The 103,251-nt window shown below is 30.1% G+C and overlaps 1 protein-coding gene across 5 annotated transcripts; it reads left to right on the forward strand.

Annotated features, from left to right (window-relative positions):
- The first annotated feature begins 11,371 nt into the window (after window positions 1–11,371).
- On the forward strand, window positions 11,372–99,267 carry LOC129920472 (uncharacterized). 5 transcript variants are annotated; one of them, XM_056001683.1, is made up of 8 exons: window positions 11,372–11,750; window positions 47,504–49,679; window positions 59,840–59,941; window positions 73,943–74,189; window positions 87,668–87,852; window positions 95,827–95,989; window positions 96,770–97,153; window positions 97,257–99,267. In XM_056001683.1, exons 2-8 carry the CDS (start codon window positions 48,786–48,788, stop codon window positions 98,825–98,827), a joined length of 3,546 nt encoding a protein of 1,181 aa, XP_055857658.1. In that variant the 5' UTR covers window positions 11,372–11,750; window positions 47,504–48,785; the 3' UTR covers window positions 98,828–99,267. The 5 variants fall into 5 exon arrangements, with proteins under 5 accessions (XP_055857658.1, XP_055857656.1, XP_055857659.1 ...); XM_056001681.1 differs by lacking the exon at window positions 11,372–11,750 and having other exon boundaries at window positions 47,976–49,679; window positions 96,929–97,153; XM_056001684.1 differs by lacking the exon at window positions 11,372–11,750 and having other exon boundaries at window positions 47,976–49,679; window positions 96,986–97,153.
- The last annotated feature ends 3,984 nt before the right edge of the window (window positions 99,268–103,251 follow it).

Below are 103,251 nucleotides of genomic sequence, written 5' to 3' on the forward strand. Positions count from 1 at the left end.
AATACTGTTAAAAAAGGGTATTTTTGATTTTCTAACGGTAATATCTCAAAAACGTAATGTGATAGAATTTTTTTGACTTCGGATTCGAGTCCAGCATATGAAAATCCACTCGAAAAGTATACCCTGACTTCTATAAAAAAAAAAACTTTTCGATTAGTGAAATCGAATGGGGCAGAAAAAATGAACGGACTTAAATTTGAATATCTGAAGATTTAAAAATGATATCAGTTTAATTGAAAGGCAGTTAAAAAGAGACATATTTTTTCTAAAAATAGAGCCATTATTTAAATTTTTACCGTTATTATTAACAGAGTTATGAGCCAAAACATGAGGGAGAGTACGTAAAAGTACGCTTTTTTATAACTAATTAAGCTCGCAAAAACGAATAGCTCGATAAAAGACTATTTAGACCCCAAGGAACTTCCTGCATCAAAAAATCTAGAGTGCAAGACACTTCAAGTAGTGTCGTGTTCAAACGACCCGTGCCTATTGAGCAAGTAAAAATAGCTTTTAAAAATTATATCTGTGCAACCAAAAAAAAAATGAAAAATTTAAACACAGTTACAAAGAATACCTTTTTTTTCTAAAAATTCAAACCTTTTACAATCTTTTACAGTTAGTATTAACAGAGAAATTTTTATAAACATAAGTTAAGGCACACCAAAGTAGGTCATAGCTAAATTGTATCAACTTTGCACATTGAGCGTTAGTGCGTGGAACATTTTTTCTTTCTTAGAAAAAAACCCAAAAACCACTTATCTTATTGAGGGACACCCAATACAATACAAACAATATTGGTAATCGGGAAGCTAAATTTAAATAGATTGAACAAAATATTAGGGGCGCTAATATCCTTCAAAAGAAGTAGGGCTAAAAATACTTGCACCTTTCGACAGAAAAAAAAAAAACAAAAATTGGGCGCCTCTTTATTCAAATATGGAAGGGGTTTGAAATAAGGACGCCTTTGTGAAAGTCAAAATAAAACAAGTGCCTTCGTTCTTTAAAAAGATAAATTGAACAAAAATTGGAGGCACCTTCGGCTTCGTCCCTATAAAGGCGCCTTTGTTTTTCAAAAATTGTAGAATAAAATGTGGGGTGCCTTTGTGAAAGCCAAAATAAATAGACCAACAATTAGGATGCCTAAATTCTTCATATACCTAGAGTATCGTAAATTCGCACACCGAATTCGGCGCCCCCAAATTCTTGCACCCCTGGGTGACGGCGACGACCCCAGCTGCCCCCACCCTAAGACCGGCCCTGCCTTCATTGACCGTTAAAGTATTTTTGACGCTTCCGCCTGTCGATGCTCACAAAGCAAAACTGGAAACTGTGTGTTCTTCCAAATATATGTAACAATATCATTCGAATATGGAAGGAACTGGATGAACTTTTATCACCAGCGTGATGCCTCTTCATCTTATTTAAAATCTTATATCAATTTCATTTAAAAGCTGAAACAAATTCCATCAGGCAAGCGAATCCACAACAATAAAATTAATCCATATATAATTTTCCTTATTTTTAAATACTTTCAATAAATATCTCCCTTTTCCTCCAGATACCACCATCATACACACATTTTTGAGGTCAAAGTCAGTCACTTCTAACAAAAATATTTAGGAAATACCTAAAACTTCTATACCTACACCAATCAACCAACCTCCTTTTGCTACTAATTCTTCGCTGGCCCTGCCATCTATGTTCCTCTTCCGATGAAGCTACAAGCTACTATAAATACACAACAACTTTTATTATCACTTTCTAAATGATACCTACTACCAACCTCTATACACATGTTTATTTTGTGTGCATTTCGCATTCATTCATCCCATCATCCCCTACTCTTACCCCCACAAAGTCACAAATCATATCCTTTTTCTTTCCTTTGTCTCTCAATTCCATCCATATCATAGAAAATAGAAAAAAAGAATAAAAACCAAAGCAAGAAAAGTTTGAAAGAAGAGAAGAAGTTTCAACCTCTTCCACATCCATTCACACTTCTTTCATCTCTCATCCTTCCATGTCCCATTTGCTATATCACCCCCCCCCACCTACCTCCCTCCTATGTTTTCCATCTCATCATATAGGAATGCAAGAAGGAAAATATCAAAAATGTTCGTATGGTAAACAAATCAAATGCTTAGACTCAGAAACCTATGTCAAGGTCATGAACCTTTTTCGAAAGATTTTCGTTTCGTTTCTTTTAATACATCCTCATTCCCCAGCACAGTGGAAGGAAGGCTGAAGGGAATTATAGGTAAGGCATGCTCTAAGCCACATACATCTAAAAAACTACAACTACGATACGACAAGAAACTAGAGTAAAGGTGTATAATAATGATGGGTTTATGACCTCTCAAGTGAATATTTTTAGAGACTACCCCACCTCTACCGCAACAGGCTCTTGAAATCGCATTTTGAGGAAATATTTTAAGATGGTTTAGGTTTAAATGCAATTTCTTGTATATGATGAGTCCTTGAAAAAAAAAAATTTAATTAAAATAAAAAAAAAAAAAAAAAAAAAATGGCAAATTTTAATAAAATAATCATGTCGCTATGGAGGCGCATTTTACACGCATGCACGCATTGGACACTGCTGTACATAAAAGTGCATTTATAAAATGCATTTAAATGTGCCTTAAAAGGACCATATACATATACTTATGTGCGTCGTGTCGTCGTGTTCCAGCATCCAGCACCGAAATACATGCATGGATGTGTTAAGGACTCATTTATTATGTATATGCGATCATTTTACAACACCAAGCGAGAACGACGACGACGACCGACGACGCACGACGTGAATGTGGACGTGAGGGACAACAATTGAATTGACAACGCAACGAATAGAATGTGCAATTTAAAGGGATAACGGGGAACGCAAAGTATCAGAGTGAATGGTGGACGGTGGGGTTGTAAGCCTTTTCGTATAGCGAGGTGATGCAAATGCATACATACTTACATATGAACGAATACAAAATGTGTATAAGCCACCTAACCACTGGGTAAAAAGGACATTCTCTCTGATGATGATGATGATGTGTTACATACTTAAGGTTCGTATAGATTTATGCAATGTATTCAAACAGATTGTGAGATTTCGGCATTCTCAATACTCTGTTCAATTTAATAAAATGAATCTACTCGCACACGTAAAAAAAAAAATTGACGGTGAAATGGGGGATAAAACCAAAAGGTTTTCTCAAACAACCACAGAAAATAATCGAAATACCTATACGGTATTTCATTAATTTTATGCGAATCTAATGTTGCAGAGGTAAGTTGACAAGAAAAAGAAAAGACAGTAAAAAAAAACTTTTGGTAAGTCAAAAGTTGCAGTTTCGAAGGGTACCTACCCCTTTTCTAGGGGCTTATTGATTGTGATTTATAATTTTATACATGAACTAGTTACCTAAGGCAAATTTACGGGCCTTCAAAATGAACCAAATGACTTTTCCCATCATAATGGAAATTTTGGTCAAGAAAAAATAGAAAAACTTTTAGCTTAGCTCCAAAAATGAATAATTTCTTATTTAAGCTTTGACCTAAAATGTGAAAATTTTCAAACTAATTTTGTGATAATTTCCCAAAATAGAAAAATTACAGAAATCATCAATACAGCTTATTTTTTGGTTTAAAAAACAATTTATTTTTTTACAAACAAATTTTGTACTTTTGCAAAAAGTGGCCCGTGCAATGAAATGACTTTAAAAATAATAAATAAATAGATTTGTTTAAGGACAGTCAATAAACGAAAACTATAATAAAGCATGATTGTAACACACTCCTTATAGCAAGTTTTTATTTTGATCAACATATTTTTTGCGATACACTTTAATTGAACGACGAGTTGTCACTGCGTTTTTTCACCCTTATCCAACCATAAGAAGGTAGGTACAAAAAATTCTGTCGCAAAATTACTATCCCATATAACAAAATTTTCAGTTTAAGCATTTTTATAATAAACTATGTCCCAAATAGACTAACCTACAATTTTCAAATATTTTACATAAAACTTCATTTTTGAAGATTCGAGAAAAAAAGCTGCACAGTTTTAGACTACCTACTTACATTAATTATTTTTTTGTTAAGTTAAAACAATTAAATAATTAATAAAATGCTATTTTAAAGAGGACCAAAAACTCTACACCTTTATAATATTATTCTTAGCTTTCATTCCAATTAATTACATAAGTTATCAGAAAAATCGTTATTTTTCGTATCTAGAAAAAACAATGTCGTTATCTTATTTTTGCAAAAAATACGAAAACTTATAAAATTTTTCTAATAGATCCCGAGTAAAAAAAGAAATTGGGGCGTATTCATAGACACTGTTTAAGCTGCTTTTAAGAAAAACTCGAGTTTATGCCATTTGAATTGCATTGGCTAAACTCCAGTTTTAGTTAAACAACAACTATTTTTAAAACAAAAAAAAAAAAACATTTCTTGGCCGCCGCACCATCCCCGTTTGGCGGAAAATTTTGCCGCACCACCACCGACCGCGCCACCGCAGCACAGCCGCACGCTTTTATTTTATATGGAAAATTTCGCCGCACCATGATAAATAATTTCTGAATTAGAACAAGATTTGAACTCGACCAGTCTAGAACATAAATTTTTGATCATGGTGCGGATGTGGTGCGGTGGTGGTGCGGTGGTGGTACGGCTCTCAAAAAGCCGTGCGCAGTGCTGCGACGGCGACTGTTTCTCTTGATGTAATGAATTGTACTTAATGGGCTGAATTATCCTATGATTAACTGTAAAGTGATTAGCTTTTGCAAATTCCTCCAAAAAACTGACAAGTACTTCAAAGCAGAATGAAAATTCTATTTTAGAAAAGTTAATAATTTCCTTAAAGGATTTGCTGAAAATTCTCTCGAAATTTAATTCTAATTTAACTGGGTTAATACAATATACCTAATCTTGAGCCGATACGGTGCGATGGTGGTGGGAGATGATCCTCCTTGCCCTAACATTTTTATTTTTTCTCTATATTCTATCAAACATCTACCTATCGATTTATAGGTTAAAGTGCAGTGAGTTTCTTTAAATTAACCCAAAGAAATTCGTGTTATATATGCATTCCTACTAAGGTACTGGGCCTGATACATAACTATTACAACTTGCACGTTACTTACTTACTTTTTTTTTCTAAGTAAAGTCATCCTTTGGAGGCAAAATTGTATGTCTTAAAATACATTACAATATATACGTGTTTTTGCGTCCGTCGGCTAGGTTTTTATTAACATCCAACGCCCAGATGTATACATGTCCATGTATTTACCTTTGAATGACGCGTTTTTTGTATATAAGTGCAGTATACTTGCATTGGATACCATAATAATACCAACCACCCCCTCCCCCAACCTATTCCATTTTCCAATTGCAATTTTCTTCACGTCACGCAACACACCTACCTACAAACATATATGTAGGTATTTACCTAGTTGAAAACGCATTTCCACTCCTCACGCATAATACGCGGCGCATATATATACATTTTTTGTTCGCTTTCAAAAGCCCCCCACCCCTGCCCCCATCTAGCTACCCTTGTGCAGCAAAAGAAAAAATTATACTATGCAGGTACTAGTACAGGGTAGTAATGCACACGCATAAAACCCTCATCATAAATAATATCCTAGATAACGAAATACAAAAACAAAAACAAAAAAAAAAAAAACAAAATAAATGAGTATAAAATGTTATGGTATTAATATGTATAATCTTTATTGCAAGCAGAAGTCATTTATTTACTTGTTCGCTACATTGACAACATTAGCACGAAAATATATATAAAAAAAACATATACAAAAAAAAAAATGAAACAGAAAGAGAAGCGAGACCCAAGCGCATCCTTTCGATGGCGCGTTGAAAAATACCACGGTAAAAAACAGCAGCATAATATTTTTCGTACTGACGCAACTTTGTGGAGATGCATAATGCACATTTGCACACATATATGCGAACAAAAATTCACCCCAATATCCCATCCCCCAAACATCCAATACAAAGGTAAAATGTCAATATATCAATTCAAGGACTATAACAGAAGAATAAAAGCAGGCCTACTACAACTGCTGTCCGAACCGAACCAAACCGAACCCAAAATCTACCTCAGTTATGCGTATTGCTAGGTTCGTTCGTACGCACATTAAAACTTTCAATACATCTATAACAGAACCCTACGCACACAACTTTAAATCATTGGGGTCGTATAGGGTATAGGGTGTTGGGTATTATGGGTATTGGGTCGGTCTATGCACCGTTCGCACTGTTATATTTTCGTTCGGACCACAACCAAATGGCAGCAGGTTTTTCAGAACTATTGGTATCCCCAAACCAGCCAAGCTACCTATATCTACACGAACACGCTTGAGTATGAGGGGGAGTATTTAAGGGTGATGTGCGTGCAGGATGCATTGCATGGATGCAGCAGGATGCAGGGTGCATGAAGTAAAGTATGTGCAATGTGCACTTTGCCTGTCTGGCAACTGCATGTGAAAATGCAGTTCTGTCCTTGTGGGGTGAGTTGCTAATTTGAGGCATTCAACTTGCTCTCATGTCGTCTACTCGCAACTTGCAACTGCTATGCTATATGTTGTAGGTGAATGAAATGCTGCTTTTTTTTTTCCTTTCATGTTGTTGTCATGAGCACGGCACGGGGGTTGGGTGTCATATCCATGTTTTGCACTCGTTCGTTCGTTTGTTTGTTTGTCCGTTCGTCGTGTCCGCCGAGGGGTGATTATAAGCAGCGAGCATCCACTATTAAACAAGGGCCAGGCTCAGGCATATCCTTTGTAGTATGGGGCTGGCCATACAGCAGCAGGGCATAGGCTTTACACCACACCAAAAGCAAAACCAAAAGGCAAAAGGGGACCTCTATAGTGAATGCATTTTCCAAAATTGCAACTGCATATGCATATTCTCTCGTTGTAGGTAGGTGGGTATATTTCCCATACTGATTTTCCCAACAAATACACATAAAATCAATTACTGATGCCTTTATAGGTATATGTGAGCCTTTATTCACATTCACACCACAAATACCAAGAAAAAATTCGTTCGTTTGCTGATTTCGGATGATGTCGGAATCGACTATGTCGAGTTTAAAAAATTGCAATACAAAACATAATAAGCCTTTAGCTGGGTTATACAACACACAACATATTTTTCCGGCAACATTTTTTTCCATTCTTCTCAACCATACAATTAATCAATGCAAGTTATTTTTTTAATAATTATTTTTTTTTTTTTTATTTAATAAAATGCTTTCCCTAACAAATAAAAATTGTTTAAATATTATGCTAAAGTGTTTGGAAATTGTGAACAAATAATAAAAAAATCTAAATATATATTTCAATTCCGTCAGAAAATGTTTTACCAGTGACAAAATTCGAAAAGTTCCTTCCGAAAACGGTTAAAAATAAAACTACACAAAATACACTTTAAACTTGTGATCTGATAAATGTACCTATCTTTTCTTTTTTAAATTTATTGTTATGTTTGTTATTTTCTCAGTCTTCTATTAGTTTCTTTTTTTTTTTGTTCGTACTTTATTCTTCCTTTCTTCAAATTACTAAAATACCTACGTTATGTTTTTCTTCGTCTTCTTCAATTTCTCAAAATCTAAACGGTACGGTGGCCATTTTGAACCTTAAGTGTACCGAAATTTATATAAAAGCAAAAACCAGAAAATGGAATACCTGCTCAAAGCGCACGTCGTCTTCGTTGTCGTTTTCCTTTACTTGTTCTGTTATTTGCTAGCATTTTTCTTCAAATTTTCTTTATAGAACTTTGGATCATATGATTGTTGTAGTAGTGTGTTGCAATTATTGTGCTGTTTGGAAAAAAAAAAAGAAGAAAATACTAATTTAGCCGCCATTTTGTTACAAGTTACAAGTAAAGAAAGACTAAATTTACATTTTTCAATTATTTTTTTTTTTGTTCTCTTTCTCTTTATGGTGTATGAAGAAAATTTAGAAAAAAAAGTAGGTACAAATTGAAAGTAAAACTATACAAAGTGAAAATTGTGGATAATGGAAGAAGAATGTTTAAAAGAAACAAAGCAAGCCATTTTTAAGTATCAAAATCAAAAGAAGGACAACAAAAGTTATGATTTTTTTTTTGTTTTTTCATTTCTTTAATCCAAAAAAGTTTTTAAAATTTTAACAATTTAATATTACACCTCTTTGGTTATTTATTTAAGAACCATCTTTATAAAAAATTCGTAATAAATGTGGCCTTAAAAATTTTCAGTTTTCCAATAAAGTATCTATAACTTTTTTTTTTTTAAGACATTTTTTTTATATATACCTAAAAAGGAGTGGAATAAACGCTTAAGATAAGAAGAAAACAACAAATTTATTTTTCTATTTTCAAATTTTTTTTTTCAAACAACCCAAAGCCAAAAAAAAAGAACAAATCTGACGGAATTTTAATATCAAGTTCACACAAAAGCCCATAATATTTTTTTTTTTTTCCTAATGTGTATATTGTTTTCTAATAATCTTTTTCCTCTTTCTACGCTTTAGGTCTAATCATCATAATTTAAAATCGCAATAGACCAAGAAATATTATAAACTTTACCATAAAAAAAATTGAGCAATAGAATCCAATATATAAAACTTAACCACTTTCAGTTTATTACCCAATAGAACGGACAATATATATATTTTTTTTTCGTAAAAAATAATTAAAAATAAAATAAATAAATAAAACGAAACAACAACAAAGCAGCAACTTGAAGAAAAATTTTTTTAACTATTTCGAAGATAGCAAAACCAAAAATAAATAAATTTATGAAACCAAGCAAAATATAAAACTTCAACTTACAACAACAAAATTCATAACTAATTTCGGAACCAAAAGTACAAAGACAACAAAAGTAAATAAATTAAAAAAAAAAAATAAACAAAATTAACAAAATTAAAATTACAACAACGCAACAAAATTTTCTACGAAATTAAAGTTATTGCCAGAAGAAATTAACAAAAACTAAATAAATAAAAAAAAAAAATCTTTTTAACTTAAAATCATAATTATAATCAATAAAAAAAAAAAAAAACAAATATTATTATTTTTTTACAATTTAATATGAAATTCGAATTGGCAAACATTTTCTAAGTTCAAAAAATACAAACAATTATTAAAAAAAAAAAAAAGACTCATTTATTATTTAAAACAAAAAAAAAAACTATCAAATAAAAAAATAAAATCCCCACACACAAACACACAAAAAAAATATAGACTTTCGAAGCAATTTGAAAGTAAATATCAAAATACACTCCTACGAAATTACACAAAATAACACTGACACCGGAACATACAGTTTTAAATACCATTTACCATACAGCTAGCATTTGCTAACAAAAATACGCAAAAAAATTACACACACTTTTTCTTTTAAAATATCCCCCGAACCCCCCTTACACTCTTGAATAAGAAAAAAAAAAAACAAAACAAAACAAAACAAAATATATACTATCCCTCTAAAATCAGAAAAACCAAAAATCATCGAAGCTATAAAAATATTCTACAAAAAAAAAAAAAAACACACATTTCGGGAACAAATAACAGAAATTAAGTAGATTCACTTTTTGGAAAAAAAACAAAAAATTTTTTTAAAATAAACAGAGCAGAAATTCAAAATTTTCAAATTAATGCACAAAATCTTTAGGAACAAACAAAATTGATTTTTGAACACTTATATATATATTTATATATATATATACAACACATATATATATAGTATAAAACATTTAATTGTAAAAAATAAAAAAAAAAAAAAATATTAAAATATTTATACAGTCATTTTTTAGTTAAATTTTTTAATAATTTTTTAGTTCATATTTTAATTTATAAAATACACACACCAAACATATATCAATAATTAAATATAAATATAATATAATACTATCATATAAACTATAAACTGTAAAATAAAAAAAAAAAAAAAACTAATATTGCAACAATCCATCTACAAAAGCAACAAAGTTTTGTTGAGGGCTACAACATACTTTAAATCAAGAAAAAATATAAATAACATAAAAAAACAACAAATAAAACGGGCTAGTTTTAATTTAAATAACAAATAAATATAAAAAAAGAAAAAACAAATTTATAATAATAAACAAAAAAAAAAACTTTACAAATCGTTCAAGACTTATATTTTTTTACGTTCTTGTTCATTTATCATGTTGTGCAAAATTGTTAAAAACTATTTAATTATATAAAAAAAAAACTAATAAAATATCTAGTAAAATTAAAAACAAAAACTATTTAGCAAAATAAGACACAAGCAAGAGCGGACTTTATTTTGGAAAGCAAGAAAGTAGTCGTCGAAACATTTCAAGTGATATTTTAGGCCTATACAAAAAATAAAAAACAAAAAACAAAAAAAAAAACAAAAAAAAAATCGCAAAAAAAAACAAATACGTATAAAAAAATTCTTTTCGGGAAACCCAAATGTGATCGTTAAAAGTTAAAATTTAAAAACAAAAATAAACTATTTTATATAGAAATAAAAGTGAAACGGTTAAAAAGTATTAGTTAAAAACAAAATCATTTTTTTTTTCTTTTCTGTTTTATAACAACAAAAAATAAAGAGTGCGTGGTTTACATATATATAACATAAATATATATATTTATCCAAAATTAACACTAAAAACACATATTGTATTATATTAAAAATAAAAACTATAACAAACAATAAATTAAAAAAAAAAAAAAAACTAACAACAGCAACCCTTATCTGAAAATTCGTGTGCCTTAACTTGGCCTTAAACAAAATAAAAAAATTGAAAAAAACAAAAATCATAAAAGCAACGGCAAATACAACTTAAAAGTGATGAAAAAAAATTTACGTAATCATTCAGAACATTTTTAAGTGCTTGATAAAACCAAAAATAGAAAATGTTTAGGTCAAACAAAAAATCATATAAAAAATATTTTTTAGTATAAAAAAATATATTTTTTTGTTAAAAAGAAGAAAAAAAAAAAAAACACTAAACTAGTGGAAGAAAAATCAGAATTTTATATATGTAACAAGATTTTTTCCATTCTCGCTGTGAAAACAAAATTAGTTTCTAGTAAAATTTAGACAAGAATTAAGTACTAGAATTAAAAAAAAAAAAGAATATTAAAACTAAAAAAAAATCATCTCTGGGACCTTAAATTAATTTTAACAAACAAACTAAAACAAACCAAAAAAAAATACATAAAGCATATATTTCGAATCAAAACCACCTTAAGAGATAGATAAATTAAAAATGCATTTGTTATTAAGTCGAAATTTTATGAGGTATTAAATAAAAAAAAAAAAGTACAAAACCAAAAGATTACTATTATTATTAATTTGTGAACAAATTAAATTAAAAAAAAAAAACAAAAAAAAAAAACAAAATTAAGAAGAAAAAAAAAATGGCATTGCGTGCGAGAGAATTGGGAAGAAAGCAGCAAGAGCTTTTGCCAATAAGAATATATAAAAAATCTGACATTGACATTCAAAACTATGAGTAACATAAAAATCACAAATATGTTAAGTGATTAAGAAACGTGAAGGAAGTGATTAATTTTATTACCTTTCAATCATTAAAAAAAAAAAACATAAACAAAAACACTATAATGCAATGACAATTTATCGGAAAAGACTTAACGATCATTCGTTTAAATCGAGGAAGAGAGGGGTCTTAGGAGAACGAGTTGTTCGAGAAGTTTGAAGGAGTTCTCCACACACACACAGTTTAAATAGGGTGAGTACTTCCTTATTAAATTTTGTATAAAATATTCTTTATGAAAAAATTCCAGTTGCTTCTTATTTGTATTATTTGTTATTTGTTTATTATTTTACGGTACTGAAAATAGTTAGAATAGTTAGATTGATACGAAAACAATATGGTTGTTGTAAAGATGAATGAATACATTGATAAGATTAGGTATATCCCTAAGTGTTTTAATCTACCTGGGGCCTATTTCGGAGCTAAATACATCAGTTACATCAATGATTTTTAAACATTATATTATTGGTGCGGCCAATGGGACTGCTCGAACCACTTTTTTGAACATTTAGACTATTTAGACCATAACAAGTATTTCCCGACATGCAATCGGACTCAACTTTTGATTTTTGAAGCCACTGATGTAGTTGATGGAGTTGATGTTTTGTAAGTTTTGAAATAGGCCCCTGTTATTAACTTAAAAAAGCAAGATATGCAATTTGTACAATACTTTTGGATCTCTACATCATCGTAGGGAAATGTTCTTCTCTGATACTGAATTAATTTATCGTTCAATAAGTCTCGTATTGAATATAGCAAAACAAAATAGCAAATGGGTCAACAAAGTCCGTATTTCCAGCAAGCTTCTATTTAGAACTGGTATTCTTGAAAAGATTTTTCGAATGTTCAAACTGCCTTAACGTCTCCCTTAAAGACACGACAGCTTATCCATCTTAGAGGAATGTCTTTCTCTCTTTTTATTGGATATAAACTTCAAGGGTTGCTATCCCAACTAAAATTTCACCTTCATTAAAGGTATAACTGAGGTTACATTTCAGCTACTGTTAAACTTAAGTAAGGTTGTTCGACATACAAAATTAGAACATTTTACAAGTTGGAGTCTCTACAACAATGTCCTTGTAAGATCTATAAGAAGCTTAAGGGAAGCTTTATCGAAGCTGTGAGATTTGATAGATAGCTTTGGACGAGCTTATACAGCTCTTTAATACAATATCTTATCGAGATTTTATAAACAAATATAACAAAAATGTCTGCTTTAAATTAGTTTTAAATTGATTTTATATCATGCATTTTATATTTTCATCGAAAATACTCTAGTCTATTATCAATATTTTTTACTTGGCGTTCCATTTCATAAGCTTTTCGGAGCATAGGTTTCCGTCTGTAGCAAGGGATATATTGTAAGGTTCCGACTTTTTTCCAACAATTGCTTATACTGTGTATATTTTCCATAAACAATGCATTTGCAAGCTAGATTATTCATTGTCGAATGTCAAAAGCCAAACAAAAAAATTTCTAATTTTTTTTTTTTAAGCTTCGTTACCAAAAAATTTTCAAGTCTTACCGAAAAACTCTATACAATAGTTATAGAAGCTTGTTAACCAAAATTTTTCGAAGATCAAACTTGCCTTAACTTTTTTAAGCTTATTAACCGAAGCTTATCCAAAAAAAAACTAGCTTTCTTCGGTTAAGTTTATTTAACAGTATTTAAACAACTGTTTAGAACTTGCTAAACAAGTTCGAACTTTTTTAAGCAATTTGTTTCTAAAGCAAGCTCTATACCAGTTTCATTTTACAGATGCTGTTGTGTAAATTGGAACATTTTGTCGGTTCTAGTGATTGCCTGCAGCATGAACTTAAATCCTTGATATACGCGATCTCTAAAAGTTCTGGCGGTATTTTGCTGTAGGTCTTGTCTTTGAAAGGATATAGGTACCTATCTATTTATATACCTATTCAGCAGATACAAGGTTAAAGTCAATTTCGGTTCTTTGCTATGGATATTGAACCTCTAAGATGAGGGAACAACATTTCTACCGTCAATCGAGTTTAGTTTTCTTGTGAATATTGAGGTGTGAAAATCGAGTGTAAATAATAATGATCTGATGACATTCGTATGCCGCAGCAAATTCAAGGGAACTTGCACAATAATTTTTAATTTGTACATTTAAGAATTTAAGAAAAGAAGAAAAATAGCTAGGAATTTGAGGTATTATACCTAGATACTACTTTTGCTTCTGTAAAACTTTATAGAAGTAAAATTGCAAGTTGGGTATTACTATATGTTCAAAAGAGAAAAGGACTACGAATTTTATTCAAGATTCATTCCGAAATAAAAATTTAGCTTCTATAAGGCATCACAGATACTAATTTTGCTTCTGTAAGTCTTTATAGAAGTAACATCTTTAGTTTGGTATTACTATATTTAAAAGAGATAATATCTTAGCTCAACACAAAAAACCATCAACTTCGGGTTCTAGATCAAATAGATTTTACCTACTTGTTAGAAATATAACCAGCGTTAGGGTTATATTAGCTTAAATGTTAGATCTTGAATGCACTGCAAAAAATTAGTTCAACTGTTTTCGTTTAAAATAGCCGCTGATAGCATAATTTTAAATATATATTTATTAAGTATTAAAAAAAAAAAAAAAAAAACAAACCACGCCTATGGAATGTGATGCGAATGCGATGATGCATTTTCGTGGCACGGGAATTTAAATGTATAAAAAGGCATACGTAGGTATCCAGTCGAAAATTGAACCAATACCTACATATGCAAAATTTTCACAATTCGTAACTACCCCTTCTCCAATATTTGCATGGCACTTTAGTTCACAGTGCACCGATAAAAAAAATTCAACGGAGGATATGTAGGATGGCCCTTCATAAAAAATACGTCTTCTACCTTAACGCTTATATTTGTAATATTGGTACAAAAAAGTGAGGGTAAATTTTTTTTTTTGGTTTTTATGAAAAATGTTTCTTTTCATGAAAAATACCTACATCATTGCAAAAATTTCATAGGACTAAGCCCTGTATAAAAGGAAAGGACTCTTTTCGTATTATACTTATCACCGGGCATCGATTTCATTTTTAAACCATCAGCATCACATATCCACTGCACACATATATACATGAGTGTTATATTATTTTGAGTTGTACCTATATTGACAAAAAAAAAAAAAAATAAGAGCTTCAGGTGCAGGGGAATTTTCATTAAAATTCAATGATTTATTAATTATATGCACAATACAACATCATGTAGGCAGAGTTACAAACATATGAATGTAACGCATGTTATGGTGTCCACGGCACAAAATTTCATGACTGTGTGAAGTTGTTTTTTTTTTTTTTTTTTTTTTTTTTTGCAATTTCGTGTTTTTCGCAATTTCATACCAAAATAGGAGGGGCATGAAGCCAAAGCCAATATCCTTTTTATGTACGCGCGAAATACAGGCATATCCCTTTTGCTCCTGTTTTTTTTTTTTTTTTTCATCCTCTTTTAATCCTACGAGCTATAAGCATGAATAAATGCACTGTATACAAACGGATATGCACTTTGGATATTCAGACGTGTGCTGGCATAAACACACGCATTATATACAAAATGAGAATAAAATGCCAGTCATACAGCTTACAGAGAACTTTTGTTTGTTTGTCACTTTTGTTTAATTTATTTTTTTTTTTTTAATTATTTTAAATATTAAAATTGAGTATGATCATCTAGATAATGCGAGGCATGATAAATTAACAGAAATCCACTGTTTAAAAAAAAAAAGGATTTGGACATGCTGTAGCGCAGGTTTTTTTAATTTGTTTTATTTTTTTTTTTTTTTATTTGTAGGCATATATTTAAAACATTATTTCTTATACAAAAATACTTGGTAAGTAAACATATCTGGTTTTATAGTCATTTAATGTTTTTTTTTTTGTATGATAGGAATGACATCATTTAGTAGGTCTTAATAACTTTAATCAACTTCAAATATCTATGTTTCAAGCAACGGCAATAAGGATGTAAGCGAAATCGTTTTGAGTACGAAATTCAATTCAGGTTTTAGTCAGGCCACCGAATGGAAACTGAATTCTAAAAAAAATATCAGTTAAAAATTGTGAGCAAATCAAACCACCCTTTTAGGCTCTAGCTCGTTATACAGATAGACGCTCAGATGAACCTACGAACATAACGTCATAGTAATATTGGTTTTGATTAAGATTTAAGACCTCTTAATTGTTTTCACCCGATACCAATTATACTTGCCCTTAGAGCAAGTCATAAGACGAAAATGGGGTTTAGTGCCAAATTTTGTAGTTTTGAGAAATCGTGGTTTTAAGTTTTTTGCTTACAATTGTTTGTATGGAAATGAGAGAGATTTAGAAATAAAATGCACGACTGGGTCGCACGAACTTGCTCTTAGAGTTTAGGAACAAAAAAAAAATAAAATTCGTTTTTTAAAAGAATAAAACAAAATCTAAAATCAAATTGCCCTCCAATTGGCATTGAAAAAAAAAAAAATTTTTCAAAATCGTTAGAACCGTGTTTTAAAAAACTAATTTTTTTATATGTAGGTAAATTTATTTTTTTTTTTTTTAATTTAAAAAAAAAATTGGTATGTAATTTTGTAGAAATCACTGATCAACATCTAAAAACAAAATTTCACAGAATTCCAATGCTCCGTTTTCGAAAATTTGATTTTTCAAAAAAAAAAAAAATTTGAAAAATTTTTTTAAAAATCCAAAAATTATTTTTTTCAAAATTTTATTTATGGCTTATATTAAAATTATAAAAATGCTTCTATACAAAAAGTTTCGTTGAAATCGAATAAGTAGCTTCGGAGTAAATCAGATTAAATAAAATGCACGACTGGGGTCGCACGTACTTGCTCTTGCAGTTTAAAACACTTTTATGTTAGTTTACTTGTAGATTTTAAGAGCTGCCTCTGTATAAATCAATTAAAGAAATTTTGTTGATGTTTGGGAAGAGCCGACATTTAGGGCAAAATTTTGTTAAATGAAAAAAAAAAATGTTTTTTTATTTGACTTTTTTTTGAAAAAAAAATAAGAATGCAGTTTTGTTGCAATTGCTTCGAATATTACGTCTGCAAAGTTTAATCAAAATCGTTAGAGCCGTTTTCGAGTTATTTGGTTTGAATTGAAAAATTTGTATGGGAGGTACACTTTCTAAGCGAGATATAAAAAAAAAAAAAAACAAAAAAAACCAACTTTCAGAATTCCATAAAAATCATCTGTACCAAATTTGAAGAAAATCCGTGAACCCGTTTAGGCTGTGGAAATGTGTACAGATGGATGCACAACCGCACAGACGCACGGACAAAATTGCGGAACCCACTTTTTTGGAATTCTCCATCATCGTAATGTTGGTTTTGATTAAAACCTCAAATTTTTTTGTCGACACGAAACCAATACTTGTCCTATAGAGCAAATAAAAAAAAAACGGTTCTATGGCAGGTAGGTACCGTTAATAATATTGAAAGATAGACCTTCTCTTAAAACTTACATTTGAATTTTTTTACCAAAATCGTTGGAGCCGTTTTTGATATATTTCAACTATACTAAAATCGGTATATGACAAGTACCGTTATTTTTGTTCCAAAAGAATTAATTCCAAAAACCCCTCTGGAGAGTCAGCAAATATCGCTACATACCAAGTTTGACATCAATCGGTCTATCCGTTTAGGCTGTAGCTTCGTTTACAGACAGACAGACTGACAGACTTCCGGGACTATAGGAAGTATATAATTTTCAAAAAGACGTCGGGCTACCTCCTAGTTTGGTTCCACATTGACACTAATTCATAGTGTTGAAATTTCAGCCTCCTATCTTATATAGAAGAGGGTGCTGATCGATATTGAAAAATTGTATTTTTTTTTTTTGGAAAAAAAAGTAAAAAAAAATTAAAATTGTATTTCTGCAAAAACATCGAAATAATAATTTCTAGCGCTACTTCCAAGTAAATTTTGTCAACAGGTAGTACACAGGCTTCACTTTTTGCTTAAGTATTTACATATTATTATTATTAATTGTTGCTCACATTTTTTTTTTCGAAAACAAAAACAAAACAATGTTTGCTTTTCAAAAAAAATAAATTGCACGACTGGGGTCGCACGTACTTGCTCTTATGCTTAAAGTAACTATAATGTTAAAGCTTTTTATTCAAGAAATTTAAAATTCGATATTTTGAAGAAATTTCATAAGTAGTATAAAAAAATTAAATCTGTTTTTATAATTAATAAAACTCCATTTTAAAATATCTTAAAAAAAAAAAAACAAATATGCCATTTTATTTCTCGTATAAAAAGGTATTTTTAGAAAAAAAATTTTGAAAATTGTAGGAGCCGTTTTTTAAAAAAATAATTTTTTATATATAAAATTTTTTTAACATTTTTCAAAAAAAAAGTTGGTATGCCATTTTGAAGAAATAATTAATTTACACATAAAAACTAAATTTCAAAATTTTTCATTGATCCGTTTTCAAAAAATTGATTTTTCAAAAAAAAATTTTGAAATATTTTTTAAAAAACCAAAAATGCGTTTTTTGAAAATTTTCTAAAATTTTAATATTATCTTTACTAACACACTTTTGTATAAAAATTTTCATTTAAATCGGGTTAATTTTGTACGAGATATTCAGAAACGAAAAAAACCGTTCTATGGCAGGTACCGTTAATAACGGTACAAAAAATATTTTTTTTATTTAAAAAGTTGGCCCTTATGTGTAGTATTACACACAAAAATTTTAATCAAAATCGTTAGAGCCGTTTTTGAAAAAAATTAACTTTTCTATTTCCGTTATATGGCAGGTACCGTTAGTTTTGGTCATAAAAAAAAAATTTCAATTTCCCCTCTAGGGAATCACCAAAAACTGCTAACTACCAAGTTTGAAGAAAATCACTTCACTCGTTTAGGCTGCAGCTCCAGATAGAGACAGACGGACAGACAGACAGACAGACAGACAGACAGACAGACAGACAGACAGAATTGCCGGACCCACTTTTTTGGCATTCTCCATCATCGTAATGTCATGTAAAATTGTTATCTCGAGTTCGATTTTTTTTACGAATCCTAAACTTGCCCTATAGTACCTATATCGCAAGTAAAAAGAAAAAAAAAATCAAGATTACGTAGGTACAAAACCTAAACTTTGAACTGTTATCAGCACTCTTTTCCGCTTAAGATAGGAATTGAAATTTCACAACATTAATGTTATAGATAAGTGGAACAAATTTATTTATTTTTTGGATCAACCAAATTGTTTATGGAATTGGAAGAAATTTTTGAAAATTTATTTTTACTTGTGCTACAAATACTATAGGGCAAGTTTGGGATTCGGAAAAAAAAAAAATTGAACTCAAAATAACAATCAGACATGGCCTAACGATGATTGGGAATGCCAAATAAGTAGGTCCTACAATTCTGTCTGTATGTAAATTTTTTTTTTTTCAAACTTGGTAGTTAACAGTTTTATGATTTTTTTTATGGACCAAAACTAACGGAAATAAAAAAATATATTTTTTTTTTCAAAAATACTTCTAACGATTTTGATTAAAATTTTCGTGTGTAATTTGAAAGACAAGACCCAACTTTTGAAATAAAAAAAAATATTTTTTGAACCGTTTTTTGGTTTCAGAATATCTCTTACAAGACCAACTCGATTTCAATGAAATTTTTTTATACAAAAGCGTTAAAAAAAGCCATTTTTGGATTTTTAAAAAATGTTTCATTTCTTTTTTGAAAAACCAATTTTTTGAAAACGGATAAGTGAATTTTCCTTTGTTTTTTGTTGTTGTTGTTGTTATTGTAATTATATTGGTGGTGATGACCTTTTTGTATATGGTAATATACAAATCTCTCGTTTAAATCTCTTAATAAAATAAATATTGAGTTCTAGGGTTTGAATGTATACGTGGAATGTACCATAGTCATCGAATAACTACTTAATCTTTGACTTTACCACCAAAAACGGAATAAGTCCACTTTTTTCCGAAATTGACTTTTTGATGCAAATTTCATCTTTAGGCGTAGACACATCTTCCAAGTTGAAAATAAAAAACGAAAAAATTATTTTGGGTGTCGAAGTTACAGGGGTTGAAAAATTTTATAAGTTTGAGGTTTTTTTTTTTTAATTAATTTTTATTATTCATCAACTTAAAACTATCTTAAAGCTAGACAAAAATTCATTAAAAACTAGCCTACTTATCAATTACTTACAACTAACTTACTGGCCCTATACGGGCACTCTAAGTTATACTTCAGCAAGCAATTTTGTATTTTTTGTATTTTTTTGTAACTATTGATTATTATTGTCTTCTAAGACGTTCACGGGTTTTTATTGCATAAAACGCTGAATGGGTTATAAGAGAAGATAAAACAGCAGAGTGCTATTAAATGAGAGGGTCGAAATTGAAGATAGGGGTTGAAAAGCCCCCTTTTTGTTTTTTTTTTCAATATATCTCGTAAACAAAGCATTATTTTGATAAATTGATTTTAAAACTTGTTGTAGAGAATCAAATTTAATATCGAAAAAATATTTTTTAAAAATTTAAGAAAAAATTTCCATACCAAAACAAACCAAAAAAACATGAAAAAAAGTCAAGAAAAACAATTTTTTTTTCGGGCTACTCTAAATTAAATCAAAATGATGAGCTCAAAAATTTTTTGACGTGATAACGTCTTATATATCGATGAACCATGGCAGCCACCACAAAAAAGTGACGCCATTTTCTCCCGTTCCACTCTCGCACTTTCGCAGTGCGGCAAAAAAATTTCAATTAAAAATTAAAAATAAACTATTAGAGGTACAAAAATCTTCTATAGCTCATTTGAAAGATAATAACCTAAAGCTTAATACAAATGAAGGATTTTTAAAAATTCCGTCACTTATTAGGGTAAACAGGGGTAAAACGGAAAGATGAAGTTTGGGCTAAAATATAAACTCGAAATTGTAGATTTTTTTTGCTAAATATACATAAAACTAATATAAGAATAACTGCATTTAAGAAAAAATTCTAAAAAATTTTGAAACTAAGCTACAACGTTTTGTTTGAACGTTGTACACGTGTTGGGGCTATGACAAAATGATGATTTTGGGTAGGGGAAATTTTTTTTGACAATTCTTAAAAAGACAGGTGAAATATGAGGGGAAAAAAAATTAGGCCTCTGATACGGATTTTATTCCAACACTCTGCGTTTCGAAATATGAATTTTTGAAAAACACCTTGTTTTTTAGGGGTATTTTTAAATAGTTTTTGATTTTTAGCTTTTTTTTTGGAGCGTTCAAAATATCTCAAACTTATAGGACATGTAGGTTTTTGCCTTGTGTATACATGTGAAATCGTTTAGTGAGTTTTGACTGAATAACGGAAGAAACAAGTTTTTAAAAAACACGTTTTTTTGCTTTTTTTAGGATGAAATTTGATCGAGTTTAAAAAAATTCTAGCTCTTTTTGTAGATGTCTCATAGACCTGATCGATATATACATATATTTTGAGCTAAGACAATAAGCTTTCAGATGGTTTAAAAATTTTTATAGGTTGTTAGGGAAAAAATGAAACTAATGACGTGAGAAGATAAAAATTCATGTTTGTTTTTGCTTTTTTTGATGAAAATGATTGTTTTCAAAAAATTATTTTTATACTTTTTGCGCATTGTTAAATTTTAAATTGCATAATTTTTTTTGTAAGCTTTTAAAATAAAAAAAATTAATATAATGAGAAAATAAAAAAGGTATTTTTTTTTTAGCTTTTTCTTATAAATAATGATTGTTTGAAAAAAGTAAACGCTTCAATTGACTCATTTTAAACAAAACCACACAACCTGTTTTCTGACGACGTTATCACGTAAAATCATCGTCCGTAAACCGGCTTTACAGACAACCTCTTTTTCATTGAAAATTAACCAAAGAATGACCATTCGAACTTGTCTATATTATTCCAACAAACAACAAAAATGTTTGTTTTACTATGTATAACACTTTTTTGTTTTTAATACTCAAACTCAATCAATAAGTTAATCGATTGCTATCATTAAAATTTTTGTTTTAAATAAATTACAGTCAACTCCTTCTAAGTCGAATTTCCCTCTATGTCGAACTTTTTCACCATTTTTAATGAACAATTTTGAAGAAAAATATTTAAAACAATCCCTCTAACTCGAATTTCCCTCTAACTCAAACCGATTTTCGAGTACAGTGAAAGTTCGACTTAGAGGGAGTCGACTGTATATGTTTATTTCATTCAAAATGTTGCTTTTGGGTGAAATTTCAAACCGTAAGTTGTAAGAACGGAATAAGTCCAACGTTTTTAAACCGTTATACCTCTGTCTACCAGACAGTGTTACCGAAAGTACTCCCATAGGAGTATTGTGCTACTTTCAGCACCTCCGTACTCCCGTACTCCTCCTTTCACATTCGTACTCCTATTTTTTTTAATGAAATAAAATATTTTACACTTGTAGCAAAGTGTAATGTCAGCCTAAATAAATTTAATTTACTTTAAATTTAATGCAAATTTGGCAGCACTTTTACCTTCAAAGGAAATTTTTACTCGGTGGTTAGCTCTTGAACAGGTTGTGGCAAGAACGCTAGAACAGTGGCCTGCATTATTACATTATTTTTTGGAGAATTCTTTTGAATCTTCTGACAGCAATCTAGATCTTGTTCACAAGATTCAAGAAGAACTAAATGATACCACAAAATTGTATTTATTATTTCTATCCTATGTTCTCCAGTTGACTAAGCAGCTAAACTTAGAATTTCAATCTCAGTCCGTCCGGATTCATAAATTTTTGCATCACGTAAAAACGTTCTATAAAACTATTTTACAAAATTTTATCAAATCGGATGTGTTAAGCGACGAGTTTCTCTCTAATCCGAATTTTTCTGACATTTATTTAAAAAATATTAACTCTGTATACGTTGGGGCTAAAGCTGAACTTTTTATTAAAACAAACAAAATTGAAATAAATGAAATATGTAATTGAGTTTAAAGGTGTTTGCCGAGATTATTATAAGACCATGTGTGCTCAAATTTCACAGCGAATCGATTTCTATGACGAAATTCTGAAACATATTCAAGGCATTGACCCTTTAAATTTAGCAGAAAGTGCAACTTCAATAATTTCTTCGAATTCATTAGAAATAGAAGAATTTTGGTGAGAAATATTTTTTTTTTTAAATGCTCTTAATGAAACACTTTTCCCTCTGACAAAGGATTTTGTTAGTGCTTTATTAAGTCTTCCGCACAGCAGCGCAGCGGCAAAACGAGTTTTTTCCCAACTCTTTATCATCAAAGATAAAAAACGAAACAGATTCAAAGTAAATACAATAAATGCAATTATGAGTTGCAAGGAATTGTTAAATTCTCCTGTACTCCTATTTTGTTCAAAATACTCCCCTTTTTTTTCTGCCGTACTACCTTCTAATATTTCTCTCCGGCAACACTGCTACCAGAAACCGATAGAAATAAAATTTTTGTCTAATTCTACTTAAATCTACATAATCTTTATTTTATCTAAAAGTCAAACATCTGAAAACACTAAAATACAGAAGCTATTCAGTTTTTTTGTGTTTTCCCAACAATTTTACAACTTACGATTCAATTAAGAAAAATAGACCTATTGTATAATAACCTCAAGATAGATTTTGATAAAGTGATAATAATTCACACCACTAATTGTATGGTACCTATACATTATGATTCACTTTTGTTCATCAGCTTTTAAATTGATTCATAAAATATAATCCACTATAAAACTATATAATAGGAAATTATCTCTTTTCAAATTTTTTTTTTTTTTTTTTTTAATTTTTAATTTATGCATTTATATTTATTTGTAAAACTGAAATTAATTGAAAAATTGAAATAAATTGGTTCCTTTTTTTAATTTGATTCCCTTATGAATAAGTTAAGGAAATGCATTGTATATATAGTTGGTAGGAGTAGCCATCCAGGCTTTTCATATATCCACCCGCACTTTTGCGAACGCATATGTTATAGCCTGTAGCAGCCTATATAGCCTATAGACCACACCACACATATCCTTTATTAATTTTTGAAATAATCAAATTGAAACTACTATTAAACTCAAAACACAAAATACATATATTATGTAGGTACATATCTACCTATACGTTAAGTATTGAACACTCATGCACTTCATGTGTTCCTGTTTATCGTAAACACATATACAACATATAATACTTTTTCTCTTTTCTATTGCATTCAGTGCAACTCTTCTCACCGTGGTTGAAAATTAACAGTCTGAAAGGAAAAAAAAAAAAAAAACGAAAAAAAATATACCTAAACCCCCTTTTATAATATTTTGCATGCTAATTTTTAGCCGCCCGTCACCAATATGTGTGCAAAATTGAATTGAAAATTGCATCAGATGTGATGCGTATCGCATCATTTTGAAACATATACACACGCAAAAATATACAAATTTATATTATAGAAGGTAGGAAAGGAAGGGAGGCTTTTTGATATAGTCGTTGCGTTGTCGACGTTGTTGTCGTTCGAAACGGCAAACAGAAACAGTCATTTTAAAGAAGAGTAGGTAACTGCAATGAAAACAGAGTCACACAACATTTTGACGGTGATGGCCTGCATGCTGCATGTTGTTGTCTATATAGCCGGGGTGGTGGTGGCTGGTGGGTACATTTATTTATTTTATCAAAAATGCATCAAAATCTATAAGGACAAGAAGTGTGCGGGTCGGGTAGGTAGGTGTAGCATCCAAAAAATCATATACGCGCATTTCCACCAACACACAATCGTTGGTTCGTTCGTTCGTTCGTTGAAAAACCTCGTCATCTTTATTTTGCGCCTCAATTGAATCCACCTACTTGACCAGGACCAGCAGAATCCGCACAGTTGGAGTGGAGCTTGCTTTAGGCTTGATTAATGCGCTTAAAATGCCATTTGCCATTATCCTTGGTGTGTGGGGATGTGTGTGCACACATGCGTGCTTATTATATAAATAGTATACGTATATAAATTTTATATATATATAAATATATATGGTATATATTTGATATATAAGTAGGCAGTTATTTATCCGAAATTTTATAAGCAAGGGTTACGGAGGGTGGAAAAAAATAGGTAAGTTACACAAAATTATGATGATGATGAGGTCGAGTGGACAACTATAACGACAACTAGGTATATAGAAGGACTGTATCAGGACTGTATCACACAATAAATTTGGGCTGCAATATGCCCCAAAAGAAAATTTTTTTTAACTATCAAGAGCCAAAGTTATCTAAACGTATGAAATAAGAAAGGTTAAGGACGAAAAATGCTTTCTTTAACCTCATACTTATAACATCATAATGCCTACCAAAATGTCGTATCATCAATTGGCGAAAATTTGTTTTTGAAAATGATATAATCAGTCAAAAACAAAAAATTTACAATCATATAGAAGGTCGAAAGATTGTTTTCTTTTGTTGGGAAAAGATCTCAAAGAACTATGCATGCTTTTTATAGATATCGAGTACACAGAGAAAAATACCATCTAAAATTTAGAACATTTTTGGATGTGTTTTTCAAGATTTTATGATAATAAGAAGATTTTCATCTTAAATTAAGTGGATTTTTGCTTAATTTGAGACGGAAGTCATCTTGGTAAAAAAACCATACAGAAATCCGTTTATTTTATGGGGTATTTTTCTCCGTCTACCTACGTTTAGGCTTTCGTAAAAAAAAATTAAGTGAGGCGGCTAAATACTCTATGATAATAAGAAGATTTTCATCTTAAACTAAGTGGATTTCCGCTTAATTTGAGACGGAAGTCATCTTGGTAAAAAACCATACAGAAATCCGTTTATTTTATGGGGTATTTTTCTCCGTGTACCTACGTTTAGGATTCGTAAAAAAAATTAAGTGAGACGGCTAAATACTCTTAAAAGGGAGAAATTGTTGACCCAGACGAAATACCCTCAGAGTTCTGGAAAAAAAGATGGGAGACTTCAGGCTAAGATGGTTCATGATTCTTGTCTCTAAGCTTAAATGAGGTGATAGCATGCCTTGTCAATGGGAAAAATTGCCTTTTTTTCAATGTACACAGGGAAATCGCGAAAATGTGATAATTACTGTTGGATTAAGTTGATGTCATACAGCGTGATGATTGTTGAGCAAATCTTGAAAAGCGAACAATTATTTGACCATTGAGGGTTTGTTGCCCCAAGTATTCTGAACAATTATGGAAAAGCATGGGGATTACTTGGACCATGGTTGATTTTAAAAAAGCAATCGACCGAACTTACATAATTACTTAGGTTAGGGTTGCCATGCGTCCGGGTTTTCCCGGACATGTACTCTTTTTTGGCTGTGTGGGAGACGTCCGGGATAGTTTCTATCAATTGTCCGGGGTTTTACTCTTTTGAAGCCTTTAAAAATCTCACTTTTTGTATGCTACTCTTAATTCATTCCTTATTCAAAAAACGAATCGAGTTCATTAAAAGCGAGGCGTTTTTATTTTGCTCTATTATCTGCTCAATTCTTTTTTGTGTTCTGTTCCAATATAATCAAAACTCAAAAAATGTTAGTGAATTCTCTGACCAACAAACATTTATTTTAATAATAATTTATTTAAATTTTATTATTTATTACAGTAGGTAAGACTCAAGGTGCAAAATTTTAAACGATAAGACAAATATAAGGCCGCTTAAGTAAGTTGCTAAGTCAAAAAGACCATTTCTTAACTCAAATATAAACTTACTAAAAATTCTATTAGCATTTAACTAAGGGCCAATTTTTCAATAGTCAGTTAAACAATCAATTTATTAGTACTTATTCCTAAGGATAGAGAAAAAATCAATTTTTCAACAAGCAGATATAGCTTATTCCTTAGAATAAAACTATCTGCTTCTTTCAGAGACGAATAAAAATTATTCCAAGGAATAATCTAATGTCGTTTTCGATTGGCTCTCCGGAAGCGTCCGGAATCATTCAGAAGCCTTCTGATAGTGTTTTATTCGCTCGAATTTGACAGCTAGAACGCTTCTGAGAAGAGAAATTCTCTTCTCGATTTCAAATCAGAATTCAAATCGGAATTCACTCACATGTCAAAAAAAAAAAACACTCAATCAATGTTTTTTGTTTTTGATTCAACAATTTATTGTTTTCTGAAGTTTAAATTAATTATAAATCAAAAATTCATACAATAATGGATAAATGACCACTTTTTTCGAACATTAGTTTATAATTTTCCAACTCTAACGTCATGATTTTCATTTGCAAGAAAAAAAAAATAATAAAATTAAAAATATTTGACATTTGAAATTTCACAGAAATAAAATAAAAATAGAATTGAGTGGAAGCGATTTGACCTGTTTTATTGGATTTCAGAATGAGTGAATCCTTGAGTGTTTCCAATCGAAAACGACATAAACAAAAATATTGTGTCAGTTGTCAAAGCTGTTTTGAAAGAATTTTGAAAAAAATACAGTGGAACACAAGAAAACAAAAACAATCATGAATAAAAATGACGTTTAATTTTAAATATTTTTGAATTTGACAATTTTTTTTGTTATTCTGTAGAATAAATTATTCTTGATTGAAAAATTCAATGTTTTTATCTGATTGTTTATGAGCTAATATTAGCTAAAATTTTTACTTTTATTTTTTTTTTTTTTTTGTGAAAAAAATAAGAAAAAAATGCTACGGGAACAAGGGTTAAAAATGTGATTTTTAGTTAAATTTTGAAAAGATTGTTCCGCTTTTTTTTGTTTTTATAAAACTATGCATTTTGTGTCCTTATTTGTCCGAGAAAATCCGGGATTTTACATCTCGATTACTAGTTTCGCTAAAATATATCTGGCAACCCTAACTTAGGTAGACCAACGTCATAAGGCGGTTAAAATCTTTTGTCGATTTGGGCCTCAACCAACAAGCTTTGCGATGAAGGTTCCCTACACTTGGTTGCGCCACATCAGACGACAACCACAAGATCTTATATGGGTGGCCCACAGACAACAAAGAGTTCCTGAAACTTATATGAGGCAATACTTACCTAACCAGAATTTCACACTTTATTCTTATTTTTACTTGCTCTATAGGGCAAGTATTGGTTTCGTGTCGAAAAAAAAAATTGAGGTTTTAATCAAAACCAACATTACGATGATGGAGAATTCCGAAAAAGTGGGTCCCGCAATTCCGTCCGTGCGTCTGTGCGTCTGTGCATCCATCTGTACACATTTCCACAGCCTAAACGGGTGGATGGATTTTCTTCAAATTTGGTACAGATGATTTTTATGGAATTCTGAAAGTTGATTTTTGTTTTTTTATATCTCGTTTAGAACGTATACCTCCCATACGAAAAAATACGATATTACGAATTTCTCGAAAACGGCTCTAACGATTTTGATTAAACTTTGTATACGTAATATTTAAAGCAGTGGCAATAAAACTGCATTTTTATTTTTTCTCAAAAAAGTCAAATAACAAAAAAAAATTTTTCTCATTATTTAACAAAATTTTGCCCTAAATGTCGGCTCTTCCCCAATATCAATTTTTTTTTTAACTTTAGATCCAGCTTTTTAAATCTACAAGTAGGCTAACATAAAAGTGCTTTGAACTGCAAGAGCAAGTACGTGCGACCCCAGTCGTGCATTTTATTTTATTTAACTTATTAAAGTCAACAGTTTTTGAAATAATTGATTTCAAAGTCAAAATTTGGGAAAGAAAAGTTTAAAAAAAATTAGATTAAATTCTATTTTGTGGATTTCAATACAAAATTTTCTAATAAAATAAACTGTCTAAATTGATTCCTTTTCAAACACTGAAAATCATAATGTTTCTATGTCAGCCGTCTAGTTTTTGAAAAAAATTAAAAAATAAGAAAACCACTTTAGTTTAGTCATTTGCAAACGATGAATTCAATTTGTCTCGTCCAGAATTTCAAATATTGTACTTTTTATTTCTTCGCGAACTGGTGGGAGATGTCAAGATTCCTGTGAGGATCTTCGGCGCAAATGATTTTAATAATTTATTTTCTATTGTTTGTAAACTATTTAAGTTTGTTTCACGAGTACAAGTCAAAAGTTGTAGGTATACCATCAGATGTCCAGACAGGCAAAAGTATCTGCTTGTAAACTAATAATTTATTTTCGATACTAAGCTTAGAATATTGTCCGAGTAACTAACCAGTACATTTCTGTCAATGTAACATTCAATTGGTCGGCTAAGTGAAGTTGGCACCCCCAAATGCTATTTTTTTTTTTTTTTTTTTTTTTCAAACTTGCCAGAGTAAAAATCGTTGATTTATCAACTATAATTGATTATAAGCCCAACTTTTTTCATTAATTTTTTAGAAAAAAAAAAAAAAAAAATAGTACGCATACACCACAGTGACCTATTAATTTCTAATATAAAGTTTGGAAAAAGTAAATCCACTGGTGTGGGCACTCAAGTTTTATTTACTAGACTTTGAATTTAACTTGATTGAATGTAGTCTATATAACATTATTCCTGCTAAGAAGCTTAAATTGATTTTTTTTTATTTCACCTCAAAAACCACAAAATACAAATTTTGTTCAAGTGTAAATATCATTGATTTTTTTGGTTTGCCCTATGAGCACCTTAAAAAGCTATATGCTTAGTAAAATCTATTCACACTGTTTTCAAAATTAACGACAAATATAAAATGGTGTGTAAGGTGATTTCTTTTTTCAGTTTACGAATAGTAGGTACTTTTTAAACTTTTCTCAACTAACCATGGTAATTCTAAAATATTTCATCACTTTTTTTCGTTAGACCACACTTAGAATGCTTTGCACTTTAAGTCGACGATAGGCAATCCAATATTTAGGAATAGAAAGAAGATCTCCTTGAATTTTGCCAGTTTTCTACTTTGATCTAAAATTTGCCCTTATGAAAACGTCAGTTTAACCCAGTTAAAAAATATTCAAAAAAAAAAAAGTTAGCACTCATTAAAAAAAAAAAAAAAACATCTTATAGAGGCTAAAATTGGTAAAACTTTTTTACTATTAAAAATGAATTCAAAAAGCCCTTATAAATCCAACAAAAGTGATATCCAAGTGGCTAAAGTTCAAGTTAAAAATAAATATGGTAAAAAAGTTGAGATTAGAAGAATTGTCACGCCAAAAGTTCTGGGTTCAAATCTAGCCTCTACCTTGTACATGCAAGTATTATGTAAATATAAATGAAATAAAAGAATATATTTAAAAAAAAAAATAATTATTTTCTATTTATTGTGATAATTTTGTTTTATTTTGAGAAATCTTTAATTTTTCACAACATTTATTTTATTTTAAGCAATTATTAGCCACGCGTTTCGGTTCCATTGTCAGGCTCAATTTGCGGTGACTTCACGCGTTGGGTTGCCAAGAATATTTCATTTTTTTTTAGAAAAAAAAAAAAAAAAATAGTACGCATACACCACAGTGACCTTTTTTTAAAATTATAATTTGGAAAAAGTAAATCCACTGCTGTGCGCCTCAATTGTTACTCATTTGACTTAGAATTTTTATTTGATTCAATGTAATCCATATAACTGTCCTGTTAGAAAGCTTTAGTTGATTTGTTTTATTTCCCTTCAAAAACCACAAAATACAAAAAATGTTCAAGTGGAAAAATCATTGAGTTTTTTTGGTTTGCCATATTAGAACTCAACACTTGAAATCAGAAAATTGAGCCCGATGATGGTTTTTCAAATCGAAACGCGTCGCTAATAAAAATTGCTTAAAATAAATAAATGTTGTTAAAAAATTCAAAATTTATTAAAATAAAATAAAATAAAATAAAATAAAATAAAATAAAATAAAATAAAATAAAATAAAATAAAATAAAATAAAATAAAATAAAATAAAATAAAATAAAATAAAATAAAATAAAATAAAATAAAATAAAATAAAATAAAATAAAATAAAATAAAATAAAATAAAATAAAATAAAATAAAATAAAATAAAATAAAATAAAATAAAATAAAATAAAATAAAATAAAATAAAATAAAATAAAAAAAAATAAAATAAAATAATAAAATATATGAAATAACACTTTTTTTTTATTATATTCTTTATTTCATTTATATTTATATACACAAACATATGTACAGTAGCGAGCAAAAAAAATGCAAACGAAAGAGGTTTAAAGAGTTTTGAACAAGAACTAATTTACCAAATTTGGCATATTGAAACTGTTTTTTTTTTCATTAAACAAAGTCAATTTGTGGAATTTTTAGAGGAACTACTTCTTGTGAGGAATTAATAAGACCTCCAAAAATAAGTTCATCAAACCTTAATCCTATTTATTTTTAAATAATAATAATTTTTTTGTATGACATGTGTAAAATTTAAAGGAATAAATTTCAGTTTCTGAATTATGGAAGTGTTCCGGGAACGCATTTTTGGGTATTTTGGATAGGCGGGAAAGCATATTTGGCAGCAAATCAAGACTTTTTTAACAAAAATTTCATACAATTTTAGATGCAAAACCTACTACATATAACAAAAGATAAATTGGAAAATTAATCAAATGTGATTTTGGTAAAAAAAAATGATTTTGACACACATAAAACATTCATCTACCTTCTATGTAAGAAAAAAAAATCCTTAAATAGATTGCATGAGAATATACATATTTTGGTAATTTTCTATGAAATAAATTTTTGTATTCATGTTTTTGTTTTTGTTTCTAAAAATGTCTACTTCCAAAAAATTAACCACCTCAAGTATTTTCTTCATACTTACCTACTCAACCACTCAAAAATGGTTTATAAATTAGATATTTCTAAAGCTTCGACCATCATCAATGTTATAAATGAAAATTCTATCGAAACAAAAACAAAAAAAAAAACACCATTAATTGATTTTCCACTTATACTAAGTAAAAAAAAAAAAATGCAATAGGATTTTCAGATCACACCCATACATCCATCCATGCATGGACCTCGCGAATACCGCTTTAAAAACGTCTAATAGCTATCTATATATGTGTGCGCTTAGAGTCTTTTATTAGATATTTGAATGATTCTTCGCCAGCAGCAGGCTGGCCTGGCCACCCACCACCCCTTGTTCGATGCTATAAAGGATGCAGTGGCGATCAATCTGTAAATCTTTGAACTATGCATGTGTTTAAGCGCGTAACATACGTATACCTATACCTACCTAACAACCCCTAACCTATCTATACCTACCTACGCGCGTATTTTACCGCAAATAAATTCGTATGCATTGTGTCCTTCTCTTTCAAAGTCCATGTCCTCAAAGCTATATTTTCTGCATATGTGTGTGTTTATGGATGCTTGTGTGTGTGTGTGTGTGTGTGCGTATGATGTGATGATGCATTTCGCAGCAACCATAGATTCACAAAGAAACAACAACAACAACATTGAAGAGAAAAGTCCGTCCACAAGCCCACAACGGGATTAGGATTACAAATATGCGTGTAAACCTAAAAAACTCACACTTACAAAAAAAATATTATGTTCGTTCGCATACCTACGTGAATACGCACTAAAATCCAAATTTACTCCAACACCCCCTTGACTAACACTCTTTAACAACTGCACTCTGTAAAATCCTTTAAAACGCATTTACCCTCATTTGAAGGCAACCTCTACAAGTGCATCATACTAATGGTCAACACAAATGTGTGTTACCAAATTATCATAGAAAGACAAAAAGAGAGAGAGATAGATAGGCAAAATGATGTGATATGCACTTTTAAGTTTGTATGCGTAAGTGCATACATAAACATACGACTGCTGCACATGTATCCTGCAATTGCAACCTTAAAAAAATGTTTTTTTTTTTTTTTTTGTAGGTATATGTATGTAAAATATGCGTTTTTAGGTCTGAAAAATATTCGTTTATTTAACTGGGTGTTATTATTTATTTTGTTATTACAAACTCCTAGGTATACCCTACATAGAATGAACAACGAACGTTTATACCCCTTTAAGGCCTGAGCATTTAGCAACCCCCGAGTCACTTGCAGCGATTTGTGTTTTGTTTCATTTCGCACTTAATTACACAGTTTTAATGCAAAACCGCAACTGTCAAGTGTGTACATATTATATACATATACCGCTACATTTACGACTTATATATATGCACATTGGTTAAGTTTGCAATGCCGATGCCGGTGTGGGTACAACAGCATGTGGATGCTGCTGCTGCTGCACCAAAACCCGGACTCGTCGTTGATGTCCTCGAGGCCAAAATTGCATTTAACGAATATTTTATTATTTTTCCTCGAGAGGTAGATAAAATTATATTAAATTTTTAATTGTTTCCTTTATTCTATTTATATTTGCTAGTTTTTGTGGCTTTTTTTGGAACTATGGTAACTGGAACTGGGCGATGGAAACTCGCCGCAGTTTAGGTTTAGGTTGGAACAGGATGTACACATATGCGTATATGCCCCAAAGGGCTAAATGATTAATAAAATGAAATGTATTGTGAAATGCAATTCGAATTCAGCCCCAAGGATCACATTGTAATATGTATATTTTATTTGTTGTTTAATTTCAGAGATTTATTCAACATTATACTAATCAACTCATTAATATTTACAACTGTTAGTAATTATGAGTATTGACGATGAATATTTAATCAGCATTAGGGGTTTTAATACGCGTTGTTTGAATAAACTATTTAATTAATTTTATTTATTTTTTTTTTGTTGTTTCGTTTTATTTTGGGTTGGCATAGGTATGTAACTGTTTTGGACATTTGGAATAAAATTGAACTTTTCAAACCACCCCCTATCGAATCTTGCAAAATTTAAAATTAAACTTAAGCAGATTATTTGTTTTTCTATTATTGATTGTTTTTTTTTTTTTTAATCCACAGCGTGTTTATTTTTTATTATAATTGAATTATAATCTAACAATGTACCTACCAAAAATACTTTAAACTTCTTCTCAAATTTTTTTTTTTTCTTAAATATTCGGAGGCAGATATCTAATTGGATTCAAGTTTCAAAATAAGATGTGGTTTAACAATTTCGGAACCAGCATTACTCTCATGTAGCATATTTTTAAAAATTCGTAAAAAATATTAAATAAAATAATTTTTTAGGTTTCGATGGCTTATTTGAAAGATAATAATGCCTAGTTACTGGATTATTACAAAAAGTTAATCAAATATTATAGGTACCTTTAATTTTTTTTTATAGAAAAAGGGACTGAAATTCACATTTTTTTTTATATATGGTCATAATTTTGAAAAAAAAGATTAAAAAAATGTGTTTAGTGCTAGTTTCATAAAAAGTTATTTTCTCAGTTGTCCAAATTTTTTTGTTGGTCATAGGCAGTGCATGTTTCCTACATGTCAAATGAGAGTAACACGAAGCCTTCAAGGCTTCGTGCCCGGTAAGACATAGTAGCAAAACTTTTCCTCCTTGGTGGAATGAAGACTTGTCTAATTTAAGGAAAATGACTAGAACAATCTTCAACATCTGCCATAAACACAAATTCTATCAACCCTATAAGGACTGTTTAAGAGTCTATAAGCATACTATAGCATCATCCAAAAGAGAAAGCTGGGAGGAATACTGCCATTCCATTGAAGATATAAAGGACTCCGCCAGGCTTAACAAAGTTCTATCGAGGGAACATACCAATCCCTCATTCCTTAAAAAGCCTGACGGATCCTGGACTATATCTCCAGCTGAGTCCCTGGAACTACTGATGACTACTCATTTTCCAGGGTGTGAAGACAATACCTCTGAAGTGAACATAAATCCCACTTTGCTGTCAGTTACGGCAGAACAAGTTAACTCCCTGATAACAAGAGAAAATATAGCCTGGGCTATTAGCACCTTCTCTCCATATAAGTCTCCAGGCCCTGATGGTATTCTGCCTATCATGCTACAAAAGCAGCAAGAGATAGCAGTTACGTGGCTTGAAAAAATCTTTAAAGGCTGCCTTCTTCTTAACCATGTGCCCAAGTCGTGGAGACAAGTAAGCGTGGTTTTCATTCCCAAAGTGGGAAAAAGAGGGCATGAATCCGCGAAGGATTTCCGGCCAATCAGTTTAACATCTTTTCTACTCAAAACCTTGGAGAGAATTCTTGAAACCCATATTAGAGAGATCTTTAAAAGATGTCCTTTGGAGAGTTCGCAGCATGCTTACATGAGGGGCAAATCTACGGAAACAGCCCTCCATGAAGTCGTTCGAACAATTGAGAACTCGATCCATTTTAAAGAATATACCCTAGCTACCTTCTTAGATGTAGAAGGAGCTTTTAACAATGTCCTAACCGAATCTATTCTCGAGGCCCTAGTGACTTTTGAAGTAGAAGACTACATCAGAAGTTGGATTATTTCAATGCTAAAAGAGAGAAGAATTCAAGCAAGTTTAGGAAATTCACACTGTTATAAATGTGTCAACAGGGGTACGCCTCAGGGCGGCGTTCTTTCCCCCCTTTTATGGCTCCTTGTTATGAACAATATCCTCGTGAAGCTTGAGAGAAGTGGAGTGAAGGCAGTGGCATATGCGGATGATCTGGTTGTACTTGTATCAGGAAAATTTTTACCCGTGATCAGTGAGATCACTGACACGGCTTTGAGAAGAGTTAGCAACTGGGCTACAAGCTGTGGCCTAGGAGTTAATCAAAGTAAAACGGAACTGATGCTTTTTACAACTAAAACCAAAATCCCTGCCTTCCCTCTACCTCAGCTTAACGGCCAAATCTTATCACTTTCTTCTAGCGCAAAATATTTAGGTGTAATTTTGGACACTAAACTGAGCTGGAAGCTAAATATAGAAGAGCGGGTTAAGAAAGCGAGCATTGCTTTCTATGCCTGCAGTAAAACCTTTGGGAAAAAATGGGGCCTTAAATCAAAAATGATTCTATGGACTTACACAGCGGTTGTAAGACCCATTCTTACCTACGGCGCCATTGTTTGGTGGCCTGCTCTAAGTAAAGCATACAACATCAACAAACTTAAGAAAATCCAGAGAACGGCAAGCGTAGGGACGACTGGAGCCCTCCGGTCGTGCCCCACTGAGGCTCTAAACGTTCTCTTGCACCTTTTACCCATAGACCTTCATGTCAAATACCAGGTGTCTTGTAGCGTATTAAGGCTAAAAGAAACCGGCTGTTGGAAGGTAAAACCTTTTGGTCATAGTGACATAACTAATTTAGTACCATCAGATATGTTTCTGACCCCTACCGACTATCACACTCCTACCTTGAACACTGTAAGGAATTGTAAGGTCAGCTTCCCGTTGAGGACAGACTGGGAAGATGGAATTGTGACGAGAGACTTCGACACTTGTATTTTCACTGATGGCTCAAAAATGGACTGTGGGGTCGGTGCGGGTGTCTATCATGAATCCCTTAATATTTCAAAATCCTTTCGACTTCCAAATTTTGCAAGCGTGTTTCAAGCAGAATTACTCGCAATTAGGGAAGCTTGCAAAGTACTAAGAATAAATTTAAATCAAACCCAGAATGTAGCTATACTAACAGATAGTCAGGCAGCTATAAAAGCAATCTCTTCAGTCATGACATCATCCAAACTGGTTCAGCAGTGCAGAGAGCAACTCTCAATACTGAGCGAAAGCCTCACAATCACTCTAGTCTGGATCCCAGGACATAGTGGTTTTGAGGGCAACGAAAAGGCAGATGAACTGGCCAGGCAAGGATCGGCCCTTCATGAGTCGCTAGCAGAAGCAGTTAACATTCCAATAGGAGTCATGAAGGGCAATATCTTCTCAAACTATTTAAAAAAAGCAAATAATAGGTGGCATAGTTTAGATAGCTGCGTCATATCTAGGAAAATATGGCCCACTTATAATAAATCCAAAACCAATGATTTAATCTCCAGACCCAGAAAAGATATTAGCAGAATCGTTGCGGTGTGTACAGGACATTGGCCGATAGGGGAACATGCAGCAAAGTTGGGTATACCACACAATACTTGCTGTCGCAGCTGTTTGGACCAGCAAGAAAAAGAAACGGTCTTCCATTTTCTATGCCAATGTCCGGCCCTCGCTAGATATAGAGCACTTTCTCTGGGGAGTGAATTCTTTAATGACATAGATAACATATCAGAATCAAAGATCAGAGACTTGATCTCGTTCTTCAACTCAACAAAGTGGATTTAGGAGTTCCTAAACACTTGTTTTTCCTCTTAAAATCAATCTAAATTCTATCTTCTAATAAATCCATCATAGGTTCCATGAGTTTTTGGTATCAAAACGGCGCATTCTGCGCTAATTGGGTCATCAAGCTCGATTGCTTTGACCGCCATCTCTACCTACCTACCTACCTGGGTCCGAAAGGGTTAAAGATATGAGATAGCAGTTGACATTTGACAGGCCTTTCCATTTAGGTACAAGAATAGGTACAATCTTTTTTTTTTTTTTTTTTTTTTTTTTTTTTTTTTGAAAAAATTTCATCCAAATTCTCCGAGTTAGACATAAAAAAAGTCTCTTTAAGCTCTATTGAAAACCTAACCAAAAAATTTTTAGAAACCTAGGTATATATTTTTTTTTTCGAAATATTTTTTGTTTACTAGAGTGACCGCAACTAAGTTAGAAAAATTTTTTTGTCGAATTTTTTTCGGGGGAACCCTATAAAATGTTAAGCCTTTGCAGATTTTTAGATAGCCTAAATTTCAGCTCGATTGGATTAGTCTAAATGATGCCGACACTCGCTCAAAGTATCAAAAATCTCTGTTGTAAACAATGTTTACAGATATGAGTTCATAGTGAACAGGCCTATAAATATTTCAACATTATATAATTTTTATTTTACATGGTAACTCAGTACTTAGCTCAGTAAAATTTTGCACGGGAATCAACAACAAATCATTGCTAAAGATAAACAAAAGTTTTTTATTTGTTGGTTTACAGAGAAATTTTTTTTTATTTAGCATTTTTATAGAGAACCTACTCAGTAAAATACTGAGTATAAATAAAGCACGGTTTATATTCCACCCTTGTATTGCGATTTACAACTATCAAATGATAATTGATAAACATTATATAGATTTTAATTTTTATTATTATTAGTTAATTAAATTAATAAATTTAAATTTTATTTGAAAATTCCATTAAATAAAATTTACCAGTTTTACCATAAATTAGGTTTAAAAATAGGTACCAAACTTCAGTATTTATCAACAATCAATAAAATTGCTAGTTGACAATCGGAATATACGGATGAAGCAACTACAACTATACTGCAAGATATTACTACACGGCTTATAAACTTAATCAAAGCTTATTTTAAGACTTCTTATAGTTCAAACATATCTACTTCCGAATGTAAGCAATAAACATATTATGTACTAAAGTTGCAAATAATTTAGCAACCATCAGAGTTTAAAAATGACCAAAACTTTCTCTGAACTCAAACTTACGTTAAACGTTTCGGTTACAATAGGAATTCTATAATATAATAAAATAGAAATAATTATAGAAACAGAAATTCAATGTCCTGCTTATAAATAAAATTAAACCTTTAAACATTTTAAAATAAATAGGTATAAGAAAAGCCTCAAAATCCCACTTTAAAGATTAAAATTCTTTGCTCTAAAAAATTTATTAATTTAAATTTTACTACAATAATTTTTCATCTCATCATTATAAAAATTATCTCTTCGCAAACTTTGTTTCTTATTTATTTTTTTTATTAAATGGGATTGACGACGACAAAATATATAAAAAATAAAAAAAACAATAACAACTGATCTTTTATAGCACAAATAATGTGAGTATAGGTTGTGTAAATAAAAAATACAATAAACTTAAAAAAAAAAAAAAGTACTCTACACTTTTTCAACTGGTGCAACTATATTCTATCTAATCATTATGATAGGTTGTAATGATGATAGTAATTTCTTTTATTATCTCTGTTGTTGCTAGTGTCCCTATGTCTATTATCTATATTTCTAAACGCTAAAGTCAACAGTTTAGCAAAAGAAACGAATGCAGAATGAAAAAAAATATAAAAACCAATGCATCTGACAAGTGCATTTTTTTTTGCATTTTGTAGAACATCTACTTCTTGGATACTTTTTCGAATGCCAAACTCTTATTTATTTTTTTACTAAGCTAAAATAGGATTATCAAATATGATGATCACAGCAAACATACTTAATAATATAGTTTAAATTGCATTGACTTTATTAATTTTTTTGAAGTGAAAACTTCTTTAGTATCGTAGTGATTTGGAACAAGATGAAACGAAAAAGCAACAGGAAAAATCAATTGATTATAACTTTTTTGTTTTAATAGGAAGATGAATTAAATTAATATTATAGATAGATAAACTATAATTTCAATTAATTTCATATTAAAAATTCTGAGATAACAGTAAAAAGATATTCTTTTTCTAAACACGTTATATCTTTTGACGTAGAGCACATACAAATTTGATTTAACTTTAATACGTATGCCGATAATATTACCTTTCATTTGATATATCACACATAATGGTACGTGTGCTCTACAAGTTACTCAATCTTAAATTAAAAATCTACAGAAATACCTCAAAACACCTGTGGAGATCTGTTGCCCATAAATTCTTCCTATTTTTGTAGGTATCGTAGAAATATAATTGAAGCGTCATTTAAAATTTGAAATAATAAGCTTTCAGATGATATAAAATTTATTATACGTTGTCATTAAAAAAAAAAATGGATTTAATGGTATTAGAAGAGAAAAAGGATTGATTTTGTTGCATTTTTGATGGAAACTGATTGGGTTAAAAAAAATTCTAACTTTTTTTTATAGATGTTGTATAGACATGGTCGATATAAATATTTTGAGCTACAACAATAAGCTTTTAGATGATATAGAATTTATTAAGATTGTCATATGAAAAAATTGATATAAAGGTGATGTGGAATAAAAAATAGATTTTTTCGATTTTTTGCAAGAAAAATGAGTTTTTAAAGTGTCACTTCTATCACGTCGTGTGAATTGCACACATGATTTTTTGTATCTGCTTCTGAATGTAAAAATAAAATGCACGACTGGGGTCGCACGTTCTTGCTCTTATGCTTAAAGTTACTCTATTGTTAAAGCTTTTTAATCTAGAAAATTAAAAAAATTTAAAATTTGATAGTTTCAAGAAATCAAAAGAAATAAAATCTGTTTTTATAATTAATTAAATACCGTTTTAAATGATCTTTCACAAAAAACCATGTATGCCAGTTTACTTCTTGTATAAAAAGAAATTTTTAGAAAAAAATATTCGAAAATCGTTAGAGCCGTTTTTTAAAAAAATAATTTTTTATATATAAAAATTTTCTAACATTTTTCAAAAAAAAAATTGGTATGCCATTTTGAAGAAATAATTTATTTACGCATAAAAACGAAATTTTAAAATTTTTCATTAACCCGTTTTCAAAAAATTGATTTTTCAAAAAAAAAAATTTAAATATTTTTTAAAAATCCAAAAATGAGTTTTTTGAAAATTTTCTAAAATTTTAATATTACTTTTACTTAAACGCTTTTGTATAAAAATTTTCGTTGAAATCGGGGTATTTTTGAACGAGATATTAATAAATCAAAAAAACCGTTATATGAGAGGTACCGTTAATAACAGTGAAAAAAATATTTTTTTTATTTAGAAAGTTGGCTTTTATGTGTAATACTACACTCAAAAATTTTAATCAAAATCGTTAGAGCCGTTTTTGAAAAAAATTAACTTTTCTTTTTCCGTTATATGACAGGTACCGTTAGTTTTGGTCCTAAAAAAAAATTTTCAATTTGTCCTCTAGGGAATCACCCAAAACTCTTAACTACCAAGTTTGAAGAAAATCACTCGAATAGTTTAGGCTGTAGCTCGAGGTACATACAGACAGACAGACAGACAGACAGACAGAATGACCGGACCCACTTTTTTTTCTCCATCATCGTAATGTCATGTAAAATTGTTATCTCGAGTTCGATTTTTTTTACGAATCCTAAACTTGCCCTATAGTACCTATATCGCAAGTAAAAAAGAGATATATTTGTTTGCAAATAATTTTGTAACCATACTTCCAAGAAATGTTTGGTTTTTATTTTAGAATAATAGCTTAAAGAGACCTTTCTTTTGATGATGGATTGAGAGGAAATTTTTCAGAATGGCTATTTTAGGCAACTAAATTATCCTCGAAAATCTCAAAAAAAGCTGATTTCTAATTTTTTTTACCTAAATGTGCGTGAACTCATTTAAACCAAAACTTTATTCAAGACCCTGATCCGAAAATATCTGCTTTCGAATGTAAGTATGAATGTAAAATGTAAATTAGCAACTATCTACATCTCCGAACAACTTCTGATTTTCAGTTAAAAATAGAGCTTAAACTGACCTTTCTTTTGATGTTTCACACCATGCATTTGGAGTGCACTTATTTTCGTCAACCAAGGATTTTTTTTGTTTTGAAAAAAAAAAAAAATATTAGTGAATTTGGATTTTCTACAATTCGTCAAAAATATGACAACACTGAAAACAATCTAATATCGAAACCATTTTTATTATTAATGTGCACCATTTTTATTAAAACTGAGCAATCTTATAAAGTCTCCCAAAGCAGGTATGGGTACACCCTCGACACCTCAGCTAATAGATTACAATTATTATTAACCCAGCGAAAAAAAATAAAAAAAAAAAACACAATACTTTCTATAGAATATACCAAGTCAAATATTATATCTGTTTGCATCGCAATTTTAGTGCAAAATTAGTGCACATACTCGTACAAATAAAAAATAACACCTATACAAACAGAAAAAGAAAAAAGTATTATACACAAAGTCAATAACAGGGTGAAAAAAATATTTGCAACTTGTTAGTGTAAAAACACAAAAGTTCGAAATTGTAATTATCCATATGCGATTAGATGAACTGTCGTGTTTTTGTTCGGTTAGCGCGTTTTTTTTTTTTTTTTGTCTTTTTTTTTTCATTTCCATCTTATTTAAAATTTTTAAAATTTTCGAAAGTGATGTTCAAAAAAAAAATTAACCATTTAAATTGGTGAGAATTTTCTTGAGTGTAATTTAATGTGGAAATTTGTTTAAGTTTGAAAATATCAAACAAAAAAATTTACAAAAAAATTAAATTTATATATAATGTAAACATAGTTTGAATGATAAGATTTTGAACAAATGAAAAGTGATTCAAGTTGGAATTTTTTTAAGTAGGTATGTACATATAATATGAAAATTGTAGTTTGGGTGATAAGCATATTTCAGTTATTTTAAAAGAAAACATAATGCATATGTAAGTAACACAATGACGTTGCAAAACAGGTTGTCTTTGTCTGATAAGGCTTAAAACAAAAATTTATTGATAGAAACATATTAAAAATATTTTAATGTGTCAACAAATATTGCAGAATTCGGAGCCAATTTTTTTAAACCTAACATCACAAAAAATAGAAGAGTTGTTGCCAGCACTTTTAAATGTTCATTGTAATCAACTTTGTTAATAGAAAATAAACAAAAGAGCTTTAAATCCATATGATTACATTTAAATGTTTCTTAATAAATAAATAAAAAAATAAATATTAATATTTACCATTAACTGAATTAAGTCATTCAAATGCATGAGAATCAACAAGAACGAATAATCATTTTTTCATAACCTTACCTTAAAATTTAATTTCATCTTAAAGTACCTACGAGGGTGTAGGTTTTCGATTGAAAAATATTAAAAGTAAAGATACGAATGATTTTACTTTCTAATTTTAAACCTTTTATCCTTTTTGATATCTAAAGTATCCGCCAAAAACGTATAATTATTCTCTTAAATTTGCTTTAGATTTCTCTTATTTTGCTGAAATGACATAGAAAAGAAAATACCTACTCAAAAATATCCCTTTTCCATTTCGCATAAAAATTATAAGCTAATGTTTGCACCGCGAACGCGACTACAAAAATAAATTTTCAACAAGTGGAAAATCACCAAACCAAACCACCCTCAATTTACACTCACTCAATTTTTGGGAAATATTTTTGTGCTCTCCACCAACCCATTCGCTTCCGCTGGAAAACTAACCCAAATTTACACTCTTTTGTGTTGGAAAATTCAACAAAACTCTTTTCCTCCTTAAATAATATCCTCTCTCTCTCTTTTCCTATCGCGAAGGAAGCACAGAAGACAAAAAAAAAAAAAAATGTTTTCTTTGAGTGAAATTTTCTAAGAAAATGTCGATTTTCTTAAGCTTCATATTCCGCGCGGCGCACCAACCATCTTCACACACAAACAAACCCACACTTATTGGGTTCTGGTTCAGGGTAGAATTTTCCTTTAAAGAGCTTACAAAAAACTCAAGAAAAGAGTTCCTTTCTTGAAAGTTTTCTTGAGGGTATTTTGTGGGATTCCTCAAGTTCTCAGCGACGACGACGAAGACGACGGTGAAAACGGCTATACGCGTTGGATTTTGGGAGTTGACAATAAATGATGGAGCGCAAGAAGACACCTTCTTCTTTAAAGTTTCTAATATTATATCGAGGGTGACTTCTACGCGGCGCGCCGCCGTTTCATTTTCAGAAAAATTATACAAGAAAGAAATATTTATACTTAAGAAAGACGGCATTTTGAAGTTAGTTTCTCGGGATCTGTTGTTCAAGAAGGAGCTGGAATTTCTTAAGAAAACGTCACACGGTTTTTAAGCTTAATTTTTCGCAAAAAAATTTTAACATTCACTCCATAGATATATCTATACATATACAATATATTTAATATTGAAAATGTTCTAAGTACAAATCATAGAAGAATGAAAATAAAAAACAAACAAATCAAAAAAAAAATAAATAAATAATGAATGTCAATCTCGTCATAGTATAGGTGTTTTGAATTGAATTCACAATTCGTGGGAATAATATACTTATTTTTGGCGGGAAATATTTTTAAATTCAATTCTTGTGTTAAGATTTTCGAAAAAAAAAAAAAAAACCAAAACATAATAAAATAATATAATGCAAAATTTTAGTTCTAGTGAAATTTAGTGAATTAATATATAATTTAATTTAAAAAAAAAAAAAAAAAATAGTACAAATTCTAAAATAAAACTAACACATAAAAGTTCAACAGTGCACCGGTTAAGATAAGATACAATATTTATGGGCATTTTGGGACATTCTTCAAAGACGTATGTGGATAATTTTGTTATTCTTATAACACTTTTATTATTATTATTTTTTTTTTTTTGATTATATTAGTTTGAGATTGGATGTATTATTTTATTTTATTTTTTAAAATAGTTTTTGGGATCCGAATTCAAAATTTACAAATTCCACTTTAATTTTTTTTTAAAGAAATTCATATATTTCTTGGAAAAAAAATTGAAGTTTTAAATACTTTCAATTAAAAAATAACCATTGCAGGTGGCTGTAATTATTATTATTTATTTTCTCTTTAAATTCTTAATTTAAAAATATTGAGGATACTACAGTCTGTTAGAAACAAAAATACAATTTCTTTGTTGTGAATCCATATAAGAACGGAATTAAGTCAAAACATTTTGACAAATAAATTACTTTAACATCTTCCTTTTTTTTTTTTTTAATTTTGCGGCTTATTATTATTATTTTCTTTTAGTTTTTATTTTGAATTAATTTGTCACGCATATTGGATAAATTTATTAAAAACATAGACCATGTGACAACATTTTCAAAATATTTTGTAGAAAAAACTTTTAGTTCTTTGATTGAAATTGACAGAAGATATAATAACGAAAAGTAGGTAGGAACAAAATTCGAGATTGAAATGTAGGAAATATTGTTATTTGTGCTTTTTTTTATTATTTTTTTATTTATGGCCGGGAACGTGTTGTTTCAAAAAAAAAATAACCTCATCAGAGTTCATATATTCTTAAATTCTGAAATCCTAAATTTTTTTTTAAAACAATTTCTCCTAACCATCTTTTCTGGCTACTAAAATAGTTTCAAAATTTATAAGAATTAATTTTCTGATACAAAGCTTATATTTTGAAACGATAGGCTTCATGAAGTGTTTTCTTTTACTAAGAAACATTTAAATAAAATCGTATCGAATAAGAGTCAATTGTTTCATTGTTTTTTTAGAAAATAAAGTTCAACTATGTGATGATTTCAAACAATTGAAAAAATTGATAGGTAATAGTTTAACAAAAACAGAGACTCTTAAACATCGCAATATCCAAAAATATTATTATTTTTTTTTAAGTTTATAAAAGAATGAAATAATATTATAAGAAACTCAACCCCGCAATAAAAATGCAATTATTGGCGGTTTTTTTCTTTCTTAATGAAAACAGCTAAAATTTGAACTTAACTTAATTTTTCACAATTTTAATATCTATCGATTTCAATTGTCTTACCTAATCTTAACTTAAGATAGTTATCATGCTTGCAAATTTTTTTTATCATTATCTTAACATTTACTACAAAAAGAGAAATAAAAAAAAATTAACTTAAAACAAATTTATAAAAAACTAAGTGCCCGAGAATTTTGTTTTTGTTTTAAATTTTGAATTTGCCAAAAAAAAAAAGTCAGAATGAAATAGAAAAATAAGCTCATCATAAATAATTTTTCGGTCTTGAGTAAAAAGCAAAATGTGTCTTTTTAAAATTAAAAATTGAGTCAAAAGTGAAAGTGATTTTTACACCAAAAATCATTAAAACAAAGTGTTTTTTTTTTATTCAAAAAAAATAATGCAACTTTGATAAAAATCAACCCTTCGACCGTTTTTAAAACTTCTTCTAAGGTTGTGAAATAGATCCTAATCGAAAAAAAAAATTTTGAGAATAAAAAATTTAAAAAAATGCCCATCTTTGAGTTACAAAACAATATTAAATAAATTTCGTGTCTTTGTGTTTGTTTTAAGAATCGTCTTTAATAAAAATAAAGCATATTTTGTTTTCTCATAAAGTGTCAAAAAATATAATTAAATGTTCAAAAATCAAGTTTTTTATTTGTCTTCAATGTAAAAAATGCACCCTTTATAACTTTTTGATCTAATTTTTGAAGGCTAAATAAAGTCTTTTTGTATGGGGTATATGCAAAATAGGACAAAATTTAACCTAGTCTTCTTTTATCTTTTCTCAATGTTTTGATTTATTTCTGTTTTTTTTTTCTTTGTGAAAATAAGCAGAATTTTAAAATATTTATATTTTGAGAGTTTTTATAGACTCAATTAAAAATGAAATAGATCGACAAAAAGTCATAAGAGCATTGTTATCATGTGCATAAAAGTGTTGATTGTGGATTCGAAACTTATTTAAAGAAAAAAAGGTTCGGTAACTATTACTAAAATGTTAAAATAGAAATAACAAGGAATCAAGGCGAGTTTTTTTTTAATGTTTTTTTTTTTTTTGTTCGCAAATGTAACCATTTTTCAAACTTAAAATTTTTATTTCACCACGCCAAAAGGCACTTTGCAAATCTTGATGAATTTTCGTTCAATTTAAGTACTTTTGCGGCAAATTTTTTTACATTGAAAACAAAATAAAAATTCGTTCTTGTTGATTCTCACAAATTAGTATCACCAAAATTGAGTTAATAAATCGTTCATAGCTTACGGCAGTTATTTCGAAGACTTATTATTTTATTTGAATGACTTTATTTCGTTATTGAAACACAAAATTTCTTAAACAAATTTTCTCTTTAGGCATGTCAAAAAAAAACTTAGGTCATATTGGATAGAATTATGATAAAAAAAAAAAAAAAAAACAATAACAAGCAGATTTAGTTCAGTAAAATAACATTATTATTTATTTCAAATTCCTAAAGCGTTCTCAGAATTGACCTTTTCACAATAATTTTTTTAAATTTTGTAACTCACAATGTAAAACTGAATATATTTTAGGATGATCATAATTTCACAAAAAAAAAAAAAATAAGAGGATTTTATCTACCAAAAAAAAAACGTTCTTGGAATGACGCGACTAAGTCTCACTTTTAAGATGTTCTATTTATTTATTTATTGCGATGGTAAATCTGTGTTATGTAACCTCTAAGAACTGCTTGAGCTTGCAGGTCTATTTTAACTTTAAATTATTATATATATACATAAGGTTGACAAGTTAAAACATTTTGAAAAGACAGCTTTTATTCAAATATAAGTAGTGATATTATTTACTTTATTTTATAAGCCATTAATTAACTTTTTTTTAAGCCATTTGAATTTCAGTTTTTAAATTATTAGGTATTGAAGAGTGTTCCGGGAACGCACTTTTGGTTAGTACCTTATTAGAGTGAAAAACGTTTGATTAAAAATATTTGGTGATAGCCATTTTGTTTGACTAATGAAGCATTATCAAAAAATGTTAAACATTTCAATGCAATAATTTACGATGACATGCGATTGTGGCAAGCAGGTCACAGATTAAAAAAAAAAAAACTTTATTCATAAACATTGAGTAAAACGCCATTAAAAAGAACATAACAAAATGTTTAATCAACTATAAATATTTAAATGGAGAAAAAAGCCAATGCTAAAAACGAGTGTAATCTGTTTTTTATGAATAAAGTGGATTTCTGAAATTGTGTTTTTCCAACAAGACTTCCGTGTCTTAAAACCTTCTTAGTTAAACAGTATTTAATATTTCTATAGGAGAAATTCACATTCTAGACATACATAGGTATTTAAACGAAAAAAAAAAAAACTTACAAAATCTTATTGAGAATTTATTCTGTTTTGAATATTGAACCGCGCGCCCGTCGGCTTTATATTAACCCAAGAATTTACCCAGACTATAAATTTTGTATTAGTATCACCAAAAAAACCTTATCAAAATAAAATTATTTTCTTTAAATTAAAATATAAATCTTTATAAAAAAATCTAATAATTTAAATTATAATTTAAATAAATCTTGTAAAGAATAGGTGCTAGAGACATTTTTAGTTTTCAATGAAAATGAAACACAGATATTTATTAAACCAAAACTAATAATCTTTCGATATGCATGCATTTTTAAGTTTTTATTTTTATATTTCCTTAGTAGTGAATTCGTAAACAAAATAATTAAATTTATAATTTAAAAATATATTTTTTTCTTTTTCACAGCTAAACTACAAGACCCACATTTCACGTATACGAAAAAAAAAAAAAAGAAAAAAACCAAAAACACGCTACGAAATCATGTCGATATCGCGTTTACACACCAAAAAAGACAGCAATAAAACATACACCCAGCTAAGGACAGTCTCTAAAAGCCCAGTTGACAAAATTAAATAAAATAAAATCAAAATACAAATCGCAGGATTTCCACAAAAAAAAAAAAAAAAAAAAATGCACAATGCACCACAAAAAAGATCAAATGTCAGATTTTAAATGCCAATCATCAGAATTTTGCCATTAGCATAAACTGATACATCTTTTAGTTTGTATGGAAAGCGATATAGTAGATTATTATCAAACTATAATTATCAATTGGAGCTAAAGAAAAGAAGTATACAGATATAATTAACTTAAATCAAGTTTACCTTTTGCAATCATGAAAATAAATCCATATTCCAAGTAAAAAAAGTTATAATCCTTAAAACTGGACGATTACCATACATATCTTGTGCCATTTGCCGGAGGTAACGTTGCTGCATATTCCGGTGACCGCAACTCAGATCATCATCTATTGCATCAGCAACCTCAAAATAATCACCATCATCATCATCATCCACACCAACAACAACAACAACAACAACAAAATCCAAATACTGAATTAGGTAGCGCTTTGGAGGAGCAGCAGCGCGATACTGTGCATTACAACAACAAGACTCACTTTCAACTGCAAGAACAACATCATTCACAGCAGTCACAACAACATCAACAACAGCAACACTATCAACAACAACAACAACAACAACATCATTTAGAACAACAACAACATTTTGATAGTACAGGAGGTAATAACAATAATCCACCGGAATACAAATACGAGCCGACCGGAGGCAAATCATCACAAATATCAGCCATACCGCCCGCTGCAATATTATCTCATATTCAGCAGCAACCTATAACATCCACAGCAACAGCAGCAACAACTAATTCAAGTGAGCAAATTTTGGGTAATCACTCTAAAGTGGATCAGTGGCTGTTGAATCAGTTCAAAATAGCAACTGAAGCTGCACTTGATTTACGATCCACACCACTTTTGTCACAATTGCAACATCACCAACATCATCAGCAACTCCATCAGCATCATCCGCAGCAACACCATTTAGAACAGCAACAACATCGCTCTCTAGACGTAGCAGCCGAGCACTTGGCTAAACTACCACCGCATTCTCAACAAAAAAATTCCAATAACCTTTCCGCTGGCCCCGCAGCAATTGGCGCTGTCGATACTCAAATGACTACAGAGGTTCAGCTTCAGCATCAAACCAATAACCGTTCACTATTCAAAATGGAAACGGACTTTTGGCAACAATCGCGTGGCCCGCCAATTGGACTCACATCCGTCACCCACCACCATCCACATCTCCAGCACCAACATCACCAACAACACACACATCACCAAAGTCATCAATCCATGTCGATATTCAATTCAATTGGTGCAAATGCTGCCACCGGTACCAGCAACAGCGGCGGAGCCCCTCCTAATAACTTGCCGCCCTCCCAATCCGATACCATCGATGTGAATAGTGGCGCTGAAGCTGTTACCGCATCGGAAAATGCCACCTCAGCGATATCGCGATCTGGCGATGCAAATTGTGGTAATCCACGAAGTCCCCCGCAAAACCCACCTAGCTCCTCCGACCAGAACAATCACCAATCGGCCAATAGCCCAACGCCGGCCTCTGCACATCTGCACCACCAGCTGCAGCAGCAAATCCACCATCATATGCAGCAACAGCAGCAAGCTGAAGCCAACCAAAACGAACCGCTGCCGCTACCGCTACCACTACCGCTCCCAAACGGAGCGGACACGGGAGTTTCTGGAGCCAGTAATCTCACCACACCGATCCCCATCGGTCATCACATGACTCCAAACAACTTGCAACAAATGCAACAACTTCACCAGCAGCAAAGTCTCATGCAACAACAAACTCAACACCCTCAACCACATCAGCCGCAACAGCAACAGCAGCAGCAACAACACAGTCCACAATTGAATCTGTCACAGCAACAGGCGGCGATTGCAGCAGCATCCTTATCACATCCACCACAAGCACTTACCCCATCTGGGGGTAGCTCAACTCCCGATATCAAGTTCAACAGCGAGAAGTTAGTTAGTGAGATCCAGGTAAGTCCTTGACAAAAAAAAAAAAAAACATAACATTACTCTTATTATGTAGCTTCTTATAATTTTGTATGTTTGAGTGTGAAATAGCGTGCCTGTGTGTGTATGGTTAAGACTCAAGAAAAAAAAATATAAAACTGCATTTTCTCGTCATATTCTCGCGGCGGCGGCGGTGACGACACGTTAATAACAAACGCCACGACGACATTCCACACAAATTCGCCATGATTTAAAAAAAAAAAAAAAAACAATGACGACACCAGACACACTTTCCCTCTCTCTTAAGACCAGACCCCCACGTCACACCCCGACCCCATCACCGACTACCGTTGTATACGAAAAAGCAAAGAAATCAAAATTAATTTTCAATGTCACGGTTTTTCTTCCTTAATCATATACATACAAACATACATGGTCGGTATATGCGGCGAAAGCGACAACGACGACGCGACGGTGGCGGCGGAGGCAGCCCGCTTTTCTTTATGTCACAAGCGAATTTGTCCTTGGATATATTCAACACATCATGAATTTTATTCTCGTTACCCATTTTACACTACAGATTTACAAAAAAGACAAAACACCCTCCAAGATAGGTATCTATTCATTTAAAACATGTTAGAGGTACACTTTAATGAAATAATATCCTTTTCCTAAACCTTAATCCTTTAAAGAAAAGTTTTACTGGTCAACACTTACGAAGTATAGTTATGTAGTAGATATAAGGTACTATAGCTGTTATCAAATTGAGAATATCTTAGCGAATCTTTCGCTTTCGGTTTATTTTTTTGCTTAGGTAAATTATTTTATATTCGTCCTTTTTGATTTTCGGCGCCAAATGTAATGTGCCACACTCAAGCTCAAGTTAACACCACATTGAATATGAAACTAACAGCAGAGGGGAGAGGCGAAGCAAGGCGAGACGAGAAGCCATGTCAATAAGCAAGAAGAAGAAGAGAGTTGTACAGAGAGAGCACAAATTTTATACCTATGTGCGAAAATTCTTAAATGTCTAGTTTCATACAAAGAACTGAACGGAACGTCATCCTCAACATCATCAGCAAGAGGAGCAAAAGATATCCTTAACTTAATGTTTGTTTGTATGCTGTTGCTGCTGCTGCTCGTGTGTTGGCATGGCAAAAATAATTCAAGTTTTTTGAGTGAGTTATGATGATGATACATTTTCCTCTACAAAAAAGAAATAGTAAATAAGTAGGTATTAAAAAAAAAAAGTAACTCAAATTCGTATTTTTGTTTTCTGGTTAACAGAAATTAAAGCCTATTTAAGTGCGTGGTTTATATTGCAAACATTTGTATCATCAAAATTTAAAGAATGAAAGAAACTATATATCAACTATAGAAACTTTCGAAGGTGGTAAAGGTTGTATTTTGAAGTGTTACATCCAAGTCCTTAAAATGTTGTTAATAGATCACGAAACTACTTAATATGTAGGGTAGAGTTGCTAGTAGCCGGCCCCTTAAGGATTTTATCTCAAAAAATAAGGCACAGAAACATCAAATATTAACATTTTCGAATAATTCTTGAAATAAAATGTAGGTAATTTATTTATTAATTTTTCGGTATGGTTTTAAAAAAAAAGTTAATAATATTTCCCAAAAATATTTTATTTAAGTTTTTGTCTAAAAAAAGTCCGATTCTAATAAATCCGACCTTTGTTTCCTATTTCCGGCCACTGACTTTATTTGGTCAAGCTTAAATAAATTGAATGTTTTTTATTTAAATCTTTGTGTTTTAAGAATTTAGAAACAATTTTGATTGTTAATAAGTTATAACAAATGATTAAAAAATGTATCTATTTTTCCCCATTTTTTAAACTTTTATCAATAAAAGGGGGCCGAATACAGGAAACTCTTGAATTTCAAAGCTTTTTTTGTGTTCTATCTCCGGCCCCAATTAAAATTACTAAAATTCGCATCTTTTTCCTGTTTAAAACCTATTTTATTTGAAGAATAATATATATTTAATAAGAAAAACAACATTTGAAAGCATTTAGCTCGAAAATTGTTTCCACAAAACACTAATTACGATAGCGGGTTTCGGCAGTAAAATTACAAAAAAAAAACCATACCCGATTGGATCACTTCACAAAAAGTTATTTTTTCTAAGAAAACTGAATAATAAGAATATTATTATTTTAGGAGGGACATTTAAAAGAACAGCATAAGAGCAAAAATTTTGAATAAATCCTACAAAATCACTAGTTACATATAACGATTTTTCTAAAAGGCAACTCTACACTATCTATAATTTTTAGTCGTAGCCACATTACAAGCGAGATAAAAAGACTGAAACGAATTTGCCATTCAATTAGAACTACCTACATTCAATTTCACTGAGTTAAGGCAAAAATTGTGACTAAATTAAGTAGGTACTTGGCTTTTAATCTCGGCCAGTTTATTTATTATCCCTCATCGATTCATAAACGACAAAGCATTATATTATAATAGTGTTTGTGCGGTAATTTACCACCAAAATAAATAGGACTTTATTTCGGTATTCAAGGACGAATTTTTTGAACAAAATTTCCATTCATGTAAAGGTACTTACAGTGACGGACAAAACAATAAGACCACCTCTATCACTCTTAAAATATTCTCTCTATCTCTTTTTAAAATGAAATAAAACGGCTCTTTTTACTATATTCTGCTTAAAATAACAGAACTATTATGAAATAAAAGAAAAAGAACATGCACAGATAATTTGATGCAAAAAATAAATGTATAAACTAAAAAAAACTCTCAAATCGTGTGGACAAAACAATAGGACCAAGTGAAGTCATTTATTTTTGTATTACCTAGGATTCAAATTTTAAACAATATTTTAAACAAAATACTCTTGTGAGATCATTTAACATTAGTGGAGCAAAAAAAAAATTGGGAAAACATTAAAATGGGTCGTGGAGTCCATTTTTCTTGAGCCGTGAGAGAATTGATGCATTAACTGACAAGAGAAGGCAAATCAGAACGGGAAATTGCCGAAACTATTGGTTAATTAAAAAAAGCTTGTATTAAACGCACTAGAGCCCCCAACAGAAAATTTTAAAATAGGAACAAAGCGAAAAACTTCACAAAAATACGTCTTAGAAAAAATGCGATTTTCATAAAAAGACACTTTCAAGTCATCTTCGGACATTAAATTAGAGCTAAAATTGCTAATAAGTGAGAAAACGCTCAGCAGAATACCATAAGAAAAGTACCTCTTCAAAAGAATCCCCAGGGAAGTTTCACTCCTCAGCAAGAGACATCGCAAAAACCGAATCAATTTTGCAAAAAACCATTTTAATTGGATTGGTCCAGATAATGAAGAAAAATTGCGTAATGTTCTGTAGCCGGACGAAAGTAAAGTCAAATTAGTGGGATCACATGGCAAAAGATGGGTAAGGCGCCCAGAGAACGCAGAATTCAAACCGCAATACACAAGACAAACGCTTAAACACGGTGGTAAAAACATCATGGTGTGGAGGTATTTTTCTTGGCACGTAGTAGGTATAATTTTTTGGATTAAAGAAAACATGGACCAGCATTTGTATCCCAATTTCTTAGAAAAAGTTTTTCTTCCCTATACGGAATGGGAAATGTCCCTAAAATGGCAGTTTATGCATTATAATGACCGTAAATATACATTGGGTCCAGTTCAAATATGGCTTTAGGAGCATAGAATTAATGTTATGTCTTGGTTTGTCCGATCGTCGGACCCAAGTCCAATTGAAAATTTGTTGGCTATCGTTGAGAAGTCATTGGGTGCAAAAAAGTCGAGAAATAAGGATGAGTTGCGGCAAAAACTTCAAGATGCTTGGTATGCAATACCGAGACACACTTCTCGAAAATTAGTCGAATTAATGCATCCAAAAGTATGTGTGGTGATGGAAAATAAGGGCTTTTCGACAATATATTGGTTTTGACCACAAAAAGAATTGAAATATGAAATAATTTCCATTTTTTGAGTAGTGGTCCTATTGTTTTGACCGCTTTAGAAATCAATTTATTTTCGTATTTATTTATTTTTTTTATTTAAACAAAAAATCTTGTTAGATAATGAATTGATTTAAGCTCCTGATACTGTAAATTTTATATTAATAATTTTTTTCTTTTAAAAACAAATAAAAATATGTGTTTTATGATTTGTTTTTAAAGTAAGACGAAGTGGTCTTATTGTTTTGTCCATCACTGTATGTCAGAAATAATTTTAAGACCAAAAAAAGCTGATTAATTTTGGTGCGACTATTATACATAATTTATTCCGAGTTCAAAAGCGTTCCCGGGAATGATGTTTTCATTATATTATTTTATATACAACGAAATGTTTTTGAGATTATATTTAATGGTCACGACTCCTTATTTTTGGTCATAATATCTATCACAAAAAAAAAAAAAATATATTATACACCAAAACGAGCGTTCCCAGAATAATTCCACGGTTAATTGAAACCATAACTAACTTTAAAGATATCACGGGTCGTTTGAACACGACACTACTCGAAGTGGCTTGCACTCCAGATTTTTTGATGCAGAAATGTTCCTTGGGGTCCAATTAGTAAGAAAAAAGCTTTTTTAAAATCTTTTAACGAGCTATTCGTTTTTGTGAGCTTAATTAGTTATGAAAAAAGCGTACTTTTACGTACTCTCCCTCATGTTTTGCCTCATAACTCTGTTTATAATAATGGTAAAAATTTAAATATCATTTTTAAATCTTCAGATATTCAAATTTAAGTCCGTTCATTTTTTCTGCCCTATTCGATTTCACTAATCGAATTTTTTTTATAGAAGTCAGGGTATACTTTTCTAATGTATTTTCGTATGCTGAACTCGAATCCAAAGTCAAAAAAATTCTATCTCATCACGTTTTTGAGATATTACCGTTAGAAAATCAAAAATACCCTTTTTTTTAACAGTTTTTGAGTTTATGTCCTTTTGCGTGATAATTTTTTATAATTACATTTGTAGCGGATTAATTACTTCACAAATGTTTTAAAATAAAATAACACATGCAATATTATTAGTAGGAAATTACTGCGATTTTTTTTTAATTTTTGAATATTCCAAGGCTAAACATTTAGAACTTTTCCGCTTTTGAGACAAGGTCTTCAATTTAAAAAATACCTTTGATTTAGGTATAGATCATAGATTTAGAAATAAAAAGTAGGCTGGTTACAATTGAAGAAAAAAATAGAGTAACCTATAAATAAATATTTGAAACCGTAGATATACATACCTATGTAGGTATCGTAAAGTAGTTTTAATATTTGGTTTGCTTAAGAAGAATTCTCTTTTAAAAAAATTAAAAATTCTTTTAAGGAAGGGACGAAATTTCATTTATTTCCCTAGGTCATGTTAGTTTTTTTCTAAATTGTTCGTATAAGAAAAAATTTGTAGGTTGATATAATTTTTTTCTAAAGAAATTCTTACGCTAGAAAAATATCCTATATAGGTACCTAGGTAGTCTTAGTTATTAAAACATTTCACTTCCTTTACTCAATTTACATAAATTCTACATCAATTGCCTTTAAACATAATCTAGATACACCAACCTAACTATACATATCTATATCTAGCTACCTTTAAGAAAAAACCTAACGTAAAAAAAAAACCGTTCTATGCGTTTATCCTTCTTCTATGTAACATGTAAGTACAGTCCAACTAAAAAATAAAACAATCCCATTAGAAACATTAAAAAAAAACCCACACCACCACAAAGGACACTACATAAGGAAATAGTTTTTTTTTTTTTTTTTATATATTTTTTCCACTATCATTCACTTACACTACAAAAAAATATTACCTAGTCAAACACTATATCAACCGTGTTGGTGGTTGTTTACTATAAGTTCCCTTTACCCTTTTCGTTTTTATGTTTTTTTTTTTTTTTTTCTTTCTTTTTTGTGAAGCAATTAAAATACACATTTAAAAACTATATCGTAGAAAAGGACGAGAGAAATACCTAAATACAAAAAAAAAAAAAAAATGAGGAAAAAAAAGTTATACCAAAAACAAAGCAAATAAAAAATTATACATACCTATATAAGGAGGAGGGATTTAGAAAAAAATATGTTTTTTTTTTTATTCATTTTTACCCTATTTTGTCCATTTTTATGGGTGGGACAGACGGACTGTTATTGTCTTTTTTTTTTTTTTCGTTTTTAATTCCTTGCCTGTTTCGTTTATACATACATATACATTTTATACATACCTCCTCTCTTCACTATTTCTTTTTTTTTTTTTTTACTTCATTTCCATCGGATTTGAGTGTGCTCTTATTTTTTTTTTTGACACAGAATGTTTTGCACAATGGGCATGAAAAGACTGATATTTTGTCCCTAGGTAGGGTAGGTATATCTAGAGTTATAATACCTGCCTCCTTCTTATCATCAAGGAGAAAAAAAAAATATTCATTTTTAAATGTCCTTATAGCATCTTAGTGTCCTAGGAGATATTATAGGTAGCCTACCTACTTACATAAACTGCTATAGGTATTCTAGAAAAGGATTTTTTTTGTAGCTAAAGTCCAAACAATCTGATAACAGAGGAAAAGAAAGAATACAAGAGAATAGCTAATACATAAGTAGGAACTAACCTAGGTATAACTATATAGAAGTCTTGGCACTTGGCAAATAAACAGATCGGACCTGTTCGCTTTTATTTATGATTTTTTTTTTTTTTTGTAAGTAGGTAGGTATTCGTCCTCTTCCAAGCTGAACAATATTAACATGGCGTAGGGTATGTTGGCAGGTACCTACTTAGATCGAGATATGTATTGAACAAAGTCGTGGGTATTTTTTTTAAGTGTTGAAGAAAGTTTACTTCACCGCCAATGGTTGGCAGACTGTGTCTATTTTGCAAATTCTTGTATTTTTCTTTCCTAGGGGGTATTTAGTTGATCCCTATACAGACAAAAGTTAGTTTAGTTTTATACGATTTATACAAGTTCCTATCTATCTATCTATATTTTACCAACCAACCTACCACATACCTAAGAGACGACAACTCATTATTTAATATAGTCTAGAGAGACTAGGTCAATTAAAGTGCTCAACTGCGAAAGGATATGATGAATAAAATCACTCGTTCCAGTTTATAACGACAACACTTCTTTATTCCCGCGTTCGAAAATTGTGTTCCTTCTCCCAAAAAACTATCCATCTTTTACTCCTTTCTTGGTGGTAGATATAACACGAGAAAAAAGTCTTTGTTTTGCCAACTTCCCCATCATGTTGTCCTACCAAACTCTCTCCCCCTCCTCAACAACTATGTACATAACCCACCCAGTGCTTGTTGCTATCCTAACACCCCCTACAAAAAAAAAAAAAAAAAAAAAACATTATAAAAAAATTAATAAAATAATATAAGGTGGGTAGGTATATAATAATTACTTTTTTTTTTCTAAATCAAATCTGCTATGGACTACGACTATTTAGTTATAAAGGTAGCGTCGGCGGGGTAGTAAAAAAAAAAAAATAATACATATCTACCTCGTCCTAATGTATAAATGGGATAAAAAAAAAGAATTTTTTTTTTTTTAATTATACAAAAGGGGAAATTTTTCTGCTCAAAAATAAAAGTGAGTAGAATAAAATGTAATTATAAATGTCTTAGAATCTAACGGTATGGAACAAATGAAAAGAGAGAGAATTTTTTATATGAACAAACGGACGACGACGACGACGACGACGACGACGACTACGGAACGGAAGATGTGTTGGTGTATTTGTCTTGATAAGTCCTTTTTGAGCACATAGAGCACAGGAAGGCGCGAAACAATAAATGAGGTAAAGGAGATGAACAGAAAAATTCCTAAAAAATATACAACAACAATGAAAAAGAATAATAACAGGACAGACACAAGCAGAGCGGCCAAGGATCTAAATAAAAATGTTCAGCTATAAAGGCATACACACGGTGGTATCCTTAACGTTTTCCTTTCCGTTTTATTCCGTCACTCGTCCTCGTCGTCTTCTTTGATTTTTTTTTTTTTTGCCAAAGCTCAAATCCTTCAAGTATATGTTTCTAGTTTCTTCTCATCCAATGTTTCTTATACGCTCGCCTGCTTGAGTTGGCTTCAATATGAGTGACTCGGATTTGTATGTAAAAGGGGATTTTTTTTTTTTGTTGTGTTGTTGTCTTAGTGTTGGTGCGATTGCGATTCCTTTGACTTGGTTTTTCTTCAGGAATATACTAACGGTTGCATAGAACCGATACTGAACGGGAATTTTGTACTTACAAAAGGTCAACTAAGACAGTCACGACACGACGGTAAGGTAACGTAACGTTGACGATATGGCGAGCAATAGCGCAAAGGAATACGAATAAGAATAACACAAAGAAAAATCTAATGGTTTAATGGAGTGCCTTTTTTCTCCTCGACAGTTGTAGTGGTGCTCTGCTGACTGCCACTTCCACTATTCCGGTCCGAAAGGGGATGAGATTTCTCTAAAGTACTTTGGAGGGTGGATTTTTTGTTGATTTTTTTTTTTTTTTTTTATTTTGAGTAGGTATTTTTTTTTTTTTTTCTCTTTTTCCCGGTCCTACCCCTCGCTCAAAGTACCTACCGATATAAAAAATAAAGAAAGTGGTGTTTTTGTCGTCGTCGTCCTGTGTGTTAATGGTGGTTGTGCCTTCTTCCTGGTTCTTGGATGTATGCGTATAATTCATAGATTGTAAATATAAAAAAAAATACAAGCCCTTTTTTCTTATTTATTTTTTTATGTTATTCTTTCTCTGTTGTATCTTAGAAAGGGCATACTTTTTCTAGAGTCACGCAGTCCTTCTTTGAATTTGATATTATAAACTACACAACACAGCAGGAGCAGGACACCAAAAGAAACCATTCCGTTTGGATGTTTTGTTATTGAGAGAGAGTTGAGTTGAGACATCATTTCTTATAAGAAGTGTTTTCGTTTGTATAGTCGTCGGTCGTCTTGGTGGTCGTTGTCGTTGTCGCTGTCGTCGTCATCTCCTTATTCTTTATCGTGCGCTTGTCCTTGCCGTTAATATATTCTCAAGACGAATATATATATAAAAAAAAAAAAAAATATTTCTAATAGGATTTTTCTCGGAAGCGATGTCAGTTGGGATTGGGAATCACTTGCGGCATTGATGTCGACGGTTCAAGTTCAACTTTTTCGGGGTTTGAACAGAAAAAAAAAAAAAAAACACAACAATCGTGAAATTCAAACGGGCTTTTGAAAGAGTGTTGAAAAATTCGCGGGTGTGATAACAAAAAAAAAAAAAAAATTACTAAACATAAAAAAAACTATTAATTTTTCTAACTAAGCGAAAGGTTTAAGGTGATATTTTGCAAACAAAACAATATTTTTTCTATTGTTTTTAAATCTAAACCTACCTTCAAAGTTTTTACCTGATTTTTGTTTTTTATTTTAAATAAGTTTTTTATTTTTATTTTGAAATCAAAAATGACACTGGACTATGACGATGAAAATGTAACTACCTAATTCATTTGAACTGGATAACTCTTTTGCTGTGGTTTTATTTTTAATTTTTTATGTAAAATTTTGGTTTTTAAGTTTTACACATTTTAATAAAATATATTTTTCAACAAAAATTTTATTTGTTTGTTTTATTTATTATTTATTATTTATTTTTTTATTTTGGTATAATTCTAGTTGGTCACGGCGTGTTTATTTTTTAGTTATATTTGATATTATGATTTGATTTCCCGACGGGTATTTTTGAATTTGAAATTGCTCTCAGGTTTTGTAATTTCTTGAGTCTTGAATCTCGTGTGGTGTGTGTGATTTGTTTTCGAGTACTTAAATCAGTAAAAATAAAATAAATATTTACAAAGAGTGTACAAGTATACAAAATAAAATTTATTTATTCCATATTTTACCTATTAGATGAAATTGCATTTGTACATTCAAAAGAATTTATCTAAATACCTATAAAGAATAATATTTTTTTTTTTTTTTGTATTATTTATTAGTGTGAGAGTTTTATTTTATGTTTTGTATAAACTAGTTTGTTTACAAAAACAAAAGAAAAAAAAAATTTTAAAAAATGAGGAAAGCTAACAAAAAATATTTACTTTTTGTTCTTTTCTTCATATATATTTTTCACCCGGAAATTTAAACATAAAATTGGAATATGTGTCTCAAAAAAAAAAAAAAAATTATTTTGTGGAATAACAACAGCTACAGTTATCGAGATCGAATAGTGCAGCAGCAATAAGTGAACGCACCCTAGAAGAATGCTGGTCAACCCTGCAACGAGTGAGTTGGCATCTCTTCCGTTGTGTATAGTACTCTTCCACATTAAGGACAAAATATGAAAGAAAAAAATCCTTACCACTGCATTCCCCAAATTTTTTTGTTAATAATTTTTTTAGTTGAGACTATTAGTTTTTTACTTATTTTACAAAACCTTTATCAAGATGATATAAGTTCATTTTGATTGATCTCCCGCTCACCGCCGGCTTCGTTTCAAACTTGAAGAATAGTAAATAAGAAGGGCCTTGTATGGGTCATTAAATACAACTTTCTTTCATTTATATAGTTTTTTTTTTATTTGTCTTCTTTGTTGAAAGGTACCTACCTATAATTTAAAAGTTTTGAGAGTTTGATTTTCATGAAAATTCATTTGAAAGGTCGAAATATAATAAAACGCAGCCGGCCCAGCTTGCTCTTAGCTACCTACAAACGTTAATAATAATATTACATTATTCTCAATTTATTTTTTCCTATAATTAAATCAATTTGGATTACAAATCGTTGATTTCTTTCAAAAAATTACCTCCATTCGTAAAGCAAAAAGTTTAAAACCGAGTTTGTATTACATAGGTACTTATTTCCTTCAATTTTAAAAGAATAAAGAGTACCTATGAATAAAGAGAATAACATTATCCTTAACTCATTAGTATTTGAACTCGATATCTATACTGGACCGGTTACATCCAGTCCATCACTCTACTATTCCGAATTTCGTTAAAACTTCAAGTAATTTTGAAAACACTTAAAAAAGAAGCCTTATACAAGGTATTACGTTCCGATATTACAAACATCGTAATGACTTCTTAAAAACACTTTAAATTTAACAAAATTATATTCTCAATGGGTAAACTAATAACCACATAGAAGCTTTATACGTTTGAAATCTTAGATATTCCGACTATCGTTCATACTTCTTGGAAAAACTTTAAAATTAAAAAAAAAAATATATTTTCGTTTTTAAGAACAACCATATACAACCTAAAAACTTGTAAGTAAGACGGATTTGAGCATTTTCTCTCCACATCAACGTTTGTAGGAAATTCAGAGCAATTTAAAGCATATTATCGAATTAATTTTTAAATTATTTTAATTTTAATAAAAAAAAAAAAATCATACTTTCGTATCCAGTTTTTGTTTGCACTTATTCCTCCTTAAAAACTCCACTTGTTCCAATATTTCTCTGATTTTATTTTACATATTTCCAACATAATCCAAAGAACACATTCATATTACAAAACAAATCATTTTTGTCATCAATGTTTCGAAGAGTATTTTTTTTTTTTTTATTGTGTTTACAATATGTCTATATCTATTTGTTTTTTCATCATAAATTATTAAATTATTATTTCTTACACAAAACAAATTGAATACAAAAAACAAACATTTTTATATTTTGTTTTGTTTGTATTGTTTTTTTTTAAACAATTTTCCCCTAAAAAATCCATTCCTTAAAAAAAAAATTAAATCGAAAATTATAAAAATAATTATTATTAGTAGACAATAGGTATATTAAGATTTATAAAAAAAAAAAAAATGGTAAGTTCTCTTTTTACAAAGGTATTTTAAAATTAAAAAAAAAAAAGAAATTTCTGCATATTGAATTTGGTTAAAGGTATCTCTACATGTAGTACGTCATAATATGACTTCATTAATAAGACTGCAAATTAAGGGTTATTTAAATTTTAAAATTAAAAATATTTGCGTTGCATTGTTTTTAATGCAAAATGTTGAATTAAAATTGTATACCTAAATATATTTGAATTTTGCCCAAATAAGTTAGTGGTGATTTCTAAATTTGTTTGTTTTTATTTGGATCATTGAAGGCATTCTGAAAAAAAACCGACTGATAATTAAGTTTGTGATACGGTTTGACATTGTAGCACAAAATCTATTTCTTAATTGAAAAAAAAAAAAACTAAAACTATATAAATATGAACCGAAAGGCAATGAATTAAAGGATTATTTGACTCAAACAAATATTTTGTTAACATTATTTTGGTAAAGTGGAGCTCGTGTAGATCAAAAACTAAATCCACAGGAAAGACGTTTAGAGTACCTAGGTATAGGGAACATGTTTTAACTTTTTTTTTTAAACTTTATGTTAAACTATTTTGAGAAAGGGGAAGGCGACCTTTAATGACCCAACTAAGGAAATTATCCTATATCTCGAGAAAAAAAATAACATGCTCACTTAAATGTTATCTAAAATTTTTTTTTTCAAGTTTTTAACAATTATGCAAAGTATTTAACTGTCAAAACGTTTTCAAATTTGCTTGGAAAAAGTGGTGCTAAATCTCTTCAGACCTTTTTGTGAATCATTTAAAAACTTGTTCTTGTTGGTTGCTCGTGTCCTTATTGTAGTTTTTGGAAGCTTTTTTTTAAGCCCATTCCTTATCGGCATCAATGGCTTTTGATAGTCCTCAGTGGAGGGCTCTCTTTCGTTCGTTTTCATTATTAAGAAAATGAAAATGTGAAAGAAAGTATAAAGTTCCATATTGGGCACCTATGTCATTTTAGCCGATTGCTAATTAGGCCATTTTTTTAATAATATTTTATATATATTTCATACATTAGTTGGTGGTTTCTACAAAATTCAAAGTCTTTTTTATACAGTTTTTTTTTATCACAAAATTTTAGTGGGTGTACTTTTTGAGAGGGCTAGAGACATGGCTTGAAGTTGCTAAAATTTCGTTTATGTTGGTGCTGCCAGATAAACTAAAAATTGTATGCACAAAACTTTTTAATTCTATTCGATTCTACGATTTCTATAGCAAGGGGGCCATTTTACCTTGGTGGGCCGTTTTAGACTATCTTATATAATAGAAGAATTATAACTCTAATGTTTTGTTTGAAAAAGCAATAAATTACCTTTTAATCGTTGTATATTTTTTACTTTTCATACCTATAACTATCGATTTCCCAACAATATCAATATTTTTATGAAAAAGTTAATAGACAAAGTTAATAGACAAGTCGAAAAGTAAAATTCCCACAGTTCAATCAGAAATCAAAACCCTTTATTTTCGTATTCATCGAAATTTCTAAAACTTTTTGAATTTCTCAAAAGTTGCAAATATTAAATTTCAAAACACAAAGGCTTAAACTGCATTTTATGCATGTTTTGATGTATAGGTAGGTATATAAGATACATAATGTGCATTAAAAAATACTTTATATTTTGATCTTAAGAAAAACTTCTTATACCCTATCTCCTTGATTATTTTCCATTTAAAGTAGTGCGCCCATAGAAAGTCGTTTGACCCAATGAATATGAAAACTATACTTTTGTCAAATACAAAGATAGTTGAAAAAAAATATTATATAGATATTGCCGTGTGCATATTATATACAAGAGAGGAGGACTTTTTTTTTTTTTGTATTTACAGAGATGGAAAGACAGCTAAAAAACAAAAAAAAAAAGAAATATACAAACTACAAAACAGCTACGGAAATTTACAAGGATAGCAGAAAAAATATGTAAAAAAGGAAAACTAAAATATTCTTTTCCCTATTTTTTATCCTTGTTTCACTGTATTTGTGTGTCCAAAGAGAGTTCTTGCAGTGAATATATATTCCGCATGACCAGAAAAGGGTCCAATCCCAAAGATTGGTGGGTATAGTCTGGCGACCAATGCAAGTACGAGAGGCACTTATTTTGTGTTTTTTTTTTTCTCATAGAATGAGGGGATTATATAAGAAAATAGGTATATATAGGTACTATTTCTATTTAAATAAAAATCCAATTTTAAATAGAAAATTAATTTTATGCTTCTTTAATTAGGTGCACGTTAAAAAAGATAGATTATGTATTTAAAAAAAAAAAAAGTAATAAAAATATAAATACATAGATAAAGTAGGAGGGGAATATTGTATTCATAAATAAAAATTAAACACAAATATCCAACTGAAAAGAAAATCATTGAACGTGAAATAATAGCTTTAAAAAAGTCAGGCCAATAGTTAATTAGGTATTTAACAAAAAAAAAAAAAAATGTTTGCAAAACCCAACCAACCATTAAAGCAGAAATGTGGGCGTAGATGTTATCATAAAACGACTGCATTCGCTATGAAAAAATCCAGTAAAGAAAATGGAAAATCAAATTATTCGAACAAAATGTTTCACATATTCAATATTTTGAGAGCCATTTTCTTTTTATCATATGGTAACGATAAACATTTTTAATGCTTCTTTTTTTTATAACAATTTTGATGACCTTAAACTTTTATTATTGGTTTTCCCAACAACAATCAGACCTCCGAGAAACTTTTGTTAGTTAGAAAAGAGCTTAAAGAGACCTTAGATTTGGAGGAAATTTTTGAAAAGTACCTAATTTTTTTTTTTGAAAATCTGTAAAAAAAAAAAATTGAATTGTTGTTTTTTGTAGATATTTGAATACAATAACCCTGTTGACTATGAGCTCTGTTCACTGTTTTCTAAACTCTAAGTCTGCTTTCGAATGTTTAAGAAAAGAAAAATATTTCGTTTGCAAAAACCGAACTGCAAGAAACTTTTGGTTTTCTGTTATAAATTGAACTTAAAGAGACCTTTTCTTTTGATGTCTCCCTCGATGGATTTGGAGGAAATTTTCGAAAACTGAAAACTGATTTTTTTTTTACCTGAATGCATACGAAATGCACTGCGAACTAATATCTGTAAACCATAACTTATTTCGAGGCCTTGATCCGAAAATATCTGCAGACGAATTTAGGTAAAAAAAAAAATATTGGGATGAAAATATCTCTAGATAAAAAAAACTAGATTTAAAAAAAAAAAAATGTGTGCAATTCACACGTGGTAGAAGTGAAACCTTAAAAAATCATTTTTCTTCCAAAAAAAAATCTACCTTATTTTTATTCTATCACCTTTAAATCCATGTTTTTTTATATGACAACCTACCTATAATAAGTTTTATATCATCTGAAAGCTTATTGTTTCAACTCAAAATATTTATACCGACCATGTCTATACAACATCTACAAAAAGAGCTATTATTGATTTTTTTTTTAAACCAATCACTTTTCATCAAAAAAGCAAAAAATTCAATCTTTTTTCTCTTCTAACACCTTTAAATATATTTTTTTACCGACTTCCAAAAAGGAGGAGGTATTCAATTCGTCTGTATTTTTTTTTTTTTTTTTTTTTTTTTTATGTTTGTTACCGCATAACTTTGGACTGAGTGAACCAATTTTGATAATTCTTTTTGTATTGGATAGCTGTTGGCTGCAGTGTGGTCCCGTTTCAATTTCGTTCACTTTTTGCTGTAGGAACTATTTTAAAAACCATAAAACCCAGTTTTGATCCATGGAAGTCGGTTTTGTTTTTTTGCTAAAAATGATTATTTAAATGACAACATATGATAAATTTTATATCATCTGAAAGACTATTTCACCTTTTATATGACGTATCAATCATATTTCTACGATGCCTACAAAAAAAGTAAGAATTTTTTAAAGCCAACAATGTCGAAATTTCAAAAGTGTTTGGTCATCGGCAACAGATCTCCACAGCTGTTTTGAGGTACCTTTTCAAGTTTTTCAATTTAAGATTGTGTAACTTGTAGAGCACTTACCGTTATGTGTGATATATCAAATAAAAGGTTATATTATCAGCATGCGTATTAAAGTCAAATTTTATGTTTATGTGCTCTAGATCAAAAGATATAACGTGTTTAGAAAAAGAACATCTTTTTACCGTTATCTCAGGATATTGAATATGAAATTAATTGAAATTTTGCACAATTATAGTTTATTTAATTACCTATCAACAGAATAAATTAAGTTATAATCAATTTATTTTTGTTTCAAATCACTACGATACTAAAGAAGTTTTCACTTCAAAAAAAACTAATTTTTTATAAATAAAAATTTAAAAAAATTCTAGGCAATCCCGTTTTGAAGAAATTATTTCTCCACATATCTCATTTTAAGATTTAATTCGTTTTGAAAAAATTTATTTTTCAAAAATAATTTTTTTTTTTCAAAAAAATCCAAAATTTAGATAATAATTTTTATTAATTTTAAACTTAAAATACAGAAATTAGATTTTTTTTACTAAAATCAGTTAAATGGTTGACGATAAAGTCAGAAATCAAGAAAACGGTTCTGTGACAGTCACACACAGTAGGACCTTATGCGCCGCTGTACATAAAACATTTCTATTTTTTAATTAAAATCGTTAGAACCGTTTTTGAGGAAAAAAAAAACAATTATTTCAAAACTCATATAACTTATCTCTTCAGTGTACAGTTATAGGCTGTACATTAAGATAGATACAGATAGACAGAATTGTTGGACCCACTTTTTTTGTCGCATTTTCTAGATTTTTTCTACGAATCATAAACTTACCCTCTATCGAAAGTAATAATAGAAAAACATAAATCTATTCGATTTTGTGTGCGAGGGCGACAAGATTAACCTGTCTATAGTCTGTATCTGATAAGAAAACTGCCAAAAATCATAGATAAACAAAATATTGGCCATTAGTTTTCACAAAAAAAAACAAAAAAAACTCATTCAATGCCAACATTCAGTTAAGATCGTCGCACGCAGAATAAAGGGGTATCTTAACCAAACATAAAAACCAAAAAAACTCCAACCCTTATTGTTGCCGCTCTCCCACCATATCGCAATATCATTGCATTTCTTCTAAATCCTTTGCCTATAATCACATTGCAATTACTAATAAAGACTGGCATCAATTCTAGACAGTTTGCGTGGCGGTGTGTGGCATAGTATGGCGAGGCGGCTGCGACCACAAAAGGAGGGAAATAAAAATGGCAGTGGTGCTGGGTGCTGGTGATATACAGCGGGTGTGTGAAAGCATAACACAAAACCGCGCGCGCGCCCCACCTTGCACCATTGCCATAGCCTAGCCATTGCATTGTGTGCGCAACCCGCAACTATAGAGATATGTGCGCACATAAGCCCCAATGTAAGGTACCTATATATGCACAGCAACACAGAAATTGCAGCAGCAATAATGCAAAGCGCCGGAGCCGGCTGCGGCTGCACTCCGCTGCTGCGGCAACGGCAAACTGCATCAACCGATATGTGTCGTTGTCGGTCGGTCGTCCCGTCCCACAGCACACTGCACTGACAACACTGTGCAGCGCGCGATCATCGCGCAAATACAAACGTTTGAGCGCGCCATCGATTCGTTTGTTAGTTTTCTGCTCTGGTGCTGTCGGCTGAATTGTTTTCTTCTCTTCTTCTTCTTATTATTATTATTATTATTGTTTAAATCAAAGCTTATCAATAATTATTATATTGTTTTTGTTGGAGTCATTCCTATTCGAAAATTTAAATTTTTTTACAACATTTTTTTTTTTTTTGCGTGTTTACTGGTTTAATGTGTAACGTTTACGTGGGCGCGCGTGCGTGCGTGCGTGTATTTTCATCCCTTGTTTGACATAAACATGTAAACATAAAATTATTATGATGGCTTTTAAGCCAAAAGTGATAAAAATGATAATGATAATGAAAATGCAATTTCGTTTCCCGGCAACTACTTACATGATGATGATAATCGTCCCACTAAAAGTGTTTCTATATTACAACTGACGGATTATTAGTATCAATTTTTTTTTTAATTTTTATATAAGTGAGTACCTATTATACTTATCAAAAGAAAGTTTTAAAAACTTTGTAGGTATATTTTATTTTGTTTATTTTGTTTTTATTTATTTGTTTACATTACGTCCTTTGCCCTCTCCATGCCGATCGCAATCGTTGGCGCAGATCGACTTCTCTTTATCGTTAGACTTACAAGTGCACATCAACTTGGCCGTCCGTCGTTCATATTATGAAGCACTCTATAATTCTGTGCAACTATTTGTTTTTATAAATTAATTTCTTTCATTTGAAAGATATTTTTATTTATATTCGTATATCTATATTATATTCCTATATGTATTCGATTTGCTTTATTGTTTTGATTCTGTTATTGTAGTTTGTCATCATCATCATCATCATTTTATTTCTATTCATATCTATCTATTAGTTGAATGACATATCTTTAAGGTAGACACAAACAAATTTATTTAGGACACATTTATTTGAGTTTATTTCTAAAAACACAATTTTGCTATTAAATTATGTGAATAAGCTATTTTTTTCTTTTTTTTGTTTTTATTTTTAATCATCATCAGCTTATTTCAATGTCATAATAAAACCCTACCAATGCGTTTGTAAGCAAAAAACAAAACAAAAAAACAAAAAGTTGTTTTTTTGTTGTAGAACATAATTTTTGATGTTCATTTGTTTGTTCTTTTTTTTCCATTGAGCACTTTTTAATAACAAGGCCGTAGTTTTAGCTATACTGGCAAATATTTTATGAAGAAATAAGTAATTAAAAAAAAAAAAAAAAAAACATTTTACTTTTGAATTGCAAGCAAAGCTGTGTAACTGTAATTGAATCTGTTTACCTACCGAGCTTACTTTTTTGACAAATAAACATTTTCTCCAAATTTTTTCAACCAATGAAAATAACTAACACTTATCGAAGCTGTGACTTTTGGAAGCTAGATAAATACTTAAATACTAACAGTCAATAATATCTCTAATACACATACACGTACATATGTACAAATTTTAAAAAATTAAATTAAAATTTAAGTATTTCCCAAACCATAGCTCCTTAAAGTTTATAGCAACTCGAAATAGTTCTGAAAACAAAATTAAAAAAGTAAGTTTATAACTTTCTTCTAGAATCTTCTAGAAAGCTATTAAAGAAGTCTTTTCGAAATAATTGCTCCAAAAAAGCTTAACAAACATTTACCAGATTCACTCGAAATACTTCTTAAAAAAAAAATTAAATTAAAGAAGTTATAAATTCTTGAAAACAAATTCTTAAGAGAAAAATTATAATAATTTTAGTAAGCTATTATAGAAGTCTTTCCGAAATTGTGGATTTTAAAAAGCTTAGCATCGGCAAAAAATTATTAAATTCACTTAAAATAGTTCTGAAAACAAAATTTAAAGAAACTATTAAAGAAGTTATAAATTTTATTAAAAAAAAGTTCTTTTGAGAAAACTTATTTCAATAGGATAGGAAACTATTTAAAAGTCTTTACGAAATAGTTGCTTCAAAAAAGTTTAAGAACTGCAAAAAATTATCGATTTCACAAAATTAAAACAAAATTAAGACCTAATAGGTAACTAGAATCGAAAAAAATTTAGAGAATCAAATATTGTGACATAAGCTTCAGCAATTTTTCATTTGAAACAGGGTAAGGAAATGAAATACAAATTTGAAAAAAAATCAATCAAATAGGTACTTTCTATGATTTCTAACAAAAGAAAAGCCCTATTTTTACCATGTTTTTTAGCCCAATACGCACCAATTGATTATACTCTTATACCTTCCTAAAAAAAAATTTAGTTAACAAAACAGAAACGAGAAAAAAAAATCTTTATTTTTTCTCTCTTCATCGTTAAACAACCATGTCCTACCTTAACCATCTTTATGTTCAGAAAAAAATATTTTCAAGATCTTGGGTGCCTATAGAGCAATACTTTTACGTATGTGTAGTGTATAAAACAAAAGCAAAAAAAAAAGAAAATAAAATAAAATAAAAATATAAGCACTCCACTCGTCGTCGTCGATAACAAACAAAACAGCAAGCTAATGCTCCTATAGTGATATCGTTAGTATTTTGCCTTCATAAAAGACGCTCCAGACTCCAGAATCTCTCGTTTATTACTTTTTTTTTTTGTACCATTTCACGTGTTTATTTAATTTGAGATTTAAGTATGGATGTTCCCTCTTTTATCCACTCTGCGAACAGGGAATCAAAAATAATTAAAAAAAAAAAATATATACCTACATTTTTTCAACACATTTGTGATTTTTTTTTTTTGTTTGTTCCATAAGCAGGCGTCTTAGTAGGTACAAAAATTTACTAGATATTCGTAAGAAAAAAAAAAAAAAAAAAAAAAAAAAAACAGAAAAAAAGAGTACGCAATTCCTTTTGGTGAAGTCAAAAGATCATTTGCCTCTTTGCCCAAAAATAGAAAACTCAACTCTGATGTTGAACTGAAGCGCAGTGTATGCGCCACAAAGAGTGTGGCTATATAAAAAAAAAAAAAATAATAATGAAAACACAAACGATGCAACAACATTAAGAACAAAAAAAAAATATATATATAAAAAAAATAATAAAATGACTTGCCTTGTACGTTGAGATAAACACACACAACCGTCAAGTTAAAGAAAAAAAATCAGCAACAACAAAAATAAAACCGAACAGAGATAATAAATTACGGCGAAAACCCGTAAATATCAGTCGGATTATTTTTTAAGACCTGGAGTTCATTCTCGTTGCCTCCCCGGCCGGCTATAGTTTCTGTCCTTCTGCTTGCCCGTCTTTCAGATTTTGTATGTTGATTTTTTTATTATTTTTTTTTTTTTTTTATTTATTTGTTTTGTATTTTTTTTTTTTGCATCCTTACTATAATGAAGAAGGTGGAGGCTTTTAGCCGCTGATGCTGCTTTTTTTTTTCTCTGTGCTAGAGATGTACTGTACATGTATGTATCTTGTCGTTATTGGAGGTTGTAGGTGCATTATACATTTTGCTAAAGTTACAGCGTCCGACAATTGTAATAAATTTTTTTTTTTTTTTTTTTGAATTTAGAGGTCAGTTACATTTCAATAAATACAAAATATGCCTAAAATAATCTAAATTAGGACTTTAATTCCATTCGTTTTATTAAAATTTATCATACAAATAATATTCAACATGCGCCTACTTTATAGCTTAGGGGCATCATTTTTAAGATCAAATCTACTTAAAAAAAAAAAAAAAATACATTTGCATGTCTCATAAAATGCATTTATAGCGAACAATATTTATATCAAAATAGTCCACACTGTCAAATTGCACACACTGTCTTATTCCAGAGGTGATTTACTCAGGATCGTACTTACCATATATTGCACTCTAAGGCCCTCTCAGCTTGTTTATAATAAATTGTACTTACAACATAAAATTAAAATAAATTGAAAATAATTATCATGAATGCATGAATGTTTTGAGTTGATTTTTTGCTGTCTGTACGTGACGTTCTTCTTTTTCTGTAATAACGTTTTTTTGATAAATACAAAATCAACCTAGACAGCCCCAGAATATATAAACAAAAAAAGAAGTATAGTGAAGGTACTTGATGGCAGATATGTCTGTACGTGACAGTGCACTATTTCTCAAGTTTTAAAATATTCATTCTTAGTTTGAAAAAAATCGTTCATCAATTGGAAAAAAAAAAAAACATCTTTATAGAAAAAATTTAGTTTTGAAAGATGTTTTTTTTTTATTTGGTTTGCAAATCATCTGAAACAAGAAAGTAAAAAAAAATTTTGGTTTTCTTGTTTTAATTCCTAAGACCAAGACCAGCAGTTAGTAAAATAATCCTGCAATTTAATTTAAGACTTAAAACTAAGCTTTTTCAGTAAAAAAATGAAATTATAAAGAAGTACAAAAATTTTTTTTTTTTTTTAATTTAAAACTTAACTTTGTTATGCAATATTCCGAATTTTTACAACAATCATCATCATCGGGCTTTTACTTATTTATTGTAGTAAAAACTCGAAATATTTCATAATAAAGTTTAATTTTAAATTAAAAAAAAAAAAATTTTTTTCTTTATTTCCTTATAATTTACATATTACAACATGGAGACAAAAACAATAACATATTAGAAAATGAAAATATCTAGTAGCTTTGTTTTTAAGAACATTTGTATCCATATCCGCAGTTACAGTTTACAAGTCGATAAGTACAGCGAAATCCAGCTGCGGATAGAATATTTTTTTTTTGTTAAATGCTGATATTATTTTGGAAATCCTACTGCGGATAGCTTTTACAATAAAAAAAAAAAAATTAGATGAGTTAACTTTAATCTCGCACTGCGAAAAAAAAACAGGACCAAAAGAACACCGAGTCCAACGCTGGTATTTCTCAAGAGTAAAAAAATAAACAAACAAAAAAAAAATACAGAAAAGAAAAGAACTCAAAGAAACCATCCTCGGTTTGCGAACGTAAGAAAAAAAAAAAAAATCAAAAAATCAACTAAACAACAAGGAACGCGTGGAGAAGCTCCAAACTGTTTCAGGCTTTATGCTTCACTGCTTTTATTTTCAGATCTGCAAAAATTTTTTTACTACGTGCATACCTAGCTTTAGTATTTTTTTTTTTTTTTTAATTTATTTTATTCTTCGTTAATATGATGAGGAACTCTATTTTGGGAGGGAGGAAAGGGTGTGGAATGACAGAAGATTGTGGACGAAAATGAATGTGCACATATAGGAGTATACTTACTATAAAAAAAAAGTAATAGAAAAATGATTTTTTTCTGTACTAGCTTCTTCGTCCTCCTACTCCTCGTTTCCTCTGTGCGAGGGGGTAACATTTTTCTTATATTATATTTTTTTTTTTTTTGCTTTGTTGGAGTCAATTTTTATTCTTTCTTTCTTTGAGTTTAATGTAAGTATAGAAAAAAAATGCAATGTGTGTTTATTTATTTTTTTTTTTTTTTTCGTTTTTAATTTTTTTTTTTTTAGGTATATATTTATTCTGTGTATAATCATCGTTGGCAAAAACTTGAAAAGAATTGGAGAACAATTCGAAAATATTTCGCTCAAGATTATTATATGACTTTGAAACTTCTGTGTGATTTACAACTTTGGGGGATTGGGTGGAAATGTGTGTTCTTGGTCTTAGTCTTTTCTGGTTTATCGTTAGGTAGGTATAGCATCTATGGTTATAAATAAAAGTTTGAGGTCATGCGTCATTATTGGTCAAAGGCATGTTACCTACGCATATTTAAAAAAAGACAAAATTAAATTATGCATTTAAGTTAAAAGACAATAGGAACATATCGACAGATTTGAAGAGAATTTTTGAAACTTAGATTTTTTTTCGAAAGTCTTAAAAAAAAAAATTGTAATTTTTAATTTTTACCTAAAAGGATAGGCCTATTAATTGTGAATTCATACTTGTAATCCAAAACTAAGAAAAAAAATAATATTTCATTTGCAAATAATTCAGCAACCAGATCTTCAAGAAACTTTTGGTTTTCAGTTATGAAAGAGTCGTACGGGGTTAGTTTTCGCAGCGGGTAAATGGACGCATAGTTATTAGCTCGCTAATGACAATAATTTATTTCCTTTGCTTGGATCAGTTATTGCCGCACTTTTCCTTCAATTGTTTTGTGAAGGAAAGCCAAAAATAAGGTTATCATTAAAAACTATAACCAATTTGATTTGCGATTTCTCTATAAAATAAACTATTTTTTTTTTTTTAAATAACTAATAATAAGTGTTTCAATTAAAAACGTTATACATTCGTACACTTACCCCGAACCATGCGTACACTTAATCCTATGTAGGGGCAAGTGTGCGCAATTTGACTTGCTTTGGTATATATTTATTTTTTATATAGTTTTTTTTGTTTTAATTTAATGAATAGCCAAAATATGCAGCTTAACAATTTGATAAAGTGCTGTATTAACTATATTTCACTTAGAATTGTCTTTCAAAGTCAAAAGTGCGTACACTTACCCCTTACGACTCTAAAGTTCAAAAATGTATCACTCGGTGGATTTGGAGGACCTTTTTAGAATGCATTTTTTAGGGCAAGGGAAAATTGATGTTTTTCAAAAATCATATTTTTTATCATTTACGAGTAAGATATTTTAACTAGGTACTTATAGATGAATATGATTTATTGAAGAGTAAGAAAGTAAGAATTAAATACCTTTAACCATAACCAAATTCAATATGTAAGTATGTTAATTTCTTTTTCTCCACAAGATGCTTATCAGGTTTTAAATTTTATCAATAACTTTCGGAATAAATTACTTACCTATTATTAATTTCTTATATATTTATATCCTTATTGTAAGATAGACAAAAAAAAACAAAATTTTTATATACATACGTATTTATAAAATTTATAACTAAGTTAAGTTAAGTTGAATAGATGAGAAAATTAAGTATGAAATAAACCCTTTGCTATGTGTATGAATTATTACAGCTCTTCATGCACAAGAGCGCAATGCAACAAATTCAGCAAATACCACGTGTTGGTTTGGGTCCTGGCGGAATGGGTGCTGAGTCAAAACCACATCAATGCCAACAGTGTCTCAAGTCATTTTCAAGCAATCATCAATTGGTGCAGCATATACGAGTACATACTGGTGAAAAACCTTACAAGTGTTCCTACTGTGATCGGCGATTTAAACAATTGTCACATGTACAACAGCACACGCGATTACACACGGGTAAGTTAAAAATTTGTTTTTATATGTATACCTACTTTATTGATTGTCTATTATCACACACCACATCACCATTATAATCCTTAAATTCTCTTATGCTGAGCACATTTTAAGTCCACACTAATCTTTGGTCAACCGAACATTAATTGACCAGGATAATCAATTGAATTAATCGGCTCAAATGAAAGAGAACAAAAAAAAAAAAAGACCATCATCCTTTCAAAGCGTGGAAAAAGGAGATTAAATCTATTTGTCATTATCTGTATATCCATTAGGCTGCTTTCCTTCCACCCCCACCCCAATTCGCTTTGGTCATTATAACCAAAACACTTTCCATGTTTCCATACCGAATCCTGAAAGTATTCACAGAAGGAAATTCCACCATCTAGGTGACAAGAAAAAAAAAAAAAAAAAAATGAAAAGAAAAAAAAAATTCATGTTCTCTCTGCGAAGGATGCTCCCGAACGGATGTTAAAAAATGCAAAAAACCACAACCTTCCTTAATCACTCATTAACTCACGTATTCTGGCACCAAGGAGTGAAAATAAATTTCAATATCTTAATTTCTGTTAAATATGCAGAGAGTTAGAAGGAGTGTGAGATGGAAAAAGCAGCTATCGTAGAGTGTCGTCAGGTCGGGCCTCACCGCAGCCAGTTGCAAAAAAAAAAAAAAAAGTGAAAAAAGTGAAAAATGCTGCGAAAAATCGCGTTAAAGTCATCAGAGGCGATTAAGTGGACGATAAAAAGACGAAAAAGAGTAAACCAAAACCTGGATGGTACTGCGGGACTTGGACTTTGCCTGTACTTGCTGTACCTACAGACAGAAAAGGCCATCCACCAACCAGCCAGGAGCAGACACGTACCATGATGATGGAACGATACATATTTTTTTTTTGTCGTGTACTTTTTATCTGTCGTGGTTTTTTTTTTTTTTTTTTTTTTCTTCATTTACGTTTCGGGGGTAATCATCACCTCTTTAACATGGGCTTTTGGACAAGGGCTACTTTATCGCTCTGCTTTTGCTACTGGTAGGCAGCATCAGACGAAGTGTGGGAAAAATAGCAACTCACTCCTCAGGTCGATAATGTCGTTGATTTCTTTTGGAGTACGGCGCTATCCTACTTCTCTGGATATGATGGCTTTCTCGTCATATTTTTGCATAATTTAACTAAGAGGCTAAATGAAGTTTGAACGTGAATGAAATTTCCCATCGCATTAAGGGGTTCAACAGCAGCATGATTTTTTTTTTTTTTTTGTATTTATATTAGGTTTATGATTTTTTCCTGAGTTATTATATGGCACCGTTTTTTGTTATTTTTTGACCACCTGCTTAGGTATTATCGAAGAAGTAGAGGCGGCAGTTGTAGGTATAAGAACTTTCAAAACTAAGTTGATTTGGCAAAAAAAAAATTGTTGTAAATGTAACAACAAAAAAAATGTTTTACAAAATTTACAATTTTAAACATTTAACGCCCCCTGTCACACCTTTTTCTGTGTATGATGGACTTGCACCATATTTGAATAAAACTTAAGAAATTTTATTATTTAGGTGGTGAGTTCAAAAACACAAAATATTATCGACTCTATCCGCCCCCAGTCACACCCACTTTAGTGACTAAAAACTTAAAGATTTCTTCATTCTTTTTTTTGACGATTTTGAAAATATTGAAACTATTTCCTAGTTCATCAAGTGGCGATGGTTTTGGAAGATAAGGTTAAAATACTACCAGGAAGTTTAAAAACTGTTTTAAAGCTTAGTTTCAATTAGCTTCTTTAAAAGAGCCTTTATTCCATCACCGTTCAAGTTTTGAGTCAAAAAGCACAATTCGGCGCTTTAAATTGGGCGCCACGCCGCCCGCCCTACCTGTTTATATTTTTTTTAATGTTTTACGGAGATAAAAACAAGCGGATTTCGTATTAAATTAAGCCGATTTCTGCATGTTTTTTTTTTTTGCCAATATGACTTCCGTCTTGAAATAAGAGGACAAATCTTTTTAAATTCTTAAATGTGCAAATTTAAAAGAAATCCACTTAATTTAAGCGGAAAAGCTATCAAGCTATCAAGTTGTAGGGATTTAAAGTGATTTATTTTAAGGTGCCTTTTTTTTCAGTCAATTAATATGAAATACTTCATACCTATACCTAATATTAGGGTGGTCATTAAGAAGTTTTTGTTATTTTCATTTTTTCTATATTTCATCATTTTCTTTTAAAGGAAAAAAAAATGACAGTGTATAGTAGACTGATTCAAAAAAATTTTTTTTTTCTTTTGTTCAAAGCATTGTTGAAAATATTGTTGGAAATGACGAAAAAAAAATACTGTAAAAGTTTCAGCCCTTAATGTTAACATTTAGTACCGCCGCATTGCAATTTTCTATTTCCCATACGATTTGTATGGGAAAGATTGTGTATTTGTGTTTAGAATTTTGTATCTTTTTAATTAAATTTTTTTTTTGAATCAGTCTAGTGTATAGCCTTTTCAAAAAGAAAAAAAAAAACAGTGGCGCCCTCTTTACTTTTATACTTTCGTACAGTATCATACGTATAATACTATAATACCTATTATACGAATGAATGATACAGAATATCGCCCCTGCTCTAGTAAACTTCATATCAAAATAAGGCCAGGAAGGGTTAGAGATAAAAATATGAAAAATAGGGTATTTTTTAATCATTTTTTGGACTTGATTTAGGAAGCGCAGCACTCAATTTTCGCAAAAGTGTTAAATATGGACCACCCTAACCTACATACAATGATTGCTTTCTCTAAAATTCACTGTTTTTTTATAGTTTTTTTTTTTTGGTCAGAAAAGTAGGTTCAGTTTTTGAGATGGCTTGAGACAGTTGAACATGTCAAATTTGAAATAATATCTTAAAGCTTCTAATTTGATAGATTTTACATTTTGTACTCTTTTAAAATATTGTTTCATAAATACTTAAAAAGTATACAAAATTGAAATATCTCCACATTTTTACATGATGCAAAATTATACACTCTTAAAACTTGTTAACATAAACGAAACTTTAAATTCAATTCATATTACATACAATTATATTTAATAATAATGGTTGAGTAGGGTATTTTTTTTTTTTTTTTTTTTAATTTTTCCACATCAAATGCACACTTTTTTTTCACAAATTAAAACACAATAGCTTATTCATCATATTTCTCATTGAATTAATTCTTTTTTTTTATCGAAATTCAGAAAACGTTTTTTTTTTTTTTTAGAAAAAAAACCAGTTTTCCTTCCTTAAAAATATAGTAATACAAAATAAAATAATAGAAGACAAAAAAAAAACGCCCAAAGCAAAGCGACCTTTTGAATGGTTTGTGCAAAATATTCAATCAGGTGTGAATATAAACAAAATAGCAATAGGTACCTAAAAAACTTTTCAAATGTAATTCGAATAGAATGAAGCTAATGAGCTTGAAAATATTTATATATAAAATCAGGAGCAACTTAACAACTCGCCAGATTTTTTTTTTTTTTCAATTGAAAAAATCATCAGTTGTTAGACTTGTAAGAAAGGTATAGTTTGGTAGTATTGGCAATGTTTGCTTTTGCGAAAGTCCAATCAAAAATTTAATGTTTGTTAATTCAAAAACTTGTCACTGTATTCTTGATTTTTCCATTAGCCGTTACTGTCTGCTGCTAAGCACTTTCCTTTTATTAACAAAAAAATGAGAAGGATAAAGTGCAAAAAAAAATATTCATTAAATTACTTTCTGTCCTTCTTGTTGTAAAAAAAAAAACATTACATTAAAAGATTGTTTTACGCCGTATACTATGCTCTACAGTCAACACCCTGGGTCCTGAGGACGCAACTACAGGATGGATTACATAATTTTTTTTTATAGGTATAATCATATTTATCTTGGCGACGACCGAACGAAGACTATTCATTCTTTCTGTATCCTTTCACTGTGTTGTTCTTCGAAACATCCTTCAAGCACTTATGATTTATTAATAGGTATACTCTACTCAAGTCTCTCTAGGTTCTCTTTTCATAATGAGAAGAATCCTTAATGTTTCTTAATTGCATAAAAAAAAAAAAAAAACACATCAGATTTGATTTTTAACTCAAAAATATTGTACATCTTAAGGAAAAAGGATTATTTTTTTTTTGTAAGTAGGTATCTACAAAAAGACGCAGGACGCAGCAAGCGCATCGCGGAATAAGTCATTGATTTTTTTTTTCTTCGTCTCGAAGAATAAAATATAGGTCATCGCGAGGACAATACCCCCGAAACCGAAACCTAAAACCGAGACCAAAAAAAGGATACCCTTCTGCATTCGTAAATAGGTCAGAAAATATGTTTTGTCAGTTTATATTCATTCACAATAAAAATTTTAAGTAGGTAGAGATAGAGGTAGATTCCATAAAGGTAAAGTGGAAAAGGGTTATCCAAAAAGAACACCTGGTTAGACAGTTATTCTCACACAGCATGTGCATTATATAACGCGGAAGTTTGATACAGTTATTTATTTAAGAGGGAGCGCGGACGCGGAATACAAAAAAAAAAAAATTACCGGACGAAATCTCCCTTTCTCATTGTGTCAAACATCCCTTTGTATTGTGTTGGTTGGAACTTGGAATAGTGAGCCTTCTTTGTTATGTCGCGTCGATTAATATCTCGTTTTAAACCCTTTTTCTGATTGTTTTCAACAATGTACAATGTATACCTTTAGATAAAAATAAATACTTACCTACTGACTGACCATTTTCTGTTTTGTCGTACAGGTATCGTGAAGAAAATTTCCTTCCTTGCAACCAAAAAAAAAAAAAGGACGATCGTGTGTCCCTTCCTTCTGTGTCCAGAGAGATAAATGATAAGTTAATGCGAATTTTTTTTTAGTTAAGTACCTCGAGTTAAGTAAAGACAAGGTAAACGTTTGTTATGGCCTTTTAGGCATTAAAAAAAACAACAATGTGAGTGCAATTGGAATGGAACGTAGTAAAATATTATTCAAGCTAGCACCTGGTGTGATAAGGTGAGAGAGCGTAAGCCAAAACATATTAAATGAGCCCCCATTTTATTGAAATCACATCTTTTTGTGCTATTCTTAAATTAAAATTCAGTGTAGGTACTTGCACACATAGATAAACACTAAACTGTCAACCCTTTTTTTTTTTCAAATTTCCCCTGCTCCAATAAGTTAAAATTTGCTCAATTAATTTCATGATGCGTGGTAACACGATAAAAAAAAAAGGATCATGTCACATCAGATACTGATGAGTGTAACTGACCGTGTAAATGGTTGTAACGTGTAATTAATCGTTTTCGTGTTTTTTTTTTTTCCTACTTCTTTTCTTTATGATCCTTGCGGTTATTAAACAAAGAATTGAGGGTTTTTTTTTTGTTTTGAAAAAAAGTTTAGTTTTAGATTTAAAGGAAGTTTGAAGACCAAATGCGATATGAAAATGCTTGAAATATTTCGAAAACTAGAGCCAGTTAAATAATTTTATTGGTAGACAAAACAATTTTTTGATCAGATTTAAATAGGAATTTAGGAAAATAGAACAAAAAAAAATGCTTATTCCCATATTTAGATTGAAAAATATCGATAACCTGACTAACTTTTTCCTAGTTAAAGAACTTAAAAATCCCTTTCAGTTGATGTGTCACACAATGGCTTTTAGTCCGGTGAAAATAGACATTCTACCAGTTGTCTTTGAAAAAACTGGTAGATAATGTGCTCCTTTATATAACTACCATTTTATTTTTTTTTTGTTAAAGTAGTCTTTCAAAAAGAAAAATTTTTTATTTGGCCAAAATTCTAAAATTGCGGATTCTTGTGCCTAGTTTCTAAAATGAGTTTTTTGACATATATTTGTTTTAACTCATATCATATACTATAACGTTTTCCACAATATAGTTGAAAATATGCTTTAGTAACACTTATTGTTTTAAAAGTAGTGTGCTTAAAAAATGGTATATATAGAAAATATCGTTTTTGGGAAACCGACGAAGTTACGAATACCAGAGTTACGGGCGACAGAGTTACGAGCGTCAAAGTTACGCGAAACCGAAGTTACGAAAAACTAGAGTTACGAATTCTAAAGTTATGTTAAGCTATGACATGTGATTTTTGGGTTGGCAACAATTGTGAGGAACGATATGGAATTATGGAAATACAAGCAAGAGATTAACATTTTTCTCATTGGTCAGAACTAAATGAGTAAAGCGAAAATGGGTGTTATTTAATCTTGTAAAATTTTGATTGGATAGGTATAGATATACATATATGGTTTTGTTTTTGTGAGAAGATCGCAAAAACGTTGAAATAGAAAAAAAAAACATAAGTATACTTATGTAAGTTTGGGGGACATAATTGAAATTAACTTCTTATTTGTCCAAATAATATTGCACCTACGTATCGATATTCTCTTATTTATGTTTCCATAATTCCATATCGTTCCTCGCAATTGTTGCCAACCCAAAAATCACATGTCATAGCTTAAAATAACTTTAGAATTCGTAACTCTATTTTTTCGTAACTTCGGTTTCGCGTAACTTTGACGGCCGTAACTCTGTCGCCCGTAACTCTGTTATTCGTAACTCCGTTACCATTTCATTGCTTTTTTTTTGTCTATTTTTTTGGGGTCCATTTTCACCGAGTACGAAGTCATTTGCGGATGATTATCGTATCGGCACTTTTTAGTGTTTTTTTTTAAGGTAAAAACAAATTAAAAAGAATTAAATAAGTAAAGAGAATGGTGATACGAATATCAAAGGAAGGTTAAAGATTGGGACTGCTTAGTACAAGCATTTATTATACAAAAAAAAATAAATTTAATATTTCATGTTTAATTTTTAGAAAGTGTCAAAACTTTAAAACAAAAATGTTTTAATAGTCAAGAGTGTTGAGAAAAAAATTAATTCAATATACATATGTACATAAAATTAGGTACAAAGACATTAAATGAGAAAAGAATCAGTAAACATTAAACATAAATACAAAAAAAAAGTTTATGAGCGTTATACACTGGTTTTTAGTATTTTTTTCAGACTAGTTTTATTAATATTAAAATCAAACAGATAAGTATTCAAATTTACAAGCTTACACATGCGAGTTAAGGGCACATGCATTCCATAATTAGTACGGTGTTGGGGTAATTTTACTAAATCTAAGCTACGAAAGTTATAAGCACCTTTCCGGTAGTTAAAATTAATAGAATTAAGCAGATCCGGGCCATCAATTACACCCGTTATAAGTTGATGAATAAATACAAGGTCGTTATTAACTCTCCTTTGAGACAAGGTTTGGATCTGCAGTAGGTTGATTCGATGCTCATAGGAAGGAAGGTTAAAAGGGTCCGTCCATGGTAAGCCTTTTAAGGCAAAACGAATAAAATTACGTTGGACTGATTCTATTCTTTCTATATGGATGCTGTAAAAAGGTGTCCAAACTTGAGATGCGTATTCTAAGTGGGGGCGAACTAAGCAGTTGTAAAGAGCTAATGTAACGTAAAGGTCCCTAAACTCTTTCGACCAACACTTGACAAAACCTAACATAGAATTGGCCTTGTTTACAATCAGGTTTATGTGCTCTGTGAAATCGAGGTTGGAGTTAAAGTTAACACCAAGGTCCTTAAAGCTATGCACAGGGAGTAAAGTATGATGAGATATCTTATAATCATACAGACTATTAGTTTTTTTCTTTGAAAAGGTCATCGTCTGACACTTAGTCGGGTTGAGATTTAAACCGTTCTTTGTACACCAAATAGCAAATCTACCAAGATCATCTTGCAAGGATATGCGGTCATTCACAGAGCTTATGCTTTTGTAAATTTTCATATCATCTGCGAAAATAAGAATTTCACTCTTACGTAAACATAACGGTACGTTATTAATAGCTAAAATAAAAAGAAGAGGTCCCAGGTGACTACCTTGCGGGACGCCCGATTTGGCAATGAAGGATTTTGAGAAGGTCCCTCTGAATTTCACCTGATATGACCTATTTTTAAGGTAAGAAGAAATCCAAGTGATAAAACTTATAGGAAAACCAAACATTTTTAATTTAAACTTTATGATGTCATGAGAAATTTGATCAAAAGCCTTAGAATAGTCTGTATAAATGCAGTCGAGTTCCTGTCCACTTTCTAAAGCGAAGGAGCAATTTTGCAAAAATGAAAGTAGATTCGTAACCGTTGATCTTTTTTGCATGAAACCATGTTGTTGATTACAACAACTATTTTCTTCAAATGTTCATAGCAAGTGTAGATAATGTGTTTTTTTTTTTTTTTTTTGCATATTTCAAGTTTTTTTTTCTCAGAACTTTAATTAAAAAAACAAGAAAATTTTTTTTTAATCTGGACAGAAATAAAAAATAATTGTTTTTTTATACTTAACTCTTCTAAAATGCAGTTTCTGAAATATATTTTAAACTTATTTTGTAGCCCATGATGTTTTTCAAAGACAATTTTTCGATAGGACTCATAGTTTAAGAGTAATAGGCAAAAAACCGATATTTTCGACATTTGACACATTTTAAAACCACGATATTTTCTAAACGATATGTCGTAGAAAAAAAAAGTGTTATAACATTATTTTTAGGGAATTACAAAACCTACAAGACATCCATATACTTTTTTTAGATAGCTTCTCTCGTTTCAATATTAGAAAAGAAAAACCTACATTTTCGACATTAAAACTTGAATAACTTTTTATGCACACATGGGACATTTTGGGACTAGACATTTTACTGCTTTGTACCAATTTTCAGCTCTATGCGATTTATTTCTGGGTTTGCCTTTTTTTATGTTTATTTTGTCTGGTCTATTTTGAGAAACTCAAACTGCAGTGGTTAGCGTTTTTAAGATACCGCTCACGTAACTTTTTTACTCCGCTTAGAGTATGTTTAGTCCCCAAGCAAGCGACAGTGTCACCAGTTTCCTAACTTAAAATTACATCGACTCTCGACTGTGGTGTGCGTCGACCGACACAGTTCTTAATCGAAATAACTGCTTCCGAATGTAGACCTAAGGCCCTCAATAGACATAGTTGCCGGGAACTATGAAATCCACAAGTTTATTTAATACAAAATTAAAAAAAAAAAACTACTTACATAAAATCTTAACCCTTTCTGAAATTAATTTGCAAAAATTGAAGAAATAGACAATTAATCTAAAGTCTACTCGTTCTCTGAAAAATATTTTAGATGGTGGAGGCTGGGATTCGAACCCAGATCGCACATTGGACCAATCGACCCATATGTTTATGCAACAGCCCTCGTTAAAAAGCCTAAACTAGAAGCATATAAAAAATCAGAACTATCTGACCTGATGCAAGGTCTGAAGTCTGATGTTATAATCAAGAAAATAATAACACAGCGAAATATTTAAATACCTACCTACTTTTGAAAAGTATTGATTCTTTTGCTTATTAATTCTTCTCATTCTTTTTTTCTTTTACATTTTGGGGGGTGTGACACATTTTTACTTTTAATGGTTTCTACCAACATTTGATCTAGAAATCTTTGAATGTGTTGAAGAGATACTTCAGATTAATAAAAAAAAAAAAAAAAGAATAAAATGATGGCACATCGGAGGACTTGAGACATGTCCAAATGAGGGTGGTCTCCATAAGTAAACAAACAGGCAAAATAATTCAATGTCTAGACGCATATTTAGGGATAAAGATTTTTTTTTTTAACTTCGAATTCAATTCATTTAAAAAAATGTGGAGTGATAACTTTCAATTTCTGAACTTCAAAATTATAAAATAAAATGTTTTTGTATAAATATGGTTTAGTTTGTTAAGAAAATTCTATTAAAATAGCTCTAGTGATTTAATTAATCTATTACATCAGTTTATCTTAAATAAAAGTTTTAAAACTTGAACAAGTATAGGGAGTAAATTCGTACTCACAACTCAACCTTTATTTGGAATAAATTTTATCAGTCCATTTTTTTTTCTCCATCAAACATCAACTGACTTGAATCTATAATTTAAATTTTTTTTTTTTTTTTTGAATAAACAAAATTGCATTAGGCAAAAGAATGAGACAAGAAAAGTAAAAGAGGAAAGAACTTTGAAAGCACTTAATTACCCTAAAAGTCATTCCTTTTTCTTTTGTTACAGAAGATAACAGTGCGATGGTCTAGTAGTGCAATATGTTTTTTTTTTTTGTCCTTGTTTCTTTAAATTTGCATATGAATTAATAAAGAATTTTTGTATAAATGTAATGTATAAGATATGGAATTCAAATCACTTTCAGGAAAAAAGGATTCAAAATATTTTTTTTTTTTTTTTTTTCATTTGGAGTTAATTTCGTTCGTTTGAATATTTATTTTATATACCTAAATGGCTAGCTATTTAAAGCAGCACCAACTCATCTGCCAACTATACAGAGGTATCAGCCTTCTTAACATCGCCTATTTTCTCTGTCGTAATTATGTGAACGTCTGAAGGGAAGCCCTTCGTCAACAATCTGATATGGGTCCTTAACAGTGGGGCTTTAGACCAGGAACAACAAATCGTTACCTACTCGTACATACCACCTATTCATCGACTTTAAAGCCGCGTATGTATTTGATATGAATCACTTCGTTGTGTTTGAAGAAGAGAGACATTATATTCTTTAGTGTAATGCATTATGCATTGTCAGCCAGCCAAATAGAATGTTACCTCAGGGGCCTCAAAAAAATAAATAACATTTTTTAAAGAAAAATTAAATATTATCTTAGGGCCCCAAAGAATATTACTTGCATAATTTAAGCAGCCACCAAATATTCTGGAGAAATTGAGCTATTGATCTGTTTTTCAAAAGCATCTTTAGTTGAGAGAAATAGCTTTTCATAGTTCTGTATAATGCACAAATTTTAAATAGACTTGAAATAATACATCAGAAGCCCGATAAAAAAAATAATAATGGCGTATACGTAATTTTTTTTATTTTTTTCTTATTTGATATGTAGGGGAAGTGGGGACAAGACCGCCTCTTTAGTGTTTAATTGACTTAAAAACCAATAAAAAACATCTTTTAATAAAAATAAAGTGTTTATTCGTATATTTTAATGTTTTTTGTAGGAAATCTCATCATTAAAAATAAAAAAATACTCGGTTCCCAACTTTTATTACAAAAAAAGAAAAAGTTAAAGCTTTTAAATATTTCATTTAAAAAAAAAAAAAAAAAACAAATTTCTTTTCACACGAAACATGACGATTTGATGAAAAATCACAAAATTTACTATAACTTTTTTGGATTTCAACCAAAATTGATCATACTTACAGACATAATTGATCTTGCCAGAACGCATTTATTTTATATTACAAGTCCTCCCAATTTAATTTTTTTTCATACAACATAGTACAAAAACGATCTTGCCTCCACTTCCCCTACATATTGTTGGCGTAAAGCAAAATTGCCCTAAATCTACTTTTTACCGAAATGGAGTTAATGATGCAGTTTTACTAATTTGAGGGTACTCTTTCCGAATTCAGTATTTTCAAATTAGCAAGATGTTTTCTTGTAGGGACTTAAACGTTCTATAAAAAGTTGCTTCACAGCAAATTAATTGCTTTAACCGTTTAGAAGATATTCGTATCCAAACCAATGCCCACTGATTTCAATAGTTTTCTTATGACAAGTATGCATTGCGTTTTGAATACGATTATCTTCTAAATGGTTAAAGCAATTAATTTGCTGCCAAGGAACTTTTTATAGAACGTTTAAGTCCCTACAAGAAAACATCTTGCTAATTTGAAAATATTAAATTTTCAGTGAATTAGAAAATTTTGAAAAATAAAAAATATTTTCATATTTTTTTTTAACTTTGACCTCGAATATCTTTAGAATGGTTAGATTATTGAAAAAAATTATCAAGACCTTTCTTGTGGAACAATCTGTTTCCTACAAGAATATGTCATGCGCGTTTGATTATTATAATTTTTCAATTTGTTACAAAATTAAGAACAAAAAACGAATTTTTAAAGATTTTCTCGATTTTTGGACCTTAAATATCTACTAAACGGTTAGATAATTCAAAAAAGTGTATTTAACCTTTTTTGTAGAGCGTTCAATTTTCTACAAGAATATGTAAAAAAAATTGGCTAAAAAGTCAATTAATAAAAAAATTATTTTTTTTTTGGTAGAAGCTTGATGTAAAAATTTAAAATTGAAAAGCGGAGGACCTTCCCATTAAGATAAAGAGCTCATGTTTGGTGAGTATATTCTAGAGGTGTCTAGCAATCGAGTTTTCGAATTACCAAATCAAAAGAACGAATTTCTATTTTTTTGACCCACCCTAATGCACCGACCAATGAGTTAAACTTGTAGGTATATTTTATTCAAGAGAAAAGAACAAACTTTATAAATAACATAGCTTGAATGGTAAACGAGCAGAAAATTGTCGCTTTAAACCAATTTGAAACTTAAAAATCGTCCCCTGTAAAATTTGCTTTTTGTGACTTTAAACAATTTTGCTTTACGGCGACGATATATCAAATGGGCCCGAAAATGTAGTCTTGCCCCCGGCAACTCAACGTACGCCTCTGCCTAACCCACGACTTTGATGCCGAAAAAGAAGGACCATCTTTTAAAAGTCCGTCCAGCTGCTTGCATATGCCGACAATATTGACATAATCGGAAGAACGTAGCGTTATGCCAATGATGCTTTTGTAAGCATTGACGCCGAAACGGCGAAAACAGGTTTAAAAGTCAATCTGGGCAAAACCAAGAATGTATATGCTGTTGTCGTCACCATCGACATTCGACAGCCATAATTTCAAGGTAATAAAGGACTTCATCTACTTATGAATGGACCTTGACCAAGACGGATGAAAACAACTTGGATTGTTTCGAAAGACAAGTCTTTCGGGTGATTTTTGGTCCCCTGTGATTGGAGAAGAAGATACAACAGAGAACTGTACGGGTTGCACGAGGACACTAACCTAGCCAAGAGAGATAGCTAGGTCATGTGGAACTCATGGACAACAATACTTCGGCCCGGAGAGTTTTCGACTCCAAACCAGACAGACGGCGGTGCAGTAGAGTAAGACCTCGTCTTAGGTGGAGCACGCAAGTGGAAGGGGATCTCAATTAACTTGGCGTGTGAAACTGGAAGCAGTGATCTAAAGATAGAGCTGGCTGGAGAAACTTGTCGGTTGGACACTGAGAACCGATGTTCCCATTACACTGATTGTAATGGCAGGGTCTGGACATTTTCTCTGACGTGTTGACGTATGCCATGCTTACGTTCGCCGAGATAATGCGTCGAAATTTGAACCATGCTACTCTCTTCGATGTTAAATCTGATAGCTATTATACGTCTGAGGTCTCTCGATCCATCATGCCGAAAAAAATCTTACAAAAGTATTGATAGAATAAAATAAGAATGAGAGCAAAATCGGCTTTGAACTTTTTTTCCTTTGTATAACGACAAAACAAATTTTTTTTCTTATTAGACAAAAAAAAAAAAAAATATTTTAATAATCAAAAATAATAAAAAATTTTTTTAAATTTATTTATTTACAGGTGAACGACCCTACAAGTGCCATTTACCTGATTGTGGGAGGGCATTCATACAATTATCAAACCTTCAGCAACATTTACGAAATCACGACGCTCAAGTGGAGCGGGCAAAAAATCGTCCATTTCATTGCAATATTTGTGGTAAAGGCTTCGCGACGGAATCAAGTTTGCGGACACACACTTCTAAGGTCAGTTTGAATCTCTTTTTTTTGCTTAAGAAAACCAAAATAAAAACTTAAGAAAATTGCTTTCAGTAATTTAGTAAGAGAAAGGGGGGGAGGGGGGTGATTTTTTCTTCTTAAGTTTTTAGGTGTGAAGAATGAATAAGTTCAACAGCATACAACTGTCTATAGAATATCCTTGTATCCTTGGGTATTTAAAAAGAACTGAAAATTTCATCACCATCAACCATTCGACCCTTAAAAAAAACTCGTATTCCCATCAAATACCCGTTGACAAAAAAAAAAAAAAAAAGAATAAGTTTTAAACTTTTACGCTTATAAAACGATAAAAAGTATATACATCACTCTCATAAATTGCTCAACTTTCGAGCCACCATCATTTGGTCAATCAACTTCCCCATCTCAAACTCTGTGCGTCTTCCATCATCACCAAAGCATATATTAAACAACCCTTTTTACCATCATCATCTGCTTAAAAATAAAAAAAATAATTGCAATTATTTCAATAGATGATGGAAAAAGGTTGAAGAAAAAAAAAATGATAATCGTAATAGGACAAAAAAAAAGATGATGAGTCGATGACGATTATCCTTTTTTTTTAATTTTTCATTTTTCATTACATCATCTTTGACGAATTTTGTGAACGTCCAGTCCATATCCTCCCTCCCTTCCTACTTCCATCATCTCAGAATGGTTTTTTTTTTTGTCTGGCACGAACTTTTGCATTTTTATCTTGAAATGCCAAGTGATACAATTTTTTTTTTTTTTTTGCTTAGAACGATGGCTGATGAGTGTCCACTCATCTATTGTTTTGTTTTCTATTGACCCATGCAATGTACAAAAAAAAATACTCTTTTGTCCTGGATTTTCATGATAACAGGTTATTTCATAAACAAAAAAAAAATTAAAAAACACAAAAAAAAATCCTCTTTTCACTGATAAATGAAAGAAAGGTTCTCTTCTGTTCGTCCTCTTTAAAAGGTTATTAAAACGGATATTAAATGAACAACACACTAAAATGGTCAGTGGGGGGATGACAATGACGAGACGAGGATGAAACCATAGCATGGATACCACTCGCTGAGCCAATATCCTTTAATTTGTTTGCAACAATGCACGACAAGAAAACCCCTTGAAAATCTTTGTTGTAGCATTGTTATGCTTTTTACACCTTTTTTTCACGAGAAAATACCTATACAATTGACGTGATTTTTTTTTTTTTTTTTTGTACAGAAGCATAACTTGTTGCTGGTACAAAAAAAATTAAAAAAAAGGCAAAAAAAATACTCGCACAAACGAAACAATGTTAACCGAATCTGGGCAGAAAGAAATTAAATGTTTTATTCATATCTACATCCATACTAGACCGGTGTTCTTGTGTACAGGAAAATTTGAAAAAAAAGTGCTTATTGTGCTTTCAGATTTTTTACTGGGTGGGTTATGAGTATCAAGTTATATGTAGGGGAGAGTGGGGCACATTTGAACACTTTTTGCTTTCGCAGCTGCTTGAACGAAATATGTTCGTTTTCTTGTTCTGTAAAGTTTACTAACATTGAACAGTTTGAACTTCGATTTTAAATAACATTTGGTTGGTTAGACGAAATATTTATATTAAATTTTGATGTTAAACCAATATAGGATCTTATGTTCAAAAGTGCCCCATGTATGGGGCAGCTTTGAACATGGAAGGGGCACTTTTGAACAGCAGTATTAATTTCGTTGTAATGAATAAATATTACTCAACTTTTTATGAGTTTTTTTTAATATGAACATACACAAACTCAAAATGGATTATTATATCATATTCAAGGAATCAAAAAATAATAAAAACTCAGAAAAAATAACATTAAAATTTAAACTATAGTTATCGCATTTATTAGTTGAAAAGAAAAACAAAAAAAAATCAATTTAAAACATAATTTAGAAAAATGGAATTCATACCATTTATGCTTCTCAGAGTAAAATAGATTTATTTTGTTATCAACCTATATTTCTAGACATTAAATGCAAATGTGAACAAAGCGGATGTTCTTCATGTACCTGGAGTGTTAATTGGTGTAAGCAGCTTGACTTTAATTTCTATACCACTTAAGCGGTATATAATCGAGTTCGCATCGAGATCAGTCTAGTACTCGTAGAACTTGAAGAATTCAGGCATTTTTTTAATCTTCAATAATGTTGTACACATTTCCATTTTTTTCTTCAATTTTGCCCACAATTGCTAGTTTCATTATTCTTTTTTTTTAGAACAACGCGATTTTTTAAATGAAACACATTCAAGTTTCCTTAAAATGTCTGATACAAACTGTTCGGTGGGGTTTTGAACATATTCAAAAGTGCCCCATCACACTTGTTCAAAACTGCCCCAATTGTGTCAACGACATAGAATGTTGAATAAATATTTAACATTAATATATTCATACAAAAATTCACCGTGATTTAGTAAAATTTATTAAAAATTAACAAAAATTTTATTGCGTTTTGAAATCACTCACCAAATTTTGTTTAAACTCTTACAACTAAAAAACTGAAATAATGCAAAACAACTATAAAAATCACCTTCTACCTATAAATCTGAAAGTCAGCTGAGATAACCAAGGAAAGTCATTGACGTTTATGGATATGGTGTTGACGGGTTCAAATATCGAATTACTTCTAAAAAAGATTGATAAACTAAAATTTTATATGCAGTGTTCAAATGTGCCCCGTGTTCAAAAGTGCTCCACTCTCCCCTACATAAAGAAAAAAATAATCAAAAAAAGGTTTTGCTAAGATGATCTAGAATACGAAAAAAGTGTGTTCATCTGTCAGCCTGATTTGCTATCTGTACTTGCTTTTTTTGGCTCACTGCCTGTTTTTTAATCTGCCAGTTCATCAAGCAGATATCTCGGATCAAAGTCTCGAAAAATATGAAAAATTTAAAGATAAAAATTTAAAAAAAATTGTAAATTTATTTTTTAACATTTTCGAAAAATTTCCAAAATTCCTTCAAATCTATCAAAGAAAGATGAACCTATTCATTACAAAAAACTAAAAGTTTCTTGGAGTTCTGTTTAAAGTCTGGAAACTGCCGTGTAGTAAGTTTTGTGTCGTTTTCTATTTGTCAGTTGGAAAATGTTATGCCTTAATGTCACTTTTTGCAAAAGTACAATGTTCAAAAGTCAAAATATTTTTTTTTGCCTTTAAAAAAGGATATAGGTACAAATTGTTTTTTTCTTTACCAAAAACAATAAGTATTCAGTATCACACACGGTTAAAAATTCTGTCGTAGTTTTTAATACAACCTTTGGAATTAGGCTTTTTTCAAAACAAAAATTTATTAGTTTTATAATATTGCGATTTTTTTAAAATAATTTTGTTATTAATTTCAAATCATAAGTATTGAAATATAAAAAAATTTGAATTAAAAACTAATTCCTTTGAACCAAAATTATAACTTTATGTGGTTAATAATTGAAATTAAATACTTTTCTTTTTTTTTTTTTAGTTCAAGAAAATCAAATTTTAATCAAACTGTACTTAAACTGTTAACAAAAACGGAAGCCATTTGAAAAAGCACCTATATAAAACAATTTGGGTTTAGAAAAATGCATTTCGTAAGCTTTTTTCCGATAAAAAATAAAAAATCTGAATTTGTACTATTTTCAAGGCGTTTTGTGTTTTTTCGAAGTGAAATGTATGAATTAATAAAAAATTTGATCGATTTGATAAGATTTCACTTCACATAGTTTGTGAAAAAATAAAAGAGATATTAATATCAACATTATTATTTTTATGATGAGTAATCACTTTAAGAAATTTTTTGTTTCATTTTAAGAAAAAAAAAATAATAAAAAATAAAAAAATATCATTATAATAAACTGAAACTTTAAATTAAGTAATATGTACGTCCTTGATTTTTAATACAAAAATATTTAAATTTCAGTAAATTTTGTATTAAATTTAAATAAAAATTTTGGTGTTGCCTCACATGTAAGAACCCAAGTTTTCGTAGAATCCACACCAACATTTTTAACCGTACAGGCAAAATTAATTTCTTTTTTTTTTGGAGGAATTGGATAAAATCTTTTTTAAATATTTCTCATCATTGATTTGCATAGTTAAAATTTAGCAAAAAATCAAATACCAAATAATATAATATAATAAAATTAATTCAGCAAAGAAAAATATACCGCACAGAAGATGTGCGTAAATTTAATGACAATTGGTTTGTTTCATGTTGGAGTTGTATTTCCAATTTTCTCTTTATTTTACCCATTTGACAGAAAAGAAAATAAACTTTTCGTTCATTTTTGACATAATAACCATCGTCGTCGTCGTCGTCGTCATGTCGTCCGTTTGATTCTGCTCATTACAGTTGAGCCTTAAAGTCAACACAATGATTTTCCACTTAACGTAAATTCTATACAACAACCACCACTAATATCATGTTCGAACAACAAAAAAAAAAAAAAACAAAAATGCTTTAATAGACTGCTATTGAATGACAGATGGCGCACCTTGTCACCTAATTGATTCTCTCCAATAAGATGTATATTTCTGTGTGTGTGTGTGTATTTCAATAGTTGAACAGTTTTGCTATTCAAAGAAAATTAAAAAAAAAAAAATTATCAAGGAAGAGTGTCCTTGTGATTGTATGAATAAATCATAAATTTGAAGGCGAACCCACAATATTATATGCACTATGGTTGTATGACTTTATATTTTATCTAGGTACATTGTGAAGTTTGTACATGTTAAGAAGCTTTATGTTTTGAGCTTTTGGTGTGTGTTTTTTTTTTTTTTTTTTTTTTTTTTATTAACAGAGTGTTATTAAATAACGAGATTAATGGAGAAGATGAAAAGGAATTTTAAATATTCGATTTGATTACTATAATTTCGGATTATAATACCTAGTTGGAATGTGCGACGCAGGTGAAATAGAGTTAGAACTGATATTTATTTTTTTTTTTTGTGCGACACACAGTGTGGCCACTGGTATCAAAAGCTGGCAAAAATAGCTATTTTTAATTTGTATCGAAATTGCCAGATACAAATTTACTTTAATAGAGGGATTAATAGGCTGCACAAACCCAGTTTTTATTCCACGATTTTAGCCTAACGGGGAGAGTAACTACACTTTAAAATATCACCATTGACGAAATTATTCGCTATTTAACTTTTTTTTAGCTCCCATGGGTGTTTCAAGTTTTAAGTGCTATTTCGTTAAAACAAAAGATAAAAATTTGAAATAAATATGGAATTACAAGCAAAAGGGAAGCTTTAGATTCTCATTTCTCTTTTGAATTATGAGTGTGTAGTTTGTTTGAAATAATTTTTCGAATTCGGTGTCTTTAAGATCATTCGTGTTTTGTGTGCGTCATGCAAATTCCTTGAGAAAAAGTTCATAACGGTGTGAAGTGGCGCTTTGTTTTTGGTGTCCCTTTATTGATGAGAGTGTCATCTTTCATGTCAATTAAAAAAATGTTGCCCATCTTTGCCCCTTTTTGAGTAAGCACTATGTGAAGTTATCTAAAAATAACCATTTTTTTGTATATATTTCTCAGATTCCGGCAGTGCTGACAATACCGGTCAACTAGATTTTTGACACAAGGACCTAATTATACTTTTCTGAAGGTTTAAGAGATTCTGAACTCGTATCCATAGTCAGAATTATTTTATTAGCCACAACTGAGAGTGTGTACGGTTAAAAAATTAAGAAAATAATGTTATGATCAACAAAATGGAAACTCATCTTGAGATATCTCATGCATAAAATAAGATCGGAAAGATTTAAATAGTTTTTTGAAGAAGAAAAGCAGATTACGGCGTCAAACTATGCTGAAATAATAAACCACAATTAGCATAACCTCAAAAACATTCATAAAATAACGTTTTTTTCTTTGCATTTTATACCGTTAATATTTCAAAAAAAACGGAAGCTTAAATCATATTTCTGGATGTGTATTCGAGTTCAGTATTCCTAAATCCTTCAGAAAAGTATATTTTGGTTCTTTGGACAAAAAAAAGTTGAATTTTGTTGACCAGTGTATTTTTTCACCCTTTGCTTCCTAGTGGTTTCAGCATGAAACCACCTATTAATTACTTTGTTAGTTTTTTTTTTTTTTTACTAAAAAATGGACTTCTTCTTTTGTACTCTCATCTCAAAACATTCCTTATACAATGTTATTACTAGTACAATCATTATTTTTTCATATTAGTGTGTAGTTAGAAAATACCAAAACTTTTTTTCAAAATATTTGTATTTTTTGCCGGGAGCAAAGGGTTAAGAAGATTTTGTTATGACCCAATTAATGAGTCAGGTAAAGATCTTTGAGAGATAAAACTATATTTTTTAAGAAAAATAAAACCAGTAAATTCAAAGTATTGAAAAATTAAATAACAATTTTCCTTCTCAAACAACTTCAAAGCTAAAGGTAACAGATACCTTCTTAGTTATATGCGTTTTCAATAACTTTTCATAGAATCACAAGAGTTGTCTTAGTTTTGTACTTTATTATAGTATTTTTACCCATAACAAACTTAAAAACAAACAAAAATAATTTTTGCCAACTTTTCCTACCATCGGCCACACTGTGCGACAGGTAGTTTTTATAGTATACAGAAAACAGAATATGAAGATACCTATAATCAAGAGAAGCTAACAATATCTCTAATCCTTTATAGAGACTGAACCTATGATGCTGCTATGGGGCATGTTTGGCTTTAGGGAAAGTTAAAATTCAGCACCCTTGGCAAGTGTTAATCCTTTTTTTTTATTTTATGTTTAAAATAGATACAATAATTTCGGGTTAATTTTATTGATTCCCGCTTAATTTACCAAACAAATTTCGTTAAAAATTTCAAAAAAGGGATATTTGACCCAAAAAAGGTGATCAAAATTATGTGTTGGTATTTTCCAATGAATAAGGTTCTTAAAAAGTGTAATTAATAAATACAAAAATTACTTAAAATTATTTTAAAGTTTTTACAATTTGCATTAACCAATAAGAATTCGATATAAAAAAAAGTTACGCATACACCACAGTGACCCGGAGTTATTTATTTTATTTATTTTTATTTTATTTTCAACAAAGTTGATCATTCAATAAATGTCGCATATGTCGCAACTTTACATATATGTGATTCTAAGATTTCGGAGCCAATAATATAATATATAAGTATCACAAGCGAAAATGGCTTGAGTATTTTTTATCCACTAACCCATGCAGAAAGAAGCCATAAAACAACGGAAGTTGGCGAAACATTTTATTTTCTTACCTGATAGGAAGTATTTTTTATTAAGTAAAATGTGTTCAAAGATATTTTTGTTTTAGTTTTAAGATTTTTTTATTAAATTTTTGAAATGAAAAATTTTGAAATGAATTTTTTAATTCAGCGTTTTTCGCTTGATTAAACAGGTTGGTCAATTAAACGGGAATCCTTTTATGAAACCACCCGGATAATTGACCGTAAAATCTGACAAAAAAATGGCTAGTGCAATTAAGTGGGGAATATCAACTGTAAACCTATCTTTACAAACTTATAACTTTGAACCAAATATCTGCTTCCGAATGTAAGAAAAATTTACATTTTTGGTTGCAAAGAAATGCTTTCCTATAGCAACCACATCTTAAATCAAGTTTCCTCAAATAAATTATTGAAAGCAAGTTAGGTATTATTTTGGTATTAAAAAAAAAAAATAATTAACATTTTTGTTTAAATTTAAATATAAGTATTTCTGAATTGCTTTAAAAAAATTGTTAAAAATAATCTTAAATGTAGAATTAACAATTTAAAAACATTCATAATTTTAATATTAAAAATTCCCAATCCAAACATTTTTTATTCCTTACTACCTGGTGCCTGGTTAAAAAAAAAAAAAAAACTAAAAAATCGTTCCATCCTCACGAAAAAAAACAAAAAAAAAAAATCAACGACTTACCTTTTACAATCATAAACAAATATAAAATGCACAACCCCAAAAAAATGCAAATGCAGGAGCTACAGCTGCATCTTGGTGTCTTGCAGCAGCATGCGGCACTCATTGGCGGACCAAATGCAACCTCATGCCCTATTTGCCATAAATTGTTTTTGGGTGGCGAAGCTCTAATGGAGCATATGAAACATGCACACAAGGACCCAAACGCATCCGGTGTAGCTAGTAAGTATCAATTCCAAGCTTTTGTGTTTTTGTGTTTTTTTTTTTTAAGTTTGTACTTTTTGAGTGAAAACATTTAAGTAATTTGTATTTGGTTTCATAAATTTGTGTTATCTTCATTTCATTTTTATGTGTCTGTCTGCATAACATTTATCACACCCAGAGAAAAAACGCATAGTAACTTTTAATCCGTTCTACATTGAATCAATGGTGAAAAATATAATCATTAATTTTCTAAAAAGTCGTCCTATGCTTAACTTACAGTTTGTCACATCAATTTTTATAAGTGAGATGGCACAGTGGTAAAGCACAAGCTTGTCAACCCAGGTATAGCAGGTTCGATCCCCAGCGGATGCCAGTTTTACTTTTTTTATTTTTTTAATGTGTGAACAACTTTGATTTAATGTGTGAACAACTTTGATTTAATGTGTGAACAACTTTGATTTAAAGTGTGCTACTTTGATTCAATCATTTTCCACTTTAGGCTAAAAATGTAGTGATTTTCCATTGATTCAAAGTGGTTTAGATTGATTTTACGTTGTTTTTTGGCTCAGTGCATCATAACAAAAAATAAAAGAAAATTTATTTAATATTAAAAAATAAATTAATTAAAAAAAAAAAAAAATATTTCTTGACATTAATCATTAAAGATATTTATATACTTTACTTCTTCTTCTTGTTCTTTTTTTTTTTTATTTTGTTGTTGTTTTTTTTTTTAAATTTTTTATCATCATAATGTGCTTTATCATTGTTACAATTTGACTAACCTTGTTCCAACTCCATTTTCTCCCGATTTTCAATTCAAAAATGAACTCATCAATCCATCAAACTCATCACCACCACCTTCACAACAACAACAACAACAAAACCAAAATCAACTTCCATCACACCAAACAACAACAACAAATGCGAAAACATGCTCTTTTTCTGTTAAAAAAACATATCCGTTTGCTGAGAATCTTGGTAGCGCTTGTTTACAATCCACCGACCCCTATTTAGCGAAACGTAGAACAGCAAATCATCCATGTCCGGTATGTGGTAAGCATTACGTGAATGAAGGCTCGTTGCGGAAGCACCTGGCATGTCATCCAGAAACGTCACAACTCACTACCAGCCTAAGAATGTGGCCGTGTTCTGTATGTCAAGCAGTTTTCACCCACGAAAATGGTAAGTTTGATTTCAAGTAATAAACGACTTATACCTACCACTTACGAACTTACAATAACATTTTATTAAATAAAATACTTTTTTTTAATAAATTACTTTAAAGGTCTTTTAACGCACATGGAACATATGAGAATGGATCCGAAGCATCAATTCGCCGCACAGTATGTTCTATCGAGAGCAGCCGCCGAACGTCGGGAACGAGATTCAATTCTAGCAGCTACATTAGCTGTGTCGGCTTCCGGTTCAGGGCTTCTGCCTATGGGCGGACCGGGAAGTGGTGACGGTGGAGGAGGTGGCTCAAATTCAATGTGTCCCTCTCCATCAGCTAATTCAGAGTGCTCTTCCAATGGAAGGCTTTCGTCCGCTGGATCCGATCCTGGATCTGGTCTCCTCCACAACAACAACAATAACAATTGCAGTAGCAAGCTGAGTGATATTCTGAGATCGAGTCATACAACTCATATGCACTCGCAGTACGGCGTCGACGACTTGCACGCCAACCGAATGTCATTAATGGCCGCTGCAGCTGCCGGAATCGTTTCACAGTCACAAAGCGGTAACGGTGGAGTGCCTAGTGGCATGGTCTCTCCGGTTGATACGACAAGTGCTGGAGCGGCAGTCCAGGCGGCCGTGGTTAATTTAGCGGCTGCTATGCGTATGAATCAACAAGTAAATAGTGTGGGTTCAGTAACGGGCAGCGTTGGAGTGCCAGGTACAGGCAACGGAAGCCTTGGTCCGACCGGTCAATCAGGTACAGGCAACGGCCCTGTGATATCATCCTCCCCTTCGGCATTGAGTAATGTCGATACGGCCGCAACAGCTGTGGCGGCAATGAATGCAATGCGCGTTTCTATGGCAGCAGATTCAATGATGCGTTCAAGCATGGGCGTGGATCCGATCTCGCACCAAAGTGCTCATCACCACCAACATCACCACCAGCATCATCAGCAGAACTCTCCCGAAGCAGCCTTACGAATGCAACAAGCCGAAGCAATATTACGTTCACAGGCCGAAGCCGCTATTCGGCTAGCAGTCTCAGTAGCAGCGTCCAGCAATAATGGCAGCGTTAATAATGATCTCGCGTCTAATGTCCGCCTAAACAACGGACCGGGTCCAGCTTTTGGTGGATCAACGACCGTGCCTCCAATTCCTCAAAACAACAATGCCGCAAACAACAATCTCCTCAGTAATTCCACAAACAACAGTACGGGAAACACGCAATCACAACAGCAACAGCAGCAGCAGCAGCAACATCCACCTGAGACACACACGCCTGCCAGCGGCAGTACTATCGGTCAGCAACAACCTCAAGCACAACAATCAACGCATCAGCAACCTCAGCAACAGCAGCAACACCAACAACAACAGCAACAGCAACAACAACAGCAACAACAACAAACACAACAACAGTCACAAGTAAGTCCGGATCTAAGTGAAGCTATTCGCCTACAAGAACACAGGCTAGAACAAGCCTTGCGTTTGCATAATGATGCTAGAGCCTTAAATTTTCTGACGGGAGCCGGTTCAAATGGAGTAGCTGTTCCCGCACCACCTTCAGTCAATCAGCAGCACCAACAACATCAGCAACAACAGCAACAACAACAGCAACAGCAACAGCAACAACAACAGCAGCAACAGCAGCAGCAACAACAACAACATAACAGCAATCCGTGAGAGTTTAGTTTTTTCTGAGCGTTCGAAGAAAGCAGTGCTGGGCCACAGTTCGAAAATCAACAACAAACATCTAATCAATAGTCGCTCACGTTCAGAAAATGTGTCATTCTAAAGTTTGAACTTTCTAGACTTGACATCAATATGTAAATAGCAAAAACAACACAAAAAAAAAAGGTATGTTAAAATGGCAGAGAAAATATATTATAAATATAAAACAATATACAAATATATATATATATAAAAATTGTAAATAGAAAAAAAGCAATGAAGATGCAGATATTGGCTCAAAAGTTGTAAAAAAAAAAAATCAGTTGTAATAAATGGTAATAAGAGGTTGGGTTTACACACAGTGGAGAATTGACTCTTTTTTGATATCTCATACGACTTATTATAAGTTTTTTTTTAGTAAATTGATTTATTTTTTAAATTTGTTAGTTTTGTTAAGGTTTTTTTTTTTTAATAACATACAAACTCTTAAAAAAAAAACAAATGGGTTTACATAGTGCAGTGTGAATTTTACAAATATATTTTTTTGTAAAAATTTTATTATCATTTGCTGATGAAAATTCGCTTTTATAAAAATTTGGTTGTAAATTAACCTAAAATTCAAAATTTCTACTTCCATTTTTTTTTTTATATACAAAATTTTTAATGATTTTATGAATTTACTGAAGCATTTTGCATCTTTAAAACAATTGAGGAGCGTTTTTTTTTTCAAAACTCAACAAATGCTTATACTTCTCTAATACAGAAATTCACTTAATACCTAGATTGATAACATAGCAAACAAAATTGATAACTAGATGGTGCTAAGAACACAAGTGAATCCCTTTGACATTTTTGTCAAAAGTAAATTTTCACTCTGTACAAACGCCACAAAAGACGTATAACTTTGAAAATAAAAAGTTGTTATTGGTATTTTTTTATTTGTAGGGTGCGAAGCGATATTTAACATTTGTTTACTCTAATATCGATTTCATTGATATTAATTTGTTATGTGTGAGGATAGCCGTTGTTATATCCCACTTTATTTTCCCTTGACGCTTAATAGGTTCTTAAAATCTGCGGCTGACTAATTTTAAATAATTTTGTTAAATATGACTGTTGGACAAAATTTAAGTCCCCTATTACGGTTGTCAATTTATCAATACGATATTTGACAAGTATTACAAATTTTTTTATGAATTGCTACTAACCGTTGTCAATTTATCAATATTTTTGATAAACCTAGGAATTATAAAAACTATTGTGAATAAGAGACTTGGTATTATGGTTGTCAAAAATAAAATTTTCTATAAATTAAGAATTCTAATAGTTGATTTAATTCAGCCCCCACTAAAATTGCACTGTCAAATAAAATAAAAAAAAAATAGATATTCACAATCGTTGTAAAACGATCAATCAATTCACAATGATAACATCAAAATTTCATTGCAAATGATAGTTTTGATCGTTTGTCAATCAATTGATATTTGAAAACCGTAATTAATATATTGGTCAAAATGATAAATTTATGCTAATAAACAAATAAAAAGTTCCAACAACAAAATTTGCTAAAAATTTGAGGAGATTTTTAAATTAAATTAATTTTTCCCTTTTTGGTGTATGGCGTATGAGTAACCTTTTTATCAATTTTAATGTTATTATTGTTAGCTTTATTGTATAAGAACTTTTCTTACTATTACTTTAACTACAAAACAAATAAATTAAGGAAACAATTTCAAATTAAAAAAAAAAAACATTTTGAACAAGGGAATAGATTTCGAATTAGATATGATGTTAAAATGTTCTTATTTGATTAGAGAAATGTTTAATTTTAATTTTTGTTTTTCACACTACAATACTGATATACACAAACTTGTCGTTAAAAAAAAAATAAAATATTTTCACATTGAATAGTAATTTTGTTTGTTATTTTGGTCCAAATCTGATTTTCGAAAAAGAAAAACAAAAAATTCAACTAATAAAAAAAAAGAAAAAAAAAAAAAAACGATTTGAAATATCAACAAAGAGAGAGTTCAACTACTGTGATACTATTATTAAAAAAAACCAACGTTGAGGATAGTCAAAAAATCAGGAAATGAAATATAGTAGTTCAATAAAAGAAGATCCAAAAGATACAAAACAAAAAACATTATCTTCTAGTACTGAGTTATAAAATAAACAAAAAAAAAAAAATGGATTAATATTCATGAAAATGCGAAAGTAAACAATAAATAAACAACTTACCTATACATTATGGATAGAAAAGAAAAACTCAACTAAATTGCAATTTAATTATACAAAATATTAATTATATAATGAGAAAATATAAGAAATATACATTGTGAATGCTTGATTGCGTGTGTAAATGTAGGAATGTGTGTGTGCTTTAGTAATATAAAATACTTCCTAGTAAGTTGATGTTTGTGTACATTTTCATGTATGTAGGTACTGTCTAAAAATAAATTAAAACAAAACAAACTAAAAAAAAAAAAAAAACTAAAAATACAAATTAGGTGTATAAGTTATAAGTTACATATATAGATGTATATATATATATATATATACGTGTTTATATATATATTTATATATGTATATTTTATATAAAAATCCAAATCTAGTTTTTATTTGTATGACTTAAATATTTAAACGCAATTAAAAAAAAATTTTAAAAATAAAAATCAAATTTTTAAGCCCCAAAATTTTTTTGCTACTCAAAAACAAGTGCACAATGCGATGATGTAAAATAAACAACTGATAAAACACCAGAAAACAAAATCAAAAAATAATTTTTTTTTAAACAAATTTAACGAAATATATTAAAATTAACATCAACCCTCAAACACATCGCAAACCAAATTATATCAATTGAATTTTTTTTTTTTTTTTTTTAATTTAATCTTGAGAGCTAACCTTTATTTATATTTTATATACATAAAAAAACTATAAAAGGCAAGAAATATTTTTTTGTTTAAGCAAAAAGTATTATGAAGGAAATTCAAAATATATTAGAAAAAAAAATTGTTTAACTTTTATTTGTCAAATTTAATCTTAAAAACAAAAACAAAATAAAAAAAAATGAAACAGACTTAGATTAAAACAAAAACCAACGAAAATACAAGTTCTTAACAATGTCACACAAACTTAAAACAAAACAAACAAAAATTTAAAACAAAAATTTAAAGAATAATGATAATAATAAAAAAAAAAAGCACCAACAAATTACCTCTTCGGTTTAATATATTTTTATACTAAACTTAAGAAATGCTTTTACAAATTTTTCAATTTCCCGGAAAATTTGCAAAATATGAAATTTTATGTTTTTTGTTTTCCAAAAACACATGAGAAGAAAAAATGAAAATGAAAAAATAAAAAAAACAAAAACAAACAAAACATGAAGTGCAATATATTTCTTTGTTGAAATATATATATCTACGTTGTGCAGTGAATATCTTAGTTCTTTTTAATAATATTATGTAAAACGATAAATTACTAAAAAAAATTACTGTCAAAAATTACAAAAAAAAAAAACAAAAAATGGAAATCTTTTCCAATATAATTCATTTTGAATCGCAGTTTATTGATCAGAAATATTAATTGAAAAGAACAAAAGTAGAAGACATGTTTTTTCTTTAGCAATATGTTGATCACATAATGCCTGCAATGCCATTTAATGTTCTCTCATTATTATTTTGGTTTTCTTCAATCACCATAAATAAATGAAACCAAATTGTGAGAGTTGACATTTTTTTTAAAGAATTTCAATACAAACCAAATGATGTGACAAATCAAAATTAAAACCATTTCGGCCAAAACATAATATAATACAAACAAAATAATATAATAGCAAAAAATCTCTGCGGAAAGATTATGAGGTATGTAAATTAAAAATTCTATATGGGTAATTCTTATTCAATTGTAATAAAACCAGCCGATATTTTTCAATTTCACATTTAAAAAAAATCAAACAAAAAAAAATCTTATAAAGTTTAAAAAAAATTTTGAAGTCCAAAACTTATCCATCAATAGACTTGCGGAGTCTCCTAGCCTTGCGGAATTGGACTTAAATGCATGATTTTTATGTTTTGCTTCTGCACTTGACAGGTGCCTTAATTGAATTAATAAAATCCCACGTCTGGATCGCACAAAAAAACGACAACTTGGCAACTAGAATAGCTTAAGGCACTACGTACACTAAATTTAATCGAAATCCTTTCAGCTATTTTCGAGAAAATTGTAATAACATTTTAATTTGATCAAATTCTTTTGAGCTGTTTTCGAGAAAATTTTAGTAACTTGACAAAACTGTATGGGAGGTACAAGTTCTAAGCGAAATATTAACAAACAAAAGCAGAATAGAAATTTTGAAAACAAAAAAAAAAAATTCAAAAAGTGCCAAATTAGTAAAACACACTATTACACTTTTTATTGTTCTATTTCAT

This window comes from Episyrphus balteatus, chromosome X (assembly GCF_945859705.1).
Source record: "Episyrphus balteatus chromosome X, idEpiBalt1.1, whole genome shotgun sequence".
In the NCBI taxonomy this organism is placed as follows: Eukaryota; Metazoa; Arthropoda; class Insecta; order Diptera; family Syrphidae; genus Episyrphus; species Episyrphus balteatus.

Coding starts and splice junctions, on each gene's coding strand:
- LOC129920472 (XM_056001683.1), top strand. CDS start 48,786: ATGACTACAGAGGTTCAGCTTCAGCATCAAACCAATAACCGTTCACTA. Junction 49,680..59,839: donor AGTTAGTTAGTGAGATCCAG/GTAAGTCCTTGA, acceptor GAATAACAACAG/CTACAGTTATCGAGATCGAA. Junction 95,990..96,769: donor AAACGCATCCGGTGTAGCTA/GTAAGTATCAAT, acceptor TTCCAACTCCAT/TTTCTCCCGATTTTCAATTC.